Below are 144,179 nucleotides of genomic sequence, written 5' to 3'. Positions count from 1 at the left end.
TATTTATGTGGTTATAGCTTGGAATAGTTATAGAACCAAGAAATCTGTTGGGAGATCATTTTTCAATAGTGTCATGTTTCTACCCATCTTTTGAGAAGAGACATTATTCGGCTACATTTCTCTGAACTACATTTTCAGGCCGTGCAAACAGCCTTGAAAGTTAGGGATGGTTTCTCCACGTGGAGCACATAGCAGATTTGACTGCTGTCCCAGATAGTAAAGATAATCTTTCCCTCTGCTGCAAGCATTGAGTAGGTTTTCTAGAAGCTCCTTTAAAAGATGGAGTTTCCTAAGTTAATGTATCCTCCGTTGTACAAAAATCAACAGTGTGAGCAGCATCTACCTGGGCAGCTCCACATTTGCCCATAGAAACTAGGAGGCAAGGAGAACCAAGGAGCTCATGCTGTTTGCTGCGCTAAAGAAAGGAAGTCTTTAGTCTTTTGCCTGAATTCACACAACTATGGCAGAGTAGCTTGCTAGCATGCAGAGTTAGAAGCCCAAACTCTTCGGAGTTCTTGACAAAGTCTAATCAATTAAAAAACAGAGAGAGGCCTTTTTTTTTTTTTTTGACAAAATTATTGAATTTTAAATAAATAGCCACTTAAAGTCCTTTCCCCAAATGTAAGTTTTACTATCTTACCTCTGTGATAGGTAGATAATTTTAATTGCAAATTATATTTTAAAATTCAATAGACTTGTTAAGACCATTTTGGGTTGCTGCCAGAGAATTCAAGAGGGAAGGAAAATGCATTTGCCTACAAATCTATATAGTTAAATTTTCAAACTATTTTTTACTCAACAAAGAACACATTGATTTAGGTAAATAAATCACTTGAGTATTCTTATTTCTCCAAAACTCACATGATTATTTTAGATGAAAGCAGATTTGTGGTTTAAACTTTGGCTCTGTCTGGCATTGGAAAAATGACCGACAGGCTCTGGCACCTCATATAGAAGCCTCCTCATTTACCCTTTAGCACTTTAGCTGTCTCTATGTTCAGCTCATGTTCAGCTATGATGATTATTTTATGCAAATAAAGTAATATTATGTAGTTTATACTAAGACAGGAAAAAGCAAAATGAGCCTGGAGAGGACTCTGCAGCTGTGTGGATTGACTGTATATGGTCCTTGGGGGATGTGATTATCAGACAACTGGATCATCATTAGGATAATTAGTGTACTTGGCAACTGCATTAGTGGAATTATTGTCGTTGCTCACAGCTTGTCAGTGCAATGTTTTCTGATTTGCTAAGATTTGTTTTATAAATGAAACTGACCATATGAGTGAAATCAAGAAAAGTAAATACTTCCGTTATCTCTATTCAGTCAGTTTAAGAACTGATACATAGCAAGTGAATAATTTTAAGCCTAAAGGAGTATTTCCTGAAATTAAATGGTTAAATTTTAACTGCCCTGGAAGTAAATGTATGGAATTAAAGCAAAATGTACTATTGTTTATGAGCAAATTGTCTGTTTATATTAATTTTTTTATTACCAACTGTAAGTCAATTCTTAGAAGGGAAATGCTGAGGCCAATCTTAATTTATCTCTCCTAGTACTTTGACACCCAGTGGGCCTGCAATGATTATCCACTAAATATCTTCCACTCTCTATTCTCTTTTGGAAGAAATCATATTTTGAAAAGTATGAAATAAATACCAGCATGTTTTCAGTGCTCAATACTGCTTTTATTTGTTGGTTTTGAAAGGGTGAATTTCTGATTAATGTTAACTGATCTCCAATAATTCCGATGACCAATGACAATGCAACCCTGGCTGTTCAGGTTTGGCAAAGCTCACCACTTCTATGCTAGAGAAACACAACCCTGATCCACGTGATGTTTATGACTGTTTCCATTAGACTGAATCTTGAAGCACAAAACTCTTCTGTTTATTTCCAGTTTTGCTTCTCTCAGGAGATTGATCAGACAAGGTCATACTGTATGGAAACTCAGACTTTCCAACTTCTCTTCATCAAGTTTAACTACCTCTGACTCCCAACCAGAAGGTGAAAAACTGAGTATGTGTCTTTACTGAAACAATATAAAATATTGATGACAGTCTTATCATTTTTCGTCATGTAGATTTGGATCTCATTCTCCACACTTTTTTTTACCATATATATATATATATATACACACACACGCACTATATATACACACACACATTTTACCACATATGTGTATGTGCATGTGTGTATGTATATATATCTATACATATATAGATATATATACACTTTTTAAAAAATTTCTTCTGTCTCCACAGAGTAGCCGGTCTCAGAAAAAGTCATAGAGCTGACCGTATCCAAGAGTCCAGGAAATACAACAATAGGATTCAGTAATATCAACACTCACTCCTCAAATTTATTATATTTTTTATGAAAGATTTAAAAATATTATTTATGGGATTTTCCCCTAGAAATATAATCCAGCATGTGTACTTTGAAAAATATTTTTAAAATTTTATCCAATAAATAAAGATTACAACAAATTAATCCATAAAAAATTAAATATTTAGAGATCATATTCAGAAATTTATAAAAGCTTGCTAAAGGAAATAATATTTATTTTAGCTTCAAAGAAAAATAACAGAAATAAGGTATCAGAAAACTATTCAAAATATATCTCACAGATGACAAATATTATAGCTCATGATAAAAATAAATTTGAAAGCAAGCACATGACACAATTTTCTCAAACAGGAAAAGGGATGAAAAAAATTTTAAGCATTATTGAAATGCAACACATTTTTCACTTTCTCCTTTTCACTCCTGAGTTCTTCCATTCTTTATAAAATCTCTAGGCCAACAGCATTCAAAACATCCAATTTATTGCATACAATAAGAGCTTACTAAAGTCAAGAGAAATTAAAGGGTATTTTCAATAAATAATTGGATTAATATAATTAACTTTGAGTCAGGTTTAAATAGTTTAATTAATATTAGCTTTGAAAAGCAGAGACATTTTCTCAGCACGAATTATTTTAGTAGAAGTATCAATATTAAATGGTAAGTGATTTGAAAATTATACTGACCAAATCATTGCAGGCTACTAAATATTCTACTCAGAATGTGGACATGTTTCAATTTAAACCATTCATACTTGTTCCCATTAGGAGTCTGCTATTCAAGAAAAGTATTTTTCATTAGAGAGAATTAATTCTCTTGACAAGTTCCTCCTATACTTTAGCTACTTGGGCAATGCAATTTTTATTTCAACTAATCTTTTTTTTATTGTAATTATTATGTGTAATAGATGAGGCTAGACTCCGTTATTTCTTTTTACTCTAAGTTCCAGTGAATCTAGACATAAGTTCTGCAAGTGAATGTAAGAGATATTTTTTCTATGTTATCTAATGTACTGAATTGTAATGCAAATATGAGAAATGTTACACATTTGTTATTGACTGTAAATAAAAATTGAGATTAAACGATAAAATCAAATAGCATTAAGATAACAAGTACCTATGTAATCTATGAGCTTAACTTAATTTAGATTTTACTGATAAATTTGCATGATATTTGCTACATGTAGGAATGCTTTTTTAGTCTTAATTTTGTTCTTTTAAGAACCACTTTGATGTCTGAGTAGGCTCAAAATGCCTTTACATTTTGCTACCTATTCTCTTGTTTATCCATCAGTCATTTAACTCTTTATCCTATAGTCAAAATTCTGTCTCATCAATGGATTCTTCTTATTTGTAGACGAAGATAATCATATACATCTCTAATACTTAGTCTCTTAGTTGTAGAAATCAAAACCCTTATTTAAAAAAAGCATATATACCTGTGGCATCTAGGGGACTATTTCATTAAATATTTGAACCAAATTGATCATACTATTTAGCTTTATTGTACAGACAGAGACAATCTTAAAGCTAATATTGCATGGCATTTGTCTTGCTTACCTACTCTGTGCCAGATGTTTTACATATATTATTTATTTATTCCTCATGTAGTAAGTACAGTGTTATTATATACATTTATTAAGCTAAGTAAACAGCCTCAGATCTGTAAATTATCTTACTTTAATGCCACTAAAATTGGGACACTATAGACCATGTTATATATATTTTTCTACTAAATATACATGCTAATATTGTGAAATATATGTGGTGTCTATGACAATGCACCTCACATACTTCCAATTATATAGGAGTGTAACTGATTAAGGACTGCAGTTACTGCACTTTGAAACCCATTGAAACATGGGTACCAAGGTCAAGCTTTCCAGTCTATGAATAAATACAGCAGAAATACCAATGCAAACCCATTCCTAGGAAAAACAGATCCTTTCTCATGTATTATCCTCGCTGGAACACTCCCCAAAATCTAGACTGCATAGCAGTCTATGACACATCTACCCTATCTTCTCTCCCTCTCTTTTCTTCAGAGCCAGAGTTGCTTTCCATTCTTACTTATGGCTTGTGCACATGCATTTTTCCAAATTAAATGCTTGCACGTCAAAAAACAAAAAGAAAAACAAACAAACAAACAAAAAAAAAACAAGTGACCAGCCATTTCTGTGAATTTTGTAAGGGTCCGGTGGTCAGAGGTATTTTGGAGTAATTCCTCCAGGTAAAAGACAAGTGCTACATTCTTATTACTCTCCACCAAAAAGAAACATAAGGCCTAATAGTGCATTCTGGATTCTGAATGCAACATTTTCTATATCTAAGATTATTTTTCTTGCCCATACGCCTGGTGAAATGAAAGATATGAATTTTGAGTAGCGCCTAAAGCAAGAAAAAACTTGTAGCAGGTTTAGTCACCCAAGAATCAGTTGCTTCGACCATGTAATCTAGCATATTTTATTGTACTGGAGGTGTCAGGAGGGGAAAAAGATGTAGTATGAAGCTTACAATAAGCTTCAGTGAGTGAATCACAATGTATATCCCTGGGTTTCTTGAGAAATTCTATGCTATCAGTAGCAAAGTATAATATACTATTACACATCTTGGTGTACTATGGACTTTGGTAGGCTTGGAACATTTGATCATGAAAGACCAAGTGAGCATGGATCTGAGGATGACCATAATGTGATGGATTACATAAGATTCATGAAGTCTTAAAGTGTGATAGACATAACAAAAGTCTATCAAGACAAAATTAGTACACCCTGAATTTAGCCCAAGCAGGACAAGACAGCCCAATTAAGCTCACAACCCCATGTCACTCACAACAATTATAGTAGTATTCCATTTCCATCTTACAGTCATGGCTGTATGAAGATGCAACTTTTTTTTTACCTCCGATTGAATGAATAGGAAAACTCAAAGACTTGGTTTAAAGATGGATCACCTCGGGAAATACGTGCATTACAAAAATGAACAGTGGCTAGATTACAGCTACATTCGAGGGTGGGCCTGAAGGATAGTGGAGAGGGAGGATCTTCCCAGTGGACAGATGTGTGAGGGTACATTTCGTCATGCACATTATGTGCAAGGAAAAGTGGACTGAGGTGAGAATATATACAGAATCCTTGGCAGAAGTCAATGGCCTAGCTGTCTTGTTGGAGACCTGAGAGGAAAAGGACTGCAAAATCTGGAGTAAGGAGGTCTGTGGTAGAGGCATGGAGATGGACACACGGGAGTGGCCACAAAGTATGGAAATTTTGCTATTGCACATTAATGCCCATCAAACAGCTTCATACAAAAGAGGCACTAAACATCTACAGAGAAAAAAATGACTCAGCCACTTTATATTAGCCATGTTTTGCCATTGGTCATCCTATAACTGGCATAATGTGCAAATTAACAGAATGCCCATGATGACAGAGATAGAGGCTGTGTATAGCTCTGAAAGCATGGACTCTTATTTTTAAAGCTGTTCTAGCTGCTGCCACCTCTGAATGCCCAATGTGTCAGCAATAAAGGTGATCACTTTACTTTCAATCTAGCATTGTACCTCTAGAGACCAATATGCCATTTGATGGCAAGCTGAGTATAAAGAACTCTCCTGCCTAGAAAAGCTAACATTTTATCTTTATAATGCTAAATAACTGTTCTGTCTATTCTGCCTTTACTATCTGAAAAACCTTGAAAAGCACTCTTATTTAAGGTCTTATAAGGGATACTTGATCTATAGTCATACAATCCCTCAAAAGGTGGCATCTGACAAGGGAACCCACTTTACAGTAAAGGAGGTATAGGAATGGGCTCATGACCATGGAGTCCACTAGTTGTGCTATGCACCACATTATCCAGAGATTGCTGGCATCAAAGAATGCTGGAATTGCCTTCTGAAGCTGCAACTAAAGCATCAAGTCCAGTTAAACACTCTGAAAATAATGGATTACTATTCATCAGAATGCAGTATACTTGTAAAATTGGAGACCTGTATATGGTGTTGCGATTCCAAGAGGTTTGATACCTGGGTATGAGAAACAAGGGTTGGAAGAAAGTGTTCCCCAATTACCATCACTCTCAATTACCCACTGAAGGATTCTGTGACTTCCGTCTCCAAACTTTGGACTTTTCTGGTGGGAGACCTTGGTCCCCAATGAGTAGTTACTCTTGGTAGTGAACAATCAAGGGTCTCATTGAACTGTAAGTTACAACTACTACCAGGGTACATTGGATGTCTTGGGTCCAGGGACCAGCAGGCAAAAAGAGACCCACCATCATGGTAATTGATCCTGTCCAGAAGGAGGAGGTAGGGCTCTGTGTACATAGCAATGTCAGGGAGAACAGCATGTGGAACTCTGGCAATCCACTTGTGTGTCTCCTGATAAGACACCTTGTAATTGAAATAGATACGTGTGGCAACCCCAAAATGAGAAGGGTATAATTATCAAGGTGTCATAATTTTGCAGATGAAGGTTTTAATCATGCCGTCAGATGACCCACCAAGACCCTCCAATATTATATCTTAGGGTGAAGGAATCTAGAATTTACATAGGAGATGAAAGATATTAAGTAGCAGCTATGGCCCAGAAATCAAGAGGACATATATTTCATTCCACTAACCTCCATTTTCTGAGTTTCCCTTTGGGAAGAAAGGCTCCTATAAACCAAGAGAGAGCTGTTTTCTGAATACTGAGAAGTAGAGTTTTACAATAGAAGGGATAGACCCCAGTGGCAATGACAAAGTGTCTTGTACACCTCACCTGTAGAAAGAATAATTGACTGCATGCCCTAGCCTCTGTGTTCTGAAGTACATCATCACATTTATTAAATTGTAGTAAAAAAAGTAAAATAAAATCTACCCACTTAACCAATTTTGAAGTGTAAAATATGATATTAAAGGTCTTCAAAAGTTCATAGAAATATATATTATGAAAAAAAAACTATGCATGAATTTGAAAAAAATTGTACCTAAATATATCACACTACCTTGTTATAACATGTTTGGACAGGATCTATTTTGAGGCACTGAGAGGGTTAAGCCACCAGTTTAAATACAACCCCCATCAGGGCAACATGAATTTTGCTAAAATTGAAACTTGAACACACATCAAATATACGGTAAAGTGTGGGTGGAAGAATGGATAAATTATTGATGGTTTATGAAAAGTTTAGAGGATTAATTCCCCAAACAAATAAGCAGTTTATATATGAATAACCTATTTTAAGCAAGGGCAAGACAATGCTTAAGATGATGCCCATAATTGCAGATCATTCGCATCAATATGTAAGAGAAAAGTCATCTTGTTCATGTTCTACTTGAAGAAGACTGATGATTAATGGCATAAACAATAGCCAACACTATACACATCTTAATTGATTCTGTTTATACAGTTCTGACTCAAAAATTAAAGTTGAGCAAACTTTCCACTTGATGTGTGCCAAAACTGTTTTGCTCAAATCAGTTGCAGGCAGGGGCAGTGTTTGCAATGGAAATTCTAAATAAGTGCAATTTTTTTGAGGAATTGTAACAGGAGATGAAAGATGGCTTTACCAGTATAATCCTGAAAACAAAGCACCATCAAACTAATGGCTACCAATGGGTGGATGTGGCCCAGTCAAAGCAAAAGTGCACCACTCAAGAACAGAGGTTGTGGCAAAGGATTTTTGAGATGCTCAAAGCATTTGGCTTGTTCACTTTCTAGAGGGCCAGAGAATGATAACATCAGCTTATGAATGGAGTGTTTTGAGAAAGTTAACCAAAGTTTTGGCAGAAAAATGGCTGGGAAAGTTTCACCAGAGTCTATCTGCATCATGACAATGTTCCTACTGATTCCTCTCATCAAACAAGGGAAATTTTGCAAGACTTTCAATGGGAAATTATTAATCATCCACCTTTCATGGTTGATTTGTCTCCTTCTGATTTCTTTTTGTTTCCTAATCTTAGTAAAGCTATAAAGGCACACTTTTGCCTTCAGTTAACAATGTAAAAAATATTGAATTAACATTGTTAAATTCTCAGGACCCTCAGTTCTCTAGGGATGAACTATATGGCTGGCATCTTCACTTACAAAATTGTCCTAAACTTGATGGAGCTTAAGTTGAAAAATAAACTGTATATTATTTATTTTTATATTTTAATTCCATTTTTCTATGAGTAATTAAAAGTATCCTTGTATTGCTAACTACATGCTCATTGTGGCATTATTTACAATAGCCAAGAGGTAGAAACAATGTAAATATTGACGGATGACTAATGAAGAAAATGTGATACCTCACATACAGTGGAATATTATTCAGCCTTTAAACAGGAAATCCTATTGTTTATAATAATATGAATGAACCTGGAAGACATTATGCTAAATAAAATATACCAGTTTCAGAAAGACAAATACTGTATGATTCCACATATGTGAGGTATCTGAAGAAGTGAAACTCACAGAAGCAAAAAATAGAATTTAGGCTTGCAGAGTTTGGCTGTTGGGGGAGAATGTGGAGTTGTTCAATGAGTGTAAAGAGGCAGTTAGACAAAATGAGTAAGTTCTAGAGATATGCTATACAATATAATGCCTAGAGTTTAAACCACAGTAGTGGGCATTTAAAGATGTGTTAAGAGCAGAGACCTCATGTTAAGTCTTCTTTGCAGACACACAGGTGCACACAGGAAACTTGGTGGTGACATTTATAGACTTGATTGTGGTGATACTATTACAGTTATATGCATATGTTGAAAGTCATCAAACTGTATATATTAAACACGTATAAGGTGCTTTGATATATCCATTTTACCTCAAGAAAGCAGTTGAAAAGAAAGATTAAACATTAAAACATTAGTTATACTAAAAAGGGCAATATCCTACTACATAATGGTAATTAAAATGGTTATAATGAATTAAGCAAGGTATCTAGAAAAATTTGAAAATATAACTTAATTTTTAAAACATTGCAGATTAATGTAAATTGTGTTTGCAAAAAAATAACAGCAGGTTAAAATGTTATTAAATATTCCACATGAAAACTCTATGAAAACAGTGATTTAAAACGTCTAAAATTCTTAAGTAGACAATTAAAGGAATTGACACTGTAATAATGATGTTTGAATATGAAGAACTAATTCATTCACTAATAAGAATTCAAGAAATAATTGAAAAGTGAACAGACAGCTTTTGGCAAATAATTCATTTATAAACTTTCATTCCTGGCTAGCATGCAGTGAGATAGACACATAATAATTATCAGATTGTACTTTCTTATTAATATTGTTAGGAATTTATCAAGAACTGTAGCATATCCATACCCTTTGACTCATCTATTCGTTTCATAAAATCACTTAAATATCAATCAAAATATTTATCCAGATTTGTATACACAGGTATAAAAGACTATAATACTATGTATAATATTAGTAACAATATTATTAACATCCATCAGGACAGATGTAGTTGTACCAATTACAAAGAAATTGTCAAGTACATAGTTCATACTGAACTGCAAGATCCATGAGGCCTTCAACCCTGCTAATTCACTATAGAACTCTAGAACCTAACACAGTGCCTGAAAAATTGTAAGCAATCAATAAATAATTATGGGGTAAATTTATACATTGTAAATGATTGGTTAAATGAACATGACATATTACAAATTAAAAGAAATGATAGGAAACTGTATAAACTATTACTATAACCACATAAATATATAAATGATATGTAGTGTTAACTAAAAGTAATTTCTTCAAAGTTAATATTTATATTCTAATATACAGATTTTATTTTCTGTGATAGTTTCCTTTTTTGGAGACCCTGGAGGTTTTTTTGCCTTTAATATGGTACTTTTGCACAATATATTGTTTAATACTTAAAAAAGTCTAAGAGTAGGAGCGCTGGCTCACGCCTGTAATCCCAGAACTTTGGGAAGCTGAGTCGGGCAGATCACAAGGTCAGGAGATCGAGACCATCCTGGCTAACACGGTGAAACCCCGTCTCTACTAAAAATACAAAAAATTAGCTGGGCGAGGTGGCGGGCACCTGTAGTCCCAGCTACTCTGGAGGCTGAGGCAGGAGAATGGCGTGAACCCAGGAGGCGGAGCTTGCATTGAGCGGAGATTGCGCCACTGCACTCCAGCCTGGGTGACAGAGCAAGACTCCGTCTCAAAAAAAAAGTCTAAGAGTAAGACAAAATATAACATCGATTGTTTGTTAGTATTGTCTTCCACAATATAACAATTTATATCAAGATATCTGATTCGATTTGCCTCCTGTTTTAACTCTTTCTTGAAACATTGGTGCTTTGTGAATACATTCACTATATAGCGGAAAAAATAAATAAATACAAGATTTGAGTAGACATTAGAAAAGAAGTGTTATTCTGTGATTTCGTTTACTATTATGTGCAGAATAAAATGTAAAAAAGTTAAATGATGTTTGAAAATATTGGAAAAAATCAGTTTTCAAGATATCATTGCACTTAAGGATGAGATATATAAATGGGGGAAAAGCTAAGGAAATGATCATAGTCTAATAATGGCTTCAAATTCATGTTGGTCTGTGTAGCCATTAAAATTCAGAAATATAGGCAATTGTTTTACCACATTATCAGAACAAAACTTTCCCAGGGTGATTTAATATGCCAAGTTCCAGCATAATGAATACAGAACAGCATGCCACTATGCTCTTGATTTCTTTTATCTCTTTAGAGCAACTACATAAATCCATAATAAAAAGTGTTATTAGATAGACAGATAGATGATAGATAAGGAGTGAGACTGGGGTGAATTTTTTTAAGCAGTATTTTTGAATAGGTGAGAACTCTGAAAAGGCAGAGGTTACCACTAAACTGCAGAAAACTGTCAAGGCACGGCGTGTTTCCTGAGAAATTCTGCAAGAGCAGCATAGCAATTTTGATGTGCAAAGCTGCATTTTAATAACCAATTGCAATGGTTATTAAAATACCACATTACACATTATCATTACAGCTATAATGAAGACTGCTGATGACAGCTTCTCAAATGAAGGCCATCGCTATTCAGTTAGCAACACTTTTTGTTTGCCTCAGTGACCCTTTGATAACCTGTAAGAGTAATCAAAAGAACCACTAAATTAATCCCTCAAAAAAGTATATGCTCTTCCTTCTACTCTATCCCATGTCCTGCCTCTACCCAATATCCTAATAAAAACCAAAGCCCTTAGAAATGAGCAAAATACAAAAGAAAATGGAAATGCATAATTTTTTCATGTTTATGTGATAACTATTATATGGATGTTGAAAAATTATAAATCTTAAGTAAGAAATTTATAGAACTGTTAGTCAGGCAGTGCTTTCTTTTTCTTTGTTAGGCAAAAGAGAACAGAGACCATAGAATGAGAGCATTTAAAGCCATGATGGAAACAAATTGGAGCTCTAGAATTTTTTAAAGTAGGCTAGCTGCTAAATAGGAGCTAGAAATTCTGGTAGGCGTAGTCAGAGAAAATGAATTGAAAATGAAAAAAATATATATATAACAAAATGGAGAAGAATGTTTTTCAATGGAGAATCTGAAAGTCCCAAATGAATCAGATTCGACATATGATATTAAAACACTTACTATGTGACCAGGTAGGTATTCATCCTACAGAAACAAAAAATTATGTCCACACAATAGTGGCATAAGTGATTCTTCATGATCACAGTAAACTGAATATGACACAAAAGTCCTTTACCAGCTGAATGGATAAACAAACTCTAGTTTTAAACCACTACACTGGAATAATGCCCAGCAATCAAAAGGAACAAATTGTATATTGACAAACTCAGTATAACAGATGAATTTCAAAAGTATTTTGCTGAATAAAATCAACAAGTCTCAAAGTGTTACATTGTTTGTGATCTGCTTTATGTGCTACACAGGGAAAGGAAAAGCCACAGGAATGGAGATCAGTGGATGTCAGGAATTACATACAAAGGAAAAACAGCACAAATTTTTTAGGTGAATAAACAGTTCCACATCGTGATTGTAATAGTCACTAAACAAACCTGTACATATATTAAAACTCATAGATACACTAAAATCAGTCTAATTTAATGCATGTAATTAAAAAAAATCAGAGACAAAAGTGCACTGAAATACTTAAGGAAAATAGAAGGGAGAGAGACAGAGAAGAAGAGAAGGAAAAGAAGAAAGAAGAAATAATTATTGCTGCATTCTAACTTGGAAAAATTGTGGAAATTCTTTTTTTAATAATTCCTGAAAAAATTTCTAAGAAAAACGACATCAATTTGTTTTGCTTACCATATCTTGTTTTTAAAATAATTCAGTTCCCTATATAAGGTTACAACAAAATCTGTTTTTGCTGTTTGTATTTGATGTGTTACAATAAAGTATCAGCTATTAATTCTAACTAGAGTCTTTCATTTTATAAAAGTAGTTTAAAATAGAGACTTTGACATATATTGTAAGCATTATAACAAATATATATTTAAAAATTATATTGATTAAAAATTGCATGCACTTTTATTATTAAAATTAATTTCATTATATTACTTTATTTTATTCTCATGAAATCACAATTTTGATGGATAAATCAGTTATTTATATTTGACATTTAAGAGTCACAACATTATATTGAGTGTTGATGTAAAATAGCAATTGAGCATTGAGGCTTAAGAGACAGAAAACCTCAGCGGGAAAGCCCCCTCTGCCCTTACACTATGGGATATTAACCAAAATATGTAAATTTTTAAAGGCTTAGCTGCTTTATTATAAAATATGAGTTACAATAATATGAATGAACTTTTTATAAGTTTAAAATTAGTACCATATGTAAATTAGCATGGTACTTGGCACACATAAATTCAAAATTAATATTACATTTTATTGTTATAGTTATTACTATTATGATTATTTGCAAATATACCATTCAATTAACTGTAAAATGCGAACAAATCTTGGAACATTTTAAAATCAGCAATTGTTCATACCGCCAACAATGAAGTATGTTCAATATTCTTCTATAGTTAAGTATTCATTTTTTGTGTTTGAAAATTATGTGTATTTTACTATTTTTATGTGCATAAATGCTTTCAGAGTAATTACTCTAAAAACTACAGTTCATTATAGACAACATGAGCATGAGCTTCATATTTTTTATTTTTATTTAAAAAATAATTTTATTGTTATTGATTTGGAAATGTAAGCATTGATGTTTCTTTCTGTACCACTAGAGGCCATCATATGCTTTCTTAAACAAATAAGTGCATATGCAAGTAAAATCTTAATTTGAAAGGCACTTATAACTAGTCTAGAAAAATTCACATGTTATATAATAGAGTAGACACCATATGGAGTCTGGGTGGTTTGCTCTCCTTTACTGGATTATTCAACATACTAGGATAGATTGGTAGCTATAACTGAAGGCAACTTGATTTTCTAGTAGTTGCTCTTGTTATAGCAAATACAAAGAAATAAATAAAAGTAAAAATAAGATGTATTTCCAAGTTCACCAAAGATTTTGTCATGTAAATTATTTTGTTGCTTTCTTTGTAATATATCGAAGGGTAAGATGCCAATCAAGGAAATGAAAAACATTACATTCCTGAAGTATATTAGACATTTACAACGTGAAGTAAGATAACCACAAACTGACGGCATTTATTTTTCTTAGGAACAACTGTGTGAGCTATATTTAAAGAAATACATAATAATTTCATGCATATGTAAAAAAAGAAGTAGAAAACACTGAAATAATTCCAAAAGTTAGCATGTGGCTTTATCATAAAACTTCCATCTTATTTTTAATTTTAGTGAAACTAGCTTTTTATGGTTTGCGTAGTAGTCCCCCAAGCTGTTCTTCTGCAGTTGGAGTACAAAATCCAAGAGTTTTTGCTATTATGTCTTTATCATTCAGTGACCTTCGCAAGCTAATCTAAAAGGTGTTTACATAAATTAATTATTGTTATGATTTACATTATAGATTTATATCATGATGATACATATTTCCATACACAGTAATGGAAAAATAACTTCATTAAAGCAATATCCATTATATTAGAATGCAAATGGAGCATATTTGAAGATTAGGTATGAGAAACTCTAAAATAACACTTGCAATAATTAAGACTATACTTCAAAGATTATTTAAAATATTGTTTGCCAAAGCATGAAATATCGTTTGAAATCGTGCTATTATTTTTAGAAATTAATGAGAAGAGGTATGTCACAATGACCTGATTAAATGATACAGAAAATTTAATCTGCACCATAATAATTTTACATATCATTGTATGTAGAACCACTGATGTGAAATATCATTACAGCCCTCTTAGATAATTATAGGAGAAGTAGGAGCTTTTCAGAGCACTAAAGACTTGCTCTTTAGTTCAGGAAATAGAAGCAAACCTTTTAGTAGCAAAAGCTGAAGCACATGTTCTTGGGGTACATCACTTATGCAAAAAACCATATCTGTGCTAATGGGGAAAGGTCTCATAGGTTATTTTACCACCCAAAGTAATGGCAGTAATGTGTGTTATTTTATCAGCTGGTAGATAAATCTTCTAAATGTAATCATGCATGTTTATAATGGTAGTAAGAATTGTTCATTAAAAGCTAACAAATACAATATTTTTTGAATTTATTGAATTTGGTAATATATCTAAATCCTATAAATTATTTCAGAGAATTTTGTTTCAATTTTTTAATCCAATATAAGAATATAGCCAAATTAGGCTCAAATTGTTTTTACAATCAGTCAAGAAAACAGAAGTTATTATTTTATTGCTCCTTTATGGATTAACCTCTTATATTTATAGTAGCATTGAATAATAAAAACAAATCCATGATAGTTTTGAATAATAAAGTAAAATCGGTAGTAGATTTAAGATAGCTTAAACAACTATCAGCTTTTTATATCATTATGCAATAGTCTTTATTATGCAAATCTTATTTTATCTAAGTAAATTAATATATGTAGATCAATATATGTAAAATATTGTAGTTAAGACTTATTTAATTCTAAAATATAATTTAAATATAATACAATCGTACTAAGCATACTAATTATAAGATACTAACTAAAGGTATACTAACAGAAAATAGCTTTTCACAGGCAAAAGTTTTGGAAAAGTGTTTAAAAATTATATAAAAATTTTAATTAAATAAAGCTATAGATTCAGCACAAAAAAAGACCATCACGTATATACTTAGAAGCATACTTAACACCACTAAGAACTAGCACTTGACCCAAGATATAAACAGGAGAGCCATATTTTAAAACATTAAAACAGAATCTTTGCATTTAGCTTATTTGTTTTTGTTTTTTTGTCCTGCTGAAATTCATCTAAAAGGACAGATAATGCTTCAAAATTGTCTGATCTATTTAATTTCATTAAATCTCTATACTGTGAAAAAGAATTTAAGGTTCTCACCTCATTTTTTTAGTTTTAACATATATAAATAAATATCCCAGTTATGATTTAATAAATATTTATAACTGAAGATACAGTCTATGTCCATACACTTATAAACTAGTAACTAAGGTATCTATCTGACCAAGATTTCTTTACAGTTCTTTCACATGATGAATAAGTTTCAGAAATATGAACATTTGTTCAGGTATACGGGCACCAGCATAGCTTTAAAAATTTTAATCACTAGAGGCTGGGTGCGGTGGCTCACGCCTGTAATCCCAGCACTCTGGGAGGCCAAGGTGGACGGATCACGAGGCCAGGAGATCAAGACAGTCTTGGCCAACACGGTGAAACCCCGTCTCTACTAAAAATACAAAATAGCCTAGCGTGGTAGCGGGCGCCTGTAGTCCCAGCTACTCAGGTGCCTGAGGCAGGAGAATGGCGTGAACCCGGGAGGCAGAACTTGCAGTGAGCCGAGATCGTGCCACTGCACTGCAGCCTGGGTGACAGAGCGAGACTCCGTTTCAAAAAAAAAAAAAAAAAAAAATTAATCACTCGAATTACTCTACTTTTTTAATTCCAAAATCAATTTGAGAGAAACAAATTGAGTGAGAAAAAAAAAAGGAGGAAAGAAAGAAGGAAAATTAGGCTGGACACAGTGGCTCACAACTGTAATTCCAGCACTTTTGGAGTGCCAAGGTCAGCAAGGCCAAGGTGTGCAGATCACTTGAGGCCAGGAGTTCAAGAGAAGCCTGGACAACGTGGAGAAACCCCATCTCTACTAAAAATACAAAAATTAGCCTGGCATGGTGGCAAATGCCTGAAATCCCAGCTACTTGGGAGGCTGAGGCATGAGAATTTTTTTTTTTTTTTTTTTTGAGACGGAGTCTCACTCTGTCGCCCAGTCTGGAGTGCAGTGGTGCCATGTTGGCTCACTGCAACTTCTGCCTCCCAGATTCACGTGATTCTCCTGCCTCAGCCTCCCGAGTAGCTGGGACTACAGGCGCCCACCACCACGCCCGGCTGTTTTGTATTTTCAATATAGACAGGGTTTCACCGTGTTAGCCAGGATGGTCTCCATCTCTTCACCTCGTGATCTGCCCGCCTCGGCCTCCCAAAGTGCTGCGATTAGAGGCATGAGCCACTGTGCCCAACAGGCATGAAAATCTTTTGAACCTGGAAGGCAGAAGTTGCAGTTGAGTCCAGATCATGCCGATGCACTCCAACCTGGGCAACAGATCAAGACTGTGTGTCAAAAAAAAAAAAAAAAAAAAAAAAAAAGGAAGGGAAGGGAAGGGAAGGAGAGAGAGTGGGAGGGAGGGATGGAGGGAGGGAGGAAGGAAAGAAGGAAGGAAGGGAGGGAGGGAGGGAGGGAGGGTCAGATATAAATTATTTTATGTGCATTCACCATGTAGGCATTTTTTTTTCATTCTGATGTATTTTTCAACACTTTAATTTTTGGATGATTATTAAACAAAGTAAAACATAATTCAAGGAACTTGCATTTGATAATATGATGTATTTATGTTTATATAATTACTATTTCCAGTGAATTTTAATTTGAGTTGCAAAAATATTTCTTCTAGTGTCACATTGCTAAATACTATAAAACAAACTGGTCTTGGTTAATAAAATCTAAACTTTATCCTTTACTTTCATTAAAATATTAACCAAGTATTATATAGTATGGTATAAAATAAGTGTGGTCTCTCTTATTTAAGATCTTTGATTTAGAATAGACATTTCCTAAATTAAGGTAGTTTCTTTATAAATCTATATATGCAGATTTTTAAAATACCATCTATAAGGGCACAGTCCTAGCTTTTTAAAAATACCATCTACAAGGGCACAGTCCTAACTTTATATTTTACTTATGAAAACTCTGTGGATACATACAATCTTTGAAGATTTAAAAATAATACTGTGCATGTTGTAATATTAAAGGGAATTTTAATCTTGGAAAATGGGATATCTTCTTCTACATGTCAGCACTTTCTCCTCCACTTTATTTTTTATACTGTGGTATTTAGTTTTCCTGCTAAATAATCTAAATCATCTTAATGGGCATTCTCCTTGGGAAACTAATAGCTAAGACTTTCAACAACCTAATCAAACTAGACCAAAAAAAAAAGTAATGACAATACATCTGAGATTAAAGAACCAAGAGAAAAAAAACTATATTTAATCAAGTATTTCAATGAAAAAAATTATATCAATCAAAATAAAATACTTAAAATTTTAAAAACCAGAAAAGAGAGGATGAATCTTGTCTATATGAACTGCCAAGTTACTAAATACAGAAGCTGACTCACTAAATCAAGCCAACAAATAAATATGTATTGCACCCAACATTTGAGTCACTGATATTTTCAATGAGATTTGTCCATAAAATTATTTTATCTTTTGTTATTTTATGCAATATGAATAGTATCTCTTCACGTGTCCCTTTATTATGGAGTAAGCAGGTGTAAATATTTTACTATGCCAGCTTTGTGTGTTCAGAGAAATATTTTAACTACTGAACTATGTGATCAAGGTACCTATGGAACTCTTATGTATTAGCCTGTTCTCACGTCACCATGAATAATTACCACAGACTGGATAATTTATGAAGAAAAAGTCCTCAGGAAACTGAGGTCCTTCAATCATAGTTGAAGGCTTCTCTTCACAGGGAGCCCGAAGAGAGAATGCATGCAGCCAGGGAAGTTCCAGATGCTTATAAAACCATCAGATTTCATGAGACTCATTCATTATAATGAGAACAATGCCGGGGAACGACCCCATGATCTAATCACCTACCATGAGGTCCCTTTCCCAGTAAATTGGGAATACAATTTAAGATAAGATTTGGGTGGGGACACAGAGCCAGACCATAACATTCAGCCCCTGACCACTCCCAAATCTTGTATTCCTCATATTTTAAAATACAATTATGCTTAGGTGTTTCCACAGATCCTCTGAAGTCTAGGTGGAGGTTCCCTAACCTCAATTGTTGAATTTTGTGCATTTGAAGACCCAACACCATGTGGAAGCTGCCAAAGCTTGGGGCTTGCACCCTGTGGCACCCTGTAAAGCAACTGCTCAAGCTGTACCTTGGCCCCTTTTAGGCACAGCTGGAACTGAAGCAGCTGGGCCATAGGGCACCATGTCCCAAAACTGCAAAGAGCAGGGGGAACCCTGGGCTCAGCCCATGAAACCATTTTTCCCTCCTAGGCCTTTGGGCCTATGTTGGAAGGGGCTGACATGCCCTGAAGACATTTTGCACACTGTCATGGTGAATAACAGTCAGCTTCCCATTATTTATGCAAATTTCTGCAGCCAGCTTGAATTTCTCCTAAGAAAATGGGTATTTCTTTCCTACCTCATGGTTAAGCTGTAAATTTTTCAAACTTTTATGCTCTGTTTCCTCTTGAATGCTTTGCCACTATTTCTATTTCTTACATTAGGTATCCTAAATCATCTTTCTCAAGTTCAAAGTTCAACAGATCTCTAGGGCAGGGGCAAAATGCTGCCAGTCTCTTTGCTGAAACTTAGCAAGAATCATATTTATTCCATTTTCCAACAAACAAATTCCTTATCTCCATCTGAGACCACCTCAGCCTGGATTTCCTTGTCCATATCACTATCAGCAATTTGATCAAAACGACTTAACAAGTCTCTAGGAAGTTCCAAACTTTCCCACACTTTCCTGCCTTCTTCTGAGCCCTTCAAACCGTTCCAACCTCTTTCTGTTACTGAGTTCCAAAATTGCTTCTACATTTTTGGGTATCTTTACAGCAGCAACCCACTCCTGGTACCAATTTACTGTGTTAGTCCATTCTCACACTGCTATGAAGAACTACCCAAAACTGGGTAATTTATTTAAAAAAAAAGAGTTTTAATTGACCTACAGTTCAGCATGGCTGGGGAGGCCTCAGGAAACGTACAATCATGGTGGAATGTATCTCTTCAGAGGGCAGCAGGAGAGAGAATGAGTGCAAGCAGGGGAAATGCCAGACATTTATAAAACCAACAGAGCTCATGAGACTCATGCATCATCATGAGAACAGTATGGGGAGACCACTCCCATAATCTAATCACCTCACAGGAAGTCCCTTTCCCAAAAGATGGTGAATACAATTCAGATTACAATTCAAAATGAGATTTGGTGCAAATATTTTGCTCTGCAAGCTTGTGTGTTTAGAGAAATAGTATAACTACTGATCTATGTGATCAAGGTACTTATGAAACTCTCATATTTATTCTATGAGTCAGGATGCAAATTAATTGTTAATTTCTGGGAGTCTCTGCCCTTTCCACACCAACCTTGTTAGCTCTATGCAAAGACTGGATGAATTGTTTACTTGGAACCCAGCTTTTGAGAAAATTTCATATAATTTTTTCCCTTAATATTACAATATGTCTGATTTGTATCAGGTGGCTTGTCTAAAATATAATACAAAAATCAAAAGTAGCATTAGTTAATTAAAGATATCTGATAGCAAAGGCCCTGATTTTTCTCACTATCTTCAGCCATTTATTTAACTTTGTGGAGGCAATTTTAAATATTACTCTGAGTTGGGTAGTCAAATCAGAGCTTAAGATAGATGATACTTTTCATGATATTTCTGTGTTTTCTAATCTAGTCAGGTATAACTCCAGATGGAAAAAGAAATGACCTAGTCACCATCTGCTGCCAGAGCCTTGTCATTCATTGTCTTGGTGGTGTAATGGTCTATGCTCTTTTATGGATTTGTGTAAATGACAGCAAACTAACGCTTTGAAAATTAATTAACAAGAACATATGGAAGTGGGTGTCAGTTTCATAACATACAAAATGGTTCAGTTTTATAAAATCCTTCATCCAAATATTTCTTTTCATGCAGATAGTCATCTAAAATCATTTGGAAACTTGAAGGAAAGTATGCCTGGTGATTCTGACATACTAATTATGATAGAGGATAATAAATCTACAAGAAATTATTTTATATCTTGGAAATTATAAGACAAAAGATTTCATCTTGAATTACTCAGATTTCCTTCCAATTTTTACACTAATCCTTTTTTTCATGGCACACAATATAGATTAAACATTGGTTTTGTTTCTTCTCAATTAAGCAAAACTGTTAGACTTAATAAAGTGAAGCAATTTATATTAGTGAAATCACTGTGAGATATTTTTACAGCTACATGATTCCAAATACATTCATGCATTGCTTAACAATGGCGGTACATACTGAACAATGTGTTGTGATACGATTTCATCATATGTGAACATTATTTGGTGTACATACACAAATCTAGATAGCAGAGCTTAATACACATGAAGGTTATATGGTTTAGCCTATGCTCTTAGGCTAAAAACCTGTACAGAATGTGACTGTACCGAATCCCTAGGCAATTATAACACAATGGCAACTGTGTATCTAAGCATATTTAAACATGGGCAAGGTAATGTGTTGCACTCTCATGCTATGACAACTACAATGTCACTAGGCAATAGGAGTATTTCAGCTCCATTATAATCTTATAGGACCACTGTGTTTCTGTGTTCTGGCCCATCAACCAAAATGTCATTATGAAGCACATTATGTAACTTATTTGATTATATTTTTATTTTGGCTGGATGTTTATTACTAAAATTGGTAAATTCATGAAAGAAAGCACTGATTAAAGTTATAAAATTATTCCACCTGTATTACAGTTTGATCTAAAGTCACCCACCAACCTTCCTTTGAGCACATCATGGAACTTATTAACATTCTACCTTTGCATGAATCTAAGCTGTCCCTAAGATGATCTATAGCAAGCTTTATGGCAAGAATTGTACTAACACAAAATTATTTTCAGAGAGATTTTAATGTATTTGCAGCTCAAATATTATATTTTAAATGAGAGATTAATAAAATATTTATTTTTAAGATATATTTACTAGCTTCCTTTTAAATATCTTTGTGTAGTAATGAAAATATATTCTTTTAATGTGTTTTTGTTAAAAAATAAATTTTTTAAGTGATTGTTTTGTAATAGAAATAACATATTTTAACGGTGACGTCAGAAAATGTGTTGTTCTCTTACCAAATTGTAAACTCTTTATTTTTTCATAAATTAATATAAAACATAAATAGAAACATTTAAAAATACTATTTTATGAAGCCTGATTGTTGTATAGATACCAAAATCTACATAAAGAATATGCATACAAATCTGACCTGTGCAACATGTGCAAAATGATCCATTTTTGACTGATGTTGTTCACATATTCCTTTTAGTAATAGTGCATTTCCCCAACCACAATTGATATTATCACATACATATTTTGCTTCCATCTTTCTTGAAATAGTTGATGCTTAAAAATAAAACTGTGCTTGTTTTAGATTCCTTTCATGTTTTTATACGCTTTATGCATCTCATATTATTAACTGCATTTTGTTAGAGCAATAATATCTGCAGCATTTATTAATACTATTTCAAATTTTCCTGGTTTTATGAGTGTATTAGTCAGCTCGGGATGCTATAACAGACTACAAATGACAAGGTGGCTTACAAAACAGAAATTTATTTTCTCACAGTTCTGGAAGCTCAAGGTGCCAGCACAGTGTGTTTCTAATGAGGGCGCTTTTTCCTGTCTTTCAGAGAGCCATCTTTTCACTGGGTTTTCACATGGCCTGTCTTCAGTGTGAGTGTGTTCTTGAGAGAGAGGGGGGGCTTTCTGGTGTTTCCTCTTAGAAAGACACGGATTAGAATTAGGCCATGTGAAAACCCAGTGAAAAGATGGCTCTCTGCATTAAAAAGTCAGGAAACAACAGGTGCTGGAGAGGATGTGGAGAAATAGGAACACTTTTACACTATTTTGGGACTGTAAACTAGTTCCACCATTGTGGAAGTCAGTGTGGTGATTCCTCAGGGATCTAGAACTAGAAATGCTATTTGACCCAGTCATCCCATTACTGGGTATATACCCAAAGGATTATAAATCATGCTGCTATAAAGACAAATGCACACGTATGTTTATTGCGGCACTATTCACAATAGCAAAGACTTGGAACCAACCCAAATGTCCAACAATGATAGACTGGATTAAGAAAATGTGGCACATATACACCATGGAATACTATGCAGCCATAAAAAATGATGAGTTCATGTCCTTTTAGGGACATGGATGAAGCTGGAAACCATCATTCTCAGCAAACTCTTGCAAGGACAAAAAACCAAATACCGCATATTCTCACTCATAGGTGGGAACTGAACAATGAGAACACATGGACACAGGAAGGGGAACATCACACACTGGGGCCTGTTTTAGGGTGGGGGGAGGAGGGAGGCATAGCATTAGGAGATATACCTGATGTTAAATGATTTGTTGATGGGTGCAGCACACCAACGTGGCACATGTATAGATATGTAACAAACCTGCACATTGTGCACATGTACCCTAAAACTTACAGTATAATAATAAAAAAAAGAAAGATATGAATTCTATAGCATCAGAGCCCTGTCCTTATTTAACTTTAGTTGATTCTTATTCCAAATAGAGCTACACTGAGAGTTAGGATATCAGCATTTGAATTTTGAGGGAACACACACATTCAACCCATAACATTGTAAAAAATTTTCAGTTATAACATTTTTTCTCATCTTAACTGTAGTCACTAGAACTATTGTTGTGCAAAAGTTGTCTCTTGTGAAATAAGAAATATTTCCAAAGTCATTGAATTTAAATATCATGTTTGAAGAGAGTCCCAAACATGTAGACTGTGTTTTATGGATTAGAATTGGTTTGGTGGTTTCTTCAGTTCCACCTGAAATTTGATAACTACAAAAGCAAATACAAAATATCAGGAAAGACATTTTTTTGTAGGAAATAGATACCACCTAATTGCCAGAAGTTACCAAAACTGTGATTAATTTCAAATTATTTAACCTGAGCATTTTTGTTGAGTGTGCTATGTTGTATGTACAACAATACTATTATTTCACATACATTATACACATATTTCTCACTTTATTAAAAAATATATAACTATTGCTAACTTACTGGCTGAAATATAGCAATTTGGAACTCATTTCACATATCCAAAAGAAAATCTCCAAAAACAGTTTCATTCTTGGCTAAGTGACACAGGGAGCCTTTGTCATAGGCCCAGTACCATAAACATTTCCTGTGAGAAAGAAGATGTATATATGTAACAGTATGGAAATACAGGTTTTAATGTTAAGAGCATATATTATTGAAGACATTTTCCAAGAAGAGTATTTTAAAAAGATGATGGGACAAAGCTATTGCAGGGGAAAGCCACTTGAAATTCTAAAGCTGTGATAACAAGCCCTGGAGGAATTTGTTTGTCCTAGAGTGAGCATATATGCAGAGACTTGGAGAGCTTGTAATTTCAGCAGGCAGTCAGATAATACGTACGTCACTCTACATTTGAGATGCATGCAGCTACTTCTTTCCCAGTCTCTTGTCTCAAATCTAAAACCTTCCTATTTATGCCTGGAGCTCATGGTATCCAATCTCGAATCCCATAAAACTACCCTAATGAAGGACCAAAGCACCCCAAAGAATATACACACCATCAGAGTAGAAATAGTTATAAAATCATTGTATTTTTGTTGTGTTATCTGATTTATTTCAATATTTTTTTTTCTGGTAGCAGGTATTGTAGAAAGGAAATTACAAGAAAATATACCAGTTTTTTACTATATAGACCTTTGGAAATTTCATTTTGTGTTTCACTCTCTCCACTCATATCTCCTCCAAAAGTTTTGATTAACCAAGTATTTCTGCTGTGTACTTTAAACTCTTATTTAAAATTAACTTAATTGTTTAATATAATTTTAGATTAACAGACAATTTAACATATAGTACAGAGTGTTTCCATCTATTCCACACTCAGTTTCTCCTATTATTAACATCTTATATTAGTATGGTATGTTTCAATTATTGAAACAACACTGATGTATTATTGACTAGAGTCTATTCTTTATTCAGACTTTCTGAAATTTTAACTTAATATCTTTATTCTGTTCCAGGATCTCATCTAGAATACTACCTTATATTTATTAATCATATCTCAAGTAACAACTGTTGGCTGTGACAGTTCCTTAGACTTAACCTGGCTTTGATGATCTTGACAGTATTTAAGAGTACTGGTCAGATATTTTGTAGGATGATGGCATATTAGAATTTGTCTGATATTTTTTCATGTTTAGACTGGAGTTATGGGTCTTTAGGAGAAGAAATAAATAGATAACATCACATTTTCATCCTATCACATCCAACGTTAATACTATCAACGTATTTTTACTGTTCATGTTAACCTGGACCACCAGGCTGAGGTGGTATTTAACACACTTCTCCACTGTGAAATTAATGTGGAGTACAGTTACTCCACATTTGCCACAGGAAAGTTAATATTCCTGTTTGTGTTCTCTACGCATTGGGAGGAAGTCATTATGTATAGCCGATAGGTAACGAACGGACATTTATGCTCTACCTCCTTAAAGGTGGGGTATCTGCATAAATTATTAATGACCCTTCCTCATGGAAGATTTGCCTCTTCTCCTTGATGTACATATTTATCCAATCATTTATTTATACCAGTATAGACTTATGGATATTCATTGTATGGTTTAGGGTATAAACCAATACTAATTTATTTATTTAGTTGCTCCAACTGTTCCAGCTTTGGCCATTAAGAACTCTTTCAGTTGTCTGTTTTATGACCCTTTGACATAACACCGTCAATGTAGAATAATTATGAGTCCTCAGTGATATAAAGAAATTATTAAATAAAGTAGGGGATAAGAGACAAACCTCCTAGTTAAAAGAATTCCAAATAATTTATGTAGATTCCCTACTCTCAAGGAGACAGAGCAAAAGTTCCCAATTCTTAAGTATAAACTGTATGTAATAACTACCTTCCAAAAATAGACTTTGGAAATTTTCCGGGTAGGGAGAGGATAAACATACATGAGGAAACTTAAAAAATGCTACCTTATCCAGATGATTTGGTCAACATCAGTAGTAATGAAGCATGTTGATACTATGCATCCTTGATATTATATGTTGATAACCACACTTTATCTCTGAAATCATCCTCTCCCCAAAAATCTGTAACTTTCGTGTCTAAACATGAGAAAAACCTCAGACAAATTCTAATAGAGGGGCATGCTACAAAAACATACCTGAGTAGTGCTCCCCAAACTGTCAAGATCATCAAAAACAAGGGAAGGTTGAGAAACTATCACAGCATACAGTTGCTAGGTCAAGCAAATATGATGACTACATGTAATTCAGTATGGTATGCTGCATGAGGCCTTGGAATATAAAAAGGACATTAAATAAAAACTAAGTATAATTTTAGTCAAAAATAATATAGCAATATTACTTTACTAATTGTAACAAAGAGCTTTCTTTATGTAAGATGTTAATAACAGAGAAAAATCAGGCAGGATATGTGGGAACTTCACTCAACACATTTTCCTTTTCTATAATCTAAAACTGTTCTAAAAATAAAGCTGTTGTGAAAACAATGTTATCTGATCATAATGGAATTAAATAGAAACCAGCAACAGTAAGATATCTGAAAATTCCTCAAATATTTAAAAATTTAACAACAAAATTCTAAATATCCTATGAATGAGAGAAAAATCCCAAAGAAAATTAAAATATATGATAAACTACAAAAAAATTAAAACTCGGTATATAAAAATTGTAGAAAGCAGCTAAAGCCTTCCACCGAGGAGAATTTATAGCATCCGACGTTTATATTAGAGAAAGAAACTGAGTCATATCAATGACCTCTAGTACTATAACAGAAACATAATATATATTTCAAAAAATATATATTATGATAATGGAAAGCAATTTAAATTTAGCTGTTGGAGCAAAATAAACATGGTCTATCAAAATTTTGGAGTATTCTAACTTATTTTTTCATTTTACTTTAAATGTTTTGAAAAATCTGTAAAGAAAGACTTCAGCATTACATAGTCTTATTATCCATTCCCCCAATCAACAAGTTGGACTTTATATTTTAGTAATGGTTATTAACGTAGATAATACATTTAAAATAACCTTCAATTAAATATTTTGATATGAGCTTTGTGGTTGCTTTTAGTGATCCTGAAATTATGTAGCAAGGTGTCACAAGGATTCAGTTGAGATGCTGATATATATTTATCATAAGAATATCTCACTTAATGTTATCATTCTGTACCGACTCACATCAGAAAAATCCAAGTGCACTAACATCCTCCACTAAATGCTCTGGTCATTTCTGGAATAGAATGACATCCCTGTCTAATTCAAGAAGCTTACCAAATAAATCAAATTTTAATTACTCAGGCCTTTTCCCTTACTCCCTGAAATTTACAGACTTAAACTTCCTTAACTGGTATAATAATGTTTAAGGTGTGTGGTTCAAAATTGAGAAGGAATAGGGTTTGGAATAGGGACATAATATGATTTACTCCTAGCAAAACTTTATTATTTCTTGTGTAAAAAGGACTGCTAAAACATCTTTTTATTCTGAAGTCCACAAGATGCTGAAAAAAAAATGCATTCAAAGTAAGATTTTTGTTTTGTTTTGTTTTTGAGATAGAGTCTCCCTCTGTCGCCCGCGCTGGAGTGCAGTGGTGCAATCTTGGCTCACTGCAAGCTCTGCCTCCTGGGTTCATGCCATTCTCCTGCCTCAGCCTCCCGAGGAGCTGGGACTACAGGCGCCCACCACCACGCCTGGCTAATTTTTTTGTATTTTTAGTAGAGATAGGGTGTCACCGAGTTAGCCAGGATGGTCTCGATCTCCTGACCTCGTGATCCGCCCGACTCGGCCTCCCAAAGTGCTGGGATGACAAGCGTGAGCCATCGTGCCCGGCCAAAGTAAGATTACATTTAAAAAGGGAGTTTAGGGGGAGATAGGTGATGTTTTCTATTTCATGTTTGTGATCATATGTACGTTCTCGGTATATGTTCTTCCTTCATTTTGTACAATAAAATTCATTTATCACTGAAGCAGGATGCCTTCCACCAGGCAATAATTACCTTTAGGGATGTTGTCATTGGAAAGCAGTTACATAACGAATAGAACAAACCATAGAATTAACTAATGTAAAAACGTTTTCTCCTTTCTAAATTCCTTCTATTTTTTTGAATAAGGCCTAACAGATGCAAAGTTGCAAAGAAATGTTCTTCAAATAGAAATATGTAAAATTCTGAGACTGAAACAGGAATTCATCTACTTAGAGGGACTCTTTTAATATTTAGGGTTTAAATTGTGTTGTTTGGGGTGGGTCCCTTTGAGAGGTGACAGCATGCTGGCAGTCCTCACAGCCCTCGCTTGCTCTCGGTGCCTCCTCTGCCTGGGCTCCCAGTTTGGCGGCACTTGAGGAGCCCTTCAGCCCACCGCTACACTGTGGGAGCCCCTTTCTGGGCCGGCCAAGGCGGGAGCCGGCTCCCTCAGCTTGCAGGGAGGTGTGGAGGGAGATGCGCCAGCGGGAACCAGGGCTGCACACGGCGCTGGCCGGCTGGAGTTCCGGGTGGGCGTGGGCTTGGCGGCCCCCCCACTTGGAGCAGCCGGCCGGCCCTGCCAGCCCCGGGCAATGAGGGACTTAGCACCCGGGCCAGCGGCTGCGGAGGGTGTACTGGGTCCCCCAGCAGTGCCAACCCACTGGCACTGTGCTCGATTTCTCACCGGACCTTAGCTGCCTTCCCGCGGGGCAGGGCTCGGGACCTGCAGCCCACCATGCCTGAGCCTCCCACCCCCTCCATAGGCTCCTGTGCGGCCGGAGCCTCCCTGACGAGCGCCAGCCCCTGCTCCACGGCGCCCAGTCCCATCAACCACCCAAGGGCTGAGGAGTGCAAGCGCATGGCGCGGGACTGGCAGGCAGCTCCACCTGCAGCCCCGGTGCAGGATCCACTGGGTGAAGCTAGCTGGGCTCCTGAGTCTGGTGGAGATGTGGAGAACCTTTATGTCTAGCTCAGGGATTGTAAACACACCAATCAGCACCCTGTGTCTAGCTCGAGGTTTGTGGATGCATCAATCGACACTCTGTGCCTGGCTGTTCTGGTGGGGCCTTGGAGAACCTTTGTGTCCATACTCTGTATCTAACTGATCTGATAGGGACGTGGAGGACTTTTATGTCTAGCTCACAGATGGTAAACGCACCAATCAGCACCCTGTCAAAACAGACCACTCGGCTCTACCAATCAGCAGGACTTGGGTGGGGCCAGATAAGAGAATAAAAGCAGGCTGCCTGAGCCAGCAGTGGCAACCCGCTCGGGTCCCCTTCCACACTGTGGAAGCTTTGTTCTTTCTCTCTTTGCATTAAATCTTGCTACTGCTCACTCTTTGGGCCCACACTGCTTTTATGAGCTGTAACACTCACCGCGAAGGTCTGCAGCTTCACTCCTGAAGCCACCGAGACCACGAGCCCACCAGTAGAAAGGAACAACTCCAGACGTGCCACCTTAAGAGCTGTAACACTCACTGCAAAGGTCTGCAGCTTCACTCCTGAGCCAGCGAGACCACGAACCCACCAGAAGGAAGAAACTCCGAACACATCCGAATATCAGAAGGAACAAACTCTGGACACGCCGCCTTTAGAACTGTAACACTCACCGCGAGGGTCCAAGGCTTCATTCTTGAAGTCAGTGAGACCAAGAACCCACCAATTCTGGACACACCTTCAGAGCTTCCATTAGTTGTACCAGGAGTCATCTTCTGCAAAGTCAGAAAACATGGGTTAAACAATAGGATTTATTGAGACATAAGAAAATTCAGGAGGACAGAATCAGCAAGACAAATAATCATGTAGTTCCTCATTCTCCACATCTTCCAACGGCATGTTGTGCCTGTGCGAAGGGCCCAGATGTAGTGGGCCATGGTTTGGTTCCATTGGAGGGAGCCGACTCTAAGAGGGAGTCTCCCTTCTTAGAGTGTGAAAAAAATAGCCTGTGTGTCTGCTTGGTGCCAGTTAGTCTGAAGTGACTGCTCTTTACAGGAGTTGCTTTGGAACTTTGGATCCAATTCATCTAAGGAATTAGGACCTACCTGTGGTGCCTGTGGAGTGTCACAGTCCAGTTTTACGCCCTTACTTGCTGGTGGTGGTGAGTCACATATTGAAAGATTTAGTATTGTCTACATCACTTCAGGTCATTCTTAGGCTATTCTGCTCCTAGCATAATTAATATTTTTTTCTTATGTGATTATTTAATGCAAGATACATATACGAAATTGGAACTCCCAGAGCCTTTTTCTATGCCTGCCTAAATTTTAGTTAAAAAATGATGATTCATGAGTAGCAGCATTAGAGTTTTATTCATACTGCAACTCAAAGGGTAAAATAAATTAGAAATTTTATTATTTTTAATACATCTTATCTGCCTGTTGATCCATCTACTACCATGATTTGTGAAGGAAAAGCAAGAACAAATCCAGTCCTAATCTGGGCTTAAATATTATTTTGATACAATAATTCATTCTGTTTAGGTTTAAATAAGTGTATTTGAGATACATAACAGTTTTTCAGGTATTCCCTCTCCTCTGACATGACATCTGGATATATGGGAAAGGGACTTATATGAGATCTCAACTTTCCAGGGAAGAGTAGAATCTGGCTCTATGAAGGTACACACTGCTGTCAGACAAACTGAGATCTGTCAAATCTTTTGCCAAAGAAATCAGAGCTCTGTGGTTTCCTGTTTTAGTTAGACTTTAATCTGACTGTTACGTTGCCACTGCTGTTTCATACCTTAGATGTCATATCTTCCTTCTTTTGCATTTAGCTTATGCTCTCACTCTGCTTCCTTGTTCTGCTTCCCCAGGACAGTAGACCCACTGGCAGTCCATGACCTATATCTGCCACCAAGGAGCTAAGGCAGACTGAAGAAAACATGCTTGGCCTGCTTTCTGCCTGTTCACATCAACTATGCTATAGCTACCTGGAACCCACCTGCCCAGAAGTCTCCCGGAAGACCCAGTTAAAAGTGACCCTGGAATTCCTCAGCCTTTGAGTTATGCATGGAATATAATTTCATTATTTCTGTGGCATCAAATCCCCCGGGTGAAGCCCCATGTTTTTCATGCTCTTTTTATTCTTAGCATGAACTAAAATCTCCTCTTCTCTTTTGCTGAGAAACACCTAAGAATCATGTCTTTTTTTTTTTTTTTTTTTGAGACAGAGTCTCACTCTGTTGCTCAGGCTGGAATGCAGTGGTGTGATCTCCGCTCACTGCAACTTCCACCTCCCAGGTTCAAGTGGTTCTCCTGCCTCAGCCTCCCAAGTAGCTGGGACTCCCTGTGTGTGCCTCCACACTCAGCTAATTTTTGTATTCTTAGTAGAGACAGGTTTCACCATATTGGCCAGGTTGGTCTCGAACTCCTGACCTCATGATCCGCCCACCTCGGACTCCCAAAGTGCTGGGATTACAGGCATGAGCCACCGCGCCTGGCTGCATCATGTCTTCTTCTCCCAACTCTTCCTCATAATGCCTTTTATATTCCCATAACAATCTGGAGCATTCTTTTTTGAAAGACTATTCATGAAAAGTTAACATTTGAAATGTTCTTAAAACAAAAAGAAAAAAAATAGGGAATTGATATAGTTTGGCTCTTTGTCATCACCCAAATCTCATGTCGAATTGTATTCCTCAGTGTTGGCAGAGGGACCTGGTAGGAGGTGGTTGGATCATGGGGGCAGTTTCCCCCTTGCTGTTCTGATAATGAGTGAGTTCTCACAAGATTTGATTGTTTGAAAGTGTGTAGCACTCCTCCTTTTGCTTGCTTTCTCTCTTCTGCCACCATGTGAAGATGTGCTTGCTTCCTCTTCACCTTCCACCATGATTGTAAGTTTCCTGAGACCTCCTCCACCATGCCTCCCGTGGAACTGTATGTCAATTAAAACCTCTTTTCTTATAAATTACCCAGTTTCAGGTAGTTCTTTATAGCAATGGGAGAACGAACTAATACAGAAGTAAATTCCAAGAGTGAATTATTTTTTTCCTCTGGCAGACTAGCTCAACTCAAATATATTTTGTACATTAGCCCAGTTAGGTAACTCAGAAAATTCAATCTAGTAAAATCATTTTAAGTATAGAAGAAATTAAGACCTAAATACACCAACTTTCTCAAAGAAGTAAGAGAAAGTACTAGATCCCTTTTCATCTTCTCTGGCCTTAATATTCTTTCCTGACTCTCAAAAGGCTATAGGGTCCTGTATAATATGTAGAGCCCTATCATTATTAGAGCCACCTTGTTATCATCAGTAAACTATAATGGTCAACTTTTAGAAAATAATCCTATATGAAGTTTTAGCTAAATATGTGCACCAAAGGAGGAGCATACTTAAAGAATGCTATACAATGTCTGTGCGTAGAATTCTGAAATCCGTATTTCAGAAAACAGTAACCAAAAATCCTATTCAACACTAGATAACCAAGACAATGCAAAAGTGAACAGAAAATATATGAAAGAAAACCCATTTTCCCTCATTGAGAAATCAAAACTCTAGAGCCTTCTCGGGTGCAAAAGGCTTGAAAGTTTTTCACCATATTGATAAAGTAGATAATGAAAAAATATGTGTTTACCTATAAAATAGCAGAAACACAAATGTTAGCATTAGTGCAAAGTAATAAAATTCCAAAAAGATGATGCAGAAAGATGATGGATGCAGTTTATCCACAGTACATATTTTCTCAGGCTTTCTAGAGGTGAAATATAACATGCATTTAAATGTCTATATTTGAGGAATGGCCTATCAAATATTTTAAATCTGGTGAAATAAAAAGTAAGACATTATAATATTAGTGATAATCTGGATTTTTCCTACTTAGACTTATTTTTCATTGTTCAACATATTCATAATTCTCTTATTACAACTAAGACCCATTTAAATCCATAATTGTCTCATTTGAGCTCAGCACGGTTACCATTTAAAAGCTTTTTTTAAAGGTGTCCATACTGCTCTGGTGCATAATAAGCTGTTTTCAATCTTGTGATAACATGATGAGACCCTCACTTGAGCCTAGAATGATTACATCTTAACTCAGTATGAATGCTGGATTGATGTTTTGCGTTTCATGCTTTGGAAAAAAGAAACAATAAATTAAAATAGCAATTGAAACCCAATATATCATTTCAGATTTCAAACCACAGGTGTTCTATGTGCCTTAACTGTAAAGTGCTAATGAAAGTCTATTTCATGTGGATTAAAAATGATGTAATTAGAATATGTCTTTCATTAGGAAATTATAATCATTTATGATTGCATAAAATCAAATTGTTTATTTGATTTTATCTTTTGTAATTTACTAGCGACTCAAGTATATTTGAAATGTTAACCATAGTTTCAGGGTATTTTTAATTCACTTCTTTCATGAAATTTCAAAAGAAATACATTATTAAAACTAATATATGTAGTCAACTGTGATAATAAGTAAAATAAAGCAAGTATTTTGTATTAACAAAAATCACTAGAGCTACATATGGTGTCATGTCATTAATCTATATTTAAGTCATTCTAATTTTTTACCAGAATATGTTTTTCAAGCCAATAAATCTTTTAAAATATATTTATCTTTAATCAGAGATAGAAACCTTTGTTTTCTGTACAATTACTATTCAAACATTGGGAAAATTTGGGCTATCTGAAGAAAGAGTATTTCATTTCCACTTGGTTGACACGTCTCTCTAATTTTATAGATAGCTAATATGTCTTGCATAAGTACTTTTTCAGAATAACAATATCTAAAGGAACTGAATGACATTAATTTAAGACTATCTATAGAAATCATACTAAAGAAAAGCCAGAGTTCATGACTTAATATAATGCTTTTAGATCATTAAAATTATATGTAAATGGGACATCTATTTAGGCATCTTTCTCTTTATACCTTATTCATAACACGATTGAGTATATGACTAAGAACATAACTCATTCAACCTAAAGGACTGTTTCGGGAGAGCATAATTTGTAAATTTTACAAAAGCATAAAATATCTAAAAGCACGTTCAAAGTTTAAATTGTTTGCAGTGAACTTGCAAAAATGCTTCAGCTTATCAAAAGCATTTAATCTTCTGTTTTAAAATATACTGTTCAACATATTTACTAAGTTTGACATCAACTGTATATTGCATAACACATCTCTTTTTCTTCTTTGTTTTATATGTACATTTTCATAACTTATAATTAACTTTTCCTCCTTTCCACCTCTTGTCTTTCAGGATTTGGTGCATACGTACCCTAACTGGTTTTATTTTTGAGACATGTAAAGTGCTAAAGGAAATTATCAGGGTATTTGTATTATATTACAAATTTAATAGCTATGCTTCTAAACTGCAAAGAATCAACTAGTATTTTATGAAATTTATGTTAATAATATGGGAATATATTGTGAAAACAATTTATATTTTAGAACAGCTAAAGGATCAGCATGTTTATTAGAAAGCACATTCTCAGGTATTTTATTGAAAAACAGCTTCAGATAAATAGTGGGTAACAATTTCTTGTTTTTTGCTATTATTCAAACTGCTACAGTTAATTTAAATGCAACTTTATAGTGCTTTTGAAAATTATTGAATAAGACCATACATTTTCATTCACAGAATAAATGAAAAATGCATTATATTATTTTAAATTTTTTGTTTTTGATTTCAGAAGTGTTTATCCTGGTCTCCATTCCAAATAGACATCATTTTGGATAAGTAATGATCTGATATTAATACTACAAGCATACAAATTTTACTCTTTCAAATATATAATTTGTACTGTCACTTAAAAGACAAAGAAAAATACATGTTTAGTTAAAATTCTATCAAAGTAGATGAGTAGTAAAAAGGAAACATTTTATTATGGAATGGATGATTATATTTTATAGGGTGTTTTGAAATCTTGCTTTCATTAAAATTTGTTAACAATATAAAACAAACACACATGAATCCATTCTAAAAACAGCACTCCCTCTGACAAATCCATCAATATATTTTAAGCACAAAGAGCTTGTTTACAGATACCACCTGGAGATTTTTAAAACAGAATGAAATTATACCTCAAATCAATATTTCAGATACCTTAAAATGATCCTTATTTCAATACCTTGTATGTAGAACTATTGTGATTTTCACATGAGAAGAACTCTTATGATATATGAATAATACTTGAAATAAAATATATTGCTAATTAAATTATTTCAGACTCATAAACTGTTAAGGCTTTTCCATAAATTTTGAAAATAATTAATTTTTTAAAAGATGTATATGCAACATTTTGGATAATCATATTTTCCAAGTGACATCACAAATAAAATAAGATCATTTTAACTACGTTTCATTATGCAATTTAATTTTAATTTTAATTCATGGTTGGTGTGAGGTTTCTTAGTGTGATGCATACAAGATTAAAACTTATACAATGCACCAGATGTAAAATAGCATTTTCTCTCAATAAATCATAGTTTATAGTTACATTTTGTTTCTTTATTAATGGAGTACCAAAATTACTATGCATAATTTCTGCATTATCTCTAAAATTATGTTGCTAAAATTTACATGAATTTCATTCCATTTTGTGTTTAAAATAAAATATTATTTATTTTATATTAAGTAAAAAATTACCTAAGGTGATTTTTAGAAGGGATAGAATTATATAAGTTCATATAAAAACATAGCTACATCTACATTTATATTGAGACATAAATTCCTTCTGTATTTATATTTATAAATGTTTATAGGTATTAATAAACCAGTTTTTCCATTAAAAAGTGGAATGCCCCCTCCAGTTAGATTTTTAACTACTGATTTCCAAATTGCATTCTTCTTTCTGATATCCCACAATTACTAAAACAAAACAACACATATTAACCGTTATCTATATCTTCAGCAAATGATTTTCTTGAAAAAATATATAAAATGAAGAATATTAATTTTGAATTAGAATAAATCATTGCCAGCAATTATTTCCAGACTTAGATTATTATTTTATGAACGTGTTGAAAGTAACAACTATATAGAATAGATTTTAAAATTAAAACTTACCATATCTATTTTTATAAATATATAACATCTAAATGATAGTTATACCTCTGTAACATATGTCATAACAACATATTTTGGAAAATATCTTTGTCTAAGGATGTCTTCTTACATTAAATGGTTTTACATTTTGAAAATTTAGGTAAATGTCAATTTAAAATTAATTAAATATAAGAAAATTATGAAATGGAATCTGCTTCCTGGTAATTTAGAAACAGTAAAATTAAAGTGAGCTGTCAGATTAAAATTGGTTCCTTGCAGATTTTACTACTATGTTTCTGAAATAATCAAACTAAAAAAAAGCCTAAATTATTTTATTATTATTAGGCACTTTCAACAGGTCAGATCAATTTACAGTTCTGATTACCATATTACTTGATCTCTGTTTAGACTTTGGTATTGCTGACCATTTTTTTCCAACTTGGAATCTTAATTTCTTTGCTTTCAATTATGACTTTATTTTCTAGATCACCTTCCTTTTGTGTTCAGTGTTTTATGTCTCTTCTTTCAACCAAACCTTAAATGGAATTTTAAAAATATTTTCTTTACTTCTTCTACCTGAGTTACCTTAAAGAATCAAAGTTTCCACACAGCCCTATATCATACAACTCACAAACAAATTTTACCTCAGATTAAACACATAAATTTTTTAAGTATATATGGGACTTGTATGTAATAGTCCTCAAAATTACTCAGTATGGTTCCCCAGAACTTTTTCTCATTTTATATTATCCATCTTGTTTAATAAACACATCAGTGGATCAGTTACCCAAGTAAGAAACCTCCTGTAAAATATTAATTATAAAACCAATCCTTTAACACATACATTCAATCACTTTCTAATCCTGTTGTTTTGCTTTTACTTCCTTAACCTTCTTCACTTCTCTCCTTTTCATTGCTAGTATTTCTGCTTGTTTCAGGTCATGAATTACTTCTGTGTTTATATAAATATAAACAACGACAGAAACAAAACCTTACTCAGGATACTAATAATATCTGTAATACTTTTTAAAATGTATTAAATGTATCCTGTTCCCAAGGAACTTTCCAATTGCTTCGCATACATTATCTCAATTAATCCACAAGACTGCCCTGATTTAGGATTAATATCTCCCTTCACAGATAAGGAAACTGCAACGAGTAATGATTAGGTAATCTGTCCATGCTCAGTTAGATAACAAGTGGCAGAACTGAGATGGGAAACTACAGAGCCTGGGATTCTGATCCCAAATTCTTCAAGCCTCTTCTACCTTATCTCTCATTGAAAAAATCTAGTTTCCTTAGTGTTGAAATCTTCTATGATTAAATGACTATTCTCTCTCAAATGCCATCTGATAATATTCTCTCTTAAGGTCTACATCTCAGGCACTCCATTTCCTCAAGTGTATAACATTTTTTTCTTACTTCATGTATTCATATCTGTCACAGCCTGGGAGACATTGTGCATTCTCTCTGCTCTGTTTTCTGCCTTTTTCATTCCTATTCTCCATGCAGAATCCTGCTTGTTTCCTAATCTGTGAATTTATTTTTGACCCGCTAAGGTATGATTTATCAAGTTTTCTTTTGTTATCACTATGTCATTGATCTTACAACAGCAGATTTACAGCATTTACATAACTTTGTGGTTCATCTACTATAATATGGCACAGGAATATATATTATTTGTATTTGTGTTCTTTTTTTAAATTATACTTTAAGTTCTGGGATACATGTGCAGAATGTGCAGGTTTGTTGCATAAGTATACACATGTCATGATGGTTTGCTGCACCCATCAACCCATCATCTACATTAGGTATTCCTCCTAAATGCTATCCCTCTCCTAGCCCATGACCCCCTGACAGGCCCCAGTGTGTGATGTACCCCTCCGTGTGTCCCTGTGTTATCATTGTTCAACTCCCACTTATGAGTGAGAACATGTGGTGTTTGATTTTCTGTTCCTGTGTTAGTTTGTTGAGAATGATGGTTTCCAGCTTCATCCACGTCTCTGCAAAGGACATGAACTCATCCTTTTTTATGGCTGCATAGTATTCCATAGTGTATATGTGCCACATTTTCTTTATCCAGTCTATCATTGATGGGCTTTTGGGTTGGTTCCAAGTCTTTGCTATTGTAAATAGTGTGGCAATAAACATACCTGTGCATGTATCTTTATAGTAGAATAATTTATAATTTTGGGTATATACCCAGTAATGGGATTGCTGGTTCAAATGGTATTTCTGGTTCTAGATCCTTGAGGAATTGCCGCAGTCTTCCACAATGGTTGAACTAATTTACACTCCCACTAACAGTGTAAAAACGTTCCTATTTCTCCATATCCTCTCCAGCATCTGTTGTTTTCTGCCTTTTTAATGATTGCCATTCTAACTGTTGTGAGATGATATCACATTGTGGTTTTGATTTGCATTTATCTAATGATCAGTGATGATGAGTTTTTTTTAAAAATGTTTGTTGGCTGCATAAATGTCTTTTGAAAACTGTCTGTTTATATCTTTCGCTCACTTTTTGATGAGATTGTTTTTTTCTTCTAAATTTGTTTAAGTTCTTTGTAGATTCTAAATATTAGCACTTTGTCAGATTGATAGATTGCAAAAGTTTTCTCCCATTCTTTAGGTTGCCTGTTCACTCTGATGATAGTTTCTTTTGCTGTGCAGAAGCTCTTTAGTTTAATTAGATCCCATTTGTCAATTTGGCTTTTGTTGTCTTTGCTTTCAGTGTTTTATTCATGAAGTTTTTGCATATGCCTATGTCCTGAATGGTATTGCCTAGGTTTTTTTCTAGGGTTTTTATGATTTTAGGTCTTATGTTTAAGTCTTTAATCCATCTTGAGTTAGTTTTTGTATAAAGTGTAAGGAAGTGGTCCAATTTCAGTTTTCTGCATATGGCTAGTCAGTTTTCCCAATACGGTTTATGAAATATGGAATCCTTTCCCCATTGATTGTTTTCATCAGGTTTATCAAATATCCGATGGTTGTAGATGTGTGGCATTATTTCTGAGGCCTCTGTTCTGTTCCATTGGTCTATATATCTGTTTTGGTACCAGTACCATGCTGTTTTGGTTACTATAGCCTTATAATATAGTTGGAATTAATAGCCTACCAACCAAAAAAAGCCCAGGACCAGACAGATTCACAGCCAAATTCTACCAGATGTACAAAGAGAAGCTGGTACCATTCTTTCTGAAACTATTCCAAACAATAGAAAAAGAGGGACTCCTCCCTAACTCATTTTTATGAGGCCAGCATCATCCTGACACCGAAACCTGGCAGAGACACAACAACAACAAAAAAAAAAAAAAAAAAAGAAAGAAAAAGAAATTTCAGGCCAATATTCCTGATGAACATCGATGAGAAAATCCTCAGTAAAATACTGGCAAACTGAATCCAGCAGCATATCAAAAAGCTTATCCACCATGATCAAATCAGCTTCATCCCTGGGATGCAAGGCTGGTTCAACATATGAAAATCAATAAATGTAATCCATCATCCATCACATAAACACAACCAATGATAAAAACCACGTGAGTATCTCAATAGATGCAGAAAAGGCCTTCAATAAAATTCAACACCCCTTCATACTAAAAACACTCAATAAAGTAGGGATTGATGGAAAGTATCTCAAAATAATAAGAGCTATTTTTCACAGACCCACAGCCAATATCATACTGGATGGGCAAAAGCTGGAGGCATTCCCTTTGAAAACTGGCACAAAACAAGGATGCCCTGTCTCACCACTCCTATTCAAAATAGTATTGGAAGTTCTGGCCAGGGCAATCAGGTAAGAGAAAGAAATAAAGGGTATTCAAATAGGAAGAGAGAAAGTTAAATCATCTCTGTTTGCAGATGACATGATTGTACATATAGAAAACCTCATTGTCTAAGCCCAAAATCTCCTTAAGCTAATAAGCAACTTCAGCAAAGTCTCGGGATATAAAATCAATGTGCAAAATTCACAGCATTCCTATACACCAATAATAGACAAACAGAGAGCCAAATCATGAATGAACTCCCATTCACAATTGCTACAAAGAGAATAAAATATGTAGGAATACAACTTACAAGGGATGTGAAGGACCTCTTCAAGGAGAACTACAAACCACTGCTGGAGGAAATAAGAGAGGACACCAATAAATGGAAAAACATTCCATGCTCATGGATAGAAAGAACAGATAGCATGAAAATGTCCTTCCTGCCCAAAGTAATTTATAGATTCAATGCTATCCTCATCAAGCTACCATTGACTTTCTTCACAGAATTAGAAAAAAAACTACTTTAAATTTCATATGGAACCAAAAAAGAGCACGTAAGCACAAAGAACAAAGCTGGAGGCATCATGTTATCCTTGTATTCTTACAGACTATAGACATTTGATAATATATATATTTTTTATTTTTAAGTTCCAGTGTACATGTGCAGTATGTGCAGGTTAGTTACATAGGTAAACGTGTGCCATGGCAGTTTGCTGCACTTATCAAAAACCCATCACCTAGATATTAATCCAAGCATGCATTAGCTATTCTTCCTGATGCTCTCCCAACCCCCACTGAAAGCCCCCAGTGTGTGTTATTCCCTGCCATGAGTCCATTTTTCTCATTGTTCAGCTCCCACTTATAAGTGAGAACATGGGGTGTTTGGTCTTCTGTTCCTGCATTTGTTTGCTGAGAACAATGGCTTCCAGCATCATCCATGTCCCTGCAAAGGACATGATCTTGTTCTATTTATGGCTACATAGTATTCCATGGTGTATAGGCATCACATTTTCTTTATCCAATCTATCATTGATATGTATTGTGATGCTATTATGAATAGAAGAAAGCTCTTCTTTGTACCTCTGGTAGAGTTCAGCTATAAATCCATCTTGATCCTGGGCTTTTTTTGATTGGTAGTCTATTTACTGCTACCTCAATTTCAGAACTTGTTATTGATCTGTTCAGCGATTCAACTTCTTTCTGTTTCAGTCTTGGGAGAGTGTATGTTTCCAGGAATGTATCCATTTCCTCTAGATTTTCTATAAACACCTCTATGCAAATGAAATCAATATTTTTAAAATGAGTTTCAGATTTCTCAATTATACATTTTTCCCCCTCTGGCAATAGAATTGGCACTGTTTTAGAATGGGGCATCTTAGAATTACTATATTTCTTAGTATTTTAGTCACATAATCTCAATTTGTGTGGGCAAATTTATGTAGATAAAAAGATTGAGAAGCAGTAAGCTGAGTGGACTTACCTACCCATCATACAGTAAGAGAAATCTCTCATATAGCACATTCCCTGCTCTGCATTTCCATGTTGTACTTTATTGTTTTCACCAAAGGCCTAATATGACTTTATTTATTTTGATCCATAAAATGATTTATTCTCCCTGGTGATTACCAATTTGAACTGTACTTCCCTCAGTAGATTTTCCAGGATCTCATCTCTACAGTCAATAAACAAAGGCTGAATACAATTTCTTCAAAAATGCACATTCTCATTTAAAACACTATTTGAAGCAATTGGCAGTTTTATATGCTAAATATCTCAAGTTTTATGAAATCCTGAACTAGGAGTTAAGATCTCATCAGGAAATAAATGACTACATTATGAATAAATAAAAATAGAGATGCATGTTTTTACATATTGAACAGAAACCCAGCTTTTATTATTATAGCATAAAATTATTATAACACATTAATGTTTTCATCTATCATATCACATGTTAACATAATTAATATTGACTAGTTGGAAACTGTTTCATGTAAGATTATAAATAAATGTTAAAGATAAATAATTAAACAGAGAGATCATTTGGATATTGTGGTTAAACTACTTACCCATTTCAGCTTGAGTTGCAGATCTGACTAAGCCAATTCATTTAATTTTCCTATTAATTTTTTAGTTTGAATGTGTATTGTAAAAGTTATCAAATGAATTTTGCTTTGTTAATGTTTTGGTTACTAATTGCTGCAGAACCAAATACTCACAAACTTTTTGAATTAAAATAGCAGTCATTTAATATATTTCATAATTTTATATGTCAGAAAATTGAGCAGAGCTCAACTGGACAGTTCTATACCAGGTGGCAAAAGTTAGGTTCACTCAGTGGTATTCATGTGGTGCCTGTTTTGGTATGGAGGGTCAAAAACAACGTAACTTCTATATTTTGATGGCTAGAAGTAGATGGTCAGGACTGGATGGGACTCTCTTCCCTCAGTGTAGTCTCGGGGCCTCTCCATGTATTCTTCTTTCAAGGATATTGAGGCTTCCTATCAAGTCTTCTGGGGATACAAGAGTGAGTGCTCAGATAGGAACTTCAAGATTCCTATGATCTAGTCCCAGGACATATTACCTACTACATTTAGCCATGTTTAGTCCCTATTCAGACACTGATTCAAGATAAAGGAAGAAACAGAAACTATTTCTCATGAGGAAATTACATACATGTTTGGGAAAAGAATTGACAGCAATCCCTTGAAAATATGTTGCTACAGTTACTTACTACAATAAACTCTTAAGAATCATAACCCAAGTATTTTAAGATTCCACTAAGATTGTCCTATAATATTAATTTTTCATATGTGAAAGCATGGACATATTTTACCAGTTTCATTATATATTCATATGCATATTATATTTATCAGTTCTGTCAATTAAAAAGTATCACCCTAGAACAGGCTATTAAAATTTACTTCTGAAGAATATGCTTAAAATTTGGCCCACATGGCCGGGCGTGGTGGCTCTCACCTAGAATCCTAGCACTTTGGGAGGCCCAGCGGGGTGGATTGCCTGAGCTCAGGAGTTGGAGACCATCCTGGGCAACACAGTGAAACCTTGTCTCTACTAAAAATACACAAAAAAGTTAGCTGAGCGTGGTGGTGGGTGCCTGTAATCCCAGCTACTCAGGAGGCTGAGGGAGGAGAATCACTTGAACCTTGGAGGCAGAAGTTGCAGTGAGCCAAGATCGCACCATTGCACTACAGCCTGGGCAACAAGAGCGAAACTGTCTCAAAAAAAAAAAAAAAAAAAAATTTGGCCCATGTTAAAAATAAATTAAATTCTGTATATAGCAAATTTCTATTTTCAGCCAAACTGTAGTCTTTATTATCTGATATACTTCTCCATTTCTTAGGGACACAGATGGCTCAAGTTTCAGGAATACAAATTTGTGATTTTTTTTATTTGTCATAAACAAATGCAAGCACATTTGGAATTAAGTCTGGAACAGAAGATATGATCTTTTTTTCTTGCTTTCATCTACAAAATCCAAAAATACTTTTGGCCACTGAGAATATGTTGAGGATGGGTATAACATGACTGAAATGGCTTCTTAAAACCCCTCTTTCTCTACACTTTTTAAAATATCTAATTTTCCATATTATTAGATTTCATTTGCTACTAAGTTCTTTGGTTCTTTGTTCTACAATATTTTCTCCTGTGAGTCCTAGAATTTCTTTTGATTGATATTTCAGATAAACATCCTATTTGGAAGGCTGCTAAAAAGAAAAAAAAGAAAAGAATCTCAGGCACACACCACTTTACATTTTACATAATTTTAATTTTTAGTCAATAAACTAAAACAAAATATTGTTGCACTAATTTGAGTATATTTTTGATCAATAAATTACATGTGAGGGAAAATGGTGTGCCATGAACAGTTAGCGTTGGCATACATTGATCTTGGACTCTAGTTTACATCAGAGATACACTGCTTAATAACTTTAAAAATTTACTCTAAATACTAGAATATTTGTATCTTAAAAAGATTAACATCAACAGGATTATTTTAATACAGTATAAATATTTACTGTGATAAATTTCCTATGTATAATTACTTTCAGAAGAATTTCAACCTGATTAATAGGTTGTTTCTTTTTAAAAACAATTCAAACAATGATGGACTCAATGTGCAAACATTTTGTATAAAAGTTTTTTTGCATTTATGCTTCTGAGTAAGATTGTCCTTGTCTTATTTTGGTAGCAAGTTTATGTAAGTCTCATGTAAAAAGATGGGAGTTGATTTTTTTTCCTTTTTGTATTCTCTTTACATATTTGTGAAATACTGAAATTATTCATATATATATTAGAAGTTTCTAGAATCCCTTCTTAGTCCTAGATTTTATTTGTGAGTCTGAATTATCGATCCATTTTTAAGGAGTTTTTAAATTTGGGGGTTTAATATATCTTTTAAATTTCATCTCAGTAAGACATATTATTAAGAAAATTATGCATTTTATTTATCTTTCCAAAGCATTGAATTAAATAAAGAAAATTAACAATAATTTAAGGATTAATAATAAGCAAGGTAAGATGCCCATCATCAAGCTTATTAAAAGGAGCATTACCAACATTTAGAAAGCTGCTTTTCAGCCGTTTCTGATTCATACACTCTTCTCTCCTCAAAAGTTAAGGTTATATTAAATGTAGAGATGCATATTGTCTCGCTTTGCTTTGTAATGTTAGTACATGTGAATGTAACCATATAAAATAACAAGTGTTTAATTGTTCCTGTTTGGGGGACATAATATAAAGTGAAATTGTACAATTTATGTGAAGTTGATAATATTGCACCCAGTGAGTTTTATTGTGTGATAGGAAGAGTAACACCCCACTCCCAGTGATTAGTCCACACCCTAATCTTTGGCACCAGTTAAAATCACATGCTATGTTACACAGCAAAAGGGATTTTATAGATGTTTTAAGTTTATAGAACTTAAAATAGGGAGATTGCCATGGTTTTCTGGGTGGTCCCAATAAAATTATATAAATCCTTAAAAGCTGAGAACTTTCTCTGACTGGAGCCTGTGAAATGCAGCAGAAGAAGTAAGAGATTGCAAGCACAGGAAATTTCCCATGAAATGTTGCTAGTTTGAAGAAGTAAGGGACTTGCATGGAAAGCATAAGAAGAAAATGAATTTTGCAGCAACCAAAGAACTCAAGGGAAGAGGACTCTGATTTCCCAGAGAAGTGCAGCCCCAGCCCCATCTTAACTTTTGCTCAGTAAGACCTTAAGCAGAGTACCCAGTTGAGCCTCCTAGACTTCTGGTCTAAAGAAATTGTGAGATAATAAATGAGTCTTACTTTAAGCCACACAATAGTGATGATATTTATAAGAAGAGAAAATAATTGATTCAATAAATTATTTTTAATTTACCAAGTGTTTAAAGATTTATTTTCTCACCATTGGCTTGTGCCTATCAGAACTTCCTTCTTAGGTCATATTCTATTTTCTTTAAGTGTATCTTAGAAGTTACTTTAGTGAGATTTTTGTCTTGGAACATTCTCTGGATCTTTGACCTATTTTTGAATAATAACATTCTTCTTTGTACAGCATTTTGAAGACATTTCTTGTCTTGTGTGATTCATCACGCTGCTGAGTTGCCTGGTGTCAAACTGATATCTCTTTACAAATCACCTGTCCTTTCTATCTGGCTGCTTTCAAAATGCTTTCTCTTTCTGTGGTTTGCAATTTTGCAATTATTGGTAGAGGTATGCCTTTCTTAGTGGCATATGGGTAAAGTAACTCTCCTGTTAAAGCAAAATAACCACTCCCCCTCAAAAAACCAAAAACAAAAAACAAAAACCCAAAACCTCTTTGTAGTGTTTTCTGAGGTTTATTATATTTCCACCATGGCCAGTTCAAGCTATCAATGTTTTAAAGATCAGCTGGTAAATTTCCGGATGTTTAACAGAAGACTCTCGTGGGACACTATGAACTGGCTACAGCACAGTACTGCCTTCTTTGGTTTATGTTTAAAGGAGTCATTTTACTTTCAGGATCTAAACCTCCATGACTTTTGTTACTTTTGGAAAATCTTCAATATCGCTTTGCATTTTAGATGTACATTAGATTTTCTTACTCTGTCCTCCTTATCTCCTATGCTGTTCCCTTTTGTGAATCTTTTCCCTCTATGTTCCATTCTGAGTAATTAATTTAAATCTATCTTCCTGTGAAATAAATGTATTTCTAGCTATAATCTGCTCATTAACCCATTAATCAATTATTACTGATTTTAATTTTGATTTAAAGATTGAGTTTGGCCACTTTTACACATTTTGATGTTTCTATGGTTTATATTTATGTATATGTTTCCAGTTTTCTTTTTATGTTCATATATTTTTTAGTTTACCTGTTTCCTATGGCATTTGATAATTCTAATATCTGGATGTCTTCAGTTAGTATTCTCTTGCTTCCTGTTATATTGACTCTTGTGTGGTGTTTTTTTCTTTTTGAGTGAGAGCTCATGTTTGCCGAGGTTTAACTTGTGAGAATTTTGAAGGATATGGCTGTAGGTATGTTTTTCAATAGAAAATTTGCATTCATTCATTCTATATATCTAATGTCAAAACCAATATCTTTCAGTTGTTTCCTTGGTCTTGGATTTCCTGGATCATCCACATCATGAACAATCAGACATCAAATTAATGTGAGGTTAAGCTTGTACATGCAAATTCTTAGAGGAAATTCTTTTATTGTACAATTATTTTTAAGGCCTAAGATATACAAATTACCTTATATGGTTTCATGGTTATAGATATTTTTTTGCCATCTTCTTACTTAGGTTATAATCTATCAATATTCCTGGCTTTCTGTATTGTTTACTATTACAACATCTCACCTAATGATAGCTAAAATTTTGCCTCCAGTAAGCTATTAAAATCCAACTATCCAAATTACTGGTATCAGTAGAAACTCACAGGAAAACCTTCAGGTTAAGTATTTTCTTCGAATCTGTTTTTAGCTCTCTCTTCAATTCTTTACTTGGTTTATTATCTTGCTTTATTATGCCCTCAGTCAATAATACAAAAGCACTTTTGTTATATCATATGCAGCATTCTTATAATGGGAAAGTTCTCAGAATATTTCATCTGGCATGTTGCCAAGAAAAAATATAATGTGTTTTTCAATTCAAATAAATGGCAGCCAAAATGAATTGTGGAATTACACAGACAGTAACAAAGTCAGCAAGTGATACATATGACATTATGTATATATATAATATATATATAAATATATATATAAAGGTAGAAATTGTTTATGGATTCTGGCCTTTTCTTAATACATTATTTACTTATTATGGTATACTTAAAGTTTTGGTGTGTCATTTGAATTCAGGTTATGATAATTTATTTAGAATAAAACATTCAAATCATTTTTCATGTCAAAATTCTCTGTGTTTTGGATGCCATCTTTAAAGTCAATGTTTAATGTAGATGTTATATAAAGATGCTTAAGATGGAACAATGTATAAGCGAGTTCCTTCTTCTTAGGGATAGAAGTTTAATTTTTTTATGAAATAGTTTTCATGTATGTATAATTTATATTAATGGAACATACACTCTTTTTTTGAACATGATATATTGTTCTGAAATTTTCTATACTTTAAAAGCTGAGCTGGGTGTGGTGGCTGTCACCTGCAATCCCAAGACTTTGGGAGGCCAAGGTGTGCAGATCACCTGAGATCAGGAGTTTGAGACCAACCTGGCTAACATGGTCAAACCCCATTTCTGCTAAAATACAAAAATGAGCAGGGTCTGGTGGCTGGCACCTGTAATCACAGCTACTTGGGAGGCTGAGGCAGGAGAATCGCTTGAACCTGGGAGGTGGAAGATGCAGTGAGCCGAGATCACACCACTGCACTTCAGCCTGGGCAACAGAGTGAGACTCCGTCTCAAAAAAGAAAAAAAAAAAGAGTTGAATCTTGTCAAAATTAAGATTCTCATGGAAAAGTCAATAACTTGTTATATTGTGAATTATTAACTTTTGTGCAGTAGTTATTACAGTAATCATGTTTCCATGTTTTAAATTCAGATTACAATTATTTTCATTAAATATTTTAGTAGAAAGGAAAAAAGTACCATATTACCAAATTAAAATTGTATGCCAAATAATTATACTAAATAATAACCCCTAAAATTCCTAAAGTACAAATTCTAGTGGATTATAAAATTTGGGCTATTTGCTTCCTGGAGTAAAATATATATCAGGTGAGGCCCTCCTAATTGTAGATTTACAAAAAAGCCCAACAACTCTTTCGTTATTGTCATTTAAGTTTCCAACACAGCTTTCTTGTAGATTCTATGGGATGGTTTTATAGATAAAATTATAACAGTTATATCCAGAGATAATTATATTCAATCATTTCCAATTTAAATGGCTTTTCTTTCTTTTTCCTGCCTCACTTCCTTGGCTAGAACTTCCAGGAAAATGTTGAAAAGCAATGTGAAAGCATATGTCATTGTCGTCTTCTAATCTTAAGGGGAAGCTATCAGTCTTTCACCATAGAATATGATGTTAGCTGTGGGTTTTTGGTAAATGATATTTATCATGCTAAGGAAGTTCACTCTGTGCCTAGTGTGTTGAGTGTTTTTTATTTTGAAGGATAATTGAACTTTGCCAAGTGCTTTTCCTGTGTCTATTGAGATCATCACGTGTTGTTTTTTTCTTTTGTTTTATTAATGTGGTGCATCCCATTGATTTTCTTTTATTGGACTGTCATTGCACTCCTTGAATGAACTCCACTCTATTAAGATACATAATCCTATTAACATATTATTAAATTTAGTTTGCTAGTATTTTATAGAGAATATTCACATTTGTATTTATAAGGGATAATGGCCTTTAATTTTCTTGTCTTGTGCTTTTGCTGGATTTGGCATCAAGATAATTCTGGTCTCAAGATAATGCTGGCCTCATAGAATGTGTTAGGAATTATTTCCTCATATTCTATGTTTTTGAACGATGTTGGCTAAGGTTGGTTTTATTCTTTTTCAAATGTTTGGCGGAATTCCCCAGTGAAGCCAAGTGGTCCTGGACTTGTTAGTATGAGGAAGTTCAGTTTCTTATTATACATTTGTTGACAATTCTCTGTTTTTTTTTAATTTTCTTTTCTAACTTTTATGTTTCTAGGAATTTGTCCATTTTTTCTATATTATCTAATTTGTTGGCATACAATTGCAGTATTATTTTATAATCTCTTTCATTTCTCTGAAGTTGACAGTTTCGTCCTCACTTTTAAGTTTAGTTGTTTGTTCTTTACTCTTTTCTTCGTTTAGTTAAATTTTGCCAGTTTGGTTGATGTTTTCAAAACGATAATTTTGATTTTATGAATTCTCTTCATTTCTTTTTTCTATTCTCCATTTAATGTATGTCTACTGAAATATTTTCTTCTTCCTTTTTTTATTCTGAATTTGTGTTTAGTTTGCTATTGTTTTTCTACTTCCTTAATGTGTAAAACTATGGGCATCAATTTGAGATCCTCATATAATAATAGCATTTAGAGCTATTAGTTTCCTTTTGATCATGGCTATTGTGGCATCTCATAACATTTGGTATGTTGTGTTTTTGTTTTTATTTATCTCAAATTATTTTCTGTTTTCCTAGTGATTACTTTTTGAGCCTCTGTTTAAGACTGTATTGTTAAATGTCCGCATATTTGTGGATTTTCCCATTTTCTTTCTGCTATTTCTAATTTTATTCCAGCATGGATGGGAAAGATACTTTATATGATTTAAATTTGCTTTTAATATATTGTGAGTTGCGTTTTGGCCTAATAGACGGTCTATTCATGAGAATGCTCCATGTGCATTTCAAAAGGATGCGTATTCTGCTGATATTCGGTAGTGTTTTATAAATGTTTGTTATTCTTACAATGTTGTTCAAAATCTCTATTTCTTTATTAGTCTTCAGTTTACATATTCTATTCATTATTTAAAATGGTGTATTGAAGTTTCCAACTATTATTGTAGAACAGTATTTGTCTCTTTAATTCTGTCAATGTTTGCTTCATACATTTGAGGGCTTTTTGTTGTTGTTCTCATTAAATAGGTTTGATAGATACAGACACATATGGTGCATACGTTTATAATTGTTATATTTTCTTGATGAACTGAAATTTTTATAAATATATAATGTCTTTGTCTTATATAAGTTTTTGACTTCGAATCTACTTTGTCTCATATTTGTATAGCTACTCTTCTTCCCTTTTGGCTATTTCCTATTTACATGGATTTTTTTTTTTCCATTCTTTCACCTTTAATCTATTTTTATCTTTAGGTCTAAAATGAATCTCTTGAAAGCAGCATGTAATTGAAATGTTTTATTGGCCGGGCGTGGTGGCTCGCCTGTAAACCTAGCACTTTGAGAGGCTGAGGCAGGCGGATCATGAGGTCAAGAGATAGAGACCACTCTGGCCAAAACGGTGAAACCCTGCCTCTACTAAAAATACAAAAATTAGCTGGGCGTGGTGGCGTGTGCCTGTAGTCCCAGCTACTCAGGAGGCTGAGGCAGGAGAATCACCTGAACCCGGGAGGTGGAGGTTGCAGTGAGCTGAAATCATGCCACTGCACTTCAGCCTGGCGACAGAATGAGACTTCATCTCAAAACAAACAAACAAACAAATAAACAAACAAAAATATAGACATATATATACATACATAAATATGTTTTATTTATTTTGTCAATATACCTCTTAATTAGTAAGTTTAACCCATTTACACTTAGATAATGAATGTATTACTTGTCATTTTGCTATTTTTTTTTAGACTAAATTCCTTTAATCCTGCCTTCTTTTTTGATTTTTTTTCTAGTGTACCCTTTGATTCCCTCTTTATTTTCTTTTTTGTACATTTTAAGCTATTTTTTAGTGGTTGCCATGCAAATTAAAGTTAGTATCCTAAACTTATAACAATCTAGCTTGAATTGACTCCAAGTTAGCTTCAATAGCATATATTAATTTCACTCCTGTCCAATTTTGCCCCTTTGTTATTGTCCCAAATAAGAATACATTATGTCTCCATTAACATGGAGTTAAAATTATTTTATGCATTTGATTTTTAAATAATATAGGAAACAAAAGAGATGCAAATCAAACCTACAATAATACAAGCTTTTATAAATATCAATATGTTTACCTTTTTTTAAAAAATCTTCATTTGGCTTCAAATTACTGTAAGTCCCTTGGTATTTGTTTTTCTTCTTTTTTTTCTTTTTATTTTCTGCTCCTCACAGTGGGTTATTTTAATGACTCCATCTTTAAGTTTGCTGATTTTTTGTGCCTCCTTAAATCTGTTGTTCTTCCCCTCTATTAATTTCTTTTCATTTATGCTATTGTAGTTTTTAATACCATATTTTCTATTTGGTCCCTTTTAATAATGTCTTTTTTATTGATTCTTTCATATACCTAGTTTTCTGTAGATAATTTTTTTATGATTTACTTTAGCTCTTTGAGCATATTTAAGAGAGTGAAATGTTTTACTCTGTTTAATAAATGTTATATTATGTATAATAACATAATGTTTAATATCAGGGCTTTCTCGTGGATAGTTTATTTTCATCCTGTCAATGGGGCATATGTTGCTGTTTCTTTGTATGCTATGTCATCTATTTTTGAGAGCTTGACATCTTAAATATTGTAAAGTGGTAATTTTGGAAATCAGATTTTCTCCCTCCCTAGAGATTGCCGTGATAGTTATTGAGACTGCAGTTACCTATTTCTTTAGGAACTTTTCTAAGCTATTTTGGCAAAGACTGTATTTCATTTTGTTTGCGGTCATTGAAGTCTCTGTCCTGGTATCTCCATAGTCAGCAAGTGACCTAAAATTTCCTTAAATAGTTGGACACAATAAGAAAACAAAAATAACAAAGCTGTCTATTTCTTTATTTTGATGGTTGCCAATTGGGAAACTGCTTCCATCCAAGAGAGTTGAAACTATACTCAGCTCTGTGCTGGTCCCTCAGCAAACCAACAATTTTTGTAGGAAAATGTCATTATTGCCCAACCTGTCATCAATATTTCACTCCAGGCTGGAATTATTTCCATAGCTGCCTGCCATAGAGTTTGGGCATGGAGGATGGTAGCTAGTAGCTCAGTCTCTTTCTTTTCTTTCTTTTTTTTTTTTTTTTGAGATGGAGTCTTGCCCTGTCATCCAGGCTGGAGTGCAGTGGCACAATCTCAGCTCATTGCAACCTCTGCCTCCTGGGTTCAAGTAATTCTCCAGCCTCAGCCTCCTGAGTAACTGGGATTACAGGCATTCACCACCACACCTGGATAATTTTTGTATTTTTAGTAGACAGGGTTTCACCAAGTTGGTCAGGCTGGTTTTGAACACCTGACCTCGTGATCTATCCACCTCAGCCTCCCAAAGTGTTGGGATTACAGGCGTGAGCCACCGCACGTGCCCAGCACTCTCTTTCTTTATGAAGGAGTCATCTGTTTGCTACAACTGCTCAACTAGACTCCTCTAATGTTCCAAAATAATTGATTCTGACAGTTCTTGCCAGATGAAGAGTTGTTTGGGTGGGAGAATCAACCCTCAGAGCTTCCAAATCTGCCATTTCCCAATATGTTATTATCTGTGTGGTTATTTCATTATTATTTCTTTCAGTTATAATGTTTTTCTTCCTCAAAACATCCATCCAATTCCTCTATCTGCTTATTGCATATTTCTCAAATTTTACAGTAAATTTGCCTCTTTTTAGAGACCATTTTGCTATGAACTTGAAAAATATACTATTTCTTTTCCTTATTGATCTTTCTAGCTAACTTGAAGAACGTTTTATGTTTTAATTGTTGATTAAACAAATTTTTCTTCTTTCTTCTTTCTCTTCTTTCTTCTTTCTCTCTCTCTCTTTTTTTTCTTTCTTTCTCTTTCTTTCTAGAAAGGGCCTCCCTCTGTCACTCATGTTAAAGTGTGGTGTTGCCTTCATAGCTCACTGCAGCCTCCAACTCTTGGTCTCAAGTGATCTTTTTGCATTAACTTCCTGAGTAGCTAGGACTGCATATCAAGATGCAAGCTAATTTTTCTTTTATTTTTTATGGAGATGGAGTCTGGCTATGTTGCTCTGGCTAGCTAATTGCTGATATTCTTCAGTGTTTTCTTATGTCTCAAATTGATTAATTTCCAGAAAAATTTCCGATAATCAGCATATATCAGATTATATACTACATTTCCCAGTAAATAATAAATTTGTAGTTGTTTCCAAACCTGCCATAAAAAAAATTACCTTTAACTTGGTGATTTCTAAAATGAGAACTTCTTTCAGTATCTGGAGAACAGAAATATGAAATCAAGTTGTTGCCAAGGTTGGCTTTTTATGGAGGCTGAGAGGGGAGGCACCTTTTCATGCCTCTCTCCTTGCTTCTGGTGGCTGACAAAAATGCCTGTCATTCCTTGACCGAGGCCTACATAAGTCAGCCTCTATCTTTATATAGTCTTCATTTCTCTGTGTGTCTATTTCTGTTCTTTCTTTTGTTATGAGTACTTGTCATTGGATTTAGCGCCCACCCTATTTCAGGATGATCTCTCATCAGTGGATGCTTAGAAGCTGCAAAGCCTCATTCTGAATAAGGTCATGTTTTGAGTTTCTGAGTGGACATATTTTAAGGAGCCACAATTCAACCACTACACATCAGTGTTCTTATTTTGTACTGACTTTTTCTTACAGAATCAAATGTTGAAAACTCATTTTTCTATCTTACAAAATTGATTGGCTCTTCTTAAATGTAATTCAATTTTAATTCATCCTAATGATGTTACATTGCTTACAGTATTTAATGTTGTCATAACATATAACATTACTCCCCACCTACTCTGTCTTGTTTGCAAATGAGATTACATGGGAAGTATTAAATCATCAGATTGCTTGTAGATACACTTACAGTATAACTACTATACTTTTTTGTCAATACATTTAAATATAATAATTAAAAAAATATTTTTTCCATTAGTGTAATGGGATATATAAATAACAGGAGATTTGTAGTGAGACAAACATAAAGTGAAATACAGATTACAATTTACTACTAATGTAAACTTCAAAAGGTTTTTCTTTTATATTAATCTGTGTATCAGTTTAAAAAACCTATTTACTAATGAAGTAGTGTACTCAATTAACCATAAAAATCTTGTTTGAAAATAGTGCAATTGTTATTTTTCAACTTACTTCATTATTTTATCCTGTTAATGTCACAATTTGTCTGGTTCTTCTCTCATATTTAGAACTTATCAATTGTTTACCTCTGTATTCATAAAGAAGTTGTGGTTGCTAGATGAGTGATTAAGAGTTCCTAAGTCTGTTCTTCATACTTTTTCTTTTGCTAATAATGTTTACCATTCTTTGAATTAAAGAAATGCATACACAGTTAATGCAGGAATTATAGGAAATAGAAAATATATTAATTCTATAATCCCTTGAAAAGAGGGAGATTTTTATTGTACAAGTAGAATTAAATATTTATAAGTAAACAAATAACCTGGAAAATGATTTTATTTTATTGAAAATACTCATGGGAATAAGTTTCTGAGACAAGAATCTAATATCATTAAAATTACATGGCAAGGACTAAATATGTAATTAATTTATTACTAATAAATTTTACTTAAACACACATTTGACATTTAGCATGTAAGCTACCATGCTATTTATAACAATTAACACACATATCAAGTGTCAATTAGCAGTTTAGGGATTAATTGCTATGAAATTGATTTGTCAGAGATTAGTATTTAAATGTTAATGTATCCAAATTCATTGCAATTACAAGCCAAATATAAAATTTAGTCAAGTGAACATTTATTATTCATATTATGTGTGAAATAAACAATAGTAAAATAATTTTCTGAATATATATGAATAGTGGAAGTTCTAAAATAAAGTATGTCATATAGAATAATCACATTTTATGTCAGTTTTAAATAATGAATGTCTTATTATTGATAATATTTCAGAACCTTTAAATTATTCTTTATATTATATATTTTCATTATCCAAATTGTTCTAAAAATATATGGTGCAACAAACTGGAGTTTATCTGCAATGGTTACAGATAAAAGACGGAGCCAGAAAGTATGATTGCATAGAAAAAGCAGATATTGAAAAACAGAACATAACTTTAGAATTAACTTGTAATCCCTTTACTGTATTTTATTTATGGCCTAGAAAACAGCTGCTCTATATTTAGATCGGCATTTCATTGAAACTATTCCCACTGTGAGTGGTAAGAACCCCAACTAAAACTGGCTTAGATGAAGAAGATATGTCTTATGTAAAGTATTGTCTTGTAAAGTATATGTCTATGTAATGTGTATATCTATGTAAAGTATATGTCTTATCTAAAGTATTGATTATTGTCTTATGTAAAGTATAGTGATGCTTAATACCATGGCATCAGGAGATTAAGAATTCCTCTCTTTTTCTCTGTCTCTTGCTCTGAGTCATTTTAGGTTTTGCTTTCCTTTATGTTGACATTACTCCCAGGAAGGTTCTCAACCTGATGCCTGTTCTCCAACTTAGATTTTATTTTCCTGAGAGTTAAAGATTATACATTTCCTTCCTAGATAATTGAATAAAATTCTACAATTGAAATTCATCACATGAATCAGGTAATACATGCATCCTATCTCTGAACAAACAATTACGGCCAGTGAATAAATGTTCTTACTTACATGTTAACTAAATCACATGTTCACGCCCAGTGCTCCCTGAAACATCTGAAATGTAAAACAAGAAAGGAAGGAAGGAAGGAAGGAAGGAAGGAAGGAAGGAAGGAAGGAAAGAAAGAGAAAGAAAGAAAGAGAAAGAAAGAAAGGAAAAAGAAAGAAAGAAAGAAAGAAAGAAAGAAAGAAAGAAAGAAAGAAAGAAAGAAAAAAAGAAAGAAAGAACAGACTATGGAACAGAAAACAAACTTAAAAAGCTTTACAAACTGTAAAATGACTTGTTGGTTTACCTCTGCATTACTTCTTGATATGGTTTGGCTCTGTGTCCTGATTCAAATCTCATCTTGAATTATAATCCCCACATGTCCAGGGAGGGACCTGGTAGGAGGTGATTGGATCATGGGGGCAGTTTTCCCCATGCTGTTCTCATGTCAGTGAGTGAGTTCTCATGAGTTCTGACGGTTTAAAAGGGTTTGGCAGTTCCCCATCTCTCTCTCTTTCTCTCCTTCCACCACATAAGATATGCCTTGCTTCCCATTCGCCTTCTGGGATGATTGTAAGTTTCCTGAGACCTCCCCAGCCATGTGGAAGTGTGAGTCAGTTAAACCTTTTTTGTTTATAAATTACCCAGTCTCAGGGAGTTCTTTACAGCAGTATGGAAATGCTCATACACTTCTTTTGTTTTAATTATTAATTGAATTATAACTCATACTGTAAATACCAATGCCAGTTTTAAAAATCTGGAATATCCTAAATACTTTTATCAGAATAAGGACAATATATAAGGGTGGCAAGTCATACATGTCCACTACAAGAACAGATCTCACCTAGCCATTTCTAATAACACAATCTAGGAACAATAAAACTCAGTTCTAAATATAAACAATAGTAGAGAAGTACTCTTGGTCTAATAAGATACAGCTGTAGCCTGAAAACACATACTACCTACCAGTTGTATTATAACAGTTCTAAAAGAAAAGCATGCATATATAATTATGTGTGTATACTTTAAAATTATGCCACAACATCTCCCAAGAACTGGATATAGGGTAAATACTGAACTTTCCCTCTATGGCAATAATCCACAATAATTGAGTGACAGCTCCCCTTTCAGTTTGAACACTCCCTCTTTAAATTGCTGTGCTTCTCATCACTCTCTCTATATTCTCCACAAAAGCGCCAGGTTCAGCTTATTAGTTTTTCTTATAGATTAATAGATTTATAGATGCTTGACTCTATTGAAAGGAAATACAACAAATCAAAGAGGAATGACTGTCTCTATGTATCATGGAATGAATTGTGTTCCTCACATACCCCCACATTTAATCCATTTGTTGAAGCCCTAACTTCCAGTGAATTTGGAGACAGCGCTTTTAAGTAGGTTATTAAGCTTAAATAATGTCGTAAGGGAGGAGCCCTAACCAACAGGACCGGTGTCTTTATAAGAAGAGGAAGAAGCACGAAATATCTTTCTGTCTGTGTGTGTGTGCACACAGAGAAACACCATGCAAGAACACAGAAAGAAGTTGCTATCTGTAAGCCAAGGAGAGGAGCCTCACCAGAAACCAACTCTGCTGGCATCATGATCTTGGAATTCCAGCATCCAGAACTGTGAGAAAATGAATTTGTTTTGCTTAATCTACCCAGTCTGTGGTATTTTCTTATGGCAGCCTGAGAGGACTAATACACCATGCCAGGGAATGTAATATTTGTGATTCTTTTTAATTATTTTCTGGTATTCAAAATTATTCATATATTAATCGTCATTGTCACATCTTTACAGTTGGATGTTGAATTCATCCCATACTATTGCACTAGTCTTTTTTCTATCCTTTGTGCTGACTAACCTTGTTTCTAACACATCTTTGAACTTCTTTCTTCCTTTCACTTGGTGTAACCTGTTTGCAAAACTTTAAATTCTTGGCTCTTCTCAGATATAAAATCATTTCCTCACAAGTGTTATCTTTTCCAAACAACCATAAAATACCTGCCAACTACTAAATCACTAATTTAATATAATCATTCTAGATAACCCATTACATTCAACGAGTGTCTATTCATGACACTGTTTAATTTACATATTATGACAAGTTTCTATCTGAGATTATTTTTATTCACTAATTATTTTAAATGTATTTTGTCACTCTTACAAATTTAGAAGGGCAGATAGTTGCAAATTTATAAACATAAATTTGGAATATATTTTAACTGCTATAGAAAATGATTAGAGATTCTTGAATAGAAGATATAGGATTTATATAATACTCTCTAAATAAATCCTAAAAGAATTTAAAACATCTCAAACAAGTGATACAATTTTATATCAGCAATATGAAGACATTTTCTAAAACTGTGGGACAGTAACTAAGACTATAGCAGCTGTCAAATGAATGTGAAATATTTTAAGTTAACAAGTGTTTTAGGTTTTTGAAATATGCTGGTTGAAATGTTAGAATAGTATTGGTTAACAAGTGGAAAACAAATAATAAGAAATCACTGAGGAAAAAGTAAAATTTGTGTGCATTTAGAAAAGAAAAACTAAAGGTTTATACATTTGATTCCTAGAAATAACTGTACCTAGGCTTATTTAAGAGAGGTCATGAGTAAACCTATAATGGTCATAATGTGTTTTTGTGTTGTCAGAATTCCCTATTGGAGTTACCTAGTTGGTAGATAGAATTTTATAAATAAATACTGGGAGTAAAGACATTTTTGAAGAAATGAATATAAAATTTATAGACACTAAATGACACCATACATTATCAGGAAAATATAACCTAAATCACATACACTAAAAATCTGAAGAATATAAATCACAGAAGCTTTGTGTAACAATTTCAAATAATGAAAAGAAAAAAAGCAAATTTTAAAATGCAAGATACATCCAAAAAATTCACGACATGAGGAATAAATGAATGAAGGGAAAGCAGGGTGTCTATAGATCACAAAATGCTATGTTACAAGTAATTTTAAAGAAATCAGTAATTGCAATAAATATAAATATTATACTCATAATAAATTACAGTCTAAGTGCCTTTTAAAATGATTTTAAATTTACTTATGTAGTTTAGTAGATTTAAAACAATATATGCATATAAGTATTTAAAGAGAAAAAATATTTTTCTTTTGTTTGAGAGATCTTGAGTAATTTATAAGTTTATCCAGAGAAAACTATACAATCCAGAAACATATTAAAAGTAATTGGTGATTTAAATTTTTTTAAATTTAATAGTATAGCTAATTATATGAAACTTTTTTCAAGTAATAAACTATCCTTAGATTCCTGGTAAGTGTAATTCATATAATTAACCATATTATCTAGCTAAAATGAAAACAAAATCATCTCAATATATGTTAAAAAGTAATTTAATAAGATTCAATATCTATAATTGATAACTCAATAGCATAGGAACAAATACACATTTTAATATGAAATAATTAACTCTATCTTGATATCAATATAAATTATCAGTAATTATTGTTGTGGTCACACCGCAGAGGCAGAATGGTTTTCTCATTCAAAAGTAGTTCATATGTCAAGACAGATGATCACACACACACACACACACACACACACTCAATAAATTTATAGCAGAGTGAGGTTTTCCAAGAAGATCTGGGAAGACTTCTAAGCAGACCTAAAAATCACAAAAGAATGAGCAGGAGCAATAAGAATACGCTTTATCAATGGGGTCAAGCTTCAGACCCAATTTAGCTTTAACTGTCTTGGTTATTTACTGGGTTGAGGGGTGAGGTTTCACATTCATGTATAGGACCAGGCTTGTGTGGATTAGACTTCTCACCAGTACCCAGAGCAGCAGTGCACAGGCTTTTTTTTTTTTTTTCAATCAGCTTGCTCAGATTTTTTTTTCAATCAGCTTGCTCAGAAGAAGAGATGGAGTGATTTAGCTTTAATGCTTGTAGTGGTAAAACATCAGCAATAGAGTCAAAATATTTGTTACAACTATGTCAATATATGTTTTTATATAGATACATGTTAATCCAAAAACTAAATATTCTCATAATGTTCAGGTGTAAGACATAAATTTCAAAAACCTTCAGTATAAATTAATAGAGATATGAATACATATTTTGAAGCTAAAGAAAGAAATAATAGCTTTGAAAAAAGAACAGTAAGTAAATTTATGATTATAGTGATATAATTGATAATCTGAAAAATTCAAGAAAAATTTTGAAAGCTATTATTAAAAGCAGGATATATGGGTTAAAAATAAAAATAATTAAAAAGCAACAGCATTTCTATATAAAATAATTAGTAATTGAACATAATGAATAAGAAGACTCCTTTTTCAATAACAAGACTAAAAATACAGTTACCTAAAATAAATTTTAAAAGATTGAGCAAGCTATGTAAAATCACACACATACACACACACTGAGGTGAAATTCAGGAACACAACAATAGTTCAAATCAATGGAAACACATAGTTTGTGTAGAATAGATACATTAGATATATTCAAATCATTTTATACATGTAATACAATTCCAATGAAAATATCAAGAATGTTTATACACATAGCATGCTGATAGAAGACTGAATATAAAAAGGTAAACAAATTCTGAAAATGTAGAATTATGAGGGGAGCAAGAGTTCAGAAATACAGCCCAGTTCATAGAGTATGTAGTATGTTACAACTAGGTTTTGAATATTGTAGCAATTATTGAAGAAACAATTAAATACCCATGTAGAAAAAGCAGATGTAAAATATTAGATCCTTACTTCACTTGTTACAACCACAACAACAACAAAAATTCCAAAGTGATCAAAGGCTTAATTATAATAAATAAAAATAAGGGGAATCAATACTTATAATCTCAAAATTGAAAAGCCTTTTCTAAGTAAGTTTTAAAACTCAAAATTAACAAAAAATTTATTGAATTTTACTTCATCTCCTAGCAAAATACATGCAAATTAGTAAGAAAAATGTTAAAATTTAATCATGAATTATTTTGTAACAGAAATGTTAATCATCACTTAAATGCTTATCAAGAGGAAAGAGTTAAATAAAATGTGATATAGATAAGAAGAGGACATCACATATGAGTAAAAAGGATGCATTCTACCATTATAAGTAGTCCTTGTAATCATTTGTTGTATTTAAAACAAGGTAAATAATAGGTACAATTTGAGGTAATTTATATAAAAATAAAACATAAAGATACATATGTTTTGTATAGTTATGTAACTGATTAGAAAATGTATTGCCTTTTGGAGGAGAACAAAAGGAGCTGGGACTAAGGGAAGTATCAGACAACTTATGTATTGTGTGTAATATTCTAGTATTTTTGAAGGATAGCTATATGATATTTGTGTTATTAAATATGTTTAACATTTAATATTAAATTTAAGGTCATAAATTGGATAGAAGAAGAATATGTAAAGAAGGAGAAGGTGAATTACAGAAACTTAGGGAAACTGTATTTGGATAAAGTGAAAGTTAGAAGAGAACAGAGAGGAGGTGGCAGGAATAGCTGAGAGGTAGTGCTGCCAGGAGAATTAAATGCTTATAGATGTAAGGAGAAAGAGTCAAGAAAGTGGTCAACAGTGGCACATGTTTAAGGAATAAAATTTCTGAAAACTAAAGATCTAGGAGATCAAGGCAAAAGTTAGGACAATAGTAGAAAGTCACATTACAAGCATTTTAAACAGCAGGTTGGAAATGAGGTAATAGGTCATTGAAAGCACTCATTGTTTTGATAAGTTGTTTTAATTATCTCTATAGTTCTTTGTATGCCACAGTCACTGGCCCTTAAATTATACTTATTTAATCCTCACAACTTTTGCTACTACTATTATCGTTGTTTTAGGCGTGAGTAAACAGATTACTAGACAATAGTAAAGTGAGGTTACTAACTCCCCTCAAGTCGCACAGCTAGTTAATGCTGGTGCCAGATCCAAACTACAGAGTCAGGGTTTTTACTCAGTGAAGATGTTATATGTTATACTGCATGATGTCAAGTACCAGTTGAGATGGGAAGAGGCTGAATCTGTAATTGTGATTATATGGATGGGGTGATAGACTAAACAAATTTATCTTTTTTGATTTTTGTGAGGGGGAATGTATTTTTGGTCAGAGTAGACTGAAGAAACAATCCAAAGTTTACAAATTGGGAGATCCATGAGAACTTATTTATAAGTACACTCTGGGTTGCAAAATAGGAGATGAGCTCAAGGGTATAAGTGGGATAAAACAGTATATATATTCTGTTTGCCAGGTGCCTTCATGACACTAGCAGGTTACCCTTAGGAAACAGGTACCCCAAGTTAGGATTATTTTCTCCTAGTCTGCTTCTCCTGCCCTTTCTCTTGCTAACCTACTACACATACTTGATGCTTTGTTTATTTAGTTATTTATTCTCTGCAATCAGTGACATGTTAAAACAAGATTCTAGGTGCTGAAAATTCAATACTGAGTAAAAATAGAGAAGCTCCACCACAGAGCATAGTCTGTGATAAAGCAACCTTAGCTAGGTGACAGAGTGCAAGATTTTGCTCTAGGACCAGGAGTAATACTAGGTGCTCTTTTATATGGCAACATGGGATTTAGAGGTAAGATAGCCTGTTAAGAGTCAGGCAAGATAGCCTTTCCTAAAGTATAAAGTGACAATGAGCAAAGCTTCTTTCAGGAATCTCTCTACACCATTTGCAGTTCTTTTCCTCTATTGCTTTTCTATGTGTTGGATATATCTGCTTTGAGTTTCCAGAACAGAATCTTTTCATTTTCTCTACCTCTGTGTATTAAACATATACAATGAGATCAGATTCCTGTCCATCAAGCTCTTTAAGTGTATAAATAGCTTTTTTAAAAAATAAATTCTTACTGAAAGTCTATATATGCCAACAGTACATTTGTTATCTTTTAAATTTGAGGCAGAGGATCATACTGAACCTATTTACAAATGAAATGTGCCACATGATAATTTTACATCCAAGCCATTGTGCCTTTACAACTATGATTTTACCTTTGTAATATTCTAAGATTTTACTCATGTAAATCAAACTTACAATTTTGAGAATTTTGGTTGCAATAGGCTGTCTGTAAGTCACTCCTCTGTAGGGTTATAATGAAAAGAAAGAACTAAAAATAAGAGTAAAAAGAGACAAAAGCATAAACCTGTACAGGCTGAAATAAGACATTATTTGTATGTGGTATGAAATCTGCAGATCCGTGAAAAAATCTGAAAGAGAGGAAGCAGAGAACTTATCCATGCCCACCTGAAACAGCTAAGGTGGAGGAAGCTTCCATTGGCTCTAAATTGGTCCTTTGTGCACAAGAGCTGTTTCTAAGAAAAACAGGCTTGGGGAGAGGGGGTGCTGCCTCATAATTTTGATTAGTATTAATCACAATCTCAGATAAGATTAGAGTATTTGGTCAAAAGGTGAAACAAATAATCATATTTGTTCAACAAAACTAACATGATTTTACTAGTGCCTCAGTGTAAATGAAAGGAAGAGCATTTTTGAAACAATTTTTAGTAAACAAGTAATGATATACTTGATGGCAAAATTAAAATGTCATTTTGCATTCTTTGGTTACATTTCAGTAAATGTAAAGTTACCTATAAAGGATTACTGTAACTTCATTAATATTTATTTTATTGACTATATTTTTGAAGTTCTTTAAAGGTCACTTGAATTCATATATCAAATTCACCAGTGCCTCTAGACAACTATCTAGAAGAGGAATTGAGTATTGACTGTGATTACTCCCTAACTAGTCAGTCATTCTTAGTTATAAGATCTAAGTGAGATTTTTCTTATAAATATTTTATCCCCAACACATTTCATGAAATCAAGAGATCTCATATTCAATATATGTTTATTACATAATTTTACATGGTTTATCTGCTGTTCAAGTAACAAACAACAAATACAAATTTGTTGAGCTCCATACCAAGTACTGAGAATTTCAAAGTTGAACGGGATAGATGTGTTGTTGGACATAAAGAAACTTAGAAACTACTGGTGTAATATTTTCTAAGTCTAAAGGAAAAATTGCAATTCCAATGCACAATATATAGGTGTTTGTAGTTTCCTGGGGGCTTAATACATTATGTGTATTGTAGGGGTTAATGATGATACATGGTTAGTTAGTAATGATATTTGAGAAGAAGTGTCTGAAATAAGGGAAATTTAGAATAAATGGGCTTAGCTTAAACAGGGAAAGAGGAGACGAGAATATTCTTAGCAGAAGTTATAGAGCAAAAGTTTATAGCAAAGGTAAAGATTACAAAGGAACCCAAAGATTTGTGTAAATTAAGCATAAAATAGTAGTATTCAGAGTATAAGATAAGCAGGAGATAGACTGAGCATGTGGAGGGAGGAATCGTGAATACTGCCTGGGTTTCTTGACCTGTCTTTTTAAGTTGTTTAAAAATTCATTGTAAAGATAAGATTATACTGTCGAAATGTAAGTATTTTTGTCCAATTATGAATGCACATGTTCATTATTTCATGCCACTACTGATAAACTCATACCTCACAATTTAACATAACTTTACCTAGTTACGTTCAATATATGGAGTGAATTCAGGAAACATGTTATAAATTCTAATTCAGTTTTGCTTAACAGCTACATTTATAATGCTTTGCTTTATTGTGCTTCACAGATATTATGTATTTTACAAATTGAAAGTTTGTGGCAAGACTGCATCTTGAAAGTTTATCAGCACATGGCAGAAAGCAAAGAAGAAGCAAGGCACCTTCTTAACAGGGCAGCAGAAAGGAGAAGTGTCATATAAAACCATTAGATCTCGTGAGAACTCATTCACTGTCAAGAGACTAGTGTGCGGAACATTGCCCACATAATTCAATTACCTCCACCTTGTCTCTCCCTTGACATGTGGTGATTATGGGAATTATGGAGGTTTCAATTCAAAATAAGATTTGCATGGGGACATAAAGCCTAACCATATTTGATGTCATATCCATAATATAAAAATACAAGTTAAGCTTCTAGTGCTGATGAAAAGTTGAAGAAAGTTATCCAGAGGATCTAGCTAAGATAATTGATGAAGGTGACTACACTAAACAACAAATTTTCTTTTTATAACCTTTTTTTAGGCTAGCAGGGACACGTGAAGGTTTGTTATATAGGTAAACTTGTGTTATAGGGGTTTGTTGTATAGATTATTTCATCACCCAGGTATGAAGCCTAGTACCCAATATATATTTTTTCTGCTCCTCTCCCTCCTCCAGCCTAAAAAAGCATAGGTTGCAATCCTGATTTCAGACAAAACAGGCTTTAAAACAAAGATCAAAAAAGACAAAGAGGGCATTACGTAATGATAAAGTGTTCAATGAGAACCCTAACTATCCTAAACATATGTGTGCCCAACACAGGAGCACATAGATTCATAAAGCAAGTTCTTAGGAATCTACAAAGGGACACAGATTCACATACAATAATAGAGGGGGACTTCAACACCCCAGTGACAGTATTAGACAGTTCATTGAGGCAGAAAATTACAAAGATATTCAGGACCTAAAATCAACATTAGACCAAATGTGTATGATGGCCTTCTACAGAACTCTCCACACAAAAAACAACAAAGTATACATCCTTCTCATTGCCACATGGCATATACTCTGAAATTGACCACGTAATTTGACATAAAACAATCCTCAGCAAATGAAAAAGAACAAAAATATCGCAAAACACACTCTTGGACCCCAATATAATGAAAGTCAAAGTCAAGACTAAGAAAATCACCCCAAGCCATGCAATTACATGGAAATTCAACAACCTGCTCCTGAATGACTTTTGGACAAGTAATACAATAAGGCAGAAATGAATAACTTCTTTGAAACTCTTAATAGTTTCTTTGAAACTAATAAGAACAAAGATACAACGAACCAGAATTTTTGGGACACAGCTAAGGCAGTGTTAAGAGGAAAATTCATAGCACTAAATGCCCACATTGAAAAGTTAGAAAGACCTCAAATTAACAACCTAACATTACAAGTGAAAGAATTAGGGAAGCAAGAACAAATCAACCTCAAAGCTACCACACGACAAGAAATAACCAAAATCAGAGCTTAAATAAAGAAAAATGAGATATGAAAAACTATTCCAAAGGCCAACAAATCTAGGAGTTGTTTTTCTGAAAAAATTATTGAAATAAATAGGCTGTTAGCTGGATGAATTCAGAAGAAAAAAGAGAATATACAAATAAACACAACTAGAAATGACAAAGGGGATGTTACCACTGGCCCAACAGAAATAAAAATAACCATCAGAAACTACTATAAACACCTCTATGTATACAAACTAGAAAGCCTAGAAGAAATGGATAAATTCCTGGACACATGTACACTCCAAAGATTGAAATAGGAAGAAATTGATTCCCTGAATATACCAGTAATAAACTCTAAAATTGAATCAGTAATAAACAGCTTACCAACCAAAAAGAAAAAAAAAAAACAAAAAACTAGAATCAGTTTCACAGCTGAATTCCACCAGATGTACAAAGAAGAGCTGGTACCATCCCTCCAGAAACTATTTCAAAAAAATTGAAAACGAGAGATTCCTCCACAACTTATTCTATTAGACCAGCATCATCATCTTGATACCAAAACCTGACAAGACAGAACAAAAATGAAAGCTTCAGGGCAATATCCTGGATGAACATCAATGCAAAAATCCTCAAGAAAATACTTGCAAATCAAATCCAGCAGCACATCAAAAAGCTAATCCACCATGATCAAGTAGGCTTCATCCCTGGGATGCAAACCTGGTTCAACATATGCAAATCAATAAAAGTGATTCATCACATAAAAAGAACTCAAGACTAAAAATCACATGATTATCTCAATAGATGCAGAAAAGGACTTCAATAAAACTCAACATTCCTTCATGTTATAAACTCTCGATTAACTAGGCATTGAAGGAATATACCTCAAGATGTTAAGAGCCATCTATGACAAACCCACAACCAACATCATACTGAATGGACAAAAGCTGGAAGCATTCCCCTTGAAAACTTGCTGAAGACAAAGATGCCCTCTTTCACTACTGCTATTCAACGTAATATTGGAAGTCCTTGCCAGAGCAATCAGGCAAGAGAAAGAAATAAAGCATATTCAAATAAGAAGCAAGGAAGTCAAACTATCCTTGTTTGCAGATAACATGATTCTATATCTAGAAAACCCCATAGTCTCAGCCCTAAAGCTTCATCAGCTGATAAACAACTTCAGCAAAGTGTCAGGATACAAAATCAACATACAACAATTACTAGCATTTCAATATACCAACTACAGTTAAGCTAAGAGCCAAATAAGGCAGGCAATCTCATTTACAGTTGCCAGAAAAAGAAAAAAAATACCTAGGAATACATCTAACCAGGGAGGTGAAAGATCTCCACAGTGAGAATTACAAAACACTGCTCAAAAAAAAAAAAATCAATGAAGACACTAATAAATGGAAAACCATCTTATGCTCATGGATAAGAAGATTCAATATCACTAAAATGGCTATACTGCCCAAAGCAATTTACTGATTCAAAGATATTTCTATCAAACTACCATGGACATTTACAGAACTAGAAAAACTATTTTAAAATTCATATGGAACCAAAAAATTACCCAAATAGCCAATGCAGTTCTGAGCAAAAGAAAGCAAGCTGGAGGCAGCACGTTACCCAAATTCAAACCATACTACAGGCTTACAGTAACCAAAACAGCATGGTACTGTTACAAGTACAGTCACATGGACCAATGGAACAGAATAGAGAGCCCAGAAATAAGGTTTCACACCTATGACCATATGATTTTCAAAAACACTAACAAAAACAAGCAATGGAGAAAAGACTTCCTATTCAATAAATGGTGCTGGGTTAACTAGCTAGCCATATGCAAAAGATTGAAGCTGGACCCCTTCCTTACGTCATATACAAAAATCAGCTCAAGATGGATTAAAACCCTGGAAGACCACCTAGGGATAGGCATAGGTTTCATGACAAAGACACCAAAAGCAATTTCAACAAAAGCAAAAACTCACAAATAATATCTAGTTAAACTTAAGAGTTTCTGCATATTAAACTATCAACAGAGTAAACAGATATTCTACAGAATGGGGAAAGATTTGCAATTTATGTATCTGAAAAAGATCTAATATCCAGCATCTACAAGGAACTTAAATTTACAAGAAAAAAAAAACACCCCATTAAAAAGTAGACAACAGTCATGACAGTCACTTTTAAAAGATGACATACATGCAGCCAACAAGCACACACACAAAAAATTCAATATCGCTGATCACTAGAGAAATGAAAAGTGAAACCACAAATGAGATGCCATCTCACACCAGTCAGAATGACTATTAGTAAAAAGCCAAAAAATAACAAATTTTTAATGTAGAATATAATAATCATAGCTAGAGAGCAGAAGTCAGTTCTTGGGGTCAAACCTTCAAAGGACAGACTTACTCTCTTGGTAGGAGCTAATGCAATTTGCAACTTTAAGTTGAAGCAAAAGCTCATTTACCATTTTGAAAATACTATGTCCCTTAAGAAGAATTATTTTGAATGTACTCTGCCTGTGCCCCATACATGGAACAACAAAGTCTGACTGACATGACATGACATCACATCACATACAGAATAGTTTACTGAGTAGTTTAAGCCCACTGTTGAGATCTACTCAGAAAATATTCCTTTCAAAATATTACTGCTCACTGACAATGTGTCTGGTCACCCAATAGCTCTGACAGAGATGTTCAAGGAGATTAATTTTGTTTTCATACCTGTTAACACAACATCCAATTTGCAGCTTAAGGAATAGGAAATCATTTAGACTTTCAAGTCTTATTATTTAGGCAATATGCCACATCAGGCATTAGCTGCCATGGAGAGTCATTTCTATGATAGATTTGAGCAAAGTAAATTTACAATGTTATGAAAAGAAGCATTCTAGTTGCCACTAAGAATGTTGATGATTCATGGGAATTCAAAATATCAATATCAACAAGAGTTTGCAAGGAGTTGATTTCAGCACTCTTGAATGATTTTGAAGAATTCCAGACTTCAGAGGAGGAAGTAACTTCAGATATGATGGAAACAGCAAAGAAACTAGAGTTATAAGTGAAACCTTAAGATGTAAGGGAATTATTGCAATCTCATAAAAGTTTAATGTATGAGGAGTTGCTTCTTATGGACAAGAAATGAAAGTGGTTGAGATGAAATCTACTAGTGAAGATGCTGTGAGCCTTGTTGAAATGACAACCAAGGATTTAGAATATTATGTAAACTTACTTGACAAAGCAGCAGCAAGGCTTGAGAGGATTGATTCCAATTTTTAGGGTAAATGCTGAGGGTAAAATGCTATGAAATTGTATCACATGCTACAGAGAAATTTTCTTAAAAAAAGGGTCAATTGATATGGCAAGCTTCACTTCTGTCTCATTGTAAGCAACTTAGCAACTTACACAGCCACCATAAACTTCAGCAACCATGATCCTGATAAGTCACCAGCTACCAATATTTGAGGCAACACCCTCCAACAGCAAACAGATTATGACCTGTTGAAGTCTCAGATAGGTGATTTTTGCCTTTTCCTCCCAAAGTTCTGGGATTAGAGGTATCAGCCACGATGTCAGGCCCTTTCTAGTTCTTTTTTTTTTTTCTTTTCTTTTTTTTTTTTTTTTTAAGATGGAGTCGAGCTTTGTCACCCAGGCTGGAGTGCAGTGGCACAATCTCAGCTCACTGAAACCTCTGCCTCCTGGATTCAAACAATTCTCTGCCTCAGCCTCACGAGTAGCTGGGATTACAGGCACCCAACACCAGGCCTGGATAATTTGTGTATTTTTTAGTAGAGATGGGGTTTCACCATCTTGGCCAGGCTGGTCTTGAACTCCTGACCTCATGATCCACCCACCTCAGCCTCCCAAAGTGCTGGGATTACAGGCGTAAGCCACTGCACCTGGCCTCTAGTTCTTTAAAACACATCATTAGGCTGTTTATGTGAAATGTTTCTACTTTCATAAGTGATATAGCTGTAAACTGTCCTCTTAGTACAGCTTTTACCGCATCTCATAGGATTTGATATGTTGTGTTTTCATTTGTTTCAAGAAATTTTTTAATTTCCTTCCTAATTTCTTCATTGACCCACTGTTATTCAGGTGTATATTGTTTAATTTTCAATGTTTTTATAGTTTTCAAAATGTTCCTTGGTATTGATTTCTAGTTTTATTCCATTGTAGTAAGAGAAGATACTTGAGATGTTTTCAACTTTTTTGAATTATTTAAGACTCGTTTTGTGGCCTCGCATATGGTCAATGCTTGAGAATGTTGCATGTACTGAAAGGAATAATGTGTATTCTGTAGCTGTTGGATAAAATGATGTGTAAATATCTATTATGCCTATTTGGTCTATACTGCAGATCAACTCTAAGTTTTTTTGTTGATTTACTTGGCCAGAAGATCTGTCCAATGCTGAAAATGGAGTGTTGAAGTCTCCAGGCTTTATTATATTGTAGTTTGTTTCTCTCCTTATCTCTCATAGTATTTGCTTAATATATATTGATGCCCCAGTGTTGACTGCATAGATATTGATAATGGTTACTTTATTTTACGTAATTGACCTGTTGTCATTATATAATAACCTCCTTTGTCTCTTTTTACAGTTTTTTGCTTGAAATCTATTTTGTCTGATGTAGGTATAGCTGCTCTATTTTTTGGTTTCCATTTCCATGAAGTATATTTTACATCATTTTATTTTCAGTCTATATGTGTCATTCTAGGTGAAGTGCATTTATTTTAAGCAATAAAATATTTGGTCTTGAGTATGTATCCATTCAGCTACTCTATGTCTTTTAATTTGAGAATTTAGTTCATTTATACTCAATGTTACTATGGATAAGTAAGGACTCACTCTTGAAATGTTGTTATTTGTTTTCTGTTTTTTCTGTGGTCTTTCCCTTTTTTCCTTCCTTCTCATCTTCATTTAAATGAAGGTAGTTTCTTTTGGCGATATGTTTTATTTTTTTGTTGTATCTGTGGTATTTTTTTGAGGGGGGAGGTGGTTACCATGAGGCTGTAAAAAAACCCTAATAACCCATTATTTTAAACTCGTGACAACTATCACTATTTGCATAAACAAAATAAAAAACACAAAGAAACTTAATACAAACTCTATTTTAACTTCATCTCCCACTTTTTAACTTTTTGTTGCATCTGTTTATATCTTATTGTATTGTCCATGTCTTGAAAAGTTGTGGTTATTACTTTTGATCAGTCACCTTTAATCTTTCTACTATGATATGACTATTTTATATACCACGATTCCAGTGTTATAATATTTTGTGTTTTTCCGTGTACTTACTATGACCAGTGAGTTTGGAACCTTCAGATGATTTTTTTATTGCTCATTAACATCATTTTCTTTCAGATTGAAGAGCTTTTTTAAGCATTTCATGTGGGACAGGTCTGGTGTTGATGAAATTTCTCAGCTTTTGTTAACCTGGGAATATCTTTATTTCTCCTTCAAAACTGCAGGATATTTTTACTGGATATACTATTCAAGGATAAAATATTTTTCTTCAGAACTTCAATCATGTCATGCCACTCACTCCTCCTGGCTTGTAAGGTTTCCACAAAGTCTGCTGCCAGACACATTGAAGCTCCATTGTATATTATTTGTTTCTTTTCCCTTGCTACTTTTAGATTATTTCTTTATCCTTGACCCTTGGAATGTTCATTATTAAATGTCTTGTAGTCATCTTGAGTTAAATCTGCTTGGTGTGCTAGAACCATCTTGTAGCTGCATATTGATGCCTTTCTTTAGCTTTGGGACATTCTCATTATTTCTTTGAAAAAACCTTTTACTTTTCTCTATCTCCTCTTTGTTTATTTATTTTTATTTTTTATTATACTTTAAGTTTTAGGGTACACGTGCACAACGTGCAGGTTTGTTACATATGTATACACGTGCCATGTTGGTGTGCTGCACCCATTAACTCTTCATTTAACCTTAGGTATATCTCCTAATGCTATCCCTGCCCCCTTCCCCCACCCCACAACAGGTCCTGGTGTGTGATGTTCCCCTTCCTGTGTCCATGTGTTCTCATTGTTCAATTCCCACCTATGAATGAGAACATGCGGTGTCTGGTTTTTTGTCCTTGTGATAGTTTGCTGAGGATGATGGTTTCCAGCTTCATCCATGTCCCTACAAAGGACACGAACTCATCATTTTTTATGGCTGCATAGTATTCCGTGGTGTATATGTGCCACATTTTCTTAATCCAGTCTATCATTTTTGGACATTTGGGTTGGTTCCAAGTCTTTGCTATTGTGAATAGTGCCGAAGAGTTTTACACTGTTGGTGGGACTGTAAACTAGTTCAACCATTGTGGAAGTCAGTGTGGCAATTCATCAGGGATCTAGAACTAGAAATACCATTTGACCCAGCCATCCCATTACTGGGTATATACCCAAAGGATTATAAAACGTGCTGCTATAAAGACACATGCACATGTATGTTTATTGCGGCACTATTCTACCTCCTCTTTAAGGCCAATAATACTAGATTTGTCCTTTTTAGGCTATTATCTACATCTTATAAGCATACTTCTTTCTTATATTTTTTGTCTCCTCTGTGTATTTTTAAATAGCATGTCTCTCTTCAAGCTCATCAATTTTTTCTTTTGTTTGATCAATTCTGCTGTTAAGTGTCTTACATGGATTCTTCAGGATGTCATTTGCAATTTTCAACTTCAGAATTTCTGCTTGGGTATAGAAGAGTTAGGTATTTATTATAGTCTTTGCAGGCTGGGCTTGTTTGTACCTGTTCTTCTTGGGAAACATTTACAGATATTTTAAGGAACTTGGGTATTGTGATCTAAGTTTTGTGTCACTGTAGTTGTATCTGCATTAGGGGTCACCCCAAGCTCAGTAGCACTGTGGATCTTGCAGATTTGTAGATGCACAATCTTAGTGGTCTTTGATTACATCTGGAAGAATTACCTGGTTACCAGTTAGATAATCTTGTTTTCTTCTTTTCCTTTCACCTAAACAGTGTCTCTCTCTGTGCTGAGCTGCCTGGAGCTGGGGTAGGGTTGACACAAGAACCCCTGTGGACACCACCACTGGGATTATACTGTGTCAGACCTGAAGCCAGAATCACACTGGGTCTCATTCAAAGCCAGTATTAAGCACTGCCTGGCCTATGATTGGTGAAGGCCCATGGGCTCTGTAACCATCATGTGGCAAACCTAGCCAAGCTGTCTCCTTCCCTTCAGGGCAGCAAGTTTCCCCTAGTCTTGGACAAGTCCAGCAATGTTGTTCAGTGTTGCGGGAAGTCAGGGACCCCAAACGGAGGGACCAGCTGAAGCCATGGCAGAAGAATATGGATTGTGAAGATTTTATGGACATTTATTAGTTCCCCAAATTAATACTTTTATAATTTCTTATGCCTGTCTTTATTGCAATCTCTAAAACATAAATTGTAAAGATTTCGTGGACACTTATCACTTCCCCAATCAATACCCTTGTGATTTCCTATACCTGTCTTTACTTTAATCTCTTAATCCTGTCAGCTAAGGAGGATGTATATCACCTCAGGACCCTGTAATAATTGCATTAACTGCACAAATTGTACAGCATGTGTGTTTGAGTAATATGAAATCTGGACACCTTGAAAAAAGAACAGGATAACAGCAATGTTTAGAAAACAAGAGAGATAACCTTAAATTCTGACTGCCAGTGAGCCAGGTGGAACAGAGCCCTATTTCTCTTCTTTCAAAAGCAAATGGGAGAAATATCGCTGAATTCTGTTTCTCAGCAAGGAACGTACCTGAGAAAGAGAATGTGCACCTGCGGGTAGGCCTATGAACAGCCCCCCTGGGTGTGGCCGTCTCTTATGGTCGAGGCTGCAGGGGTGAAATAGACCCCAGTCTCCCATAGCTCTCCCAGGCTTATTAGGAAGAGGAAATTCCCACCTAATAATTTTGGTCAGACCGGTTCCTCTCAAAACCCTGTCTCCTGATAAGATGTTATCAATGACAATGGTGCCCGAAACTTCATTAGCAATTTTAATTTCGCCTTGGTCCTGTGGTCCTGTGATCTTGCCCTGCCTCCACTTGCCTTGTGATATTCTATTACCTTGTAAAGTACTTGATGTCTGTGACCCACAGCTATTTGCACACTCCCTCCCCTTTTGAAAATCCCTAATAAAAACTTGCTGGTTTTTGTGGCTTGTGGGGGCATCACGGAACCTACTGACATGTGATGTCTCCCCCGGACACCCAGCTTTAAAATTTCTCCCTTTTGTACTCTGTCCCTTTATTTCTCAAGCTGGCTGATGCTTAAGGAAAACAGAAAAGAACCTACGTGAATATTGGGGCAGGTTCCCCGATAGTTCAGGACCCAGGCTCTGGAATTGGGAACCTGAACAATCTACTTGATGCTCTATTCTACTGAATCTGAGCTGACATCCCAGCCAGAAGACACAGGTCTTCCCACTCTTCTCTCCTCTTTCTACAAGTAAAAGAATCTCTCCCCATGACCACCACTGCCCCAGGCTCATGGCAAATACAGCCTGGCTACCACTAATGTTCACTGAGGAGCCCAAGGTCTCCTCAGTCAGTTTGTGATGAATATTGTCACTCTTGGGACTCTCTCTTCAGGAAAGTAGTCTCCTCTCAGGCCCAGGACAGGTTCAGAAATGCCATCCAAAAGCCAAGGTCTGGGATTGGGGACCCTAAGAACACACTTAGTGCTCTACTCCACTGTCGCCAAGCTGGCACCCAAGCTGCAAGAAAAATTTCCTTTTACTGTTCCCTCTCCTTTTCTCAGGAAGAAGGAGTCCCTCTGAGTAGCCACTACAGCTATGAACATTCTGGGTCACACCCAAAGCCAGCACAATTCTGAGTCCCACCCAAGGGCCACAGTAAGTACTGCCTGGATGCCACTGTTGATTTTTCAGGGCCCAAGAGTTCTTAGTCAGAAGATGATAAATTCTGCTAGGTCTGGACCCTTCCTTTCAAGGCAGCGGGTTTCCTTCCAGCCCAGGGTATGTTTAGAAATGTCATCCTGGAGAGAGGGCCTGGAATGCGGGTCTCAGGACTTTGTCTGGTGCCCTGTCCTACTGTGGCTGGTATGTAAGTTGCAAGACAAAGTCCTTTATACCTTTCCTTTTCCTCTCTTCAAGCAGAAGGAGCTTCTCCTGGAGCTGTGAGCTGTGTTGCTTGGGTTGAGAGGGGTGGCAAAAGGACTCCCTTGGCCACCCCAGCCAGTGTTTCACGGGGTAATGTACATGTCCCTCCTACTCAGTACACTAGCTACACGTCCAGCACAACACCAGCAATTGCAATCCTTGTGGTCTAGACTGCCTTTCAAGTTTATTTAGAACACCAGAGCACTATGGCCTATGGTGGCCAGGCTTGCTAGAACTGAAGTTACAGCTGCTGGGATGGGCAAATTGCCTCCTGGCTAGGTCTGGTGTAAAAGCTCCGTCTGTGGTTGCCAGGGCATTTTTTCCCAACATTGCTTTCCACTGTTACAAGGCATCACTGAGTTCCAATGCAAAGTCTCACAATCACTGCACCCTCTGTACCCCAGATGCATGGATCCTTTCTCTGAATGCTACATGGCCACTGTTTAAGAATGGAGAGGGGTGGAGTCAGAAATTTATGACTGTCTTTCCTATCCTCTTCAGTGACTCTTTCAGTGGTATGAAGTTAAAACCAGATACGATGATCACTCACCTATTTGTTGTTGTTGTTGTTCTTATGAAGATGATTTTTTGTGTGTGTGGACAGTTGTTCAATTTTGTGTTCCTGTGAGAAGCATTATCAGTGGAGGCTTCTATTTGGCTATCTTACCCAAATAAATGTATGTGTGCCAGGGTTTAAGAATTAAGTAAATGCCTCTTTTGAATTTTGGAAATCTCTAGATACAAATATAATTTCATTATATATATGTATGTATTAGTTGAGTAAAACAATTTGATGTGCTCTCAAATATAATATTGTAAAAAAGTGCACCCTACCGTGATAAAGTTAAGAAAAAATATTAAACTATCGAATCTGCAAAGCTTTTCTCCCCAGAATACTAAAAATATGTTTCATCTGTACTCTAGAGCATTTTATTAAATAGAGTACACTGAAATGAAAATTAGATACATTCAATTATACAGATCCCAAACCTAAGAAATGCCAAAAATAGTAATAGATTAAAAAAGTTTATTCCTGATAATAAAAGGAAGATAAACATCAAATACTAAGTAATTCAGGCTTTATAACAAATAATATGGTTGATAATATGGAGAAACAAGAGGGAATGTATATATTTAAATATAATAGCATTAAAAATGTTGCTAAAGATACCCATGTCTTTGTAGCAACTTGAGGATATTTGTAAACTTCTTGCAACATGATATTCCATATATTTTGATTTTGATATATAAATATGTAGGAATAGCAACAGAAGTGCCATCATCTCCTTAGACGTAAATTTCAAAATTTCAGGAATATTTGATTGAAAATAATATGCATTAATTATATCGATTCTTTACTGTGATTTTAAAATTAAAATTCAACATTAATTTTTTTGTAAAATTATATATCTGAGTGTAAAAAAAGGTACTTTTTAAGATAACACCACGTTGTATGTTTTATTAGTAAAATAAATGTATCAGAGGTTAACAAAGTATTTTAACTGAATATCACATCAGAAAGTTTTTGTGTAATGGTCAAACTGTCAAGTTTGATTAATTGAATACAATTTGGAGAGTTCTTAATTTTAAATAAAAACTATCTGCCTACACTATTGCAAAAATATCTTAAACTCCTGATGTAAAATGAAAACTGAGCAAATATATTTTCCCATTTCTTCTATGCATTTTATTGATCAAATAATAATAAAAGGAAGAGCACATAAATTTGGTTGAGTGTAGTTTCCCTTAAAGTTATAAAAATTTATCACTGGATTTAGTATAAACTTTGGAGTGCTGGAGGTATATAGGGATAAATCATGTACAAACACTAAAAGGGTCTAAAACTCTTAACATTTTTTACACTTTATTCATAGTTGTCACAGAAATAGACATAGTGGCTCTGGTGGTGTCTATATAAGTGTCATGGAGAAACATACAAATAGGTTATTCCTTTATGTTTCAAAAATATTCACTGTGCAACCTACTATATATATAAAACTGTTCTAAGTAACACTGTAGATATAATAAAGATAATATGTATGCAGGCATATGAGAACTCATATATATACATACATATATACATTACATATAATGTACAATACATTTACAATACATAATACATATATAATGTATGATACATATATATTTAAATAAAGTTCTTTATCATAAGAAAATGTGCAAAAATGTAATTCTGAAAATTTCAGAAGTATTTAAAATAAAACATATTATGAAACTTTTTTCAAGAGATGTTATTCACAGGTATAACAAAATACATATTATTTGTGGATTAATTTTCAAACCATATGAGTGCTCAAACCAAATACATGTTCAAACTAAATGTTAAAATTTTCATCAGTATACACTCATAACTCCATGAACAGTAGAAATTAGGTCTATTAAAGTGTTTGTATCTTCTTACCTTTCATCAGATTTTAGTTAGCATCACTGGAGAAAAGCTGAGAATGAGAAAGAAGTAAGACATTTCAGTAAAGTATCTTACATGGTGAATATTGTATAAATTAATTGCTTTCAAGCATTTTGTTCTTATGATATCTTACACAATTTCATTTATTTCTTCTAGAACAAGCACCCATGTCTTTGTGTTCTTGATTTAATATTATTTTACTGTGTTTTATACAAAAATGTAGGCATTGAATCAAATAACAATTTGTTTCAAATTCCAAACTGTGTATTAAATATTTTACAGGTGTTATTTTCCTTAATCTCCACAATAATCAATGGCATTATTACCCCAGTCATATATAAAAAATTATTTAGAAATTTTATAAGATTCAATCACAGAGCTGTACTGTCTCCTTATCATTGTCTTCATCACTTTATTCATATTTACCATTGTGATAAGTAATTAAATAATATATCTGCTTCCATGATTTAATAAAATATATTTTTCAGTTAAATTTTATTTCTCCAACAAATTATAATGACAAACACTAATATTATAGAAACTGATTGTTTGTTTTGATATCTTTCTTTTTTACCAAAAGAAATGCTGAGAAAGTGCTATGAGTGATAAAATTTCATTGTTAAAATAAGGTGACCATCATGGAAAATACAGCAATTTTTATTATTATTGAAAGATGATAATCAAAGAGAACAGGTACATCTGTAACTCCACCTCTAAATCTGAAAGTTTAAACAACAGTTGAGAGAGCAGAGAGATCAACAATGTAAATAAAGGTTGGTTGCAGAGTTTTCATTAACTTCCATTTCAATTCAAGGAAATTGTGCTAGAGGTTGAAAAGAAAGTATTAAGATGATGGAGAACAATAATGGGTAATATGAAAGTCACAACTAGGATCTGCATAGCATCCTGTACCACTGTTCCATCCATTGGCTGCATCTACTAGGCTCTCTTGCAAGGACATGAAAGAAGCAGCAATATAATACCAGCAGCGTCCACTACATTGGGATGTGAAGAGTATTTGTGATTCAGAAGATGCATAATTAAAGAGAGAAGATTCTTACCAAAAAATCCAATATAAAGAGAAAAATCCAAAAAATGTGGCAGACAAAGGAAGATACACCATCCCCATTTAAACTCACAAGGTCTAAATTTTAGGATCCTCACTTGTACAATTCTTTCCAAGGCCTTAGGAGAGGGCATAGCTTAGTGTGGTTTCATGGTCATATATTTTTATGAAATTTGCAAAATTAAGATATTTAGACAAGCATTGGGTAAGAGCCTTTTTTTAAAATAATAATTTTCTATTACACATCCTTTAGTTGGAAAGTGGCATTTTTGGTATTCAGCTAAAGAAAATTTGAATAGGAAATATGCCATAGTAAAAACATCTTTGAATATCTCCATAAAACAGTGGGAAATTATAGATTGTTATTTGTTAATTATTTGTTCATAAAGTATAACTCATTTGGTCAAATTTAAAATTATGTATTATAATATTAGTAGAAAATGAGTGTTTAAAATGGAATATTAAAATGATAAAGATAAGCAATGGCATCAATATGTATTTTCTGAAATCAAACAAAGTGGTATATAGCTTAGATTAGATCAAAAGTAACAATTCATTAAGTGAATGATGGAAAATTTTAAAAGGTTTAATAAAAAAGCCCTTGGATTATCTGATAATCCAACTATAAAAACAAATAAATCATATAAACACATTAAAAAAGATACAAATTTCAGCTGATTTTACATAAAATGTCACCATTGATGGCGATTATATAAAAGACTACCATAAGAACACTGACAACAAACTGGCTAATAAGTATCAAAAATTCAAACAGTATTTAAGATATGCCACCACATAAAAAACTTGAAATATTCAAAATCATATTTCTAATGTGAAAGATGCTGTAAGTTTTGATTTTTTCTAAATTTGACAGTACTCCTAAACATTTACATAATATTGCCAGTTACGAATTATGAAAACACAAATAAGACATAAAAACAATTTAATAAAAATCAAGTTTTGAATACAATAATGGAGATAAAGTAATTATATTTTTATAGAAAATTGTAACAGAAAATCTTTAATATATTAGAAAACATTCAAAGAGCATGCACCCAAAAATAAGTGTGTGTATAGGGAGAATATTCTAGTTTCTTAGCCTGTTTTGGCTGCTATAATGAAATACCTTAGACTGGGTTATTTGTGCAGAACAGAAATTTATTGTTCACAGTTCTAAAGGCTGGGAAGTTCAAGATCAAGGCACCAGCAGATTCGACATCTGCTCTATAGATGGCACCTTGCTGCTGTTTCCTCACATGGGAGAAATGGCAGGGTAGAGCCCTTCAAATTATTTTATAAGGGTGCTAATGCCATTTATGAGGGCTTCACCCTCGTTAATTAATGAATCACTTTTCAAAAGGCCCTAACTCTTAATATTACCATAATGTGGATGAATTTTCAACAGAATTCTAGAGGCACAATTTTAAACTATAGCATATAAATATGCATCAGATTTTTATCTTTGTTCTGCCCCTAATTCCTGTAGAACCAGGGATAGTATATGTAATCTTTCTGAACCTCATTTAAATGAGACAGGATTTGATTTAATTTCATCAATTTGTTTTAATTGCCTTTTCTGGATTGTTCTGTGACAATTACACAAAATAAGGTGTATACAAAACACATCGCTTAATGCATTCTGGGAAGAGTAGAGGTGCTTTAAATAATAGTATATGTAAAAATCAAGAGTTGGATACTCAATCTTATGTTTAATCTGACTTCTCATTTCATCTATTATTGTAGGGTGCCTGAGGTTGTGGGTCTTTTGAGGGGTGATCAGTTGTTAAGTTCTAAATGGTAACCACAGCTCAGATGGAAGGTATCAGGTTCATCTTGTTATTTTCATTTTTTTCAGAATGTGTATTTGGGAGAGTAGTTGGTTGAAATTATCTTTCATTCCTGTCCTACTTTATGAGCAGGTTAAGTTCAAGATTATCTGTGTTCTATAAAGCCTTTGTATACCCTTAAAGCATGTGTCACAATGGAAGAGTGTTCATTGCTAACAACCGAAGTGAGATAGTTCATTACTAACACAAGGACCAATTCAAACAGGGTAATAGATCTTTAATTTTTTCTTCACTAAAAAGGTGGAGAATAGCTGAACAACAAAAATAAAAATTTGGTCATTCAAATTTGTTTTTGATATCTTCAGATTTTACAACTATTATTATATTACAGGCTAAATTCTCTGAACCCACAGAGATAGCAGCCTGGAGAGTTTTTCCATGAAATGATTCCTAAGCTTAAAGTTCTCTATAAAAAGTTGCAGTTTCCATTTGTGTCCACTGAAGGGCAGATATAGGGAAAAAACTTCTTGAATTTTGCTTGAATTTCACATTTTAAGTTAAAGACTACTGAACAGAGCCCATTGTCTGATTGAAAACATTCTCATTCCTAGAGGAATCAAAATAAATATGTATTCAAGAAGAAGCAGTCTGTAAAATTTAAAAGGAATGGGTGAAAAAAAGAAGTTGTGTGGATCTTCCAAATGTGGAATAAAATGGGGTCTTTAGTCATTTAAGTTATAAAACCATGAATATATATTCCATTATATAGTCATGAGCTATTCAGTTAATCAACCGATATTTATTTTGTGGTCACTCTCTGGCTCTGTCAATAAAACATTAAATGAGATGTAGATCTTTGTCCTGGTTATATAAGAGATACTCTTAATAAATCAACAAATTAAAATAAAGTACAGCAAATATTTGAAGATACAATATTTTGAAATATCTCACCTTTATTATTTTTTTCTATTGCCGTTTATTAGTCTGTATTAATGCTGCTAGTAAAGACATATCCTAGACTGAGTAATTTATAAAGGAAAGAGGATTAATTGACTCACAGTTTGACATGGCTGGGGAGGTCTTAAAATCATGGTGGAAGGAAAATGAGGATCAAAGTCATGTCTTTCATAGTGGCAGGCAAGAAAGAATGTGCAGGGTAACTGCCTTTTATAAAACCATTAGATCTCATGAGATTTATTCACTGTCATGAGAACAGCATGAGAAAAACCTACCTCTACAATTTATTTACCTCCCACTGGGTCCCTCCCATGACACATGGGGATTATGAGAGCTACAGTTAAGCTGAGATGTTGGTGGGGACACAGCCAAACCATATCAGCCCACCTCTGGCTGCTCCAAAATTTCATATCTTTACATTTCAAAACCAGTCATGCCTTCCCAACAGTCCCCCAATGTCTTAACTCATTCCAGCATTAACCCAAAAGTCCAAGTCCAAAGTCTCATCCAAGACAAGGCAAGTCCCTTCTACCTATGAGTCTGTAAAATCAAAAGCAAGTTAGTTACTTAGAAGATACAATGGGGGAACAGGTATTGGGTAAATATACCCACTCTACATGGGAGAAATTGGCCAAAGCAAAGAGCTACAGGTCCCATGTAAGTCCAAAATCCACTAGGGCAACCAAATATTGAAAATCCAAAATGATCTCCTTAGAATCCATGTCTCACATCCAGGTCATGCTGATGCAAGAGATGGGTTCCCATTGTGTCGGCCAGCTCCTTCCCTGTGGATTTGCAGGGTACAGCCTCCTTCCTGGCTGCTTTTATGGGCTGGCATTGAGTGTCTGCGAGTTTTCCAAGCACACGGTGAAAGCTGTTGGTACATCTATCATTCTGGGGTCTGGAAGACAGTGACCCTCTTCTCATAGCTCCACTAGGCAGTGCCCCAGTAGGGACTCTGTGTGGGGCCTCCAACTCCATATGTCCCTTCTTCACTGTCTTAGCAGAGGTTCTCCATGAAAGCTCTGCCCCTGCAGCACATTTCTGCCTGGACATCCAGGCATTTCCATACATCTTCTGAAATCTAGGCATAGGTTCCCAAGCCTGAATTGTTGACTTCTGTGCACCAACAGACTCAACAACACGTGGTAGCTGCCAAGGTTTGGGGCATGTACCCTCTGAGGCCACAGTTCAAGCTGTACAGTGGCCCGTTTTAGCTATGGCTAAAACTGAAGCAGCTGGGATGCACGGCACCAAGTCCCTAGGCTGCACAGAGCAGGAAAACCTTGGGCTAGGCCCACAAAACCATTTTTTTTCCTCCTAGGCCTCCAAGCCTGTGATGGGAGTTGCTGCCAGGTAGGTCTCCAACATGCCCTGGAGACATTCTTCTCACTGTCTTGGCAATTAAGATTTGGCTCCTCATTACTTAAGCAAATTTCTGCAGCAGGTTTGAGTTTCTTCTCTGAAAATGAGATTTTCTTTTCTATTGCATCCTCATCAGGCTGCAAATTTTTCAAACATTTATGCTCTGCTACCCTTTTAAACATAAGTTCCAATTCCAAATACAAATTTTATGTATCCATATGTCTGTGGATACATAAAATTGAATGCTTTTAACAGCACCCAAATCACCTCTTGAATGCCTTGTTGCTTAGAAATTGCTTCTGCCAGATGCTCTAAATTATCTCTATCAAGTTCAAAGTTCCACAGACCTCCAGGGCAGGAACAAAATGCTGCCAGTCTCTTTGCTAAAACATAAAAAGGGTCACCTTTGTTCCAGTTCCCAACAAATTTCTCATCTCCATCCGAGACCACCTCAACCGGGATTTCATTGTCCATATCACTATCGGCATTTTGGTCAAAGTCCTCCAAACTGTTTTAACCTCAGCCTGTTATACAGTTCCGAAGTCCCTTCCACATTTTCAGGTATCTTCACAGCAGCACCCCACTCTACTAGTACCAATTTTCTGTATTAGTCTGTTCTCACACTGCTAATAAAGACATATCAAAGACTGGGTAATTTATAAAGAAAAGAGGCTTAATTGACTCACAGTTCTACATGGCTGGGGAGGCTATGCAATCGTGGAAAGCAAACAAGGAGCAAAATCGTGTCTTACATGGTGGCAGGCAAGAGAGTGTGTGCAGAGGAATTGCCCTTTATAAAACTATCAGATATCATGAGACTTATTAACTGTCATGAGAACAGTACAGGAAAAACTTGCCCCCATGATTCAATTACCTCCCACCAGTTTCCTCTCATGACACTCAGAGATTATGGGAACTACAACTTAAGATGAGATTTGTGTAAGGATACAGCCAAACCATATCATGTCCTATTTTAGGAACCATGCAACTTTTTACCTTTGCTCCAATGCAAGGATACTACCATGCCAGACAGCAAATTACCTACAAGCCTACAAGTTCTTTCCTAAATTTTTATTTATTCCAAAAGCCAATATTCCTAGAGAAATGGCAAGGAGGCAACAAATTACCTTGCAACTTAAGTATATATCTAGAGAAAAAAGTTTTAAGATTGCTGATTTTTCTAATTATGTTATCAAGATTAGAAAAATATGGTGGTCGAGAAGGAGGTAGAAGATAGGGAAGATAGGAAATGATGGGTTATTTGAGAGAGAACTTGAACCTTGAATCAGAACAAGTTCAGGGATACAATAATAGCTTCAGCTAAGGTTGTGTATCAGCAAGTTGTTTAAAATTTATTTATTAGTATTCTCATTTTAAAAGAAAACCACTAAGAGTACCTACCTTATGGGGGTGTTAAGATAATTTAGTGATTTAATATTAGAAATTTTTTAAAAAGCAACTTAGAACTGTTGGTTATCAAACTCTACAAGTATTAGCTATTATCATCTCCACAATTAACTTAGTGGCTAAAGATAAGAAATACATCAACAGGGTAGCTCAGAAGATACCTCAGGGACAGATAAGTTTCAGTTCCAAATAAGAGAGCAGGCAAGCTCTCAAAACAATCTAGGTAAAGTTTCTGCAATTCTCATGGAATGAGGGCTTACAACAAAATACAGTTCAATAGAAAAATAAAATTCACTTTCATTCACCCCTAAGTTTGTGGACTGAGCTAGTACCCACCAAATATTTGTAAGAATTACAGAATAATCCTAATTTACACATCAGAGAGACCTGACACTCTCAGATGCCTGAGAATGCTTCACAAAAGAAATTATTATAAGCTGAACCTTAGAGGATGATTGAAATTTATCTAGGTAACAAGATATATATCTTTTTATTTTTAGCAAAAGGAAACCCATAATCCTTGCCTTGATTCCAGAAAAAGTATTATAAATTCTAGGAGATGAACAAAATCCAAAGCCTCTTTGGGAAGAGTTTACCATATTTTTTTATTACTTTTTTAAGAAGTGCTTGGAAATATTTCATTATTTGCATAAAATTTAATTTCTAAATGATTCTAACATTTAGTGATTAATTTAAAAAGAACGATAATGATTTGTACGGTGAATGCCTGAAAAATGTAAAACATTCATTTATTTATTTTATTAATATTAAGTAATTAGACTGCTATAAACTATAGTATATTCATGAAGTACAAAAGAGATGAAATAAAGATCCTTGTTCCATTGGCCTGTGCTTATTATTTGATAGGTTATGATCATTTTACATAGTAAGCTTAAAATATCAAAAACAGATATATTCTACTTTAACCTTGTTCTTTTAGTTACCAATAATTAACAAAACATTTTGTTTTTCAAATTTGAATAATACAAATATAGAATTTACATATTTTACTCATAGTATTCTTCAAATATAGTATTTAAGGTAATACTATCATTGATGAAATAAAATGATAGAAAAATAAGAGCTAAGAAACATAAATACAAAGAAAAAAGAAAGTATGCATTAACTTATTTTTTGTATGCCTGATATTTTCCCTTTCCTGTGATTTCTAGTCTTAGACAGTCTTTATGATTTCATGCTTTTGAGATTTGGAGCAGCCAGAAAGCCCAAATTGCCTGAAGTAAAAATTTCTTCAAATAGTAACAGTAAAAGCACAAATGAAAGTATCATTTCTCCTAGACCTTCCACTGACTTGGACATGCTTGGCTTATTGCAGGATCTTGGGAGAGGATGAGATCTCTGCATCCCAATAGCAGCAATCCAGAAGAAGCAAGAGATCTAGGAATAATAACCTCCTATTAACGTTACCATATTTAGCAAATAAAATACAGGATGCCTAATTAAATTTTAATTTCAAATAAACAATGGACAATCTTTTAGTATAAGTATGTACCACGCAATATTGTTATGTATTTATAACAAAAACAAAATTGGTATGTATTTATAACAAAAAATGTGTTGATCAGCTGAAATTTAATTATATCTGGAATGCCCCGAATTTTGTCTGCCAACCTAACCATGGTTTAAACTAGAGATTTGAATGCAAGATCCAAGAGAAATGAACGCATATACCTACCACAAGACACATGCATTAATCTTCATAGCAGATTTTACTTATAATAGCCCAAACTGAAAACAATGTAATGGAATACTCCATAACTAAAGTAATTAACTAAACTTTCATTTTTGAACAAAATACAATTTACCTTTTCTTCTTTAGTGAAAGTTCCCTAAACTAATGGGGGATTTTCCCCAAGATTTATATATTATAAACTTAGTGATAATAATGATGATAACTCATAAAACACTTTTTGCTTGCTAGGCGTTTTTAGAAATTACATGTACATTATATCCTTTAAGACTCATAACAACCTTTTGCATAAATATTGTTTTTAATGTTTCTCCATTTCACAGATAAGGAAACTGAGGAAGAGAAAAGCTTAGAAACCTGCCAAAGATGAAGATGAAGTCAATATTGTAAGATCCCCAATATGTTCCATAGCTCTGGACAAGGAGCAATTCAGGGAAATACCCAGGCATTCTAAGACCAAAGAGCCTGGTCTCTCAAGCAGGAACTGCCTGCAACGAGGAAGCACATGGTTGCTGGACATGACGGGACTTGTAGGCAGTCGGAGTCCCAAAGCTGAAGTACTTGGAGTTCAATGTTTGAGGGCAGGAAGCATCCAGCACAGGAGAAAGATGTAGGCTGGGAGGTTAAGAGAGTCTAGCCTTTTCACATTTTTCTGCCTACTTTTATATTCTGGCTGTGCTGGCAGCTGATTAGATGGTGTCCACCCAGATTAAGATTGGGCCTGCCTTTCCCAGACTACTGACTCAAATGTTAATCTCCTTTGGCAACACTCTCACAAATACACCAAGGATCAATACTTTGCATCCTTCAATCCAATCAAGCTGACACTCAGCATTAACCATCACATGGGCTGAGCGTGAGATGGCTGAACTGACAGAAGTAGGCTTCAGAAAGTGGGTAATAACAAATTGTGCTGATCTAAAGAAGCATGTTGTAACCCAATGCAAAGAAGCTAAGAATCATGATAAAACAATACAAGAGCTGATAGCCAGAATAGCCAGTTTAGAGAGGAACATAACCGACTCAATGGAGCTGAAAAACATAACACAAGGACTTGACAATTTAATTACAAGTATAGCATGTTCTCACTCAGAGGTGGGAATTGAACAATGAGAACACATGGACACAGGAAGGGGAACATCACACACCAGGGCCTGTTGTGAGGTGAGGGGAGGGGGGAGGGATAGCATTAGGAGATATAGCTAATGTTAAATGACGAGTTAATGGGTGCAGCACACCAACATGGCACATATATATGTATGTAACAAACCTGTATGTTGTGCACATGTACCCTAAAACTTAAAGTATAATAAAAAAAAAATAGAAGAATAGACCAAATGAGGGGAAGAATCGTGAAGCATGAAGACTATCTTTCTGAAATAAGAGAGTCAGCCAAGAATAGAAAAAATATACAATGAGAAGGAATAAACAAACCCTCTGAAAAATATGGGATTATGTCAAGAGACCAAACCTATGACGGATTGGGGTACCCGAAAGAAACAAGAAATATGGAACCAAGGTTGAAAACATACTTGAGGATATCATCCAAGAGAACTTTCCCAACCTAGCAATACAGGCCAACATTCAAATTCAGGAAATTTAGATCACCCCAGTAAGATATTCCATGAGATGATCAACCCCAAGACGCATAATCATCAAATTCTCCAAAGTTGAAATGAAAGAAAAAAATGTTAAAAGCAGCCAGAGAGAAAGGCCAGGTCACCTACAAAGGGGAACCCATCGAACTAACAGCAGACCTCTTGGTGGAAACCCTACAATCCAGAAGAGATTGGAGGCCAATAATCAACATTATTAAAGAAAATAATTTCCAACCCAGAATTTCATGTCTGCCCAAACTCAGCTTCATAAGCAAAGGAGAAATAAGATCCTTTTCAGACAAGCAAATGCTTAGGGACTTTGTCACCATCAGGTCTGCCTTGCAAGAGCTTCTGAAATAAGCACTAAACATGGAAATGGAAAACCATTACCATCCACTACAAAAACACACTGAAGTACACAGCGCAGTCACACTATGAAGAAACCACATAAACCAGTCTGCAAAATAACAAGCTATCATTATGATGACAGAATCAAATTCATACAAAACAATACATACCTTAAATGTAAATGGGCTAAATGGCCTAATTAAAAGACACAGAATGGAAAGAATTTTGGATAAAAATTCCAGACCCATCGGTATGCTATATATAAGAGACCTATGCAACACTTGCTCAAAATAAAGGGATGAAGGAAAATTTACCAAGCAAATGGTAAACAGAAAAAAAGCAGGGGTTCCAATCCAAGATTCCAGCAAATAGACATTAAATCACTGAAGAGCAAAAAATACAAAGAATGGCATTACATAATGGTAAAGGGTTTAATTCAACAAGAAGAGCTATCATAATTATATATATCCCCAATACGGGAGCACCCAGATTTATAAAGCAAGTTCTTAGACACCTACAAAGAGACTTAGATACCCACACAGTAATAGTGGGAGAATTTAATGCCCCACTGACAATATTAGATCATTGAGACAGAAAATTAACAAAGATGTTTAGGACATAAACTGAGCTCTGGATCAAGTGGACATGATAGATATCTACAGAAATCACCACCCAAAAACAATAGAATATATGTCTTCTCATCATCACATGGCACTTACTCTAAAACTGATCACATAATCAGATGTAAAACATTCCTCAGCAAATGCAAAAGAAAGGAAATCATAACAAACAGTCTCTCAAGTGAAAATTAAGATAGCAGATTGGAGGCAGAACTAGCTTGCAGCTCCTGCTTGGATGGACAGGGCAGTGTTTGGAGACTCACATCATAAACTTTTGCTCCAAGAACTACCACAGGAAAATACCGAGAAAGCTGAGAGAATCCACAGACCCTGTGAAGGAACGGGATTATCACTGCAGGCTCCCTGAGATGCCAAATAACTGACCGCAGCTCATGCACACTTGAAAGTGCACCTCCTGGTTGGAGGCCAACCAACATAAAACCAGTACACAACCAAGCAGTGCAGACCTGAAGATGGACCACATCACAAGACCCTTTGCAAACACTCTCCAGTAGCAGCCTGGAGCCTGGTAGCTCTGCTGGGTAGCTACACCCAGAAGAGCAAAAACAGTCACTACAGTTAAGCTTTCAGGATGCCCCATTCTTAAGGGAAGGAGGAAAACACCACATCAAGATAGCACCCATGGAACAGAAGAATCTGACCAGCAGAACTTGAATCCCAGATCTTTTCTCTGACATAGTCTACCCAAAATAAAAATAAACCAGAAAAGCAATTCTGGTAATATGGCAAAACAATGTTCTTTAACATCCCCAAAATATCATACCAGCTCACCAGCAACAGATCCAAACCAAAACAAAATCTCTGAATTACCAGAAAAAGAATTCAGATGGTTGATTATTAAGCTAATAAAGGAGGCACCAAAGACAGGTAAAGTCCAACTTAAAGAAGTCAAAAACATGAACAGGATATAAAAGGAAAATTATTCCGTGAAATATGTAGTATAAATTTTTTAAAAATCACAATTTCTAGAAATCACAGACACATTTAGAAAAATGCAAAATGAACTGAAAAGTCTCAGCAATAGAATTGAACAAGCAGAAGAAAAAACATCAGAGTTTGAAAACAAGACTTTCAAATTAACCCAATCTGTCAAATACAAAGAAAAAAGAATAAAAAGAAATGAACAAAGCCTCCAAGTAGTTTGGGATAATGTTAAGTGTCTAAACCTAAGAATAATTTCTGTTCCTGAGGAAGAAGAGAAATCTAAATGTTAGAAAAACATATTTGAGGGAATAATTGAGGAAAACTTCCCTGGCCTTGCTAGAGATCTAGACATGCAAATACCAGAAGCTAAAAAAAAAAAAAAAAAAAAAAAAACCTTGGGAAATTCATCACAAAATGATCATCGCCTAGACACATGGTCGTTAGGTTATCTAAAGTCAAGACAAAGAAAAGACTCTTAAGCGTTGTGGGTCAAAAGCATCAGGTAACCAGTAAAGGAAAAAGCTATCAGATTAACAGCAGATTTATCAGCAGAAACTCTACCTGCTAGAAGGGATTTGAGTCCTATTTTTATTTTCAGCCTCTTTAACAAAACAATTATCCTCCAAGAATTGTGTATCCAGAGAAACTAAGCTTCATAAATGAAGGGAAGGTACAGTCTTTTTCAGACAAACAAATGCTGAGAGAAGTCACCACTACCAAGCCAGTACTACAAGAACTACTAAAAGAAGCTCTAAATGTTGAAACAAATCCTCAGAATACATCAACATAGAGCTTTCTTAAAGCATATATCTCATTGAACCTATACAACAGTAATATAATTAAAAAAAAAGAAAAACAAGGACAACAAGATATTCAGGCAACAAACAGCATGATAAACACAATAGTACCTTATATCTCAATACTAACATTGAATGTAAATGGTCTAAATGTTCCACTTAAAATAAAGAATGACAGAATGGATACAAATTAACCGACTAAGTTTCTTCTGTCTTCACAAGACTCACCTAACACATTAGGACTCACATAAACTTAAGATAAAGGGGTGGAAAAAGATACTCCATTTAAATGGACACCAAAACATGCAGAAGTAGCTATTCTTAAACAAAACAAATTTTAAAGCAACAGCAGTTACCAAAAAAGGGACGTTATATAATGACAAAAAGACTAATTCAACAGGAAAATATCACAATTCTAAACATATATGCACCTAACACTGGAGCTCCCAAACTTATAAAATGATTAATACTATACCTCAGAAATGAGACAGACAGCAACACAGTAATTGTGTGTGTGTGTGTGTGTGTGTGTATGTGTGTGTGTCTGGCGGGGGTAGATTTAATACTCCACTGACAGCACTAGACAGGTCATGAAGACATAAAGTCAACAAAGAAACAATGGACTCAAACTATACCCTACAAAAAATGGACTTAAGAGATATTTACAGAACATTCTACCCAACAACTGCAGAATATACATTCTATTCATCAGCACATGAAATAATCTCTAAGATAGACCATATGATAGGCCACAAAACAAATCTCGGTAAATTTAAGAAAATCAAAATTATATCAAGTACATTCTCAGATCAGACCACAGTGAAATAAAATTGGAAATCAACTCCAAAAAGAATCCTCAAAACCATGCAAATACATGGAAATTAAATGACCTGTTCTTGAATAATCATTTGGTCAACAATGAAATCAAGGTGAAAATTTAAAAATTCTTTGAACTGAATGATAATAGTGACACAACATATGAAAACCTCCAGGATAGAGCAAAAACAGTGCTGAGGAAATTTCATAACATTAAATGCCTACATCAAAGTTTGAAAGAGCACAGACAATCAAAGGTCACACATCACAGAACTGGAAAAACAAGAACAATCCAAATCTAAACCCAGCAGAAGAAAACAAATAATAAAGATCAGAGTAGAATAAATGAAATTGAAACAAAAAAATACAAAAAAATAAATGAAACAAAAAGCTGGTTCTTTGAAAAGATAAATAAATTGATATACCATTGGTGAGATTAACCACGACAAGAAGAACAAAGATCTAAATAAGCTCAATTAAAAATGAAACAGGAGATATTACAACTGATACCACAGAAATAAAAAAGATTATTCTAGGCTACTGTGAATGCCTTTATGGACATAGAAGAGATGGACAAATTCCTGGAAATATACAACCCTCCTAGATTAAACTAGGAAAATATACAATCTCCGAACAGACCAATAACAAAGAGTGAGATTGAAATGGTAATAAAAAAATGCCAAAAACAACAAACAAAATCCAGGACTAGCTGGATTCACAGCAGAATTCTATCAGACATTCAAAGAAAAATTGATTCCAACCCTATACCAAAAAATAAAAAAAGAGGAAATCCACCCTAAACCATTCTACAAAGCCAGTATCACCCTAATGCCAAAACCAGAAAAGGACATGACAAAAAATGAAAACTACAGACAAATATCCCTGAAGAACATAGATGCAAAAATCTTCAACAAATTGCAGCATATCAAAAACATAATCCACCATGATCAAGTGGGTTTCATACAATGATGTAGGGATGGTTTAACATACATAATACATGTAATAAACCACATTAAAAAATTCAAAATAAAAATTATGTGATTATCTCAATAGACACACAAAAAAAGCATTTTACAAAATCCAGCATTCCCTTATGATTAAAACCCTCAGCAAAATCTGCATAGACAGGACATACCTTAAGGTAAGAAAAGCCATTTACAACAAACCCACAGCCAACATTATACTGAACAGGGAAAGTTGAAAGCATTCCCTTTGAGTACTGGAACAAGACAAGAATGCCCACTTTCACCACTTCCATTTAACATAGTACTGGAAGTCCTAGCCAGAGCAATCAGTTAAGATAAAGAAACAAAGGGCATCCAAACTGGTAAAGAGAAAGTCAAGCCGTCGCTGTTTGCTGATGATATAATTGTAAACCTAGAAAACCCTAAAGACTCAACCAAAAAGCTCCTAGAACTGGTAAATAAATTCAGCAAAGTTTCAGGATACACAATTAATGTACACAAATCAGTAACTCTGGTATACACCAACAGTGACCAAGCTGAGAATCAAATCGAGAACTCAACCCCTTTCACAATAGCTGCAAAAAGTGGAAAAAACTTGGAAATATACCTAACCAAGAGTATGAAAGACCACTACAAAGAAAACAAAACACTGATGAAATAACTCATAGATGACACAAACAAATTGAAACACATCTAATGCTCATGGATGGATAGAATTAATATTGTAAAAATGACCATACTGACAAAATCTACAAATTCAATGCAATTCCCATCAAAAAACCACCATCATTCTCCACAGAACTAGAAAAAACAATCCCAAAATGCATATAGAACCAAAAAAGAGCCCTCATAGTCAAAGCAAGACAAAGCAAAAAGAACAAATCTGGAGGCATCGCATTACCCGACTTCACACTATACTATAAGGCCATAGTCACCAAAACAGCATGGTGCTGGTATAAAAGCTGGCACCTAGACCAATGGAACAGAATAGAGAACCCATAAATAAAGCCAAATACTTACAGTCAACTGATCTTTGACAACACAAACAAAAACATTAAGTGGGGAAAGGAGACCCAATTTCACAAATGGTGCTGGGATAACTGGAAAGCCACATGTAGAAGAATGAAACTGGATCTTCACCTCTTACTTTATATAAAAATCAACTCAAGATAGATCAAAGACTTAAATCTAATATTTGAAACCATAAAGATTCTAGAAAATAACATCAGAAAGACCCATTTAGACACTTACTTAGGCAAATACTTCATGACTGAGAACCCAAAAGCAAACACAACAAAAACAAATATAAGTAGATGGGACTTAATTAAGCTAAAAAAATTCTTCACAGCAAAAGAAATATTAAGCAGATCTAACAGACAACCCACAGAGTGGGAGAAAATCTTCATGATCTATACATCCAACAAAGGATGAATATCTAGAATCTACAAAGAACTTAAATCAACAAGAGAAAAACAAACAATCTCATCAAAAAGAGGGCTAAGTCCATAAATAAATTTTCAAAAGAAGATATACAAGTGGCCAACAAACATATGGAAAAAATTATCAACATCACTACTTATCAGGGAAATGCAAATCAAAACCACAATGTGATACCACCTCACTCCTGCAAGTATGGCCATAATAAAAAAAAATGTTGATATGGATGTGGCGACAAGGAAACAATTTTACACTGTTGATGGGAATGTAAACTAGTATAACCACTAAGGAAAATTTGGAGATTCCTTAAAAACTAAAAGTAGATCTACCATTTGATCCAGCAATCCCACTAGTAGGTGTCGACCCAGAGGAAAAGAAGTCATTATATGAAAAATATACTTTCACGTGCACGTTTATAGCAGCACAATTTGTAATTGTAAAAATACGAAACTAGCCCAAATGCCCATCAATCAATGAATAAAGCAAATGTGATACATATATCATATTTATATATAAAAATAAAAACATTCAACATAGTGTGTGTATATATATGTACATATATATATATATATATATATATATAAAATATGATGGTACATTACCCAGCCATAAAAATGAATGAAATAATGGCATTTGCAACACCTGGATGAAATTGGAGACTAATATTCTAAGTGAAGCAACACAAGAATAAAAACCAAACATCGTATGTTCTTGCTCACATGTGGGAGCTAAGCTCTGAAGATGCAAAAGCACAAAAATGAGAGTGGATTTTTGAGACTGAGAGGAAAGGGTGGGCAAAGGGTGAGGGATAAAAGACTATACATTGGGTACAGTGTACACTGCTAGTGTGATAGGTGCACAAAAATCTCAGAAATCACCACTAAAGAACTTATTCATGTAACTAAACACCACCTGTTTCCCAAAAACGTACTGAAATAAAAAATAATAATAAAAACTGTCTCTCAGACCACAGCGCAATCAAATTAGAACTCAAGATTAAGACATTCATGCAAAACCACACAACTACATAGAAACTGAATGACCTGCTCCTGAAAGACTCTTGGGTAAATAATGAAATTAAGGCAGAAATCAAGTTCTTTGAAAATAATGAGAACAAGGAGACAATGTACCAGAATCTTTGGGATACAGCTAAAGCAGTGTTAAGAGAGACATGTATAACACAAAATGCCCACGTCAAAGAGCTAGAAGGACCTCAAGTTAATAACCTAATGTCAAAACCAAAAGAACTAGAGAACCCAGAGCAAACAAACCCCAAAGCTAGTAAAGGCAATAAATAACCAAGACCAGAACTGAACTGAAGGAGATAGAGACACAAAAAAACACTTCAAAAATATCAATGAATCCAGGAACTGGTGTTTTGAAAAAAATTAATAGACCACTAGCTAGACTGATAAAGAAGAAAAGAGAGAAGAATCAAATAAACACAATCAGAAATGATAACTAGGTATCACCACTGCCCTCACAGAAATACAAACAACCAACAGAGAATAGTATAAACAAACACCTCTATACATTTAAACTAGAAAATCTAGAAGACATGGATAAACTTCTGGATACATACACTCTTCCAAGTCTGAACCAGGAAGAAATTAAATTTTTGGATAGACTAAAAATGAGTTCTGAATTTAGGCAGTAACAAATAACCTAACAACCATAAAAAGCCCAGGACCAGATGGATTCACAGCTGAATTCTATCAGAGGTACAAAGAAGAGCTGGTACCATTTCTACTGAAACTATTACAGAAAACTGAAAAAGACAGACTCCTCCGTAACTCATTCTATGAGGCCAGCATCATCCCGACATCAAAACCTGGCAGACATACAACAACAACAAAAACTTCAGACCAATATATTGATGAACATTGATGCAAAAATCCTCAATAAAATATTGGCTAACTGAAACCAACAGCACCTCAGAAAGCTTATCCACCACCTAGTTTCATCCCTGGGATGCAAGATTGGCTCAACATATGCAAATCAATATATGTGATTCATCACATAAACAGAACTCAAGCAAAAACCACATGAGTATCTCAATAGATGCAGAAAAGGCGTTCGATGAAATTCAACACCGCTTCATGCTAAAAACTCTCAATAAGTATTGAAGGAACATACCTCAAAATAATAAGAACCATCTATGCAGACCCACAGCCAACATCATACTGAAAGGACAAAAGCTGGAAGCATTCCCCTTGAAAACCAGCACAAAACAAGGATGACCTCTCTCAGCACTTCTATTCAACATAGTATTGGAAGCTCTGGCCGAAGCAATTAGGCACGTGAAGGAAATAAAGCATATTCAAATAGGAAGAGAGGAAGTCAAATTATCTATAATTCTATATCTAGGAAATTCCATTATCTTAGCCCAAAAGCTTCTTAAGCTGATAAACAACTTTAGCAAAATCTCAGGATACAAAATCAACGTGCAAAAATTGCTAGTATTCCTATATACGAACAACAGGCAAGCAGAGAGCCAAATTATGAATGAACTCCGATTCTCAATTACTACAAAAATAAAAAAATACCTGGGAATACATCTCACAAGGGAAATGAAGGACCTCTTCTAGGAGAACTACAAACCACGGCTCAAAGAAAATAGAGAGGGCAGAAACAAATGGAAAACATTATATGCTCATGGATAGAAGAATCAATATCATGAAAATGGCCATACTGACAAAAGTAATTTATAGATTAATGCTATTATCATTAAACTAACAATGACATTCTTCTCAGAATTAGAAAAAACTATGTTAAAATTTGTATGAAACAAAAAAGAACCAAAATAACCAAGGCACTCTTAAGCAAAAAGAAAAAAGCTGGAAGCATCATGTTACTTGACTTCAAACTATACAACAAGGCTTCAGTAACCAAAACAACATGATACTGGTAGAAGAACAGACACATAAACCAATGGAACAGAATAGAGAACTCAGAAATAAGACTTCACACTTATAACCATCTAATCTTCAACAAAAAAAAATCAATGAGGAAAGGGTTCCATAAAGGGTTCCATATTTAATAAATGGTGCTGGGAGAACTGGCTAGCCATAGGCAGAAAACTGCTACTGGGCCCCTTTTGTTACATCATATACAAAAAATAACTCAAGATGAATTATAGACTTAAATGTAAGACTTAAACATATAAAAAATCCTAAAGGAAAATCTAGGCAATAGCATTCACGACATTAGGCATAGGAAAAGATTTCATGATGAAAACATCAAAATAAATTATAATAAAAGCAAAAATTGACAAATGAGAGCTAATTAAACTAAAGAGCTTCTGCACAGCAAAAGAAACTGTCATTAGGGATAACAGATAACCTACAGAATGGGAGAAAAATTTGCAATCTATCTGACAAAAGTCTAATATCCAAAGTCTACAAGGAAAAAATTTACAGGAAAAAAGCAAACAACCCCATTAAAAAGTGGGCAAAGGACATGAACAGACTTCTCCAAAGAAGTTATACACGTGACCAACAAACATGAAAAAAAAAAGCTCCAACATCACTGATCGTTAGACAAATGCAATTCAAACCATCAATGAGATACCATCTCACACCAGTCAGAATGGCTATTATTAAAAAGTCAAAAAACAACAGATGCTGGCAAGGTTGTAAAGAAAAAAGAATGGTTTTACCCTGTTGGTGGGAGTATAAATTAGTTCAATCATTTTGGAAGACAGTGTGATGATTCCTCAAATACCTACAGGCAAAAATGTATTTGACCCAGCATTCCTATTACTGGGTATATACACAAAAGAATATAAATCATTCTATTATAAGATACATGTACATGTATGTTCATTGCAGCACTAGTCACAATAGCAAAGACATGGAATCAACCGAAATGCCTGTCAATAATAGGCTGGATAAAGAAAATGTGGTACATATATACCATGGAATACTATGCAGCCATAAAAAGGAATGAGATTATGTACTTTGCAGGGACATGGATGGAGTTGGAAGTTAGTATCCTCAGCAAAGTAATGCAGGAACAAAAAACCAAATACCACATATTCTCTCTTATAAGTGGGAGCTGAACAATGAGAACACATAAACATATGGCAGGGAATAGCACAAACTGAGGCCTTTTGGTGGGGGTTGAGGGAAGGGAAAGCATCAGGAAGAATAGCTAATGCACGCTGGGCTTAATACCTAGGTGATGGGATGATCCATGCAGCAAACCACCATGGCACATGTTCATTTATGTAAGAAACCTGCACATCGTGCACATATACCCCTGAACATAAAGTTGAAGAAAAAAATAATTATTTGAGGCATAGGAGTGATATAGAAGACCATAGAAGAATAATGTTGTTATATATAAAAAAGAAAAAAGTAAAAACTGGCAGGTGCTTAAAAACAAAATTCTATGGTCAGTATTAATCAATTACATTGTAAAGCAATCTTGACATTGCTCATAGAGCCTATTCAGTTCTTTAAATATGATATAGAAGTCCTTAATACACTTGAGGAATTATGCCATCATTATGAAAGCAACATAGATGCAATAGCTTGATCCCTAATTATGTAAAAAAAAGATTGTATTGCTAAATACATATTATAAACTGAGTATTGTAAAATATGCCTGACTACACCAAAAATAATTTCTTCTATTTAAACTTCTCGTAAGTAAATTTAAAATATCAAGTTGTCAAGGAGAAATACTTTACAATTAAGTGATTAATGGCATTTTTGGTTTCTTATACCCACCTCATTTATTTCTTCTTTCCTTTCTGATGTGTTCATTCTGGCCAGAAATTATTCAGAAGTAAATGTCAATTAAAATTACTAATAAGTGAATTTTTAAAGGACTAATACATTAATTTTATGTTATTCTGCCATTTAACTTTCTTACATCAAAATGACAAGAATATTTATGGCTACTAAGCTTAAGATATTGTTGAATTTATCATGTATTTGAGAATTTCATTAAAGTTGCATCAGCTAGTCTACAGTATAAAGTAGCCATATATTCTTTCTTTGGATTTTTTTTTCCTCAAATGAAATTAAAGTATTTACAATTTTAATCAGAGTTTTACTTCCAAAAGTTAGGTAGATAAAATATATTTTGTTTAATCTTAACTTCTAAAATAACTAACTGATGCACAAAGATAAAACACATCATCCTTCTGTTAATTATGCTTTCTGTGTTTCTTCAAAGGTAACGTGAGGAGTAAGGTGTATTTAATCATTGGACTTAACAATTACAAAACTTCAGACAAATGTTCTCCCTTCAAGTTTTGCCTTTTAAAATACAAAATCTATCATGATTCCTTCCCTGTAAGAAGGAATGTGGTTTAGGCTGTGGTTACTTTACATAAGAACTCACTGTATTTACTTCACATTGAATTATAAGCTTTAGCATCAAATAAGAATCAAAGATTTGTTGAGAAACAGGAAGCACATGACTGTAAATAAATAAATAAATTGTGTAAAAAGACATGCTGGTAGTTTTATCCTAGTTGGACTAATAAGAATATAAAATAGTAAAACCCCTGCATCTCTGGATCACAAACACACACACACACACACACAAACACACACAATAGATGATGATGATGATAGACAGATAGATAGGTAGACAGACAGACAGATAGATAGACAGATAGATAGGCTTTCACCAAATTCATGGAGCCAACTCAGTCCTAACACCTAGCAAGAGGGCAAGACCCACAGAACCACCACCACCCCTCTGTCAGCAGGAAGCAGTTACAGAAGACCAACCTTCAGCCATTTTCCCCCAAATATTTGGGGTCTTGGACTCCTTAGGAGGGAAATGTTGCAGTAGGTAGCTAGTCAGGTATCAGCAGGGCAGGAGAGAGCTTCCTCCACACACATACCAGGAGTGTTGGACGACCATCAGGTGATGGTCAGGTGGTTGTTAACCATTTAGCTAAAGAAGTAATTGGTCACAGCTGGTACCAGGGAAAAGCAGTCTCCTACTAGATAGAAAACACCTGAAACTGATCAGCAGCTTCCCAGTAAAATCCCAGAGGTATGCCAATGTATAAAAAGCCCAAGTTAAGCGGTCAGGCTCTGCATTTGGTTTCTCAGTTCTCTTGCCTGGCCCTCTTTCAAGTTGCACTTCCCTTCTTTTCTTGTCTTCCTTTCCTTGTTGTTCTAAAGCTTTTTAATAAACTTCCATTCCTGCTTTGAAATATATATATATATAATATATATAATATGTGTGCGTGTGTGTGTGTGTGTGTGTGTGTGTAATAGGAATTCTCCATGGATAGTATATAGGAAAAACATAACACTTTATGAAAAGAGGATTGAACATGAAGAATTATAGAAATGAGCTATTACAATATAATAGTAGATATGAAATATGTGAAATAAATCTATAATCTTAAAATGTGTATTTGAGATTTAAGTTTAATCTCAAACATTTCAATGTAGATATGATTTACAAAGTAAAATGCATAAATATAAAAATATAACCTTAGAATTTTCATGAATACTGTGGTTTAGAACATCCTTTAATTGTCTCTGATGTTGTTTCTCACAACTTTCCCCTGACATATTATTAAAGACAAGCAAAACATATCAATCCGTTAAAGTTCTTAAAATTAAAAGTCACAATTCACATCTATCCAGGACCTAAGAATAATATTTTAGGTCATATGCTGACAATAAAATGGACTAAAAATTTTAGTATGTTATTTGCTTATGTTTTGATCACTTTTTCCCAGAGGTTACACAATGAGATGTTACCTCTTTCACTGTTAGCTACATAGCTCAGAGACTCACATCTGTAGCAACCAAAATTGTCACATTGGTGTTGTGTGAACACTATTTTGGGTAAGACTACATTATTGTAAATTTTATATCACCCTCTCTCCATTATAATAATAATATTACTATTTTAAGATCTATATATAATTCACATAAAGAAATAATTTAAAATATAATGGAGAATTAAAATTTGGAGAAATAATTTAAAATATAATGGAGAATTAAAATTTGGACAGAAAATTTGTATAACTAAAACTTTGAGAAATGCTTAATACATCCTGGAGTTGAGAACTTACAAGTGCTCAACAAATTCAGAGGGTCAGATATTAATGCATTTGCTTTAGAAAACAAAATAGGGGCATGAGATCTGAAAAAAGCTTACTGGATGCATTTTTTCCAGGTATTGAAAATTAGTCTAGAAATTAGAACTTTTTCTTTAGCTGTAGATTATAAAAGCACATTCAAGCAGTACTGAAAAACAAAGAGAGCATTAAAAATACCAACTTTTATACTTGAAAGAGTTAATGAACAATAATACATTTAATATATGTATACTTGGAATGCAAGCCAAGCAATATCACATTAAGCCCTAGAGCTACCAATACACTGTTTTCATCACCTCATCCCTTTGTTAAATCTTAACCTTTGCTCTTTCATAATAAATCAGGATAATCTTGTTCATTCTCCAAATGTTTTAATTTTAATTGGAATTATATTGATCTACAGATCCATTTAAGAAAAACTGTTATAAAAATATTAGTTTTCCTATTTATGATTGTGATACATCTTTTTATTTATTCTTTTTTTTTTTTTTTTTTTTGAAACTGAATCTCGCTCTATCATCCAGGCTGGAGTGCAGTGGCACAATCTTGGCTCACTGCAACCTCCGCCTCCTGGGTTCACGTGATTCTCCTTCCTCGGCCTCCTGAGAAGCTGGGACTACAGGTGAGTGCCACCATATGAGGCTAATTTTTGTATTTTTAGTAGAGATGGGGTTTCACCATCTTGGCCAGGCTGGTCTGCAACTCCTGACCTCAAGCAATCTTCCCACCTTGACCTTCCAAAGTGCTGGGGTTACAGGCATAAGCCACCACACCTGGCCTTCATTCAATTTTTAATTACTCCAAGAAAGGGAAAATATAGACATATTCATGATAGAAGTATTATATCTCTTAGGCTTGATTTGTTCCTATATCATATAAATTTTGTGTTTATTTTAGTATTTATTCTTAAAAGTAATATTTCTGTTTGTTAGGGTATATGGAGTATGTACTATGTATCACTAAAGTTACTATGAACCGAAATACTTTTTTTGAGCTATCATATTGCCAAATTGCCAATGTCATTAAACATAAGAAATGCAAATGGTAAATTTGTAATCCTAATTGAGGATGACTTAGTAGACTCTAAAAAGATAATACATTGACATACTCTTTGCTGTCTATAAATATCGAGCTTATTCAATTTGTTATAGCACATAATGAGATATCATACAGATAAAACTATCTGTATTGACTATTTTTGTGTATTGAGAAGGAAGACTCTCTAAGATATTAAGTGAAACAGTGAAGAGCAGATTGTATGACATGCTATGGTTTCGTGAAGATATTTTCATAATTTTTCTTCTCTATCTAAAATGTAGCTGGGTTACCTCGAGAAAGAGGAATTCAGTGACTAATGAGCAATAGAGAGAGGGAGACTTTTCACTATATATTCCTTTGTACTTACCCAAATTTTAAATATATTACCTATTCAAGACACACGATATGTCTCCCATTGTTTCTATTGAAAATTATCTTTACAGATAGAAAGATGAGAAGATTATAAGTTGAAATAATGGAGAACATAATTATATAAAATAACCTGGGTCAAGAAATAGTAAATAGTTACAGAATAATTAATACCATACTAAAGCTATACAGAACAGAATTCACACTGTAAAACAGTGGATCAGGAATTTCAATCTTGTTTTGTAAGAAGAAAAACTTTTATACTATTCAAAAATCTGGATAAAAGGTAAAGAAAAGGAAAGGATGAAAAATAATAACTTTTGAGTGTGGAAGATAGAAATATAAACTGAATTTGTAAGTGTTCACAAATGTAACATATTATTGAATAAAATTTTTATTTATTTTTCTAAAATTGGCAATGAGTGCCCAAAGCTTAAGATAAAAACTCATCATTTACTTCATATATATGACAAAGCTTCAAGGGAGGCACTGAGAATCAGGTATACAGGGCTTTTCCAGGGCTGTATCAAAGTCTTCCCTTGCCCACTCTGCCACCACCAGTATCTACATACAGGGACACTGGAGAAGAGGCAGGAGGTGGAATGGGGTTGGTGATCTGTGGAATTGGGCCACTGTCCTAGTTGGAAAGGTTGTGGTTTCCATAAAGGGAGCTTATTTTTCAGATACACTTTCAATTCAGAAGAGGCTGGCTATTCTCCAAAAGACTAATTTGATGAGATTAAAAGTGCCTTCAACAATGGAAGTCTGCCATTTAGTTTCCCGGCTTAAAGTCAGCTTACCCACAGGCATTGATTAGCTGCTCCATATCTATTTGAAAAGGTTGGAAAAACAACTGAAGACAAATAGCAAAATAAAGACATTAATCAGCACCAGGATGTCCTGCTTTCTCTTATCCTTTGTCACAGAAAGATGTGTCATTTTTTCTTGGATCTAGAGATACTGAAGAAGAAAGCCTTACTGAATTGTCTTGCTTGTTATCCAATTCAAGGGTATGGCCTGATTGTTGAGGGACAAACGCAGCAGCAAAAATGTGAGGGGTGAGGGGAGAATAAGTGGTGGAATTATACCTGCATTTTATTTGCCAAGGAACTGTACAGTTATATGACTCTGTGGTATCACATAAGAGAGGTAGAATTTGAACACCTGCTATACAGAAGACACTGATTTATAATCAGTGTTAGCTAGAGATGCAAGAATAATAATGAAGGATGTAACTAAAAGCAAAAACAGGGAAGTGAAATAGAATTTGTTCTTACTAAGGCTATGAGAAAGGAATAAATATAGGTATTCCTGAAGCAGCCCACACAAACGTCCACCTTAGGCTCAAAGAAATTGCACTGGCAGGAGGATTGAAAGGACAGAGACAACACCCCCTATTACTACAAGTCCTTCAAATTACAAATGTTGCCAGCTCCTAAGTGAAGAAGGGAAGGATTAATTTTAGATAGGACATGAATTTGGCATTTTAAAGTGGTTAGATATTTTATCACTGAACATAATCAAATATGGATTCTGCCCAAAATGTCTTCAGAGGTCAGAAATTAACATTCCGAAGAGCATGCTTGAAAGCAGTCATTGGAGAAATACAAAACTGTTTCAATTTATATACTTCCAAGTTTAGACTGCTAAGTAAATCAGTTACCCAAAAAAGAAATAGGAACAATCGGAGTAGAAATGGTGATATAAACGTGTTTTAGGGGAATAATTAAGACCTGATGAAAAATCACAAGTTTACCTTCTTTAAAGGGTCAAGGACCTCTTAAAAACTAGTGTACACTACTTGAGATGTGCTTTTGTGTTGTCAAAGTCTGCAAGTATGAACATAAAACTACATAGGGGAAACTCCAGGGGAGAGATAAGAATAAACAGTCAGAGAATGTAAATTAAACAGAAAATACTTGGTAGAGACCACTACCTATTGGTAATTAAGTTTGTGAAGGTGACAAAAATGTACATGAGTGTGTGTGTATCAAAATGTTATATATTACATTTTTGGTTTAACTAAAACTTTTAGTTAAAGTTCACAGCTAAAAATTTTATAAGTTAAGTACCTTTACATTCTAGATAGAACCACCCGATACAACCTCCAGGAATGATCAAAAGGTGGCAGAACTGGCCTTATTATCTTACATAAAGATGCACAATCATTGTATATTTTAAAAATACAGTGACAATTGTTTGAGTTGTGAGTGATAGCTTACAATTTTTAGGGAGAAAATGTGCTGAGGGTTTTGACCCACAGACCTTGTTGCAGATAACAAGTGAAAAGGGCTCTCAGAGAATCAACTGCAGAAATGAAGTCTTCATCAAAAAAAGAGACCGTGATGTCAAGCCTCACTTGGATATCTGCTCAGGCAATTGTTATTTGATGATTTTCTTTCTGTACCTATTTGAGGAGCTGAGAGAAAACTCACAAGAAATTTCAAGGCAAAGAAAAGGGGCAACAGGGCAGAGAAAGGATTCAGTAAAAAGACTGCATCAGGCAGATGTCAAATGAGGAAGGTCACAGAGGCTAAGATGTGAATGGTGGCGTGGTGGATGGGAAGATGGAAAGCATCTCTCCTATCAGACAGTCCTGCAGTGGGAATCCCCTTAACCTGCTCCTGATGACTTGGGGAGAAAACCAGATGCCTGCAAGAACCTTTTTTTTTTTTTTTTTTTTTTCTGTGAGGAAAAACAGTCTGAGAAGCAGAGGAGCTGAAAAACAAAACAAAACAAAGTAAAACAAACAAAATTATTCTTAAAGTCAGTGGTATACTGGTCTGAGTGGAAACAACAACAAAAAAAGTCTGCATTGTAGCTTTAGCCATTTTTCAAAGTGAATATTCTCATTGTTGCAAATATCAAGATACCAATTTTATGTCCCTGAGTATGGAATGGAGAAGAAATGCTAACTAATGGCTCTCATCAGTTGATAGGAGTAGGTTCCAGCATATCACTTCCTGAAACTCACCTGACTTCTCGATTTCTTCAACCACGTGGAAGAATATACAGTGGACCATTAAACAGCATGGTTTTTAAATGCAGGGGTGCATTTTTATGTGGATTTTCATCTGCCTCTGCCACCTCGAGACAGGAAGACCAACTTCTCTTTTGGTCTTCCTCCTCAGCCTGCTCAACATGAAGACAAGGATGAAGACCTTTATTATGATCCACTTGCACTTAATGAACAGTAAACATATTTTCTATTCCTTATGATTTCCTTAACAACATTTTCTTTTTTCTAGCTTATTTTATTGTAAGAATACGGTATAAAATACATATCATGTTTAAAAAATTTATTAATTATTTACATCATTGTTAAGACGGCTGGTCAATAGTAGGCTCTTGGTAATTTAGTTTTGGTGGAATCAAGTTTTATACATGAACCTTCGATTTCGCAAGGATCTGGGCCCTGAACTCCTGCTTTATTCAAGGGTCAACTGTACTTCCATTATAATTTGAGAATGGTGGCCTTATGAATTATTATTCAAATTGGAAAAGTTCTGAGAATGAAGAAGATGAGGCTGGGTGTGGTGGCTCATGCCTGTAATCCCAACACGTTGGGAGGCTGAGGTGGGTGGATCACGAGGTCACGAGTTCAAGACCAGCCTGGCCAAGTTGGTAAAACCCTGTCTCTACAAAACCTGCAAAAAAAATTAGCCAGGCGTGTCGGCAGGTGCCTGCAATCCCAGCTACTCGGGAGGCTGAGGCAGGAGAATCAGTTGAACCCAGGAAGTGGAGGTTGCAGTGAGCCGAGATTGCACCATTGTGCTCCAGCCTGGGCAACAGAGTGAGAGTTTGTCTCATAGAAAAAAAAAAAAAGAAGAAGAAAAAAAAGAAGATGATACCATTAATTCTGTTGAGGTACAATGCCTAAACTGAACCCTCCCAGGCAAACAGATTTATGAGATTTATGGCTCCCTAAGGGAGCCAATTTGATTTTGGGTTCTGATAAAAATTATATAATATATCCTCACTGATACTTAGATTTAAGTAATTTAAATATGATTATATTTTACTTGGTAGATCTGTAATTCCAAGGCAGGAAAGATAAGATCTGAGAATTTAGATATGCAGAAGCTAATTGACAGCTATATAAAGAGGTCTTATTAGACACTATTTCCACACACTGAAACATTTGTTAAAGCAAAGATCACAGACTGGTAGCCCTATAGACAATTTGTCAGATACACACATGCTTTGTATGAGCGACAATGTGTTTAAGGAGTTAAACATATTTTTTCCTGAATCTCTATTCAATATTGATATGTGAAGCTCTGATGATCTAATACTGCTATATGCTATGTCTTCCAATTCTTTCTTACTGAGGACTTGTTTTATTGCATGTTTTATAATTTGGGATTATGAACTAATCCTACCTGTGAGGAACCTGTCTCCTCCAGGGCCTGTTTGCTTTTACTACTGCCTGTGTGCCAGACATATCACTGGCCTGGGGCCACATTTTATCTTAGATTTCTGGTTGCAGAGCGCCAAGAATGTTCCATGTGGATCATATAAATGTAAATCTCAATTTCTAGGTTTACGATTATAAATTCTAAGGAGATATTTTAAGATAAGAGCCAGAATACTGCTCCAGGGTAATGGCATCATAAATTCATGCGCAACTCTTCTAGATTTTTGTCCCTAGAAAGTAACTCTAATCTCTTAAAGTCTCAGGTAGTCATTGAAACATATCTTGATATTTGGTAATTTGGGACTTTCAGGATATTTTTTTATATCACCAAAACTAGAAATAAAAGATGCTATTTAAATTGAACGAATTAAGTCTTCATCTTAAATAAGACTCGAGAGTGGAAGAAAAACCTAAAAGTATCTCATGTCAAATATTGAGTCAATTTATATAACCAGGTGATAGTCATGCAATGAATAATATAGCCCAAAGGTTTTCATGGTCAACTTGGATTGATTCAGACTTATTTTATAACTAGGATAACCCTACAAATGGCATGGATGTTACAAAATGAGAGAAAGAATGAGTATGTGGGTATGTAAGATAATGTGTATTATGTATAAACAAAAATTTGTGGGTTTTTTGCTTTGTATTATAACATGGGAATAAAGGAGATAATATTATATATAACCAAAGAGAAAATATAAACTTGTTCCTTACAGAAGAAAGAAAAATTTTAAGTTCGTAATACCATAACCAAAATCAGAAGATGATGGAGTATCATCTACTGTGTTTTAAAAGTATTATATAAAGCAACATACCAAAAAAAAAAACAAGAAACATAGTTATTTATATTTAAAGGCAGAGGAAGTTATTATCACATAATCAAACATTCAGAAGGGATTCTACTTCTCCATTCTTGAACAAATATTCTAAAATGCATAACACAAATGGTTTATTAATAAAATTTATATACTAAGATATAGTGTAATCATATTACCAGAGAATACATATAAAACAATGTAAACAAAACTATATAAATTGCAAATAAAGTGATAAAGAAGCCTAAAAAATCAGTTCACTGAAACATTTAATAATGGAGAAGTACATTAAAAATCCAATAAAATTAATATATTACCACCTCAGCCTGACAGAAAGCAGGTTTGGAATAGGAGTAAATAAAAGTTACCAATTGATTCATGCTACCTAATATTCACAGCCTGATAATTGTCAATTAAAGTAGATATTGTCTTTGTATTTGACAATTAGTGTAATCATCTTTGCAAGAACCAATGAAAGCATAACTAAAAGTCTTAGCATATAATATACTTTTGGTAAAGTTATGTTTCTTGTATCTTTTTTTTCAGGAAAACATATATATCCAATCATTGAAGATTGATGAATGAAATTATGATATTCCTATAGTGTGAAATAAACAGTATTTTGGAGCATTGTTATTACCTGAAAATATGGCTGGGACATAAAATTTTAAAAGGCAATGCAATATTCCTCTGCATGTAACATATTTCAAATTATTTAAATGTGCATGTTGGGCATAGATAAAATGCCATTACAAAGAAACTGGATAACTTGTATTTTTATTCATATTTTTGGCTTTTATTTTCCAGGTTTTCTATTATGTTTATGATTTGAAGAGAATATTTTAAATAATATGACTTTTATGATACTAGAAAAAAATAGTTTTTCTAATTTTTAAGACAAAATGTTGTTCAGTTCAGCCAAAATATGATATAGTAGCAAGTGACTCAACAGTTTAAAAATACTAAAGAATTATTTCCTCTTCTTACTATGGATAGCTCCCTTAAGGGCCACTTGCATCTCCATTCCATGTCATAACCAGCAAAGACACAGAGACTAATGAAGCTGACTCTGTAAAACATTGCTTATCTGGAGGGAGAAAGGAAAGTCCGACGGAAAACTACATTCTGGTTCTTAGAGATTCTGCTCAGAAGTGACATATGCAGCCTCAGTTCACATTGCAGTATCTCCTTTCATAGAAAGATAGAAATATTTAAATAATCACAAATATTATGTTAACAAAATCCTTATATTATAAATGTAATATATTTTAAAGAATGTTTTAAATTTTTATTATTGTTTTCCCATAGAAAAATAGTATTACTGTGGTAGGAAGCATTGTAAGATGGCTCCCAAGATTCCTGCTCTGTGCTGTGTGAACACTGCATAAACTCCTTTCCTTGTTAGGTAAACATGATTTGTGAATAGGGTGGACTATCAGTCCTGTGATTGTGTTCTGTTGTATGGCAAAAGTGTTTATTTCAGATTCATTTAAAGTCATTTAAAGATTCATTTAATTCTTTGGTTTTGAGTTCATCAGAAAGAGTTCGTCCTGGGGAGCATGATCTAATCAGGTGAGTCCTTAAAAGATTAGAAAGAATTGAAAGTAGAGAAGTTTTACTACTGGCCTTGATGTAGCAAACTGCTATGTTGTACAGAGGGCCACATGCCAGTTAATGGGAGAAGCCCACAGTAGCTGATAGCAGCCCTTGGCTGATAGCCAGAAAGTGGGGATCACAGTCCTAAAGCTGCAAGAAGCTAGATTCTGTCAACAATCAAAGAGCTTGCAAAGGGATTCTCAGCCTCAAATGAGATTGTAGCCTGACTTGCACCTCGATTGCATCTTTGGGAGTCTCTAGGCAGAGAACTGAGATCATTTATATCCAGACTCATAATACACAGAATGGTCTGATAATGGGAATTGTTTTAAACAACTCAGCCTTTCGCACTTGTTATGCAGAAATATATAGGTGATGCAATTACCCTGAAGACCTACATAATATTGATAATTCTAATACTAGTAATAATAGCAAAAATTAACAAAGAAAATCACAGTATCTGTTTATTTTATGTATGTGAAATGGTGACTAAACTTAGATTATGAACAAACACACAGTTTTATTAACATCAACTAATTAATATGTGCTGTTTTATTTTCTTTAATAAAGTAAAGAATGGCTGTGAGTTAGAGAACAATAACCTATGACTTTATTTTACTAACACCTCTAGCAATTTACTCACATTTTATATCATCCTTGGTTTTAATTAAGGTTGTAATTATTTAAAATTTATTTTAGCACTTGCTAAAGAACACAACTCCTTATTTTTTCAATGTTAAAGAATGAAAAGAAAGCCTACTAATATTAGCTATATATCTTTTTTATTGTAATGTATCTTTCATTTACATAAAATGAACAATAGTTAATACAAAAAATATTATTACATACACACAAATGGCATTCTACTTCTATTTAGGAAGAAAAAAGCTGAAATAACCATCACTCTCACCATAATAAGAGAAAAGCCGGTAAAATCAAAGCTTTAAAAAAAAAAATCAATGAAGCAAGGTCACAGAGCAATCAATCAGCTTGGAATCTAAGAAAAGACATATGCCTCCAAAGAAAGAGGAGAAAAAAAATTAAAAAAACACAAAAGGAATATAGGACTACCGTATAAGCAGATAAGTGAAATTCAGCTACACTTTTTAAACAAATTTCTAGGGACCAATTGTATGCTAGCATGAGAATATGGAAGCCCTGAAAACAGCAGTTTGCATCTACTGGTAAGCTCTTTTCCATAAACCTTTATAGGGAGCTTATAAGAAACACTGAGGGTAGGATAAAAAATAAGAGAAAGTTTTCATTTTTAAATCATATGCAAATGAAGTAGTATGGGCCTGTAGGAAGAGTGCAGCAGCTGCTCCAGAAAAGGCGCAAAGCCCTACCTGGATGATTTTGCTCTATGGAATTAAATAATTAAGGGGCTGTGGAAGGGCAGCAAGCTTTACCATACACAGAGCAAAAATACACACCAAGGGAGAGAAAAGGAAGGCAACCCTCTAACACTCAAGGAAGAGCATGAAACCATCTGGGTCAGACTAGTAGGGATCTTCCATTGCTGGAGAAGGGACAGGATCACTGAGAAAGCCCCACACCAGATACCCAAGTGTTGTTTAAGACTGAGTCTATACAGGACAACAACAAATAGCCCCCTCACATTATCCTTCACCAAGCACTTAGTAAAGACCAAGAATATTATGCTAGGGTAGGAGGAAGAGTATGAAAAGAGACATTTCTAAGGAAGAGTTGTCAAGGAAAGCATAAAGGTGATGGAGAAGCAGACACTGAGAAAAACTCATTGGCAAACCATTCTTCACCCTAAGCACAAAGCAATACTAGAGAAATTTTGATCTGTAGAGACCCTGAGAGTAGTAATGACCGCAATAAAACTGAAATTCCATTTAACTCTAAATTGATTAAACCTCAAATGCCAAAGACTTAGTCAAAAAGGATTTTTAACAGTTTTTGCTCAAAACATTGTTTACTTCTGTCTCAAAGATTTATGCCACACAACCAAAAATTAAGAAACAAATAAAAATAAATGTACACACACACACAAAACATGAAAACATTATCAAAAGACAAAACAAGCAAGAGAACAAAAGCTACATATAACCTACATGTTAGAAATGCTAGAGAACAAATTTAAAATAACTATGACTAATATATTAAAGGCTCTACATGAACGGATGATGAATTTTACCACAAAGATGGAGCATTCAAGAAAGAGTGAAATTGAAATTTTAATAACAAAAAGCACATTAACAGAAAAAAAAAACCAACTTTGATGTGTTTTTCAGTAAACCTGACAACACCTAATAAAAGAATTAGTAAATTTGAAGATAGGTCAATAGAAATTACCAAAACTGAAAAATGAAGAGAAATGCTTTAAAAAACAAATATAACTACAAAAAGATTATGTACTACCAAAAAGGTATGGAATAAATACTAATTATCTAACAAATTTGTTTTTGGAATCCCAGGAAAAAAACAAAAAACAAAGAAAAGGCTGGAAAGAGAAGAGAAAATGTGCAGGGAAAAAAGAAATACTAGAAGAGATAATGGTTGAAACTTGATTTTTAAACAAATACAAAATTTCAACTACAAATCTACAAAGGTCAGAGAACATCGACCTGGATAAATAGCAGTAGAATACATACCAGCACACATATCTACACACATTCTTTAAAAAGCATTGAACAACTAAATTTAAAAATATATATATATCTGGAGAGAAGCCAGAGAAAAAAGTACATATAGAAGAAAAAATATAAGACTTATAAAAATTACAAAGTGGAAAATAAATTTATATATCACTCATTACATAACAGTTATATTATCCAAATGAATCCCTTAGTTTTTCTCAAAAAATAGAAATTGTTCACAGATAGGATTTATAATGATGTTTAACAATTGAGTCACCTTCAATATGATTTCAGTAGCTAGTTGAAATTGCCCATAACTAGAGACTAGGTGATGTCAAATATACCTTCTAAGGAAACACAATCTGCACAATCTGACTCCAACATATTTGCTTATAAAGTCAATAAAATTATTTTTTAGTGCATACTCTCTAGCATGTACCCAAAGCATTTCCAAATATTATCTCATAAAATCCTGAAAAACAGCAGAGTAGGTTGATAATATTATGCCCATTGTATAAATTAAAGACGGAAGCTTAAGAGAGGTTCACGTGTAAGCACAACATCAAACAGTGAGGTAATGACAAAGGAGGAATTCCTGTCTTTGCCTCTAGCATATTTCTTCTCAAATAATCTATAAATTTTTAAATATTATCAAATTTTTATTTAAATGTGTCCCTTTGGACAAATGCATTATTGTAGCAATCTCAAAGAACTTTCGGTATAAGTAACTCTGTTTACCGGTTTGGATGATATTTTCCACTAATGATCTTCTAAATCTGTACCATGAACTGCAGGCAAGCTTCAAAAATAATTTTCACCAACTCAGGCCATCCTAAGTTCATACTGCTTTTGGATCACCTCTTCTTATGTGATAGAAGTGTCTTTCCATGGTATGAAAGAGGCATGGGTCCTTTCCAGGTTGAAGAAGGACTACATGTGTGTGGATCAGGTAAGATAAGCTCTAGGGCACTTGAAACTCATTTGTAAGTGTAAAAGGGGTCTTGGAAGTGGGATAACTTGCTTTCAGTATGGTATTATTCCTGAGTTAAAAGAACCAAAATATTGTGGTTCACAGAAGGTGTATCTACTATTGTTGATAACCATCATAGAATCAACAATCCAGATAATTTAAGAAGGTCCCAATAGTATTTCTATTATATCACAGTTAATTTACATTAAATATACTTCATTAATTATGTTCTTTTCATTACATTAGAAAAAAATTGCAATTTTAATTATGTTTTTTAGCTGTCCTCTCCAAAATGAAACATTAATTATGTTATGAAATGAAGTAAAGCTATATTTCATGAAAAAAGGGGGTATATTTAGGAACAAGAAACATTGTTGAATTTTTTTTTCTCAAATTTTAGAATTACATGCAGTGTGAAATCATTTCCTATTTAGTTAAAGCTTAATTTTCCATTATCTTTGCTATGTAATAGAACATTAGGCTAAATTACTTTAAAAGTAAACAATGTACAGATACATAAATTTTTCTAAGAGCAACAAATATTATCAACACACTAATTATATAAAAGAGGTATGTTATTTATCAATGTCTTTAAAAATAACATAAATTTTCAAATATATAATTTAAAGAATAAACTTAGTGGACACATTTCATAGAATATTATATGTGTAATTAAAAAACCTTATCAAACATTCCTTACCAAATACTTGCTCTATGCAAGTTACTGTGTTAACACTTTTTAAAAAATATTAGTTGTAATCCTTATTAGAACACTGAGATGCAGGTATTATTATGCTCATTTTATAGATGAAGAAACTGAAGACTCCATGAGACTTAGCAACTTTTCAAAGCCACCCAGAAAATGAAAGATTCATATATGACTCCAAAACCTTTAAAACTGAGAAAATCCAGGGAGATGGAAATTATTTCAATTAAACATAAAGCAGTAAAATATAAATGGATATACTTTATACATGTGTATACATGTGTAATTAGGAGAGCAGCCACTAAATTGTGATTCAAAAACATCTTTTCTCTAATCCCTGTTTCATTTCCATGTTAATTATATCTAAATGTGATGGGTTTATGGATAATTTTCCTTATCCTTTTGTATGCCCTTAGAGTATTTTTTAAAACTTTACACTGAGCATGTATTACTACTTGTAATCATCGTAATAAGCATGCTTAAACTGTGAACAAATGCATAGTGATACAGTTGTGTCTATAATTCATCATAATTAGCAGACCTGGATAATTATTTATTTTATAATAATTTGTATAGCTTCTGAGTTGAAAAGAAAATTAAGTATAGCATTGTCTGCCTCAGTTAAGTGGGGGCTGATTAGAAAAACAAGAGAACATATGAAACCAAATAGCTGGATTTCAGCGAGTTATATTTTCATTGACTTTAGATTGCAACTATAACATTGCCTAACTATGCCAGGCAATTTGCAAATATGCCTAGGGGAAAGAGCCCTCAATGCCTGAAGCCTCAAAAAACACTGCTAAAAAGCAAACTGATAGCTCCAGCCTTACCTATAATGACTTAGTAATACATCAATCTGTAAGAGATAGGAAGGGTTATATTTTAGCTTAATTACAAATTTCATCACAAAAATATTTTCATAGTTTTTCTTCTTAATAAAATCTTTGGGTTTTCAAGAAATGCCACAACTTAATTATTAATTATTATTTTTATTTACTTAAGGTTAATTCCATACACAAGACAATGAAATGCAAAAGAAAAGATCTCCAGAATCCTCAGTGCAGAGTCTTTCAGCCAGCAGACAAGAAAGAACATCTGCCATTTTCAAAATATTATTGTTTCACATCAGTTTTAGCTCATGGTAGATATAAAATCAAGCATAATCACATGAAAATGTTATTGGTAAATATCTTGATTTTTGCCTTATTTTGGCACATATGTTCTTCAGGACTGCCCATCACTTCTTTCTTTGGAGATCTGCCTTTGCCTTACTTTTTGTCCCAAACACAGTAGAAGCACCTGAGTAAAGCTAAAGATATCATGCCATTTTTCCTTGGAATTTCAATCTTATGTGGAGAAAAAAAAGGGACCCAGAAGGTATTAGACTTAGCAATCAAATGAAAGTTCTCTTCTACTTGAAATTCCCAGGAGCTACTTTGATTTGTGTTTGCTTCCAAAGACTACTTGTTTTCCTCTTCTGTTTATCCTGAGCTAAATATAGCATTATTTTATCTTATCAGGGTAATCAGAGAACATCATCATATTCCACCTTACACAAATACTCAACTTCTGTGTAGGATTTTCTCCTGGGACATATAAAAAAACGGAGCTTAAATTTATCCTGTAATGTAAATTATGTATGTAAGCAAATATTTTAAAAAGCACTACTCAAAATCATAGCAATTATATAGATTGTAACAATCATATTGCCATGTGATATAGTAGAAATTTGAATTGGAGACTGGTGGAAAGTCAATTAGAATGTAAGTCACAGGGAACTATCCAGGAGAAAAGGCAGTGCTACACACTGCTATTTAAAAATCCATTAAATTGTATCTATTGTTAGGTTCTAATTATTGCTGGGCTAGTTAGTATTTCTATAAATTATTTATTTTAGGAAGATGCCAATTTCATGGTTAAATTTCTGAATGTAGTGAAATCCAAGACAAAATATTATAAAATAAGTCTTTGAAAACATTAATCTTTCGCTATTCAGAAGCTCTCCCTCTGTTCTTAGGTTTGCTCTGATAAACTCCCTTTGACTACTGGCCTTTAAAAACTAAATGCACTGGAATATTGGGTATTTTAATATGAATCCCTTACAGTAATATATGATGTTAATTACATTGTTAGTCTTCCACAGTAGTTCACACTAAAGCAAATAAATCTTTTATATTTATAAAAGGAGTCAAGATTTTACTACTCTTGTGTCATTTTCAACTAATTTGGCTTTCACCATAACAAAAGATTTTTAAATGAAAATTGTTGCCATTTCCCTTATTCGGTGTACAATTTTAGCTTATAAAGAGATTTCTTCTGGATTATTCTACTTGATATAAATGGAAGATCCACGCTTAGACTAAGTTTAAAATAAAAAATCTGTACTGTTTAAGTTCATGATTTACGTGTTTGATATTATGAAGTTTGTAAAAATAATGGTTGGACTTTTTCACAAATGATAAAAAGTTATTTTCACTTATCACTTATAGTAAATGGTTGAAAAATTTTACAGGCATATAATTTTACCAGCAACATTGTAAACATACTAAAAGGCATTAACATATCATGAATTATATTAAATGGCAAACATTAAATTTTCTAAGCATATATCTATACAAATATAACTTTTCAATTTGTAATTGTTGTCTACAAAATGATTTCTTATAAGCATTCCATGTAAGATTCAAATTTTTTATTTTCTGAATATTTGCTAACTTTGTTTTTCTTAAAAGTATTTTTGATAAAACATCTCAGTTAAAATGATAGATATTTTTAAATATTATAAAATTATTGATTAAATAAAATTATATTCATATTGTCAGAGGCATTTGAACCAGAGATACTCCACCTTGAGTAGGGGCTGGATAAAATAAGGCTGAGACCTACTGGGCTGCATTCTGAGGAGGTTTGGTATTCTTAGTTACAAGATGAGATAGGAGGTTGACACAAGATACAAGTCACAAAGACCTTGCTGATAAAACAGAATGCAGTAAAGGAGCCAGCCAAAACCCACCAAAATGAAGATGGCAAAGAAAGAGACCTCTGGTCATCCTCACTGCTCATTATATGCTAATTATGATGTATTTGCATGATAAAAGCCACTCCTACCAGAGCCCCAACAGTTGACAAATGCCATAGCAACTTCAGGAAGTTACCCTATATGGTCTAAAAAAGGGAGGAACCCTCAGTTGTGGGAATTGCCCACTCCTTTCCTGAAAAACTCATGAATAATCCACCCCTTGTTTAGCATATAATCAAGTAGTAACAATAAGTATCCTTAGTTGAGCAGCTCAAGCTGTCAACTACTCTATGGAGTAGCCATTCTTTTATTCCTTTAATTTTTAATAAACTTGTTTTCACTTTATGGATTTGCCCTGAATTCTTTCTTGCACAATATCCAAGAACCCTCTCCTGAGGTCTGGATCAAGACTCTCCTTTACAGTAACAATCTTTTCAACTTTTTATAAAGTATTGAGGCAAACATTGTGTCAACATAATGTTATAAATTTAAGGAAAATCAAGCACTAAAATAAAAATTATTTGAAGGAAGATGATGTCAGAAAGCATATTTGTAGAACTAGACTATGTCATTTTATTTGTTAAAAAAGTATCTACCACTATATGAAGTGACAACCTTGTCTGGAGTACATGCTCTGGGGTTCATTGTTGCATGCCAGGAAAATATAAGACACGGACACAGGAAAGGAATTTAGGAGCAGAGGTTTAATAGGTAGAATAGAAGAACAAGAGAAACAGTTTCCTCTATGGGAAGGGGTCTCCGAGCGGTAAAAGGACAGGCTGGTGGCAAATGCACCAAATTTTATAGTCCCGTTTGAGGAGGCAGTGTCTGATTTCCATAGGGCTCACAAATTGGTTCGATCTACTATGATGTTTAGGTAGCACATGGGGGAAGGCTGTTCACCCCACCCTCATTTTCTTATGAAAATGGGCTTTCTGGTTGATTGGCGCCATCTTTTCTGCTTTTTACAGTCCATGTGGCTGTCAGAGAAGGGAAGATGGAGCCACCATCTAGAGCATGTCTAGTTCTTTGTTCCTGCCAGCATTCACCTGTGCAAGCTCTAAGCTTGCCTGTCTATGTCTGCAGCTGGACTTTACAGGCCATTCTTTGTTAGAAAATGAGTTGGGGCTGCTTTTCATTAAAAAGAAAAGCCTTATTGAGGACTCCCATGCCCTCACTATATGCCTAAATAATTTCTTCTTAACTCTTATATCATTCCCCCATCTGGAGTGGTAACACTAACTGCGGTTAGGGGGTGTCAGGCGATGACTCTTTCTGGATAATTTCTGCTGAAAATAGGTGTCATGTGGCGAACAGCAGCTAGCACTCCTCCTGGGGTTGAACTAAGGATCCTCAGAAGAAATGCATGTTAATTGCCGACCTTATGAGACAAGGAATACCAGCAAACCAGAAGAGGCCTCTGGTTCTAGAATTCCCCATTCATGGTCTTTCTAAGATGTGATTGTCATGTGCATGCACTCCCCAATCTTCTCTTTTGGTTAAATCTCCATATGAGGGCATGGAAATAACAGATTGCTTTGTTTGGCCTATTCAGTCTGGTACACATTCTAAAAAGGAACCTAGGTTAGGGATGTACCCAGATGATGTAGCCATGTCAGTGAAATGTAAAAATAATAGGCCGAGGGTGCGGTGGCTCACGCCTGTAATCCAAGCACTTTGGGAGGTCGAAGCAGGTGGATTACGATGTCAGGAGATTGAGACCATCCTGGCTAACACAGTGAAACCCCGTCTCTACTAAAAAATACAAAAAATTAGCTGGGCGTGGTGGCAGTCCCAGCTATTTGGGAGGCTGAGGCAGGAGAATGGCATGAACCCAGGAGGCAGAGCTTGCACTGAGCTGAGATTGCACCACTGTACTCCAGCCTGGGCGACACAGCAAGATTCAGTCTCAAAAAAAAAAAAAAAAAATTAAATAAAAAATAAAAATAATAGGCGAGGAATCACTCCTACTACAATGCAGGTTCCTTTCAAGTGACTAGGGAGGATTAAGTGTAGCCAGGAGCCACTAAGGAAATATAATCCTGTCCCTTGAAGGGATGGTTCTAAGTTGTGACTTGTGAGGGACAGGCAGATCTTTCTCATCTCTTAGACGCTTTCTCCCCTATATATAATAGAAGCATCTTTGGGATAGGGTTATCCATACTCAGGATAGTCATTCACAATGCTGTTTAGAATCTTACATGCTAAATGAGAAAGTTCCACCTGACAAATGGAGTTTCAAAAAATTGGGGACATAATATGCACTGTCCAATATCTCAGATGATCCTTGTGGCAAGGGCTATTGGTCCAGATGTCTCCAGTTTGCTCACAGATTTGTAAGACACTACTATTAGCAAACATCATACAAAGGTCTGGAATTCCATGAGGTGGCTTGTTTGGAAAGGCCTGTGTGTTATTGTTTACATTATAGTCAAGGTGGTTACTTAGATCATGCCAGTCCCACTGGGACTTCCAACCAGAAGGAGAGGCTAGATTCTGAATGCCCCTCAGTAAGGGTGATCTCCAAAGATCTCCAAAGATCACCCTTATTGTGCTTTCCTCACCAAATCTTTGAACTATCAGCAATTACAAGTGTCGTGTTACATTATTTGAGATCTCCCAAATATGGTCCTTCCCCACTGCTTTTAAAGCAGAGGAAGGCATTTGTTATTACCTGGTTAACTTTTCCCAGCCTGAGGGTGTGAAATTCATCTTTGGGGAGAGTGTTCTTTGGCACCGGAAACATGCGTTTCCTGAGAGGACTTAGTTACCCAGTTGAAAGTGCTCCCATACCATGTCACATTTATGCCTGATAAGTCCTTAAGTGTTAAAGGTGAGACTAACAAAGGGAATCCTAGGACAGTAAGTTCTGGGTCATTTGAGAGGTTCCTTAGTGTGATTGAACTGAGCAAACCACTCGGGGCAGACCCAGCAACTAGTCTTGTTGTACAAAAGGCCAATGCTGATATTGTAGGAGCTAAAGGATGTGATGTATCACCAAACCCAGTAAAAAGTCCTAGCAGACTCACTGATAGTAAAACTTTCAAGCCTCTTTTTTGTTGGTAACTATTATCCCTGCTATAAAGATAATAAGCAAAATACTACAGCAATGGAAACTCTCTGTCCAGTATTTCAGTTAGAAGGTGCTACTGCATATAGCTCTACTGCAAATAGTAGAGTGAGTATAGCAATTTCTGCAAGGGTAATGTAGTAGATTAATTCCATCTAAAATTTTACTTGCCAAGATGAGAATTTCCGTTTGGGGCTCTATAAAGTTCCTTGGTTTTATTTTCCCAAACAAAAAGAACCTCTGTGTTATGGGCACCCTACTCACTTTTATTACCTGGCAAAATTTGCAGAATAATTGATCCAGATATTTACATTACCCATCCCTTTTTGTTTCCTCCAAGCTGCAGGAGATCGCCACTTGATTCACAAAATAAGCAGTGTTTGTCTAAAATATAGACAAAAGACTTAAAACAATGAGACTAGGATTTAATAACAAATGTATGATCAAGTTTGGAGCATAATTTCTACATCCAGTTCTCATTTTTGGTAAAAACAAATTATGACAGAACTGTGTTTTTCATAGAATAAACTTTAGTCTTTTAATTTGCCTGATTATTTGTATAAATTGCAGCAAAAATGTTTATTTCTACATAGTCATTTTGGATTGGCTTTGATGAAACTCTGTTCCTTAAAGAATCTCAAACAAGATATTTTAAAGCTGAGTCATGCCATGGGTTTGTATCCTCAAATACATATGAATTGGGTAATCCTATTCTTTTATGGTCCCAAGATAAACTTGAAGTTCCTGGACCTGTTAGAAAGCAACATTCTTTACTGACCACAGGTTAGGAAACCTGTGCAGGGATTGTGTAGAAAAGGTATGAGGCCAGTTATCTCCATGGGGCTTTTATCAGCTCTACAAGTCAAGATTGATTCCTTAAAGGGAAGCATACCCTTCCAGTCAAAGCTTTGATGAAATAACCAGTTTTTCCAATTGTGTCCTGTTGAAAAAGAAAAATGGATTCCTATTGCCCTGTTGCAAACAGCTATGTTGCTATAAGTTAAGATTAGTCACAGATAGTTTCCAAATTCCAGAGGAACCAGGCAGAGAGAAACAAACATGCTCCAAATGTTGTCCACAGGAATATACCTCACTCAATTACGAAAGGCCTAAATAGCTCAAAATAAGTTTCCTTGACACTGAAAAAAAACACAAGGATCAGCAATATTCCAAGCAAAAGTCAAAAAGGTTGCTTTAACTTTCTGAGTGCAGTCCATTTAGTTAACTACTGTTTTGTTTGATATTCATGAACATGTCAGTTCTTTATGAGTCCCATACATTATTTCTCTATTCCCATGTTACAATCTTCAAAGCTATTTAAAACCTTCATAAAGTCCTACACCTTGATTTTAAACCATCTTTTGAGAAGGAATGAAGCAAGACAACAATTATCTGTGAATGACAAAATTTCTGGAGTAGTTATAGTTAAAAATATGACTTACAAAGAAGTTTAGTTATCACCATGGTTTACAATAACTTTACCTCAACTATGATTGATAGCATATACTCAGAAAAAAGCTAAAAAAAAAACTGGACATCATTTTGGCAATCTCATGTGACTAAACATGTCGAATAATCATTTTTACCTCTTCTCTGAATGTTTCAGGGGCCCTCTGAACCATCCAGAAAGCCAGGCATCAGGAAAGACAATTTTGAAACTTGAAGTTTGATTTTGGGATGCCTGTTAAATGTTAGAGGTTTAAAACACTTGATGTTATGAAATAGAATTCTGGATTGCCATAAATTATTTATTTTGCCAAAATTATGACTCAGAAGGCAAAAACCTTCTATTACCCTTTACTATTACATGAAAATCCTGTTCAAAGCCAAATTTTGCCCTTGCATTAGTTTATTATGCTTACCCACCTTTTGATAAAACCTCATAGAAAATTCCATCTAAGCTTAACAAATTTGACCGTGATGTAAAATATTTATAAATCCTTTATAACCACTTTTGCTAAAGGGCAGATTAGCCTCTTAAGACAACCTTGCTCTGTTTTTATTTCAATGCTCAATTTATGAAAAGACCATATAATACCCTTTTGAATTTAATGTTTACACATTTTTGCAAGATTTTTACAATCTTTCCACAACTTACTTAAATCTTTAGTTTTATCATATCAAATTTAACATAATCCTTCATCACTGGGCAAAATTTACATTTCCATGCTTTCTTATAATTTTTTACTAGAAAACACATTTTACTGTTTTTATACACCATGTATATAAAACTGTTTAGTGATCTCAAATACATGTTGCACTGTTAACTCTTAGCAACTTTCACTTTTGGTGAAAAACCTTGTGAGTAAGTGGTATTAATTATTTGTGAAGTGTGGAGCCTAGGACCCAGAAAGAAGTGAAGATAAGGTCTGACTCTTTTCAGCGTCTAGTTCCACAAGTCCCAGGCCTTACCTATCTGAAAAGCAGGCAGAATACAATCTGGGAATATTTAGCAAACCTAGTATCCAAGTTGAATTATTTAGACACCTATTTGCATTTTGACAGCACTTGCATTTTACCAATAATCCTTAAGACTATTTTTATTTCTTAAAGACTAAAATCACATGAACTAAAAAGTATTTAAGTGCTTATTTTTCTTTAAGCCCATCAATTAGAGTTCTTTTTATAGACATTACACAAAACACATATATAGTGACACAAACACAAGATTCAACACTTGTAAGATTTTTTATTTGCCGATTTCTTAATTGGATTACTGGCTTCAGGGTGGAAACTTTAGAGGAAGAGAGCCAGGTACCATGCATTTCTAGGGCCTAATAAGCAGGCATAGTGGAAGGCAAAAACAGATCCCTAAAATTAAAGGTGCCATTTTATATTGAATTTTGGATCTCCAAAAAGAGGGAGCTACTATAGAAGAAGTCTGTGTAGTGCTCCTACCATAAATTTCATTGCAGGAAAACCCAAAGCCAGTTGGCTTATTTTATAATTAGCCCATCCTCCATGGGAGTCTTTTCTCTCAGGTGGGGGTGGGGACATTTCCATATCTTTCGGGTGGCCAAGAGCATGCCTCTCTGATTTATAATTACTATCTGCCATCCCTTAAAGTGTATTTCCTACCTAGTTATTACACAACAAATCTCTCTCCTAATTTGAAGTAATTTGATACCCCCAAAACTCAAAACAGATAACAAAATGCAAAACAGAACCAAGCCTTTGATTTTGAGAGAGAAGTATCTGCCTTTAATTCTTTGGGTTTTAGGAGGAAAACAGAGGGTTTTTTCCCCAAAATGGAGTCTGTTGCACCTCCTCTGTTTTTCCCAAAGAGTCCCATCTTACCAGAAGTTATCTTAGGGCCTCTTATTAAGAGTATTAAGAGTGGCAAGTCAAAAAAATTGAGAAAAATAATTCAATCAACGAAGAAGAAGAAAACTTACTCCAGAAAAACAAGATCCAAGAAGAGAAAAACATAGATGTCTTTTAAATATACCTACAACTTGAATATCCATTTTTAATTAACCTAAGTACTCTTTAAGAACATTTCTTTAAGTCTGTTGTGAAATGACTTTAGCCATGCCAAACGGTTAAGATTTTCAGCTTTGAACTTTACAAAAAGTAACCTCACAGGTGAAATGCACAAGCCAAAATTAGTTTATGACTAAGCCATGAGTGTGCAAGGTATTTTCAAAGGGGCAATAGGCAGCTTGTGAAACACTGCAAAATTGTGACTGAGACAGTGAAAGAGATACGACCCAACCAGCTCCATTTTGTTTCCAGCCACTAAGCTGTCCTTGCCCTTCCCTGGGCATAGGAAAACCAACTTTGGGAGAAGACTGATCTACAGTTTATTGTCTAAAACAAAGATGATAATAGCTCTTCTTAAGATATATTTTCCTCTTGCCTGAGAACCAGACCAAGAATCTAGCCACAAGTTTAGAAAAAGAAACCATGGCCTAGGAATCACAGAGCTGGAGGCTAAAAGATTTTGACCCACCAGTTACTGCTCTCAAGATCAGTGCTTAAGATACTTTATACACCCTACCCTTGATGGATTAGCTGGCCTGACACAGATTGATAAACTGGATTATCTGATTTGGTGGCCCTCACCCAGGAACTGACTCAGAACAAGAAAACAGCCAGCACTGTAAAATGGCAAAGACTAAAACAAAGTATTGGGTTATGTTTCCAGGGACATGAAACAGGATGGAGGCTTATAGCCAAGTTTATTACTGACCATTCTGTTGGGCTGGCTTGAACAGTAGGCTTACGGAGTCCTGGGTCTGCATCCTAACCTAAGCTATCCTTTCTTTTGACAGAACCATACAGAAAGACACACAAAGTACGCCAAATTGGCTATAGCTTAAGACCAACCTCACAAATCCTTTTTCACTAATTAAAACTGTACAGAGAATATAAACAACAATCCTTATTATCCCTTTTGCCAGTTTGCATAGGGAGAGAGAAGCCAAAAGCTCAACTAGTTAAAAAAAAAAAAAATTTAACCTTCTTGCCAGCATGTCAGGCTTCTAGGTTCCCTTCGCCCGAGATTAACTCTAAGCCAAACATTTTAAGGTTTGGTGAAATTAACTCTTTCCATGTTGGAAGAACATTATAAAAAAGCCAGTTGAAACTGTGAAAGAAGGGAAAACACCATAGAAAAGCCTGGGGGTTCCAATTAAGGTTGTCAAGAGGTACTGCCATTTGTCCTATTGAGTATGGTGTTTCCCCTATTTCTTTGCCTTTCCTATTTTCTCTTTTCTTTTAGGCCTACTATAGGAGACATATTGCTCATGTCTGAATTTTTCTGCTGCTTACAGAGCCACCTGCTTCTCAGCTGTGGTTAGGATTTTGGTTTAGGAACAGCATAACATCCCCATGAGAGGTCAAATACCTGAGTTAAATTTTGGAAAGCTTCTTTATAACTAACTATCAAGTTCATTAGAACATCAGCCTAAGTCTCTTTTTATTTGCTTATGGTTCTGTAATGATAAGGGAACTCAAAGGGCCCCCAAATATGGCGATCCTCAGGTGGTACCCCTGGAAGTTGCTTCTCTGATTTTGGGGAATTATTCTCTTTAGGCCTGCCTGATATGACTGTGAAAAAAGCTGAGTTGATGTTGCAATGTTTGCAAAAGTCTAGTAAAAAGGTCATGAACTTGTGTAAAAGAAAATGAGCCACTTTTTCTTTAAAGTCTCAGGGTGAAAGGAGTCCCAGTGCTGCAGAATTGAACTCCAGGGGAGTTCAGGCTGAAGATAGTACCCATCTAGAAAGAGAAGTGAGAAAAAGGTGTCCCTATAGTCTCCTTCCTTTTGGTATGACCCAGGGTGGAGTGGAAGACAATGGAGCTGTCCCCTTGCTATTTTCTCTCCATGGTTCCTGGGTCCCAGTACCTTGTTGAACCTGCCACTGATGGTTGCAGACATGAACCCCTGCCATGCAACCAGAGGAACTATGTTAGTCACGCTCACCCAAGTAGCTCTAGTTCTCTGCCCGTGATTTCCCTTTGAATTCCTAGACTTGTTTGACCTCCCTGACTACTTGAAAAATGGATCTCAAGAAACTCTATGTAATAGTTGAGTAAGGCCCCTTTAATGGAGGGAGTGTGCAGATTGAAGTCTATATCCTGATATTATGGCCCATGCTGAAGTGTTTACCCTTAGAGAACGGTTCTGGTTAACTTCTGAAGTTAAAAATCCCCTTACCAATTAAGTACCATTCTAATTGGAGGCAGAATATGTGCCTCAAAAGAATGTAGGGACCAAATGGCCATTTTTCTGCTGATGGGACAGTATCAAGACTTTACCCCTAATTGTTGAAGTCAGAATTTTCCCGTTTACAGAAGCAGCATGAAGCCTGGTTTCCAGTAGAGAGGCATAAAAAGGGGAGAGATTTGGAGACTAGGGTGTTTCAGTGAAGGACCAACAACGTGCTGCATGGACAGGATCCCTATTCCAGTAGGTAGACCAGTACTCTAGACCAAGGGCAGAGTGACATTCACATGCCATGTGCTCCAGAACAAGGGCAGAGAGAGACCTGGAAACATTGTGTGCTCTCCAGACCAAGGACAGAGAAAGACCTGGAAATGCCATGTGCTCTCCAGACCAAGGTCTAAGAGAGAAAGAGATGCTGACTGTGTGTGTTGGGTAGGGGGAGAACCCTCTGTTTCTAGAATTAAAAAAAGACATCTTCCCTTGAGTTATATCCCCAGTTACTATGACATTCCCTGATCTTGCCAAACAAGATTATTTCCCTTAACTGTAGAAGTTCCTGAACATTGCATACACGGAGAAGGTAAGGAATATTATGGTCATGAGCAGGAAAGAAGGAAATTACAATAGGAAATTGTGTTGCCTGTTGCTGACACCCCATCAGGATAGTTGTAGGCTGGGGTCAGTCCAGAAGCCTTTGGATAACCCTTGGTGGTATCCCGGGCCAGAAATCCTCAGTTGCCTCAGGACTTCTTCCAGTCCCATTCAACAGCTAAGTCTTCTGTGAAAAGAAGCTGGTTAAAGCATGGCCAATATGCCTAGCAACCCGTGGTTACCAGGGGATTCTCTATGTTCTCCTCAGCAAGCCTTTCCCTCAAGTCTTGTGAGGCTGGCAGCCATGCTAATTGTTTTTAAATGGCTGAAGTGGGGGCCAGTATTTGGTTTAATTCAGTTCTAAAATGGAGGCCAAGAGTTTCAAAATGAAAGAGACAGAGTTGGTGTCCACTTCTCTACTCACTGTTTTGATGAATGTTATACCTTGGTATCTCAAGGCAAGTTCCCCATTATGAAGTGGCTATATCATCTGGGGTATATACGCTAGTGTTCATTGTTGCTTGCCAGGAAAACTTAGGAAATGGACACACATGAGGAGTTTAGCAACAGAATTTTAATAGGTAGAAGAGAAGAGAAAGAGAAACAGCTTCCTCTATATAGGAAGGGGTCTCCAAGTGGAAAAAAGATCAAGTGGTGGCAAATTTTCCAAATTTTATAGTCCAGTTTGAGGAGGTGGTATCTGATTTTCATACGGCTCACAGTTCCTTTGATAAGGCTTGACCTTTACATAGCATGTAGGGAAAGCTGTCTGTCCCACCCTAATCTTCTTATGCAAATGGGTTTTGTAGTTGATCAGTGCCATCTTGTCTGCTTTTGATAGTACACATGGCTGGCAGGGAAAGGAAGATGGAGCCACCATCTTAACATGTCTGATTTTTAGTATCTGTGAGCACTCACCCGTAAAAGCTCCCAGCTTGCTTGTCTATGTCTGCAGCTCAACTTTACAGGCTGCTCTTTGTTAGAAAATGATTTTGGGCTGCTTTTCATTAAAAGGAAAAGCCTTACTGAGGACTCCTATGCCCTTACTATCTTCCTAAATAATTTCTTCTGAACTTCCATATCGTATACACCCATTAAAAGTGCCAAAAGCCAGAACACTGACAACACCAAATGCTGGCAAGTATATGGAGTAACACAAACCCTCATCCATTTCCTGTGGGAGTGTGAAATGGCATAGCCATTTTGGAAGACAGTTTGTCAGTTTCTTACAAATCTAAATATACTCTTAACCATATGATCCAGCATTCACACTTCCTGGTAATTTATCCAAAGGAATTGAAACTTATGTCCACAAGAAAACCTGCACATAGATTTTTATAGTAGATTTATTTATAAAAGCTAAAACTTGGAAGTAACTAAGATGTCTGTCAGTAGATGAATGAATAAATAAACTATGACGCATCCAGACAGTGGAATATTATTCAGCACTTCAAAGAAATGAGCTGTCAAGCGATGAAAAGACATAGAGGAACATTGGATGCATATTACTAAGTGAAAGAAGCCAGTTTGAAAAGGCTACATACTATATAATTCCAACTAAATGACACTGTGGAAAACACAAAACTGTGAAGACAGTAAAAGGATGAGTGGTTGTCAGGGACTTCGGGGAGGGACTGATGAATAGATGCAGCACAGAAAAGTTTTAGGGCAGTGATAATACTGTGTACGATAGTTAAATGGTGAATATATGTCACTATACATTTGTCCAAACTCATAAAATATACAACACTAAAAGTGAACTCTAATGTAAATTATGGTCTTTGGATGATGATGTGTCAACAGGAGGTTGATTGTACTAAATATCTCATCCTGGTGGGAGATGCTCATAATGAGAACTTCTATTCATGTGTTGGGGCAGGTGGTATATGAGAACTCTGTGTACTTTAGACTGAATTTTGCTGTGAATCTAAAATTGTACTAAAAAAATGTTTAAAAGTAGCTATAAATAATTTTTGTGTTTCTGGACTGAATAACATATGGAAGATAATTCAGGATTATATTAGAAAATAAATACTATTGGAATTGATGAAGCAAATATTAATATCTAATGTTCCATCACAGCCCAGGTCTATGTATCACTGAACATACCATTTAACAAAAATTACCCAGATATATAAAAAGAAAGTTAAACTTTAATTAATGATATATTATCAGCATCAGTCTATGTGTAGCCATAATTTATTTTATCATTTATACCTGACTAATTAAATTATTCATTCATTTTAAATAACATAATGAATGCCTCTGAAAGCAAGATTCAACCAATAACTACAACATCACCAGTAGCCTATATTAACCTGTGTACACAGCTAAAAGGATTCTGTATAGGGTCTTTTCTCACTACTTCCCATCTACCCTCAAGATTTAACTTGTATCCTAAATTTTGTATTAATTATATTTTCTGGATTTAGAATATTTAAATAAATGATTTACTCTTGCTAGCAATTAGATTTTATTACAATAATTTTATATTATATTTAGTCATTGGGGTTTGCTCTCTATAGTCAACAAAATTATTATGAAGTTCTATTCATATATTTTATATGTAGCTTTAGCCTAGGCATTTTAGCTACTATATGTACTTTGGTAATATACCATGTGTTTATTAATTCTCATATCAAAGACCCTTTGTTGATTATCTATTACAAATTTTGTTTTGAACCTATTCATACATAACTTCCAATCAACATATGCATAATTATGTCTCTAGGTATCTACCTAGAAGTAGAAATTTGAGTCAAGAGGTGAGAAATATTTCAGTGTTACAATGACAATGACACTCTGTTTTCCAAAACGGTTGTAAAAAAGATTTTATTGATCCACATTCTTTCTGATGTGGAACATTTCCAGCTTACTTAATTTCTACAAATTGAATATGTGTAAAATATTATATTGTGGTAGATACATTAAATTTTCATTCTCTGGTTATTGGTGCAGTAGAGCACATCTTCATATGTACAGTGCTTTTATCTGTCTTTTCCTTTACACAGTGTCATTTCATGATTTTGCAGTGTTCCATTAGCCAACCAAACAGTAGAAATCTTTCTGGTTTTCTTGATAAAATTATTTGTCAATTATAGATGCACAGTTTCTTATTTGACATAGTGATATGGTTAATAAATAAAACACACAAGAATTAACCATGAAAGAAAAAAAAGTAGATAAATGTATGAAGAAGAAACAATGTTTGAAGAATAAACAATTCTGTTTACTAAAAGAAACCTACATAAAGTAAACAGATAAACTACAAACTGAGAAAGAATATTTTCCCAAATGTATTTAACATAATCAAATATATTATGAGATCTCCTTGACCTATCTTCAAATAGGGGGCGTAAAGTTTAATTTAAATGTCTGGAAGAAAAACAGAACTGATATTATCTGTTGGAATTCTTCACCACAGTTTGAATTAGTAATATGTTTATGGAATTAACTGCTCAAAATTTTATATGGGAAGGAAAAACAGAGCTGAAGTCAATGCCTATTTATGGAATTCACATAGAATGTTAACAAAGAGATGATAAGATTGATGTAGAGGGAAGCTAATTAATTTAGGGATATTAATCATACTACATTTTTAGGACATCCAAGAGAAGACACAAGATCACATTTGGATAAGATTGAAATTATTATTGATACACGGGCTGATGTATAACTAGACTTGTGGTAGTTGAAGAAATTACCTAGATTTACTGCTGTGATTATTACATTTGAACAAAATAGAAAAATTGAACATTTAATTATTATTGATAGGTGGACTCTGTATAGATATACTAAACTTATGGTAGCTAAGGGATTGCCTAGAATGACTATGATGAATGTGAAGGATAGAACAGCAAAAGAAACACAGGAAATAACTTTGAGAAACACAATCATTCCTCAGTAAAAGCAATTTACTAGCAGTCATGAGAACATTTGGAGGGAAAGTAAGAGACAGTTATGATGCCAGAAAAGCCATACAGAGAATATTTTAATAAGCAAATAGTCAGCAGCATCAAATAATGAGAGGTAAGGTAAATAAAATGCTTGGTGTTTCCATCGGTTTAGCCAAAAAAAAAAAAAAAAAAAAAAAAAAATCTGCAATTTCAGTGGATTAAGGATATGCTGGGAGGTAAGGATAACATATAATCATGTCATCTTTTAAGTATTTAAAGCAGTATATATGCATAATATATTATTTTAAGTCTTTTATCAGAGAAATTTGAAAAAGTACGATTCTTCTGTTTCTAGCTTTCAACTGTTCCTGAATTTGTTTCACACAGATTATCAATTCTGATTTTGTAAAGCATGAAGATGGTGATTTCAAAAGCACAACTTGATTTTAATAATGCATGCATAAATAAATGATGCAGTGTAAATATCTTAGCTGAACTGAACCATTTTCTCTCTGCTTGTATTGAACGCTTTATGTGGTTAGGTAGCAAACAGAAAGAATAAACAATCTATTATTTTAAAAATTGTGAAATCACAGCATTTTAAGATTCTAATTTAAATTCATAGGAATAAATAGCTGCTTTTTATCATATCAAATAGAGAAAGTAATAACTTCAGAGGTTTAGCTGAATAATATTGGTTTAGATTATTCTGTAACCATATCTCATTATTTGGAATTGGGTGGAATTGCGTATAGAATAATAATAATGGAATTTATTTTTTTACTTAACAAATGTTTACTAAACACTCACTTGTATTCTAGGCACTATTCTAGTTCTAGGAACAAAATTATGAACAATGGAGGAAAAAAAATTCTCTTATGGAGTTTATAATCCAAGGTTAGATCTTGACAACAAAGAAGTACATACATACACACTCGGCCACACTCACATCCACAGACATGTGCACATATACTTTTATATTTGCATGAAGTGATACATGCTATGAGGAAAAAAAAAGCAAAATAAGGGAGTAATGAATGTTGTGGGTCTGTGTTTGTAAAGGTATGGCATTTGAGGGTGCAAACCAGCAAAGACTGGAGAAGAGTGTGAACAGCAACTTCAAAAGCCCCCAAACAGAGACAACCTTTACATGTTTGAGATCAAGAAAATCAATATGATTAAAGCATGCTGATCAAGAGCAAGATCCAAAGGAAATTACATCATCATGGTAGGTAGAGAAGATAATAGATGAGGGATTGTATGCGGGAGCAGTTATATTTTGATTGGGAGATGTTTTATAGGAAATGTAGTTCGAGAGATCAAACTGAAAAGGGTGATTACTTGGAAGGTTTTTGCAAACCTCCAGGCATGGGTGATTATGGCTTTGATGAGTGTGGCTGTGGCTGTGGTGGCAGTGATGAAAACTGGTGGGATTCAGGGAATATTTTGAAGTTAGAGCTAATAGGATTTCCTGAGAGACTGTATGTTGATATGAAGAATGATTCCTAGATGTTTGATCTGTTAACTGGATAAAGATGATGTCATTTACAATTATAGACAGTTTGAAGAATAAATATTTTTAAGAGAAAAAACAGTTGTTTTAGACATTAATTTTTAGATATTATATTCATAGCAATACTCTAAGTTATGCTGCAGTGTTTAATTTACTCCCAAATCTTAACAGCTTTTTGTAAAATGGTAAGTTTCTCTCACAGAAATTGTTCAATCAATGTAGGGCTTTGGTGAAAGCAGATACTACTTTTTAGTAGCCATAGCATCTTGAGAAAGCTTTCTCATTCTTTAATGCAGGAGAAAATAATACAAGGAGATCTCACATTCATTCTTCTGTGTTTAAGTGTAAAAGTCACACACATTTTTTTTCTCAGATTTTTGTCTTCAAGTGCTCGTAGGGGCCTTTCCAAATGCTATGGGCTAGGTAATGTAGTCTTTCATGTGCTCAAGAGAAGAATAATTAAAATTCAGTAGCAGCTTCTAATGCAGATGTCTATAAACATTCAAATAGAACTATATATTAGGCAGTTGAACACAGAAGTATAAAGCAGGGGCGTGGTTAGAGCTACAGATATAAAAGTGAGATATAACAACGTGTAAATATTATTTAAAGCTGCTATTAGATGACCTTCTGGATAGGGAATGTAAGTAGATAAAAGAAGTCAAGACTCATTTTCAGATACTCTCTTTCTTTCAATTGAGAAAATAAAAGTTGTCAATTACACAGAAAACCAGCTGTTGAAAACCAGGTGAAGGAAAACTAGGGGTCTCAGATAGCCCAAAAACCAAGTGAATAAAGAGTGTCAAAGGAGAGAAAATAGTAATATTAATAAATGTTGGCTGGATATAAAATGAAGAGAATGCCACAATTAAACATTTGGTATGGCAAGATAGAAGACATTAAGGACCTTGATGAAGAGTAGTTTAGTAGACTTCTTGGAAACAAAGCCTAATTATTGTAGGCTCAAGGGAAAATAAGAAGTAAATAAGTGAAAAAGTGAATACAGACAAATGAGGTAGCCATGCAAAGCACTTATCACCATGCCTAGAGTCTACTGTAAACACTCAAAAAATTAGGTAATTTTATTAATAGCAGTATTATTTGAATGTGTAATTTTAAAGCTGGGGAAAAATAGGGCAGTAGTTGAAAAAGGGATATGAGGTACAGATTTTATTATTTTTTACAGGAAAATTCTAAGCATGTTTTTGTGGGGACAGGAACAGTCAATAGGGAAAGAAAAATTGATTATTTAAAATAGCAATGGGATAATTCCAGTAAAAAAACAAGTTTAAATGTGTGAGAGGGAATAGTATTATCTAGTACATAATTAGAGGGGGTGATAACCCTAACAGATAAAATTCATGCACTACAATAGGAGGAAATAAAAATATATGAATAAATTTATAAATGAGTTATAAAATGCTGTGGAAGGGGTGGTAATATATTTTAGATAATATTTATTTTTAATAAAATTTTAAATAGTGTAACAAGCTACAATGTAGGAAGTTGGTGACAGCAAGTTCAAGAAAGAAGAAAAGGTATGAAATGTTACACTGAAAAATGGGAGAATAAATTGACAAGAAAACCTATGCAGTGTTGATAACCCATTTTGCATTGTGATTCTTAGCTTAACAGTTTTGTTTTGTTTCACACACATTTACTTATACTAGGGAAAAGTTAAAACATGAAGATTGAATCTGAGCATTGTTTAAATATATCAAAAACATTGAGTAATAGAGACAGGGACAAGTGAGTGAAGAATGCTTGAAGTGGGTAATTACAGCAGTGGGCAATTGTGCTTTGGCTATGTACTGATGGAAATGAAAATATAGGGAGACAAAAAAAATGAAATATAGTAGAGTCAGCTGGACGTGGTTGCTCACACCTGTAATCCAGCACTTTGGGAGGCAAAGGCAGGAGAATGGCTTTAAGCTTGGCAGTTTGACACCAGCTTAGGCAACATGTCAAACTCTGTCTTTACGAAAAATGCAAAAATAAGCTGGGTGTGGTGATGTGTGTCTGTAGTCCCAGCTACTCAGGAGGCTGAGACATGAGAATCGCTTGAGCCCTGGAGGCGGAGGTTGAAGTCAGCCATGACTGCACCACTGCACACCAGCTTGGGTGACAGAGTGACACTGTCCCAGGAAAAATAATAATAATAATAAAAAGAAGGAAAGAAAAGAAAAAAAGAAATATAGAAAAGACAATGGATTGTTGATCTATTATTACTGGCAGTATCTAGAGTATAAAATACCTAGAGCTGCTAAAGAAGGACAGAAGAAAAGGCATTTGGAATTTAAGCGTCAAGGGAGTGGAATCTAGTGTGTTGAATGTTGTTTTGCCTGGATGTTTAGGTTACTATTATTGTTAGAAAGGATGTGGTCAAATGTTAATAGGTAGTGTTAGAGAGAATGACAAAGAACAAGAACAGAAAACTTCAATCAATATGAGTGAATGACCTGGTGATAGGTAGATAACAAATACATTTTGGTGAATCACAGTCATTCAGCTTGTCACTCAGCAGAGCTAGACTTCTTAATGGGAGAGGCATGAAAACATGAAATTAATTATAAGAAATGAGAATATCCATATCAATTCCAGGTTTTATGTTAATTTATCTTTAAGAAAATTAGAAGTGTTAATTCAAAAGGGAAATTCAGGGTCAAAGGAATACTGAGAAGAGAACCAACTTCACTTAGAATGCAAAAGTAAAGGAGACATTAAGAAAAGTAAAATGTGATTTTATTGATGACAGACTATGAAATACAAAATGCATAGATAAAATATTTGGGGATGACCAAGGGAATAGCAACATAAATCGGATAGTGAGAACTGTGTGATAAGTAGTCCTCACCTGAAAAATATGGTCTTACAATTTTAAATGAAAAAAAAAAAGGAGGGGTGTGAATGAAGAAGATAACCTCTTTGGAGATTGTTGGTAAAATTCCTAAGCATGTCCTCTTTTGGGCAGTTTATAGTAATAAAGAATGTAAAACTTGGATTTGATGTAGAAGCATTTTTAGGGCTTTCTATGAGAGTAAAACTCACAAAAACTTGTCAAGACCTTGTCTCCTTCTAGAGTAGAAAAAAAGTCCCATACTTTCAAATACGACAGCTTATGATCCTCTCTTTTTCTGGGACAATCTTTCATATTGTTCCTCAACTGTACATTTATATAGGATTCATAATGTGTCTATGAAGAAAGAAAAGTAATTATAATAGCCAATCAACACCTATTTTCTTTCTAAGTCATCTCATTACATGTCACCTCTGTATCCACTTTGTCTCTCCTGTGTCTATGTAATAAGCTAATATATATTTTTCAATAAGTATATATTGAATATTTGAATGATTTTTTTTGCATAACCATTTAATGATTGTAGAGGAAACTAGAATATCTGAATTGTGGCAATGAATAATATAATGATTGCTGAGGGATTTAAAATATGTGATGTGGAAAGCCACTGCCAAGACAGAAAGACCATTTTATATCAAAACATATAGATTTTTTTTTCAAGTAGGAAATAGAAAAGTCAGGTTGAAAGTGGCAGTTTTGTGCTCCTTTTGATTTGATATAAACCATGTCTTCATGGTTCATTTTCTTCCTCAAAGTATAAGACTTATGCAGTTGTTTGGTATATAAAATACATTTTATAACTTAATGTGTTTTAATGGAGCTTGAATTGTAGTTTTAAAATAATACAGAACAATCTCCACAGATGCTAACAACAATGCTCAGTTGTATTTTTTCCCAGTGCCTCAAAATATGTTTATCTTGTTTTAACAGGTAGCTGGCTCTCTTTATTCCAGTATCATATGAATTAGATTTTTTTTTTTTTTTAGATGGAGTCTCGCTCTGTCACCCAGGCTGGAGTGCAGTGGCTCGATCTCAGCTCACTGCAAGCTCCACCTTCTGAGCTCACACCATTCTCCTGCCTCAGTCTCCTGAGTAGCTGGGACTACAGGTGCCTGCCACCATGCCTGGCTAATTTTTTTTTTTTTTTTTTTTTTTGTATTTTTAGTAGAGACAGGTTTTCATCCCATTAGCCAGGATGGTCTAGATCTCCTGACCTCGTGATCCACCTGCCAAAGTGCCAGGATTACAGGCATGAGCCACCATGCCTGGCCATAAATTAGATTTTAATGAGTATGTTGCATATTTTTAATTCATAGTACTTGAGACTTGCAAGTCTTCTTTTGAAACTACTTACATGCCTATCACATATTATAGAAACAAAGTTTAATTTAAAAAACCTTATTTACCCCCAGATACTTTAATTCACCTAAGTATTTTCCTTAAATGTATGTATTAGTATGGTTCATACAGCTATAAAGAAATGCCCGAGCCTGGGTAATTTATAAAGGAAGTAGGTTTAATTGACTCACAGATAAACATGGCTGGTGAGGCCTCAGGAAACTTACAATCATGGCAGAAGGCAAAGGGGAAGCAAGGCACCTTCTTCACAAGACAAAAGGAAGGAGAAGTGCTGAGAGAATGGAGAAGAGCCCCTTATAACGCCATCAAATCTTGAGATAACTCACTCACTATCATGAGAACAGCATGGAGGAAACAAGCCCCATCATGCAATTACCCCCACCTGGTCTCTCTTTTGAGATGTAGGGATTATGGTGATTATAATTTAAGATGAGATTTGGGTGGGGACACAAGGCCTAACCATATCATTCCACACAGGGCCCCTCTCAAATCTCATGTCCTCACATTTCAAAACACAATCATGCCTTTCCAAAAGTTCCCCAAAATCTTAATTCATTCCAGCATTAATTCAAAAGTCTAAGTCCAAAGTATCATCTGAGACAAGGCAAGTCCCTTACACCTATGAGCCTGAAAAGTCATAAGCAAGTTATTTAGTTCCTATATACAATGGAGGTACAGGCATTGGGTAAATACACCTGTTCCAAATGGGAGAATTTGGCCAAATGAAGGAGCTACAGGCCCCAGTCAAGTCTGAAAACCAGTAGGACGGTCAAGTCTCAAAGCTCCAAAATTATCTTCTTTGAATTCATATCTCACATCTAGGTCACACTGATGCAAAAGGTGGGATACCATGCTCTCAGGAAGCTCCACCCCTGTGGCTTTGCAGGGTACAGCTCCCCGCCTGGCTGCTTTCACATGCTGGCTTTGAGTGTCTGCAGATTTTCCAGGTGCACAGTGCAAGCTGTCAGTGGCTCTACCATTCTGGGGTGTGGAGGATGGTGGATTTTTCCTCACAGTTCCTTTAGGCGGTGCCTTAGTGGAAACTCTATGTGGGGCCTCCTATCCCACATTTCCCTTCTGCACTGCCTTAGCAAAGGTGCTCCATGAGGGCTCCACATCTGCAGCAAACTACTGCCTGGACATCCAGGCATTTTCACACATCCTCTGAAATGGAGATGAAGTTTCTCAAACCTCAGTTCTTGACTTTTGCATACTCACAGGCCCAACACCATATGTAAGCTGCTAAGGCTTGGGGCTTGCACCCTCTGAACCAATAGACTCAGCTGTACTTTGGCCCCTTTAAGCAATGGCTGGGATACAGGGCTCCAAGTCCCGGGACTGCCCAAAGCAGCAAGGCCCCAGACCTGGTCCACAAAACCATGTTTAACTCCTAGACCTCTGGGCCTGTGATGGGAGGGGCTGCTGTGAAGACTTTCGACAGTCCCTGGAGACATTTTTCACATTGTCTTGATAATTAACATTTGGCTCCTTGTTACTTATGCAAATTTCTGCAGCAGGCTTGAATTTCTCCTCGGGAAATGGGTTTTTCTTTTCTGTCACATTGTCAGACCAAATTTTCCAAACTTTTATGCTTTGTTTCCCTTTGAAACGTAAGTTCCAATTGCAAAACTGTATCTTGGTGAATGCATAAAACTGATTGCTTTTAAGAGTACAAAGTCACCTCTTGAATGCTTTGCTGCTTAGAAATTTCTTCCACCAGATACCCTAATCATTTCTCTTACATTCAAAGTTCCACAGAACTCTAGGGCAGGGACAGAAAGCCACCAGTATTTTTGCAAACATACAGCAAGAGTCAGTGTTGCTCCAGTTCCCGATAGATTCCTCATCTCCATCTAAGACCACCTCAGCCTGGACTTTATTGTCCATATCACTATCAGCATTTTGGTCAAAGCCAGTTAAGAAGTCTCTAGGAAGTCCCAAACTTTCACACATTTTCTTGTCTTATTCTGAGCCCTCTAAATTGTTCCAATCTCTGCTTATTACCCAGTTTCAAAGTTACCTCCACATTTTTGAGTATCTTTATAGAAGCACCCCACTCTCTGTCATACCAATTTACTGTATTAGTTTGTTTGCATACTGCTATAAATAACTGCCTGATACCTGGGTAATTGACTCACAGTTGAGCATGGCTGGGGAGGCCTCAGAAAATGTACAATTATTGCAGCAGGTAAAGGGGAAGCAAGGCACCTTCTTCCCAAGGTGGCAGAAGGGAGAAGTGCCAAGCAAAAGGGGAAGAGCCCCTTAAACCATCAGACCTTGTGAGAAGTCACTCATTATCATGAGAACAGCATGCAGGAAACCACCCCCATGATTCACTTACCTCCACTTCGTCTCTCCCTTGATATGTGGAAATGATGGGGGTTATAATTCAAGATGAGATTTGGGTTGGGACACAAAGCCTAACCATATCAATGCATAACTAAACATAATTTAGAATGCTAATTTAAAGTGTCCTTTTCCATGCAGAAATCTATGGATGTGCATTTTCTTTTCCCAAAATTAATTGTAAATTTATGAAATGTTAATAAAATAAAGACCTTAGAAATCTGGGAACAGAGAATCTTAGTCATTTCACATTCTGATTTATATTTATCCAGTAGGCATTGGTATAGCTATGGTGGTCGATACATTATTGAAATACTTTAGTAGAGGAGAAATAGTCCCTGAATGAGTCCTCAAATCCTACCACCCAATAGTGCCCTTCATACCTCAAACCCTCTCAAAGGATGCTCCAACTTTCATATATTTCTGCCCAATACAATCACTTCATTCTCATGCTCTAGGATTAGGCCAGCTTGGATTCTGTTTGAATAGTGCTCATTAATCTTTGGAATAACATCATTGATTATGCTGGAGATGAAGAAGAGCAAGATGGTACTTCATTGGATCCCACTATCACCACTATTTCCATACATACTCTAATAGCATTAAACTTTCTCCGTTAGGTCCAGAAGAAACTATTTGTGATTTGGTATTTATTATTTCCCCACTTTGGAATGTATATCTATCTATTACTTCTCTGTAATTATTAAATAATATTACAGTGTGTGAGGTTGCAAGAAGTAGTAAGATAATGTTAAGTTTAAAATAACAGAATGAAGAGAGGTCTCTATTCTTTTTCTTCTCAGTTCACAAGGACAAGCTACCAAGTGCAAGGAAGAATAAGCAGAGTTGTAAAAAAGATATCTAAAGAGATATCTGATTGCTCAGATATCAGAGAAATGGAAGAGAGTCTTGTCTTCAAATACCTGTTTCAAACAGCAGGTTTTCAGCACGTAGGGTGGAAGCAGAAGTTTTTCATGAGCACCTTTTGGATCACAGTAAGGGGAGAGAGATAGAACAGAAACACGCAAGCATGCCATGTCACTTTGTAAGTACCATAAACATTTCGTTATTCCATTCATTCTTCCATTATTAATCAAATGAATTTCAACAGATCACAATACAGGACATGGTCTTTTAGAACTGTAAAAGCAGATTCCAAAGTTTGTGAGAAACATAAGAAAAATATTCAAGAAAAGGTAAGAAAATTATGAAAAAGAAAGGGAAATTGGTTTTAAGGATTATTTGCTCTACCAGTTATTAAAATATTAAAATTAATAATAAGCATATCTAATATTTTGTGTGCTATGCTAAGTGCCAAGTATTTGAAATGCTATGATGTCAGTTCTTAATGATTATCTTTGCTCGAGCAAAGGTCAAGGTACAACCTGCTTTAAGATGATGTAGTAAGTCCAGGTCCAGGCAGTGTCACACCTTGGAAAAAGAACAGAAGGTTGCTTCCCAGAGTGAAAATCAGGTGGTTTGATGGTGGAGTTATTTTTACTAAGAAAGAAAATTAAGATGTCAGCTCACAATTGTATTTGTTATTATTTAGTAAATTTATTATTTTGCATCCTATATAAGAATTATATGTCAAATATTCACATATGCACTACTAAACCTAAATATTCAGATGTCTATTTCCTCTTCCCAATTCAGAAATCTTATTGCTTCTTCCATCAAAGGAAAATCACAATATTTAAGGTCTATAATTTCAACACATTTCTGTATATTTTTATAAAATATATCCCTAAAGAATAAATTGTTCTTCTGCATGTTTAAAACTTTAGCCGGTACAATGATCTCTGAATTTTTCTGGAAATTACATTTTTTCCCCTCTCAGAATTGGTTTGTTAGTTATACTCATGTGGATATGTGTGGCTCTATTCCATTTAATCTTTACTATTGTATTATATCCATTCCTATGTTGTACAGCTGTGAAAATTTCACTACTGTAACACTTAAGAGTAAAAAATTTCTAGTAATTAAATAAAAGGCATTTTCACATTCAGTAGATCTTGTCCAACAGTATTCATAGAAGGTTATACTAAATTATATTTGCATCAGCAGTTTAGAGGCTTTCCCATTATAGTACAAGTAGCACCACATTTCGGATCTTCAAATTTCAGATTTTCAAAGTGTTGCCCATATTTTGAGTGTGAGCTTTTATCTTTGTATTTCAGTTTCCATTTTCCTTACCTGAGCTGATTCATTTCACATACTTATTGATGATTCAGTTTACTTTTTCTGTATATAGCTTTGTTTTAGCCAGTTTCTCTATCATGTTTTACATTTATTTGTAAAAGTTCTTTTTCTTTATTGGTAATACATATTATTAAGATGCTCCCTTGTAAGTTATCTGTATTTTTTAATTGTGCTTTATACATTAAACATATATTTATTGGAAACTGCTACTTGTTCATGGTAGGAGGTAGGAATTTGTAAAATTTTAATAGACAACTAAACATTTCTAACTGATGTAATGACTAGTTATCCCTTACCCATTATAGTGCGAAGTAATTTCAATTGAACGTTAAGTCTGTGTTTAGGAATTGGTATGTGAGCTCTCTTTTCTATTGTGTTGATCTGTTTATTAGCACAACAACAGCACATAACTTTTATTACTGTAGCTCTTAAAGTATCTTTCTTTTTTTTCACAAGCATCATTGTTTGTTTTCTTGAGATTTGTCTATCCTTGTCAGTTGCTCTTACAAATACATATATTAACTATTCAAATGTTAAATAAATCATTACTATTTTGATTAGAATTGCCTAGGTTTATAAATTATTTTATAATTTGGGTTGAATAGAAGTGTTTGCAGTATTTAAAATAGATTAGTTTCACACATGAACATACTATCGCTGAAAAGCTGTAAAGATATTTAGGTTTGCATTGATGTCTTTCAATAAACGTTTATAACTTTTTTCATTTAGGAGTGTATTCCTAATTTTAAGTAATATTTTCACTGTATCCTTTTCTATGTTTAGATAAGTTTAGATGCACAAATACTTGTTACAATTGCTTACAGTATTCAGTATAATAACAACCTGTACAGATTTATAGCCTAGGAGCAATAGGTTGCACCATACATCCTAAGTGTGTAGTAGGCTATACAATCCAGGTGTATGCAAGTATAGTCTATGATGTTCACACAATGATAAAATTGGCTAAGGATGTATTTCTCAGAAGGTATCTCTATCATTAAATAACACACAATCATCTATAAAGCAAACACCATTTGTTGCACTTATGTTCATAAGAAAGGTTGGTTGGTGATTAACTTTATTTAATACCTTTAATTGATTTTTCATAACAAGGTATATTATTCCATAAGTATCACTGGGAAGTGGAGTCTTTCTAGTTTTTCCTCTTATGATGTTCCGTGAGATAGTATGTTATTAGTAGAATTATCTGTTTACAAATATCTGTTACAAATTATATAAAAATCTCTGTGTTTGGTATATGTTAGGTAGATCTTACAGGACTTAATCAAATTTGATCATGGTAATAAGATTACTATATTTATACTTTTATTAATCAAATACATACACATAATTACATATAGAAATATTAAAAATATATTTGTTCTATAAAAGTTAGCAAATCACTTTGTCTTAATAATTTGCATTATATTGACCATAAGGTTGTGAATTATTTTTTTTAGCGATATTAAGAACCTACAGTAAGTATAATACTGACATTGAAAATTACTGAGAGTTTCTTTATGGATGAATATATAGTTTTTATATTGTTCCATACAACACTGGAAAGAGTATATTTTAGGTAATTTGTATATGAGGGTTCTATATTATGTCTGTACATAAGGCTGCTTAATTATATAGTTCAAATCTTATATACACTACTGCATTTTTGTTCACTTTGGTGCTAATACAATGATGGCTTTTCTTCATTTAGTTTTGCCAAATTATTATTATTATATCCATGCTTGCTTTATTTTGTATTTTGTACTGAAATTTCTAATATTAAATGTCCTGGAAATTCTAATTCTGCCATGTAAATTTTGATGTCATGTTTCCAAAATATTAAATTTTGAGAAATTTTCATATGTCTGATGCATAATCTTTTGTAGTCCTGTTTAAGGGCCTGTAGTTGGACAGTTGAATTTACTTTGCATTTGCCAGGTGTCCCAGGATGCTAAAATAACTGAATCTCTTGCTATTAATTTCTGAGTTTGTGGTTTCCTGGCCTCTGCAAGTATTGCAATTTGAAACCATAAATCCATGAATATAATGACCATACCCTGATTCCAAGTTCTCAGTAGGGACTTTTCTTTCCAATCTAGAAACAATTATGAAATTTACACTTAGCTTATTTTCGCCATTTCCTTGCAAACAGGTATCTTCCAGCCTACTCGTTGCTAAGGGTGTTTCTTCAAGGAATCCTGCAACGTGCAAGGATTTAAGTTCCATTTCCCCCTCCTCAACTTGTAAGCTAACACAAAGGCTCGTGTCTCCAAGCAGCTTTAAATTTTAAGGCTATGTGTCTTGCTATCAGCCAGTATCATCAGAGCAGCTTCAGGTGCCTGTCTTAATCATCCATTCTAGTTTTTATGTGTTGTTCTTCTAAGGCTTTGTGAGTTTTACTTCTAACCAATCAATTAAAATGATGTTTGTTATACTTTATGTAGCAATTTTAGGTATTTTACTGTGGGGGGGTTTACTCAAAAGCATTTAATTTTCATGATTGCCAAACAAAGAAACACCATGTAATTCCAAAGATTTATAAATTTGTTATAAAGACCAACTTGAAATATTTTACACATTAAATTAAGAATAAATATTTTATAGATATTTGGGAAAAATTTTACTATTTACCTTTTTAAAATCTTATAACAATATTGCGTAATCATCACATTATGGTATTGTGAGTGACCTAACCATACAGGAATAATAGTATATTTTTACATTTACTAAGCCTTGTAAGATAAAGACTTTTATAAGCCAAGAAAAATAATATTTAAGTAATATTTGTTAATAACTATGGCATTAAGAAATGATTCTATAAAACAAAATGAAAATGAAAACTTGGAAGGTGCTATAAAAGACTTTTTATTGTTAAAGAAAATTAAAGACTCAGAAGTAATTTTAGCAATGTAAATCTGAAATACTTTTTGATTATTTAGCTAGCAGAATAAATCTAGAATTTACTGTTTTTTGCTAAATCCTTTATTATACACATGTTTAAAACTAATTTGACTGGCTCCTTCTATATATATCAGTTCTTGAGATACATTAATGAGTAAGAAAGAAAATACTTTCCCTCATAAACTTGCTTGTGTTATAATGAGGGAAGCTGAAAAACAGCTAATAAGAATAAAAATAAAACCCATATTTAATAAATGCCAGAAGAAATAAAGGAAAATAGGTAGCCAACAAATGCTCAGGATGAGAGCAATTTTAAAAATTATTGCCAAGAAGAGTCTGCTTTAGAGGTTTTATTTTAACAGAGATATGATGATTGGAAGAAGAAAGTCATTATAAAATATAAGGAAGAACTATCCTAGAAATGTAATGATGAGAACAAATTTAGCCTGATGTGTTCCAGAGACATCAACAGTGTGACAGCAGCACAGGAGAAAATGGTAAACATTAAGATGGGAGCAAGGCAGGGTCAGTTCACATGTGGGCTTGGGGATGGGTTGTCTACATAAATCAACAAACAAGTATACTTTTTTGTTTTAAATATTTGTGGGTACATAGTAACTGTATGTATTTATGGAATACATGAGATGTTTTGATACAGGCATGCAATGTGAAATAGTGTAAACCAAAACTGTCCTAGGCATACCAGACCAAACTGCTACACTGACTATAGATCAAGGTATGAATGTTTTCCATGAAGAGTTTATATGTGTTGATTTAGTATATAAAATATAACTCTGCTGCCCTTCCATTAATTTATTGTATTCTCTGAAACTGAATATGTGGAAAAAGGAATGAGGTAGCAGGAGAGGAAACATTGAGATCAATAAGAGACCCATGAAGCCACCCAAGAGAGAAAAATGACAATTTGGATTAAGAGGGTCCCTACTGATCAAATGCTGATTTGAATGTCTTAAGAAAATTGAAATGTGCAAATCATAAATTTTCTTTTGGTAACGAAATAATATTTGTGTGTATAACGTATTATCAATCATAGTTGTGTACTCAAGATTGACAAATTTTATTTTATCTTTATAAGATACAATGATTTTTCTACAGATTAAAAGTGATTGCATTAATATCAACTATAAATCTTATATTGTATAACATCATTTTTATGTTTTTTTAATTCTATTCATTCACAAGAACAGAGGTTAAGGAAGTATGATGTATGACGGAGTGGAAATAGCATAAATTCTGTAGTTAAGATAACTGTCATTTAAGTAGCATCTGTCACTTGCAGGCTGTACTTTTTTCTACATTTACTAATCTTTCTGAGCCTCAGTATTTTGTCTTTTAACAGGCTGAAAATTGAAAGATCACAATATAAAGACGGTTTCATCCTAACTATTCAGAAAATTGTTGTCATTTTTTATTTTGATTTTTTTAGAAAGAGGGTCTCACTCTGTTGCCCACACTGGAATGTGGTGCCACAATCATAGCTCATTGCAGCCTCAAACTCCTGGGCTAACGCAGTTCTCCTACCTCTGTTTCCTGAGTAGTTGAGACCACAGGTGTATGTCACCATGCCCAACTGGTTTCTTTTTATTTTTTGTAGAGCCAGGATGTTGCTATGTTGCCCAGACAGGTCTCAAACTCCTGGGCTCAAGCAATCCTTCATCCTTGGCCTTCTAAAGCACTGAGATTATAGGCATGAGCAACCATGCCTGGCCGATTGTATTTATTTCTATTATCATCAACAGTGTTATCATTCACTTAAATCTGGATCATGAGGTTTATGCCGGTGCCAGATTTTGAAAAATAAATATTGTTTTATCCAAGTAAATTAATGAAGTTCTCAAAAAAAGTAACTACCAGAATCTGGCAGAATTCTCAAAATAGCGTAGAGCAATTTTAAGTTAAATCAGAGTTATTTATGCAGGGGCAGATTTTTCCAAATATTTTTCATAAGAATTTTTATACAAAAAAAAAAGTACTACTAGAGTTATCTTGCTTACTTCCTATTTTTTTTTTTTAGATGGAGTCTCGCTCTGTCACCCAGGCTGGAGTGCAGTGGCGTGATCTTGGCTCACTGCAACCTCCACGTCCCAGGTTCAAGCAATTCTCCTGCCTCAGACTCCCCAGTATCTGGGATTACAGGCACCTGCTACCACGCCCAGCTTATTTTTTGTATTTTGGGTAGAGATGGGGTTTTACCATGTTGGCCAGGATGGTCTTGAACTCCTGACTTCAAGTGATCCGCCCACCTCAGCCTCCCAAAGTTCTGAGATTACAGGTGTGAGCCATCACACCTGGAGCTTACTTGCTTTTTTAATGATTAAGTGATAGGTACATAACTGAGAAAGAGAGGGGGAAAAAAAGGGAAACCCAGTGTAAAAGATCAAATAATATTATTCACAGTTATGAGCAATTATACAATTATTGTTATTAAAATTAGAAAACAGTCTGTTTTAAAAGGTACTTTTACATTATTTATTGCATTGAACTTCCATTAGGTTCAAAAAAGTAATACTGCAGCTATTTATAAGACAGAAAACTAAGAATCATAGAGATTAGTTGACTTTTCCAGGACTGTA

This window comes from Hylobates moloch, unplaced genomic scaffold, assembly GCF_009828535.3.
Source record: "Hylobates moloch isolate HMO894 unplaced genomic scaffold, HMol_V3 SCAFFOLD_3, whole genome shotgun sequence".
NCBI classification, from domain to species: Eukaryota; Metazoa; Chordata; class Mammalia; order Primates; family Hylobatidae; genus Hylobates; species Hylobates moloch.
Note: the sequence above shows the minus strand (reverse complement) of the source record.